Below are 144,179 nucleotides of genomic sequence, written 5' to 3' on the forward strand. Positions count from 1 at the left end.
AGACACTTCTTTAGATGCACGAAACAGGCTCTAATCTAGAATTGAAAAAAATAGGAGAAGTGACTTCTCCCTTCCCAAGAGAAAGGGGAGAAGTTTGATAAAAAAAAACAAAAAAACAAACAAAACAAAACAAAGGCGAAGTGAACATTTATCGGTACATTTCGTAACGTTTCGCCAGTTTCCGCGTTCAATCGGTTCTAATCGTAATCGTCGGAACTGAATGCTCTAAACAGTAAAATCTAAGTAATATTTGATTTCAATTACTAGTCTAAAAACTGCTCTAATAGTTTGAAAAACAAGGGTCTGTCACTCTGTTACACCTTTTTATTTAGTATGAGAGAGAAACAAAATGATTTTGTCTAACGACACAACTAGAGCACATAGATTTTAATAGTCATCGCCTATTGGATGTCAAACATTTGAATATTCTGACATATACTTTTAAAGGAAACCTACTACATTTTTTATATTGATCTTTTATAATATGGACTTTCGCACTCACAGGATAGCATATACAACGACCTTTGATATACCAGTCGTGGGGCACTGGTTTGGGACAGGGTGGGGGACGCAATCAGAGAATGGTTCCACTGAGGTGATTCGATTATACGACCAAAACACCTTAAACGAGCGTTCTAGACACTGAGCCAGATCTCGGCCCGTCAAAATAGAGACGACTGTAACCCCATTCTTTTTTTACTTTTCATTGTCTGTGGAAAAGTACATATTACATATACTTTATTTAAGAGTCATTAGTGTCTAGGTTTGCCTGAGGTGATTGCGTCGTACGATCGAACCGCCTCCAAATGTTTGACATCCAATAGCCTATGAATAATTAATTAATGTGCTCCAGTTTTTTGTTTTATTGTCTAGCTAACATGTTGTGAATAATTTATTCACCTTAAACACAGTTCATAGACACGCAGATATACATTATTCATAACATAAATATATATCACATACTTATACATACACATAATACATTATCCATAGTTTAAAACATACTTATACATACACATAATACATTATCCATAGTTTAGCACAAACACATAATATATTATCCATAGTTTATCCCATAATTATACATACACATAATACATTATCCATAGTTTATCACATAATTATACATACACATAATACATGATCCATAGTTTATCACATAATTATACATACACATAATACATTATCCATAGTTTAAAACATACTTATACATACACATAATACTTTATCCATAGTTTACCACATAATTATACATACACATAATACTTTATCCATAGTTTAAAACATACTTAAACATATACATAATACATTATCCATAGTTTAGCACAAACACATAATATATTATCCATAGTTTATCCCATAATTATACATACACATAATACATTATCCATAGTTTATCCCATAATTATACATACACATAATACATGATCAATAGTTTATCACATACTTATACATACACATAATACATTATCCATAGTTTAAAACATACTTATACATACACATAATACTTTATCCATAGTTTATCACATAATTATACATACACATAATACTTTATCCATAGTTTATCACATAATTATACAATAATACATTAACCATAATCCACTATATCATTATAAATTCATCACATAATAATACATTGCAGTGCATTGTGGAAAGTGATACGTAGATAAAAGAAGTCTTGCTGCTAACTGAACCACATGTAGCAGGTTTCCTGAAGACGGGACGGGATATAGCCCAATGGTGAAGCGTTCGCTTGATGCGTGGTCGGTCTGGGATCGATCTCCATCAGTGGGCCCATTGGGCTATTTCTCGTCCCAGCCAGTGCACCATGATTGGTATATCAAAGACCGTGGTATGTGCTATCCTATCTGTGGGATAGTGCATATAAAATATATCTTGCTACTAATGGAAAAATGTAGCGGGTTTCCTTTTTAAGACATTATGTCAGAATTACAAAATGTTTGACATCCAATAGCCGATGATTAATAAATCAATGTGCTCTAGTGGTGTCGTTAAGCAAAACAAACTTTAATTCCTCTGAAGACCATCAGGCTGTCGTTAAATGTTGTTTTTTTTAAATAAATTTTAAAATATTTTAAAAAAAAGAAGATTTACTGCCCATATTCTAGGTGCGGCTCGACAGTCGGCTTTTGACGTATCGACAATAACGTATTAACGACGATATGTTTATAAGACATTGATTTACACAACAATGCACTGCACGTTCCAGGCCGCGCGAGGTCGCGCGCAGACACGTCACGGCACCAGCTGTGCGCGAGCCGATATGTGACAACTCAAGAGGACTATTGATAATCCACCAAAATGGCGACTTCCATGGCCTTTCTCCTGTTTGCTGGACTCAGCGTGTCTGTCAAGTTCCAGGTAAATATAGTTAGTAAACGCACTAAACTATGGTTGTTAAGTAATGCAAAATATTTTCAGTTGTTGGTGATTTTGTTGTTGATGTTATATTAACGTTTATTAAAACAGACGTGAAACGTCTTACATAAATATACCGACCCTATAGCTAAATCAGCCAAGTTCAGTTAGTGAACATTTTGCTAACGTTCGCAAACTATTTGATTGGTTCCGGACGTGGCAATTTGGTTTAACGTGAAGCATATAAACCAGTCTAGCGGACGTTTTCCTGCTTGGTCTGACTGAACACAGCCCAGATTAAATACAAGTTCTAGTTTTAAAGGTTCTTACTAGCTAGACGTTGTTTAATATGTTTGGCTACTGCTGCTTTTTTAACAATTAAATTTGAGCGGTCGTTTCGATATTAATTAACCATTCATCATTTAAACTGTTTGCTCATCAGATTCTTTCTTTATTTGATTTTCCTCTTTACTTTTCTTTCTGTCTGTCTATCCTTCTTCTTAGCCATAGCCCCTGCGCGTGCTGTAACCTCACCGTGGTGCAGGGGTGTAACATTTTCTTTGAGAATGGCCAATACAGCACAAAATTGAAGTTTTGAGTAAAATTCAGTATCTATCTGTGAAATTTGTGTTTTTGCACAGTTTCTTTACACTGTTTTTGTTTAAATCTTGAATTTTTATATTGATGTTGATCATCACTTTATTTATTTGCATTACCATAGTTTGACACCCAATAGCCGATGTATTTTTTCGTGCTGGGGTGTCGTTAAACATTCATTCATTCATTCATTCTTAGCCATAGTGGGAACACGTTTATCACTATCACTTCTGTCACATTGTTTTGCAACATAGGCAGTGTCAATTTGTTAAATGTAGGGAGAGGCCTAAATATAGGCATTTGCCAGTTGGCCAATACCCAAACCGCTGTAGGCCTATTCTCTTTTCTTAGACGCAGGTGTCGGCATCGTCCCATATTGTTTAAATCGACCATTAAACTGTACGTACATACAACTTCTTGTTTACTCACACTGGGCCGGATTTACGAAGCCTGGTTTTCTTAAAGGCGCAGACCTTAGTTTCAAACTCGTAAAAATGGACACTAAGTTTAGTTAATCTACAAACCTGTAACACACTTGGATAAAGTCACAACAGAGTGAAACAAGCCTGTAACGTCAAAATAGGGAAATATCCTTTAAAACTAGGCTAGAACTCGAATCAATAATCGTTACTTCTCAGACGCACGTGCGTTTTTAAAAAATATGAAAAATGCATTTTGTGATATTAGAAACACCAGGATTACCAGAAACACTTCGGTTTTACGGAAATGGATAATCTAAACAATAAAATATAAGTAATGCTCGATTTCAGTGATCATAAACGGCTCTAATAGTGAAAAATATGCTGTAGTGTTTAAAAACTAGGGTCAGTCGTTTTAAATGTATGAAGTTACATGCGTGTAAGACATAAACAGGCTTTGTAAATTCAGCCCTCTGCGAAACCTGTTTTGTTTTGTTTCTTAAAATGAGACGTTTAATTTAAACATTGTAAAATTAATGTACGTAGTTAGAGGCGTGCAAGTCAAGCGCACGCTCTATAAATTCGATCTAATGTTTAGCAGTGTAAAATGTTTTGGTCTGTCACAGATGTTTGTTAACAATTAAATTACACGTTATATACAACTTCTTGTTGAAAGGAATTGGCCTTAGTTATAGAGGCAGTGTAAAAATACTTTCGACTATTACTATTACAATACAGACAAACTCCTCTATTGCAACCAAGACTCCGTGATAGCCAATCCATTGATGGTGTGGAGTAGGGAAGGGCACGTCTATGATGTAATAATGAAGTACTTGGTGATCACTAATTCAAGTCTGGTAGGGAGAAGGGGAGGGAAGTTCTATGATGGTGTGGAGTAGGGAAGGGCACGTCTATGATGTAATAATGAAGTACTTGGTGATCACTAATTCAAGTCTGGTCGGGAGAAGGGGAGGGAAGTTCTATGATGGTGTGGAGTAGGGAAGGGCACGTCTATGATGTAATAATGAAGTACTTGGTGATCACTAATTCAAGTCTGGTCGGGAGAAGGGGAGGGAATTTCTATGATGGTGTGGAGTAGGGAAGGGCACGTCTATGATGTAATAATGAAGTACTTGGTGATCACTAATTCAAGTCTGGTCGGGAGAAGGGGAGGGAAGTTCTATGATGGTGTGGAGTAGGGAAGGGCACGTCTATGATGTAATAATGAAGTACTTGGTGATCACTAATTCAAGTCTGGTAGGGAGAAGGGGAGGGAAGTTCTATGATGGTGTGGAGTAGGGAAGGGCACGTCTATGATGTAATAATGAAGTACTTGGTGATCACTAATTCAAGTCTGGTCGGGAGAAGGGGAGGGAAGTTCTATGATGGTGTGGAGTAGGGAAGGGCACGTCTATGATGTAATAATGAAGTACTTGGTGATCACTAATTCAAGTCTGGTAGGGAGAAGGGGAGGGAAGTTCTATTATTTAGTAAGTATTTCATGATCACTAATTAAATTCTGGTAGGGGGAAAGGGGAGGGAAGGTATATTATTTAATAATGATGTACTTCGTGATAACTAATTCAATTATGGTGTTAGAAGGTGAGGGCAGTTCCATTGTGTAATTATGAAGTACTTCGTGGACTCTTAATACGATCATCGCTGGTGAGGAGAAAAGTGTGTGAGGGGTGGGGGGTGGGGGGTGTGTGTGGTTACCTTGACTGAAACATTTTATTGCATATAATATATTAACCTACGAAGCCCGCTGCTACATCAGGAGTTTGTAGGAGGGAGGAGTCAAAGAAGGTCAGTTAAACCCAGCCAACACACAGCATGACAAAAAGCCTGCTATTTTATTTTGAAATGTCCATTGTACATGCAATTACGTTCAATATATATTAAGAAATACCACTAGCGCAAACCATCTGTATTTAAACTTGTGCATTTATTGTCTGTTCAAAACAGAAAAGAATTATGTAATATTGGTAAATATCTTAAAAATGCATTATGTTTACGTTCTCAAAATATTTAATTGTCCATCCTCCAATTATGCACCACTTGTCAAATGTTATTGATTTGTATATGAAATGTATGCCTGTGAGCCGGAAGGCTTAAAGCTAATAAACTATACTATACACTGAACTTTCCATTATTAAATATTACGGCTGATATAGAGTGGATGCTAAAACAATATTAGTTTCAATCAGAGCGTCTAGACTGGATGTATGCGATGCATGCGACAGTAAAACGTATGCGGCCAGCCGCAATCAAATAACCGTATGCCCAAAACGCAAGCCGGACGGACCGCACGCACGTGCCGCATCCAGGTCAGGTCAGGTCAGGTCAGGTCATAGGGTTTTACGTGCACATTCAGAACAAGCTGTTGTAGCGCCGCATCCAGTCTATTTGAGCCTTTATACTTGAAACACTTTGATAGTACGGATTGTTTTAAGCAAAAGATTCTCGAACCAGAACAATAATTTCTCCATACAGAATTGACTTTGATCCGACGATACGTTCACTAGCAAAGATGTAATATATACACTTTTTAATGAAACCATTATTGGGACATACGTTTTAACGGATGCTTGAACTGCACACGTGTTTGATTTCTAATAATATTATAATGTCAATGAAAATAATTATAAAGACACATTATTTGCACCTAAAGCACCCCAGCAGATAAAGGCATCATACGTTATGAAATACTGACTGAGGAACGTGTTAAACATGTTTCATGTTTACACTGAAAATTGTTTTGAGGGTTACAGTCTCCTGTACCTTATCGTCAAATTGTTTAATAAATGGAGTGTTTATACACTCACAGGGTTATCTGTTATCGGTGTGTGATGTTTCCGTTTATGATACGAGTCGAGATGGCAGGAATTTAAGGGAAATAATGTAATTTATTATCCACACAGTTCAAGATAAACAGGGAGATATATTTAGTGTATATGATAGACGTGTGTTATACCAATTCCACGTGCATTTCGATGGTTTGTGGATGAAATGTTGATCGCATTTGTCCTGACTTTGTCATTGTTGATAGCAAGAAAGAAAGAAAGAAATGTTTTATTTAACGACGTACTCAACACATTTTAACTACATGTACGGTTATACAGGCACGGCGGAAACAAGTAGACATTGGGGGTGGGGAGGAGTTCTGACTGAGATCGAGGGCGCACATATATACTTGCATTGACTATGACAATACTCGCTCTCTCTCTCTCTCTCTCTCTCTCTCTCTCTCTCTCTCTCTCTCTCTCTCTCTCTTTCTCTCTTTGTCTCCGTCTGTGTGTGTGTGTGTGTGTGTGTGTCTCTCTGTGTCTCTCTCTCTGTCTGTGTATGTGTGTGTTTCTCTCTCTCTCTCTCTCTCTCTCTCTCTCTCTCTCTCTCTCTCTCTCTCTCTCTCTCTCTCTCTCTCTCTCTCTCTCTCTCTCTCTTAGTGTGTGTGTCTCTCTGTCTCCTCTCTATGTCTCTCTCTCTCTCTCTCTCTCTCTCTCTCTCTCTCTCTCTCTCTCTCTCTCTCTCTCTCTCTCTCTCTCTCTCCGCCTTAAGATTTACTACCAATATTATTTTTGATTCAGAATTATTGGGGGACTAGAACTCCCCCAGCCCCCCACCCCTGCTCCGCGCTGCCTGTAATATATGGCGTTGAACATATGGTTAATGACCACACAGATAATGAAAGAGGAAACCCGCTGCCGCCACTCGATGCGCTACTATCAATTAATTAGCAACAAGGGATGTTTTATATCCCACAAACAGAACAGTACATACCACAGCCTTGGTTAACCTCGACCTTTGTTACACTAATAGTGGAGGACTGGCTGGAACGAGAAATAGCCCAATGGGTCCACCAACAGGGATCGATCGTAGACCGACCCCGCATTAGGCAAGCGCTTTGCCACTGGGCTACGTTCTGCACCGCAAGAAAGAAAGAAATATTGTATTTATAACTACACACTAAACACATTTTAATTAGCTCGGTTATTTGACGACTGTTGTTGGTAGTAAACTGAAAATGACTATATAGATATATGAAAGCATTTTAAATACATCTTATTTCTTTTATTTAATTATTACATTGTATTGTGAAGTGGCCTTGCAATGGGCTTTCCCTCCAATTTTAAATAAACCGCCGTGTAATAGCCGATAGCCAGCCCCCAATAACCGAGTCTATATACATGTAGCGTTGCCGTCGTGTGGTCTATATAGTCACTTCCATGTTAAGTGAAAACGTTGGCAGCGTCCATTACCGTGGTATTTGTATAATAGTTTCCTCGAGTTTAGATGATAACATTGATGTTACAGTGGTTTGGTTTGTTTTCATGTGCACATAAATAACAATTATACTAACTAGTTATTAAAGGTAAAATTGGTCATTTGCAGGGTGCACACGACAATACGTGCATGGCCCTTATAATTCAAAGCCTTCTTATGACCATGCATTTCTAACTGATTGTATAATTGAAAGGTGATCGGTTGGTGCCAACCGGTTATAAACGATGATCGATGATGAAATCCCAACCGATTCTCATCACTAATTTATATATTTAGTTAGTTAGTTATATTTAGCTAAATGATTATCTTTCTTGATAAGACTATACCATTTTTTTTGCAGGTACTGGCCGGCGAACCGGAAACACTATCGGTTGTTATGGACAACGCACACGTCACAAACGCGAACGAGTTCGTGCAGATACTCCACCCACCTGACATGATTGACAACCGAGTGAAACTGACAGTCGAGTACAGGTGTAACCAGGAGCGGATAGTCGGAGTGGAAATTTTTCTCAAAAGGGAGATAAATCACCCGTGGACCGCGTTCCAGCGGATGTGGAAGTGCAATAAAACGGAACATGTCGGAAAGGCCGGAGTGGTGACGTCAAAGTTACGGAAAGTGAAACTCCGCCTCCCCGATGACGTTGGCTTCAGACCGGGTGTTTTTAATCCTGTTTATTCTTTCGTTTACAAGGCCACGCTGAGAGCGTGGATCGTCGACAAGCGCTGGTTTTCTTTAGAGAAAGACAAGAGCAAATGCTACATGCGAGCCCCTGTGAAAGTTTCCTATAAAATAGCTGTGCCCCCGCCTTATTCAAGACATTTCAAGATTCCGTATAAAGCGTGTCGCCAGTGGTATTGGAATATTATGTCAAACATTCCCAGACTTAATTTTAATCAGTTTTGTCCCGTAGAAAATGGTGAGTGCATAATTAGTCCGAACGGACATAGGTAGTATTGACTTAATAATGTGCGCCCAGCACTAGGGCACACTATGACTGACTGGTTGACTGACTGACTGAGTAACTGACTGAATGGATGGATGAATGAATGAATTGATGGATGGATGGATGAAACGATGATAGAATGAATTGATGTATGAATGAATGAATGGATGGATGGATGGATGGATGGATGGATGGATGGATGAATGAATGAATGGATGAAACGATGATAGAATAAATTGATGTATGAATGAATGAATGAATGAATGAATGAAAGGATGATAGAATGAATTCATGAATGAATAAATGAATGTTTAACGACGCACAAGCACCAAAATACACACCAGCTAGTGGGTGCCCAAAAATGTTAATACCACTGAAACTGGACAAGCTAGAAACGCGTTTAATATTAGTGCAGGCAGGACGATTTTGAAGTGCATTTCGGAATTGGCGCCAATTGTACTATAAACAATTTTCAAATATTCCTACGCAGAATACTAACCACTTAGTTATGTTGTTAATGAAATGTTTAGTATGTTGGTTCTGACGCTGGGTTGTGTCAAGCAACAATGGGGTTGGATGACATGCTGGGAGATACCTGTATGACATATGTCCCATATACCACAGCTAACACCACATCTAACCCGCAAATATACTGCAAGGAGTATGCAACATATGACATATATACCATATACCCAAATATAATACAATAATTAAAACACAGGATTAGTTGATTAAATTTATTTATTGCTCCAGCATTCCTTGGGTGACAGTAAACTATTTATCTATCTATCTATCTATCTATATATATATATGTGTCTGTGTGTCTATTTATCTATGTATATATTATTTGCATATATACATATGTCTGTCTGTCTGTCTCTCTATCCGTCTATCTATCTATCGATCTGTATATCTATCTATCTATCTATCTATCTGTCTGTATATCTGTCTTTCTCTGTCTGTCTATCTATCTATCTATATTTATCTATATCTACACACACACACACACACACACACACACACACACACACACACATACATACATACATACATACATATATATATATATATATATATGTATATATATATATATATATATATATATATATATATATATATATATATATATATATATATATATATATATATATGTATGTATATACACGCGCCTGCCTGTCTCTCTGTGTGTGTCGGGGCGGGGGGCTAATATCGAAGTGATTGTTGAAAATTGCTTTATTACACTTATAGCAATTTATATTGTGTAAACACCTCCCTGACCAAGTAATCATGATGCGCGTTTCTTATTGGATTTTTCTCCTTTTTTCCAGAAATTGTACACACAATTCAGTACCCCGCGGCTTTGAATGGTTTACCGTTTGCTGTATATCGAAAATTCGAGCCGTTTATAGATCCCAAACTAGAACAGTCGAGGAAAGCAAAACTAAACAGTCCACAGTAAGTTGTGATCGTTTGTATTTAAATAATTGTTGTGATTGTTTGTATTTAAATAATTGTTGTGATCGTTTGTATTTAAATAATTGTTGTGATTGTGGTCGTTTGTATTTAAATAATTGTTGTGATCGTTAAATAATTGTTGTGATCGTTTGTATTTAAATAATTGTTGTGATCGTGATCGTTTGTATTTAAATAATTGTGATCGTTTGTATTTAAATAATAGTTGTGATCGTTTGTATTTAAATAATTGTTGTGATCGTGATCGTTTGTATGTAAATAATTGTTGTGATCGTTTGTATTTAAATAATTATTGTGATCGTTTGTATTTAAATAATTGTTGTCTAAATGTCGATATTCATTTCAAGATTAAAGCAATGAATGAATGAATGTTTAATGACACCCCAACGCGAAAAATACATCGGCTATTGGGTGTCAAACTATGGTAATGCAAACAAATAAAGTGATGATCAACATCAATATAAGAATTCAAGATTTAAATAAAAACAGTGTAAAGAACTGTGCAAAAATACAAATAGTACAGATAGATACTGACTTTTACTAAAAAAAATCAATTTGTGCTGTATTAGCCATTCTCAAAGAGAATGTTACACCCCTGCACCACGGTGAGGTTACAGCACGCGCAGGGGGGATTAAAGCAAGTGCTAGAACTTAATAAGCAGTTCTAGAATTTAGTCTCAACATTAGACTGGTAAATTGGACTTGTAATGTAACTTTTTAACACTAGTCATAATTGTGGAAGACAAGACACAAACGTGGATAAAAACATGAAGTTAATATTATGGATTCTGAAAATAGAGAATTCTCAATTTGTCTGAATTACTGTCAGATATAAGATTCAAAATTCAAAAGTTAAAATTAAAAAAATATAAAGAGCTATGCAAAAAAAAAGGAGAAGAAACAAAAAGAAGAAACCAAAGATAGTCACAGATACGTACAATAAATATTTTGAATAAAATCCAGTATTTCTGAGAAATTTCAACAAACACGAAACATGTCGTATACCCTCAGGATAATTCGGAATGTTTTCAAATTATTTTTAAATCACTGGCATGATTCTGCAAGTAAGGTTTTGATTGGTGGACATGAGCTCCAACTGGCTGCTGTTAGATCCACATGTAATAGTGGAGCTAATTTTAATTAGATTGGCAAGCAAACATTGATCTGAACACCCGCCTCAAGTTCAATCAGCTAACGTTTCGCTGACGTTCGCAAACTATTTGATTGGTAACCGACGTGACCATTTGGTTTACTGTGGAAAGCATAAAGCAGTCTAGCGGACGTTTTTCTGCTCGGTCTGACTGAACTCGACCCTGGGCTATATTCAGCGAACTAATGCTAGCTAAACTGGTTTTTAACCCTACACACGAACCGAATGACCACTTTAGGAACCTGTAAAACTAGTTTGCTAGAATGAGTGAATGAATGAATGAATGAATCAATCAATCAATGTTTAACGACACCCCAACACGAAAAATACATCGGCTATTGGGTGTTAAACTATGGTAATTGCAAAAACAATGTGAAATAGTTTGCTAGCGTTTAGCGACAAGCAGTTGGCTGAACTTAATCCTGCAATCATCGGATATTTAACACAACATGCACATGTATTTTAACCCAGTAATAAAGTGCACTAATTTCCATATTTGATGGAAGCTTTTTTTTCTCCCTTTTATTTTCTTCTAGATTTACAGTTGAGATGTGGTTGTACTTCGTGGAATTCTGTCCAGAGCGACAAATAAAAAACAGCGGATGCGGAATCTTGATGCACGTGCAGTGGAATAACACGTTTTTAACACCCCTGCTCGTGGTGGATTATGAAGGTGTTTGAAAGAAAGGAATGTTTGTTTAACAACACCTCAGCACATTATAACCTACAACTATTTGGAAAGGAAAGGAATGTTTGTTTAACGACACCTCAGCACATTATAACCTACAGCTACTTGGTTAAAACTATTCTTTTCTCAAATTAAGAAAACAATATGATTGTACAGCAACCACCTTGTAAAAAATAATCAGATGATTAATACAACAGTAACAACAGGGCAGCGCTCGCTTGATGCGCGATCCATCTAGGATCGACCCCTGCCCATTGGGCTATTTTTTGTTCCGCAACTGATGTAACAAAAGCCATGGTATGTACTATCCTGTCTGTGGGATGGTGCATATAAAAGATCCCTTGCTGCTAAGCGGAAAGAGTAGCCCATGAAGTGACGACAGCGGGTTTCCTCTCTCAATATCCTTAACCATAATATATTATATCCAAAGCTATATAACCGTAAATAAAATGTGCTGAGTGCGTCGTTAAATAAAACATTTCCTTCCTTCCTTCCGAACAACAGGGTGGACTGGAGGGCTTGGACGACCCCCTCCCCCCCACTGACGCTAAAACATGTTTTATAGTGCAATATTAGGCTATTCATATAAATGTCCAGTGAAAATGTAGACAAAAAAGTCCGCTAAGTTGATGTACGACGACCCCCCCCCCCCCCCCCGTTTCAGGTCCATACCACGCTAGGCCCCTGTGACATCTTCAGGAACAGAAATAAAGATTGTGGTAAACGTGTGAGCTAACAAGATAACTTATAAAAAGATTATTACAATTCGACAACACAAGAACAACAACAATAGGCGGACGGGATTTAGCTCAGTCGGTTGAGTGCTCGCTCGAGGTGCTTGGAAAACTGCATATAAAAGATCCCTTGCTGCATTAGAACCAAATTGTAGCGGGTTTGCTCTGATTACTATGAGTCAGAATTAGCAAATGTTTGATATCCAACAGCCGATGACTAATGAATGAATGTGCTCCAGTGGTGTCGTTAAACAAATCAAACACACAACAGCAGGCCCGTACGAATCAGGGGATTAGGGCTGCACGAAAATGTTCGGTTTCAAAAATATGTTTTGGTTCTACTCTATATAATAAACATTAAAATATGGCGTGTGCTCCTCCCACTAGGAACAGTAAATTTGTTTTATTTAACGACGCCACTAGAGCACATTGATTTTTTTATCTTATCATCGGCTATTGAACGTCAAACATATGGTCATTCTGACACTGTTTTTAGAGGAAACCCGCTGTCGCCACATAGGCTACTCTTTTTACGACAGGCAGCAAGGGATCTTGTATTTGCGCATCCCACAGGCAGGATAGCACAAACCATGGCCTTTGTTGAACCAGTTATGGATCACTGGTCGGTGCAAGTGGTTTACACCTACCCATTGAGCCTTGCGGAGCACTCACTCAGGATTTGGAGTCGGTATCTCGATTAAAAATCCCATGCCTCGACTGGGATCCGAACCCAGTACCTACCAGCCTGTAGACCGATGGCCTGCCACGACGCCACCGAGGCCGGTCCCCCACTAGGAACAGTGACACTCCTGTACTAGAAATTGTCCTCCACTAAAAATTAACATATAGCTTGTGCTCCCCCGACCAGAAACAGTGACACTCAACAAGAAATTGTATCTCTCGCCCCCCCCCCCCCCCCCCTCCCCACCCCACCCCCGCCTTCCCCCAAGATATCGTTCCCACCGGCCTCGGTGGTGCAATGGTTAAGCCATCGGACTACAGGCTGGTAGGTACAGGGTACGCAGCCCGGTACCGGCTCCAACCCAGAGCGAGTTCTTAAGGGCTCAATGGGTAGGTGTAAGGCCTCTACACCTCTCTCTCTCTCTCTCTCTCTCTCTCTCTCTCTCTCTCTCTCTCTCTCTCTCTCTCTCACCAACCACTAACCAACTAACAACTAACCCACTGTCTTGAACAGACAGTCCATATAGCTGAGGTGTGTGCCCAGCACAGCGTCTTGAACCTTAATTTGATAGAAACACGAAAATAAGTTGAAATGAAATAGCGTTCCTACGGGCCTGAACAAGCCCCTCACATTTTCACGGACTATAGTCCGTCCCATCATTCTATAATACTGGTTTCACGGACTATAGTCCGTCCCATCATTCTATAAAACTGGTTTCACGGACTATAGTCCGTCCCATCATTCTATAAAACTGGTTTCACGGACTATAGTCCGTCCCATCATTCTATAAAACTGGTTTCACGGGACTATAGTCCGTCCCATCATTCTATAAAACTGGTTTCACGGGACTATAGTCCGTCCCATCATTCTATAAAACTGGTTTCACGGACTATAGTCCGTCTCATCATTCTATAAAACTGGTTTCACGGGACTATAGTCCGTCCCATCATTCTATAATACTGGTTTCACGGACTATAGTCCGTCCCATCTTTCTATAAAACTGTTTTGTTTTTTTAAATAATTTCAGTTTAGTTTGATATGAAACAAAAAGTAAAAGTGTTTTGGAAATAACAAACATACTATTTTTGTGTGCAACGTACAAATCAATCGGCTCAGAAATAAATAATTTGTAATAAATTCTATATGAAATAAAGGCGTTTTCTGTGTGACGAACTATAAATGCTTGTTTCTTCTGTCAGGTTTTCCACAAGTGGAACTGTTCTTGGTTAAAGATCGCCGCCAGGTGGCGTTTAAAGCTCCGTGGAAGTTCCCACGTCAGCAGTGGGTTAAAATGGTCTTTCGCATCGATGGAAGAAAGGTAAAACTACTCTCCGGCTTGCGGCGTTGGACGAGCGGTATGCAGCGTGCGGTATGCTGCATGCGGCATCGGCAAAATCATGCCCGATTTTATTTTTATCTTGTCACACCTGAAAAGCCTTTGCATGCGACGGATTTCGTGCATTTATCATTTAGCTGTGCATTCTGGGAATATAAAATGATCTGAACAGCTTAGATTGTTTTCCTTGCCATTATGCCAAGCAGAAAACATATACACCGCATACCAGAGAGAGAGAGAGAGAGAGAGAGAGAGAGAGAGAGAGAGAGAGAGAGAGAGAGAGAGATATGGGGTGGTAGAGAGAGAGAGAGAGAGAGAGAGAGAGAGAGAGAGAGAGAGAGAGAGAGAGAGCAGGAAGGGACAACAAAGGGAGAGATAGGCAGATATACAAATATGCCAAATATGCTTAACTCGTTACATAATGACAAGTAATAAATATAAAGTTACAAATCTATATGTCTATGGCATAACATTGTTTTTAATCTTCCTCATCCTTTTCTACCCCCTCCCCCACCGCCACCCCACCGCCACCCCACCCCCATCCTTGTTAACAAGCATACAATCATTTTGTCTCCGTGTCAAATCTCTTTCAGTGGATTCTGTCAGCACACTACGGAAAATATTATAATGAAACTTTACAGATAGATTACACGTGAGTATACATTTAATTTTTATGAATGTCGGCTGAATCCGGGGCAAGGAGGAGCAGTTGCCTCGGAAAAGACGAACAAATTGCACTTTGATTCGTAACCGGCCTCGGTGGCGTAGTGGTTAAGCCATCGGACTACAGGCTGCTAGGTACAGGTTCGCATCCCGGTACCGGCTCCAACCCAGAGCGAGTTCTTAAGGGCTCAATGGGTAGGTGTAAGGCCACTACACCCTCTTCTCTCTCACTAACTACTAACCAACTAACAACTAACCTACTGTCCTGGACAGACAGCCCAGATAGCTGAGGTGTGTGCCCAGGACAGCGTGCTTGAACCTTAATTGGATATAAGCACGAAAATAAGTTGAAATGAAAATTTGATTCGTATCATTTTTATCTACTCAGAGAATACTATAGGGTGTATACTACCAAATCAAATCCCATAGACGACAATAGTAACATATCAGTGGCGTAGGAAGGTGCCAAAAAGTGTGTGTGGGGCACACTTTTATATTTACACACTTTTACACTATTATAAAGCAAATATAATGCAAAATATCTGAAAAGTGCCCCCCCCCCCCCCCCCCCCCCCTGTTTCCTACGCCAGTGCATATGTGGTTAAATCTTCAACCTGCAGCGTATCAATTGAAATAAACACAACGGATGTAAATACTGGCCTCAGATTACAGTTATCTTCCCATTTGGTTGTCCAAAATCCGGAAGTTTGACCGCGCAAGTAGTCTGCTGTTTGACTGTGATTATTTCATGGCAGACAGCTATGAAGTGGCAACTGTTTGACTGAAGTGACAGGGGATAGCATGTAGTTTGTAAACATGTGTAACATGTTGACATTGAAGACTTGTTTGTGGTAATTCCGGCCCATGCAAAAGTAGTTCTTTTTGTGTAAAATGGGTGTACTCCGGCCTGGTTTAGAGGGTGTGTCTGTTTAAACCAATATGCTGGGAGAAAGAGCTGGACAACAGGGGTTGTCCTTTTCAGGGTATGTGTCCCCCATGCAGGCAAAGGTACATACAAAACTTCACGGGTCTGCTGATATTAATAAAAATGTTATAGCCACTAAGGCTATATAGAAACATATAGCGAAATTAATTGTGGTCTGAGGCCTACTACCACCTCTCAGCCTTAAATAGAATCAGAAAAAATGGGGAACAGGGGTACTACCTATATTAATTTACTGTGTTCTACCTATATTAATTTACTGTGTACTACCTATATTAATTTACTGTGTTCTACCTATATATTAATTTACTGTGTTCTACCTATATATTAATTTACTGTGTACTACCTATATTAATTTACTGTGTTCTACCTATATTAATTTACTGTGTTGCCGTGATTCATTTCAGGTCCGGTACAGCCCAGTTGTCTGAAACGTCTACTTAACTCATTCACGTACCCATATTCACTTACTTAAAGTTTAAGCACGCCTGTGGTGCGCACAGTCTCTGTCATCGCTAGTTGTTCTACAAAGGACAGACTAAACACGTATACGATTAACAGCAAGAAATGAGCCCTACAAGTCTAATAATAAACAATTAAAAGTGAATAATCTCCCCCTGAAATGTCCACTTGAATCACCTGACGTCATGAAACGTCATGACGCATGACGCAGAGTTGAATTTTGTGTTACACTCTAATACACATGGAATTACAACCTTTATCGTATATATAATAGTCCAGTCAAATTAGCTCAAAAAGTGTTCGACCCACAAGAATTGATTTTAATCTTTTTTTAAATCTGAAATACCTCATCTACAACATATTAAAAATATCAAGGCGTAGCCGAGGGGGGAAGTGCATAAAACTGTATGTATATGACCCATATGAGAAATATTGGTGAGTGTGACTAGTATTTTATTAGAGGGTAGGGATACATTTTCCACCATAACTTTCTAATTAATTGGTATATTTTCTTAAAGATAACAGACTGTGCATTTTTGTAAAATATAATTTTGTAAAAAAACATTAATCTATGACATCACAATATCGCCATAATTATCTCCCCTTCGGCAAATCCACAATTTTTCATATCTTTATATTAAAATGTTTGTTCTAAAACTATTTTTTGGAAAAATTATGAACTAAAAGTGATTTAAATTGTAATAATATGCATGAATAAATTATTTAGAGCTATTAATGGTATGTTTTTTTGTTATTCAGGTGATTTACAAACATATTTGTGAACTTTTAAATTTGAGCATTGTAAACATACACTTTTTAAAATCATTGTCAACTGTTTTGTTTGTGTATCTGTTATTGCATTGTCCCTCTTTGTGCATTTGTGTAATCTATAATATAATAATGCAAGGCCGTTTAACAGTTTCTGACCGTTCTCATAGCTTCTTGCCTCTTGATGTTTACTTGACTGAAGCTGCACTTCACAATGATCTTTTTACACTCAGGACTAGTCTACTACTACACATCATGCTAAACATTACATACAAATATTAATTCCACAAATACAACGGCATTGGAAGCCGCCATTTATATCATTTAACGTAGATGTGTCTGTATATACGACGGCCGTGCACATATCCTCTGCTAACAAGGGCTGGCTATCTACACGGCAATCGTATTTTGGGGGAAATCCCAGTGTAAGGTCATCACATCCCATCGAAACTTTCCCGCTTTGTTTGCTTTGTTTGGGATCACTGTCAAGTTCATTATATATATATATATATATATATATATATATATATATATATATATATATATATGTAAATTTGCTAAACCACTGTAATTTCTTTCTATTCATTGCTACTTTCAGTGTATTTGATACGTCAGTGCTCACTGTGACTGTGTTTGAGTTTATTCATGGCTACATTCATTGTATTTGATACGTCACTGTCACTGCATTTTTTAGTTTTTAGTTTATTCACGGTTACTTTCTGTTTATTTGATACGTCACTGTATTTTTTAGTTTATTCATGGCTACATTCAATGTATTTGATACGTCACTGTCACTGCATTTTTTTTTTTTAGTTTATTCACGGTTACTTTCTGTTTATTTGATACTCACTGTATTTTTGAGTTTATTCACAGCTACTTTCAGTGTATTTGATACGTCACTGTCACTGTATTTTTTATTTATTCATGGCTACTTTCAGTGTATTTGATACGTTACCGTCATTGTATTTTTTTATTTATTCATAGCTACTTCCAGTGCATTTTTAGGTTTGTTCGCGGCTACTTTCAGTGTATTTGATACGTCACCGTCAGTGTATTTTTAGGTTTGTTCGCGGCTACTTTCAGTGTATTTGATACGTCACCGTCAGTGTATTTTTAGGTTTGTTCGCGGCTACTTTCAGTTTATTTGATACTTCACCGTCAGTGTATTTATAGGTTTGTTCGCGGCTACTTTCAGTGTATTTGATACGTCACCGTCAGTGTATTTTTAGGTTTGTTCGCGGCTACTTCCAGTGCATCTGATATGTCACCGTCAGTGTATTTTTAGGTTTATTCGCGGCTACTTTCAGTTTATTTGTTATGTCACTGTCACTTTATTTTTGAATTTGTTCATGGTTACTTTAAGTCTATTTCATATACCATTCACAGTAGTCGACTTTGCTGTCTTTTGAAATCGGAGAATTGGAACCACTTGTACAGCATCATTCTCCGCACCCGACAGAACATTCCATTCCGTGTATCGTTTTGTGTCGCATTGTCAACTTAAAACACCTACAGCAAATTATCTCAAGCAGCTTTCCAGGCGCTAGGTGGCAAAGTTGTTTTGGTGTATACCGTGTGTTTCTCCATTTCTGTGGATGTAACTCAGCATCATGATCATCTACGCTAATCCAGGGTCGATATTGCAAAAAACCATTCGCTAGATGTGACAGGCTACAGCTTTTGATTTGGAGGCACGGTTTGAACCTGTACAGATAATTTCTAAAATTGTTTTCTGAATCAGCTGTATAAATCATAATTAACTGCAATGTCTTTGCTTAAATCTTCTTTCAGAAGTATGCAACAAAAGTCTTGTAATTTTGGTGGCCAAAATTTTTTTTTAGGACTTCTCCCTTTTCAATACAAACAATCTTTGATGTTTTATCACAAGCTGTAAATGCGGATATTACAAGAAGTAAGCAACACAGTTTTTGCTCAAGCACCATCTTCATTTTCAAGATATCCCAAACTTTGGTTTATATTGTTAGTCTAAAAGTATAGCTGCTTGGTTTAATACCAGCACAGCAGTACAAGACGATAAGAAGGTTTGTGTCTTCACTGATAAGTGACCAGCTGCATACATGTACAAGCTGCTTTGGAAATCACCGTATCGGCATCACCGGCAGCATGCATTGTTGAACACTGGTTATCGTGGGAGGAAAATTCACCCAAAAGCGATCACATCTTCGTAATACATGACGTCCAATCTTGAACATGAAGTACATTCCAAGGTTATGGTTTCATCTTCAATACTTTAAGGACTGCGCTCGTCACCCAATTCAGTATAGGGCAATGCAATTTTAAACGTTCGAGAGACAAGCAAATAGTGTATGGCAGTATCAACAACCAGCTGTACTTTTACTGTCTTTCCTCTCCGTATATGATTGACAGAAATAAATGCATACACTTTCTGTATAATCTGCTGGAGACCCACACCACTCATTATATAGCCAATACAGCAAATAACTCATTTCTGTATGTAACCATCCCAATCACAAGGTAATAGAGCAGAGGGGACTTGTTGAAGGTTCATTATTGATGATAGTGTTTGCTTCCCAGTACAATGGCTGATCAAATGTTAATACCGATGTTGATCCCTATCGCTAGGAATGATTAGATACAAAGACCATCGTTGAGTAAATACAGGAAGGATCTCTAGCATTCATGTCGATCGTCGGTACAAAAGTCACAGATGATTGTCCTGGGTATAAACCATTCTGGCACATCTGCATACGTCCCAACCATCCTGGAATGTGTAACCCGAGTGACCAACTCACCGAAGACAAGATATGATCTACTGTTGTAAGATGCTTCAGTTTATCAAATTTCATAGTTGACATGCTATTTGACGTTGGCTTGTACAAAGACATTTTAGTTTTCTCAAGTGTTATTAATTCGTTTTGAGACACAAGTGTTCGTATTTTGGATCCGGGTGTAACACCTGTTATTATTCCAATTATGTCGACGGTGTTCTTTCTATCAAGTGTACATGAATTGTGGTCTGCAGCACACTGTACAAAGCTGCTAGGCACACAGCCAAGTATATCAGTTCCTTGGGAGGCAGAAGCACTAGTTTCAAGGCTATTGAGTATATCGATAAAACATTAGGACCCAAATTGATGGTAAGTTGAATGGCAAATCACATCAGTAAAGGTGCTAAATGTAAAGGAGGACTAGATCTATAGTGTTGCTTGACCAACAGACAATAATTTCAGTTGAGAATCCTTTACACGGAATATTCTTTTGAGAAGCACACATAAATTTTGTGTAGAGGAGATATTTACTATAATAAATAATAAATACCCGGTACTATATCCAGTGTATAAGCAAGCAAAATAAACTTTGAAGAATGTGAAGGCAAGGTTTGACATTATAATATAATTAAATTAAACGGTGAAAAGTGTAAGTTGTGGAACCAAATAAAAATGAAAATGGAACGAGTCGAGTTAAGTAGAATTATACGAAGAATAAAACTATTTTAAAAAAGAAGAAAAGTTAATGACCCCAAAATTAACACTAACAATAAAAATGTAACAAACAAAACATGCGTCAAAGCCACAGAACAAATTTGCTTGACAAAATATATACAAATATAAATAATCTATTTTTACACATTTGCAATATTATATTATTGATAGTATATATATATATATATATATATATATATATATATATATATATATATATATATATATATATAAAATCTTTTTATAGCAATTTTATTGAGCAATTTTTCTATTTCACATATCCATGGAGAAAAAAAAACATTCGTTATTTTGTATCTAATGAATAAATTGTAAACAAATACACTCTATTTGCAATGAATCCATATGGGTTTCCATACTTTTAAAAAATGTGAACGAGCAACTTTACAATATTTTTTGTAAACAGCAGAACAAAATTGCGTTTTTCGTAATATTTTTATTAAATATTTGCTATCAGTACACAATTGTTGATGTCAGAGTTGAATAATTGGATCGATTATTCAGAATTATCAAAAGTCGAAAGGTTTTAGAACGTAAACAAACCGCAGTGACGACGCAAACGAATTTGAAAGCATGCGCCATAAAACCTTATTTCCTGATGTAAAATAAACACATTTGGACTTAATTTATCACATTAAAGTTTTAAATCTTAACAAAAGCTTTCACAACATGTAGCATAGTAAAATTATCTTTTATAGCACTAAAAATGTCAACAATTTAATGTGAAGGACAAAACGTTATCTCCCTTGATGTGTACGAAGCCCTACGACGTCATATACTTTAGGGACAAAGTTTGGTCGCAAAATTAAACATGTTCCCCAACCGATATTTTCCGATATTTTTTATATGTTGTTTCTAAACACTTTCTGAGTAATTTCTCGTCAAAAGTGTTACTGTTGCAATTAGTTGCGGGTCAAACCTTAATTTGATTGGACTATTAATAAGTTACTATGCAATGCAATGACCTGAACGATATTAGTAATTATATAATATTACAGTGTTAAGAAATGCACAGTTGGACAATGATATAACACCTTGGTAGTTGATATGGTATTATACAATATAGAACGATGTAATAATAATAATAATAATAATAATACCACTACTACTACTACTACTACTACTACTACTACTACTACTACTACTATTACTATTATTATTATTATTATTATTGTCATAATCATCACAACAACTATTATTATTATTGTCATCATCACAATAACAATAACAATAATAAAATAATAATACAATAATAACGATGATGATAATGATGATAATGATAAGAACGACCACCACTGTAGTGACTCGTGACGCCCGTGTACATCGCGTGACCTTGTTCTATATTTGCAGGTTTGGCGAGGACATCTACCTTGACGACACAGACGGCGTGTTCACGTTTGGCGGCAACGACCACAACATCCCTAGCTTCATGGGCTACATCGGCCGAGCCATCGTATACAGGCTAAAGTCCGTCAGTCCAGAACAGGTAGCACACCACAGCAACATACTCTGCTGTCACGCATTAGCAAAAGCAATATATCTTGTTCTAAGCATCATCGACCAAGCGTGCCAGTACACAACAGGTATATCACGACAAGCGGATCCAATGGGTGCAGGGGACCCGCTCCCATCATAACTATATTCAGGTGACTCTGTCCTGGCTCTTTCAAGAAAATGCTTTCATTATTTTGCCTATTTACGGGTTGGTCCATGTGCCGTTGTTCCTTAGCCCAAACTTCCGAATAAATCTTGGATCCGCCCCTTATCACTGTGCTGTAATGCATCCTGATATCACTCTTGTATATGTCATGCTATTACTTTTATGCAGCATACTCTTCTATAACTATCATGTAATATATCCAGATATTAAGATCAATGTGTTTACAATTTTCATTGAAGTACCCTTTTTTGGGAGTTGGCCCTTTTGGCGATGGTCCCCTACCTAAAATAGTTCCTGTGTCCGCCCTTGATTGTGGTATTTTCTTCATGTAATATTTCAGATACCTCTTCCTAATCCGTATCACCCGATGTTTGAACTGGGGCTCACGCGGAGGGAGGAGAAGTGCGCAGCTTTCATGACGTGGATTTTCGACAGAATACAGCACTATAAGAACTACGTAACAGACGCCATTAACAAGAGTACGTTTTAGATTACCAATCATATAAACCCATTTCTTGATATACCTGTAGTAGGTTTTAATTTTTACCAAATAAATTTGTTAAAGTAACCAAAGTTTTGGCTTGATATGTCATGTCATGTCATCTTGTTTTACGTCATCTGTGTTCTTATTCCCTTATAGTAGACATTTTGTTTCTTCCATAAAGCTACTGTTCCACAAAACGATCTTTGCGCTAAGATCACCTTACGTGCATAAAGTTGAGAAACCTGACCTAGGCATCGGAAATGGTGTGTGTGTGTGTGTGTGTGTGTGTGTGTGTGTGTGTGTGTGTGGGGGGGGGGGGGGGGGAGGTGGCATTATCACCTCAAACTCTGAAAACTATACTTCAACCTGTTGGTATGCCTATACTTCTACCTGTTGGTATGCGAGTTAAGATATAACTGTCATCTGTGCCGTACCCCAGCCACAGCACGACGAGTTGTGGTTTTCGGCGCTCTTAGAGTTGCCCGCGCAGACGTTTCCATAGAATGCAGGGTCGTACCGTGGTCTGGATCTTGTGTGTGTGAGGGGGGGGGGGGGGGGGGGGGGGGAGGATCGAGAGAGAGAGAGAGAGTAGGAAGGGAAGACAAAGGGAGAGAAAGACAGATATACAAATATGCTTAACTCGTTACATGATGACAAGTAATAAATATAAAGTTACAAATCTTACAACTATATGTCTATGTCATAACATTCTTTTTAATTTTCCTCCTCCTCTTCTAACCCCCTTTCCCTTGCCATTATGCCAAGCAGAAAACATGGACACCGCATGCCAGAGAGAGAGAGAGAGAGAGAGAGAGAGAGAGAGAGAGAGAGAGCGACAGAGAGAGCGCGACAGAGACAAACAGAAGAGAGAGAGAGAAACAGAGAGACAGAGACACACAGAGAGAGAGAGAGAGAGAGTGGGGGGGGGGGGGGTCGAATATGAACCTAGTTGACACCTTTTTTGGTACATTTTCGCGGACATCTATATGAACAGCCTAATATTGCTCTGTAACCAAATGTTTTAACCTCTGTACGGAGGTCCATCCAAACCCCCTTTCCCAAACAACTTAGCCTACGCCATTGCAATGGACATTTGTAACTATTTTAATTGTTTCAGAGAAATGTCACAATTACTTCGGACAGATCCTGCGTAACCATGACAACACGGTCCTCTCCAAGTACTGCCCAAGAAGAAACGCCCCTCGTCCCAGATATTACAAGATCGTCAACGCCTTTATCCGGAAGTCTGTGCTAAGCGGCAGACCGATCAAACACCGCGATCTCGGTCACGTGGCCACAGACCTGTTCGCCAACGCAACCCAGCTCATTGTAAGTTACTGATAGTTAATGTTTGTTTTGTTTAACAACACTACTAGAGCACATTGATTTAAGCTACTGATAGTAGCGGCCGGGCCTGATTACGGAAGTGGAGGGTATGTGAGGTGCGGATACTGAAAATAGCCCCTATACCATTAAGGTTTCAGGCATCGCCACTGATGAGTAATATTGAATAGTGATATAATTCGTGCTGTTTTCAGTATCCGCACCTCACACACCCTCCACTTCGGTAATCAGGCCCGGCCGTTACTATCAGTAGCTTAAATCAACGTGCTCTAGTAGTGTGTGTGTGTGTGTGTGTGCGCGCGTGTGTGTGTGTGTGTGTGTGTATATAAAAGTTATTAGAATGAAGTGTATCGGATGAATATATAACAAGATAGACTTTCACAACGTTTCAATGGAATAAGTGCCTTTCACCCGTAACGGGTTCACCAGTTCCATATACATGACGTCATCTACAGCGGGAGGTAATTTCGATGACGTCACGACAATTCTAACAATAAAAAATGCATACCACGAACAAATTGCATATTTGACATTAAACGAGATAATTATACTTATTATAGTGACGGTATATAACAGTCATATTAACATTGCTATTGTTACATTGTAATACATGTAAACAAAGCATATAAGAGTCAAATGTTCTAACAGTAGATACATTGTATAACACAGTTTCAAACTATGTTGGAGTGTAGTGACCACAGTATGGGTTAGCGTATGCTAAGTTTCGGTTTGAAAATGCGAATGAAATGGGCTTCCTTTTGCTATCGAAAATGTTTGTCATCCATCATAACTTTATAAAATGGAAAGATAGTAAATGTTCCGTTCCCACAGCTTTTGATGTGATGACTTACCCACAAAATACTGGTTGAAGAGTTCCTAATGTGCTGTTTATGCAAGGTGACCCTGTATCGAAGTTCCATACCGGTCTCTCCAATATAATTTTCTTTGCAGCCTGTACATATTATAGCGTAAATAAAAAAAATTGTCTTACAATTCATGTTGGTATGTACATAGAATGATTTGCCATCTGCAAACTGAAATGTATTACCTTCAACTAATATGTCACATGTGCCGCATATTTTATCTCCGCATTTACTAACAGACTTACACGAGTTAGATGTAAATCTAGAAGGACATAGTATTTGTTTAAGATTCTTAGGCTGTCGAGTGCTGTTAATAATATTTCTTTTAGATAAGCAAGCTTTTATTTTAGAACTTTTCAGTAATGGCCTATAGGTAGATTGTTCTGGACAATAGGCATTATTTTAGTATTGTTCGGATTATATGTAATGACCAGAGTAATACTCTCATTCTGATTGCAAGACTTATTTGAAGTTTTTCTCAACTCTTCTATTGGAATGCATTTAACTCTTTCAATACAGTTGGTAATTAGACCCATAGGATATCCCTGTTTTCGTAAAAACATCTGTAAATCTAAAAGTCTGTTCTCCCTCCTATCCCTGTCTGTAACTATAGTACAAATACGCCTTGCCATGCTATGGGGTATGTTTTGTTTGGTATGTCTAGGATGACAAGAATGAAACTGGAGATACTGATGTGTATCAGTTGGTTTGTAATACATATCCGTAATTAAATTAACACCTTTTATGATTTCAATATCCAGGAATGGTAGTCTATTACGATTCGTCTCCATAGTAAATTGTATGAATGGGTGCAAATTATTTAGAATACTGTTAAATTGCTTGAGTCATCATCGTTTATTCATATCAAGAAACAATCGTCTAGATACCTTTTCCAGTTTATCCCACTGTTTATTGATGTTACTGAATAATGTCTCTTCCAAATAAGCAACCACGAGAGTTGCATAGGTAGGACTAACCTTTGATTCCATTGCACATCCTTTAATTTGGCGGAAGTGTTTCTCGTGAAAGTCAAAGGTGTTGTTGTCCAAATCAAAGTGGAGAGCTTCAAGTATAAAATTCACAGAAAATTGTCCTTCTATTAGGTCAAGTGATTTTTCTGCAAAATGTTTTATGGCTTTGATTCCTAGATCAGCAGGAATGTTTGTATATAGACCTGCTATGTCAAACGTAGCTAGAATGGCATTTTCTGGGCAGGAATTAGGTGTTTTCAAAAGCTGTGGGAACAGAACATTTACTATATTCCCATTTTATAAAGTTATGATGGATGACAAACATTTTCGACAGCAAAAGGAAGCCATTTTATTCGCATTTTCAAACCGAAACTTAGCATACGCTAACCCATACTGTGGTCACTACACTCCAACATAGTTTGAAACTTTGTTGTACAATGTATCTACTGTTAGAACATTTGACTCTTATATGCTTGTTTACATGTATTACAATGTAACAATAGCAATGTTAATATGACTGTTATATACCGTCACTATAATTATAATTATTATCTCGTTTAATGTCAAATATGCAATTTGTTCGTGGTATGCATTTTTTATTGTTAGAATTGTCGTGACGTCATCGAAATTACCTCCCGCTGTAGATGACGTCATGTATATGGAACTGATGAACCCGTTACGGGTGAAAGGCGCTTATTCCATTAAAACGTTGTGAAATTCTATATTATATATATATATATATATATATATATATATATACACACACACACACACACACACACACACACACACACACACACTACTAGAGCACATTGATACACACACTACCAGAGCACATTGATTTAAGCTACTGATAGTAGCGGCCAGGCCTGAATACCGAAGTGGAGGGTGTGTGAGGTGCGGATACTGAAAACAGCACGAATTGTATCACTATTCAATATTACTCATCAGTGGCGATGCCTGAAACCTTAGTGGTATAGGGGCTATTTTCGGTATCCGCACCTCACATACCCTCCACTTCGGACTTTGACTGCACCTTTGCAAAACACTTTTTGTCTGGCTTTAACTTTACTTCATTATAAAGTTAACCTTTAACAGTTACATTTTGTTTTGTTGTTCGAAACAACTAGAGCACACTGATTAATGAATCATCGGTTGTTGGATGTCAAGCATTTGGTAATTTGTTTATACCCACTGTCCCATTACCTTTCTACCGGCCTCGGTGGCGTCGTGGTTAGGCCATCGATCTACAGGCTGGTAGGTACTGGGTTCGAATCCCAGTCGAGGCATGGGATTTTTAATCCAGATACCGACTCCAAAACCTGAGTGAGTGCTCCGCAAGGCTCAATGGGTAGGTGTAAACCACTTGCACAGACCAGTGATCCATAAATGGTTCAACAAAGGCCATGGTTTGTGCTATCCTGCCTGTGGGAAGCGCAAATGAACGATCCCTTGCTGCTAATCGGAAAGAGTAGCCCATGTAGTGGCGACAGTGGGTTTCCTCTCAAAATGTGTGTGGTCCTTACCATATGTCTAACACCATATAACCGTAGATAAAATGTGTTGAGTGCGTCGTTAAATAAAACATTTCTTTCTTTCCTCGCCTTTCTCTCCTTTGAATTCCATCTTATTTTGCCCCGATCTGGCAACTCCTATCTTTTAACTTCTTTCGCTGTTCACCTCCACACCCCAGTCCTTGTCTCTCCAACCACGACAGATGATTGTATTTTGTAACTGTCCGTGCCATTTAGTAATTGTGACGTGTGGTTCTCAGAGAAAACCCTCTACATTAGCAGTAAGATATATTTCATATGACCTTCCCACAAACAGGAACGAAGGAAATGCTTTATTGAACGACGCACTCAACACATTTTATTTACGGTTATATGGCGTCAGACATATGGTTAAGGACCACACAGAAAACCTGCTGTTGCCACTGCATTAGCTACTCTTTTCGATTAACAGCAAGGGATCTTTTATATGCACCATCCCATAGACAAGATAGCACTTACCACGGCCTTTGATGTACCAGTCGTGGTACACTGGCTGGAGCGAGAAATAGCCCAATGGGCCCACTTATAGGGATCGATTTACCACTGGGCTACGTTTTGCCCCCTCCCACAGACACGAGAAGTTGCACCAAGGCATTTAACATACGTAAACGTGATTTATGGAAGAATAGTTTACAACATTGTCAAAAACCCGGTTTCTTTGCAACATTCTTCTTCTCCTAAAATAAAAAGTCATGATGATCACGTGACAATTTAACAATGGTATAATTGGCTGTTTCAGGAGCATGACGTGGTGAAGGTGCCCAGGGCGGTTCCACTTCTGAAACAGGCGGCGTGCCTCGGTGACTACGACGCCATGTACATGTTGTCTGTCATCCTCAACAACGGCTTCATGGTGAAGGCAGACGAGATACAGGTAAAATGTTTTATACAGATAAAACATTTTATATAGGCAACATTTTATTCTGTAAAATTCAGAATTTGTTTTAAATATCTGTGAAATCATAGATGAAAATGTATTGTACAACATTCAGTAAAATATCTGAAAATAATACACAAGGTATAGGCAACAGAGTTATTCTGTTACATTCAGAAAAATATCTGAAACTAATATATGAATTATAGGTAACAGAGTTTATTCTGTAACATTAAAGATATCTAAAAATGATACACAAGGTATAGGTAACATAATTTATTCTGCAACATAAACAAATTGTCTGAAAATATTAATAAAATCAGACACAAAATTGTATTGTACACCATTCAGTAAAATATCAGAAAATAATACACAAGGTATAGGTTTATTCTATAACATTCAGAAAAATATCCTGAAATAATACATGAAGTATAGGCAATATACATGTAGCTTATTCTGTAACACTGAATCGGAAAAATAACAGAAAATAATACACAAGATATAGGTAACAGAGTTTATTCTGTAACATTCAGAAAAATATCCCGAAATAATACATGAAGTATAGGCAACATAGTTTATTCTGTAACATTGAATCGGAAAACTATCAGAAAATAATACACGAGGTATAAGTAACACAATTTATTCAGTAACATTCAGAAAAAGATCTAAAAATATCAGTGAAATAACAGACAACTTACAGGTGACTGTTTATTGTACAACATTCAGTAAAGTATCTGAAAATATCAGTGAAATCACAGACGAGATACATCCAACGGTTTATTGTACAACATCCAGTAAAATATCTGAAAATATTATGGAAATAATAGACATTATTACATAATGAAAGTATATCTGTATTCTTATTGGTCAAAAACCAGTCACATGACCGTCCGTAAATAGTGCTATTGCCCTGAGACGGTCTCACCGGTCCATCAAAAGTGATATTGCCCTGACCAATGAAAATAAAGATGAGACAAAATTCTATCCAATTAATGAGTAGGTGATGTAATGCAACGTCAACTGCTAATTCCAGTGTAAACAAGCACAAACTTGTGACAAAACGCTTTGCTGTCCTTCAGCAAAAGATAACATCTTAGTCATACCGAGTTTATTTCCGCAAATACGACAAAAACAAGGTCAGTAATCGTCAAATTGTATATGGAGAATATCGCAGATTTAGAAACATACAAACTACATCAAAATGCAGTTGGAATCGACACTCAGGATTTTATGTAACAAATAAAAAATGCATTTGAAGGTAATCGGTAACTGTTCAGTATAAATGTATGTTCAGATTTATCACATTTTGTTTTTTATTTTGCTATTAATAATATTATGATTTTGACACTCTTGCTTGTTATAATATCTCGAATTTGATTTTTTTTGGGTAATGTTTCAACTGTTTATTTCCGCATTCCTCAGCGTGTCATACAACGTCATAGGATCACGTGACGTCACTAAATCCCATCAGTTTTAACGCATTTCGGGGAATTATAAGCGTTGGCGTATTTCGATTCTGATAAACAAAGCAGGAATGTATGAGTCTTATGGATGACATTATGTAATAAAACAATTATTGACCGCATTTCGGGCAATATCATGTTTTATGGACCGAAGAAATTGCCCTCAATGACGGTCAATAATTGATAAGTATACAGGTAACAGTTTATTGTACAACATTCAGTAAATATCTGAAAATGTCAGTGAAGTAATAATTTATCGTACAACCTTCAGTAAAATGTTTCAAAATAGCAGCGAAATAGCAGACGATATAGAGCTAACAGTTTATTGTACAACATTCAGTAAATTATCTTAAAATATAATTGTTGTAATAGACGAGATACAAGTAAGAGTTTATTTTGTAACATTGAGGGAAATATCTCAAAATATCAGTGAAATAATAGACAATATACAGATAACAGTTTATTGTACAACATTCAACAAAAATCTGAAAATATCAGATATAGGTAACAGAGTTCTTTCTGTAACATTCCGAAAAGATATCTGAAATATCTGAAAATATTAGTGAAATAATTAACGAGATATACATAACATACCTTATTGTGTAACATTCAGAAAAATATCTTTAAAAAGATACATTAGGTATAGGTGTCAGAATTTATTCTGTAACATCGAGACAAATATCTGTAAATAATACACAAGGTATAGGTAAAATATTTTAGAGAAATATCTTAAAATAATACCCGAGGTATAGGTAAGACAGTTTATGATATAACATTCAGAAAAATAACTGAAAATAATACACGAGGTATAGGTAACACAGTTTATGATATAACATTCAGAAAAATAACTGAAAATAATACACGAGGTATAGGTAACACAATTTATGATATAACATTCAGAAAAATAACTGAAAATAATACACGAGGTATAGGTAACACAGTTTATGATATAACATTCAACAAAATAACTGAAAATAATACATAAGGTTTAGGTAAGACACTTTATGATATAACATTCAGAAAAATACTGAAAATAATACACGAGGTATAGGTAACACAGTTTATGATATAACATTCAGAAAAATACTAAAAATAATACACGAGGTATAGGTAACACAGTTTATGATATAACATTCAGAAAAATAAACGAAAATAATACACGAGGTATAGGTAACACACTTTATGATACAACATTCCGAAAAATACTGAAAGTAATACAGGAGGTATCCGTAACACAGTTTATGATATAACATTCAAACAAATACCTGAAAATAATACACGAGGTATAGGTAACACACTTTATGATATAACATTCAGAAAAATACTGAAAATAATACACGAGGTATAGGTAACACAGTTTATGATATAACATTCAACAAAATACTGAAAATAATAGTTTATGATACAACATTCAGAAAAATACTGAAAATAACATATGAGGTATAGGTAACACAATGTTTTCTGTAACATTTTTGTAACGTTAAGAAAAGAATTTGAAAATAATATACGAGGTACAGGTAAAACATTTTATTGTGTCACATTCAAAGAAATATCTAAAACGCCAGTTCAGTAACATTCAGATAAATATCTAAAAATATCAGTGAAATAATAGACGAGATACAGGTAACAGTTCATTGTACAATAATCAGAAAAATATCTGAAAATATCACTGAAATAATAGAAGAGCTATGATACATGCAACTGTTTATGGTACAATATTCAGTAAAATATCAGAAAATATCAGTAAAATAACAGAAGAGATACCGGCAATGTTTATGATACAGTATTCAGTAAGATATCTGAAAATAGTATTGACATAATAGAAGATATAAAGGTAATAGTTTATTGTACACCATTCAGTAAAATATCTGAAAATATCAGTGAAATAATAGACGAGATACAGTCAACAGTTTAGTTTACAACATTCAGTAAAATATCTGAAAATATCAGTGAAATAATAGACGAGATACAGGTAACAGTTCATTGTACAATAATCAGAAAAATATCTGAAAATATCACTGAAATAATAGAAGAGCTATGATACATGCAACTGTTTATGGTACAATATTCAGTAAAATATCAGAAAATATCAGTAAAATAACAGAAGAGATACCGGCAATGTTTATGATACAGTATTCAGTAAAATATCTGAAAATAGTATTGACATAATAGAAGATATAAAGGTAATAGTTTATTGTACAATATTCAGTAGCATATCTAAAAAATATCATTGAAATAATAAACGATAGACAGATAACAGTTCATTGTGCAATATTCAGTAACATATCTGAAAATATCATTGAAATAATAAACGATAGACAGACAACAGTTCGTTGTACAATATTCAGTAAAATATCTGTAAATAGCAGTGAGGTAACAGACAAGATACAGTCAGCAGTTTATTATACAACATTCAGTAAGGCCAAAGTTCCAGAATTCCAGTTTATTGTACAACATTAAGTAAAAATATCTGAAAATATCAGTGACATAATATTCGATATACAGGAATCAGTTTATTGTACAATAATCAGAGAAATATCTGAAAATATCAGTGAAATAATAGACTACATACAGGCAACAGTTTATTGTAAACAATTCAGTATAACATCTGAAAATATCAGTGACATACTAGCCGAGATACTGTCAACCATTTATTGTATAATATTAAGTAAACTATCTGAAAATATCAGTGAAATTATAGACTAGATGCAGGCAATACTTTATTGTAAAACAGTCAGTAAGACATCTGAAAATACCATCGAAATAACAGACAAAATACAGACAACAGTTCACTGTACATTATTCAGTCAAATATCTGAAAATATCAGTGACATACTAGCCGAGATACTGTCAACTGTTTATTGTACAATATTAAGTAAACTATCTAAAATATCAGTGAAATAATAGACGATACAGGTAACAGTTTATTATACAAGGTTTAGAAACATATCTAAAAATATATGTGAAATAATAAACGATATACTTGTAACAGTTTATTAAACAACATTCAGACAAATATCTGAAAATATCAGTGAACTAACAGACGACATACAGGTAACAGTTTATTGTAGAATATTCAGTAAAATATCTGAAAATATCAGTGACATAATAGTCGATATACAAGTAACAATTTATTGTAAAACAATAGGAGGAATACATAAAATTATCAATGAAATAATAGACTAGATACAGGCAACAATTTATTATAAAACATACAGGAAAATATCTGAACATACCAGTGAAATAATTGACTAGATACAGGTATAATGTTATTGTACAACATATAGTAAACTATCTGTAAATGTAAGTGAAATAATAGGCGAGATACAGGCTACAGTTTATTCTGTAACCATGAGAGAAATATCTGAAAATATCAGTGAAATAATAGCAGAGAAACAAGGAACAGTTTATTGTACAACATTCAGTAAAACATCTGAAAATGTCAATGTAATAACAGACGAGATACAAGCAACAATATATTGTACAACATTCAAAGAAATATCTTAAAATAACAATGAAATAATAGACGCCATAAAAGAAACAGTTTATTGTACAATATTCAATAAATTATCTGAAAATATCAGTGAAATAACAGACGATATAGAGTCAACAGTTTATTATACAACATTCAGAAAACTATCTAAAATATCAATGAAATAACAAAATGATACACTGGTAGAGCTTTATTGAGAAATATCTAAAAATATCAGTGAAATAACAGGCGAGATAAGTCAACAGTTTATTGTACAACATTCACTAAAATGTCTTAAAATATTAACAAAATAACAGAAGAGATACAGGCAACGATTTGTTGTACAATATTCAGAAAAATATCTGAACATAACAGTGAAATAGCAGACGAGATACATGTACAGGGAACAGTTTATTGTACAACATTCTGAGAAATATCTGATAATGTCAGTGAAATAACAGACGAGATACAGGTAACAGTTTATTGTAAAACATTATGAGAAATATCTGATAATGTCAGTCAAATAATAGACGAGATACAGTCAACTGTTTATTGTACAACATTCTGAGAAATATCTGAAAATATCAGTGAAATAATAGACAGATACAGGTTTATTGTACAACATTCTGAGAAATATCCGAAAATATCAGTGAAATAACAGACGAGATACAGGTTTATTGTACACCATTCTGAGAAATATCTGATGTCAGTGAAATAACAGACGAGATACAGGTAACAGTTTATTGTAAAACATTATGAGAAATATCTGATAATGTCAGTCAAATAATAGACGAGATACAGTCAACTGTTTATTGTACAACATTCTGAGAAATATCTGAAAATATCAGTGAAATAATAGACAAATACAGGTTTATTGTACAACATTCTGAGAAATATCTGAAAATATCAGTGAAATAACAAACGAGATACAGGTTTATTGTACAACATTCTGAGAAATATCTGATAATGTCAGTGAAATAACAGACAGATACAGGTAACAGATTATTGTACAACATTCAGAAAAATATCTGAAAACAACAGTGACATAATAGACCAGATACAGACAACGACGTATTGTACAACATACAGTAAAATATCTTAAACTATTCATGAAATAATAAAACAATACAGGCAACAGTTTACAGTAACATATCTGAAACTATCAGTGAAACAACGGACGGTATACAGGTGACAGTTTATTGTAAAACATTCAGTAACACGTCTAACGATACCAATGAAATAATAGACGATATACAGGCAACAGTTCATTTTGTATTCAGAGGAATGTTTGAACATAATAATAAAGTGAAATAATACATAATAGATGATATACAGTCAACAGTGTATTAGACAACATTCGGTTAAATATCAGTGAAATAGACGAGATACAAGTCACAGTTTACTCTGTAATATTCCGTAAAATATCTGAAAATATCACAGAAATAATAAACGAGATACAGGCAACAGTTTATTATACAACTTTTAGAAAACTATCTAAATATTACACTTTATTGAATAACATTCAGAGAAGTATCTGAAAATATCAATGAAATAACAGAAAAGATACAGGGAAATCTTTACTGTACAGTGTTCAGTAAAATATCTGAAAATATCAGTGAAATAATAGACTATATACCGGTAACAGTTTATTGGACAACAATCGGAGAAATGTCTGAAAATATCAGTGAAATAATAAACAATATACAGACAACAGTCCACTGTACAATATTCAGTAAGATATCTGTAAATAGCAGTGAAGTAATAGACGAGACACAGTCAGCAGTTTATTGTACAGCATTCAGTAAAATATCTGTAAATAGCAGTGAAGTAATAGACGAGATACGGTCAACAGTTTATTGTACAGCATTCAGTCAAATATCTGTAAATATTAGTCAAGTAATAGACGAGATCGATACAGTGAACAGTTTATTGACAGCATTCAGTAAAATATCTGTAAATATCAGTCAAATAATAGACGAGACACGGTCAACAGTCTATTGTACAGCATATAGTAAAATATCTGTAAATATCAGTCAAGTAATAGACGAGATCGATACAGTCAACAGTTTATTGACAGCATTCAGTAAAATATCTGTAAATATCAGTGAAGTAATAGACGAGATCGATACAGTCAACAGTTTATTGACAGCATTCAGTCAAATATCTGTAAATAGCAGTCAAGTAATAGACGAGATCGATACAGTCAACAGTTTATTGACAGCATTCAGTAAAATATCTGTAAACAGCAGTCAAGTAATAGACGAGATACAGTCAACAGTTTATTGTCAACATTCAGTAAGATATCTGTAAATAGCAGTGAAGTAATAGACGAGATACAGTCAACAGTTTATTGTCAACATTCAGTAAGATATCTGTAAATAGCAGTGAAGTAATAGACGAGATACAGTCAACAGTGTATTGTACAACATTCAGTAACACATCTGTAAATAGCAGTGAAGTAATAGACGAGACACAGGCAACAGTTAATTGTACAGCATCCAGTAAGATATCTGTAAATAGCAGTGAAGAAATAGACGAGACACAGTCAACAGTGTATTGTACAGCATTCAGTAAGATATCTGTAAATAGCAGTGAAGCAATAGACGAGACACAGTCAACAGTTTATTGTACAGCATTCAGTCAGATATGTGTAAATAGCAGTGAAGTAATAGACGAGATACAGTCAACAGTTTATTGTCAACATTCAGTAAGATATCTGTAACTAGCAGTGAAGTAATAGACGAGATACAGTCAACAGTTTATTGTACAGCATTCAGTAAGATATCTGTAAATATCAGTCAAGTAACAGACGAGATCGATACAGTTAACAGTTTATTGTACAGCATTCAGTAAAATATCTGTAAATATCAGTCAAGTAATAGACGAGATCGATACAGTCAACAGTTTATTGACAGCATTCAGTAAAATATCTGTAAATAGCAGTCAAGTAATAGACGAGATCGATACAGTCAACAGTTTATTGACAGCATTCAGTAAAATATCTGTAAACAGCAGTCAAGTAATAGACGAGATACAGTCAACAGTTTATTGTCAACATTCAGTAAGATATCTGTAAATAGCAGTGAAGTAATAGACGAGATACAGTCAACAGTTTATTGTCAACATTCAGTAAGATATCTGTAAATAGCAGTGAAGTAATAGACGAGATACAGTCAACAGTGTATTGTACAACATTCAGTAACATATCTGTAAATAGCAGTGAAGTAATAGACGAGACACAGGCAACAGTTAATTGTACAGCATTCAGTAAGATATCTGTAAATAGCAGTGAAGAAATAGACGAGACACAGTCAACAGTGTATTGTACAGCATTCAGTAAGATATCTGTAAATAGCAGTGAAGCAATAGACGAGACACAGTCAACAGTTTATTGTACAGCATTCAGTAAGATATCTGTAAATAGCAGTGAAGCAATAGACGAGACAAAGTCAACAGTTTATTGTACAGCATTCAGTAAGATAGACACAGTCAACAGTTTATTGTACAGCATTCAGTAAGATATCTGTAAATAGCAGTGAAGCAATAGACGAGACAAAGTCAACAGTTTATTGTACAGCATTCAGTAAGATATCTGTAAATAGCAGTGAAGCAATAGACGAGACACAGTCAACAGTTTATTGTACAGCATTCAGTCAGATATGTGTAAATAGCAGTGAAGTAATAGACGAGATACAGTCAACAGTTTATTGTCAACATTCAGTAAGATATCTGTAACTAGCAGTGAAGTAATAGACGAGATACAGTCAACAGTTTATTGTACAGCATTCAGTAAGATATCTGTAAATACAGTGAAGTAATAGACGAGATACAGCCAACAGTTTATTGTCAACATTCAGTAAGATATCTGTAAATATCAGTCAAGTAATAGACGAGATACAGTCAACAGTGTATTGTACAGCATTCAGTACGATATCTGTAAATAGCAGTCAAGTAATAGACGAGATACAGTCAACAGTTTATTGTACAGCATTCAGTAAAATATCAGTAAATAGCAGTCAAGTAATAGACGAGATACAGTCAACAGTTTATTGTCAGCATTCAGTAAGATATCTGTAAATAGCAGTGAAGTAGTAGACGAGATACAGTCAACAGTGTATTGTACAGCATTCAGTACGATATCTGTAAATAGCAGTGAAGTAATAGACGAGATACAGTCAACAGTTTATTGTACAGCATTCAGTAAGATATCTGTAAATAGCAGTGAAGTAATAGACGAGATACTTTCAACAGTTTATTGTCAGCATTCAGTAAGATATCTGTAAATAGCAGTGAAGTAATAGACGAGATACTTTCAACAGTTTATTGTCAGCATTCAGTAAGATATCTGTAAATAGCAGTGAAGTAATAGACGAGATACAGTCAACAGTTTATTGTACAGCATTCAGTAAGATATCTGTAAATAGCAGTGAAGTAATAGACGAGATACAGCCAACAGTTTATTGTCAACATTCAGTAAGATATCTGTAAATAGCAGTGAAGTAATAGACGAGATACTTTCAACAGGTTATTGTCAGCATTCAGTAACATATCTGTAAATAGCAGTGAAGTAATAGACGAGATACTTTCAACAGTTTATTGTCAGCATTCAGTAAGATATCTGTAAATAGCAGTGAAGTAATAGAGATACAGTAAACAGTTTATTGTACAGCATTCAGTAAGATATCTGTAAATAGCAGTGAAGTAATAAGACGAGATACTTTCAACAGTTTATTGTCAGCATTCAGTAAAATATCAGTAAATAGCAGTGAAGTAATAGACGAGATACAGCCAACAGTTTATTGTCAACATTCAGTAAGATATCTGTAAATAGCTGTGAAGTAATAGACGGGATACTTTCAACAGTTTATTGTCAGCATTCAGTAAGATATCAGTAAATAGCAGTGAAGTAATAGACGAGATACAGTCAACAGTTTATTGTCAGCATTCAGTAAGATATCTGTAAATAGCAGTGAAGTAATAAACGAGATACTTTCAACAGTTTATTGTCAGCATTCAGTAAGATATCTGTAAATAGCAGTGAAGTAATAGACGAGATACTTTCAACAGTTTATTGTACAGCATTCAGTAAGATATCTGTAAATAGCAGTGAAGTAATAGACGAGATACTTTCAACAGTTTATTGTCAGCATTCAGTAAGATATCTGTAAAAAGCAGTGAAGTAATAGACGAGATACTTTCAACAGATTATTGTCAGCATTCAGTAAGATATCAGTAAATAGCAGTGAAGTAATAGACGAGATACAGTCAACAGTTTATTGTCAGCATTCAGTAAGATATCTGTAAATAGCAGTGAAGTAATAGACGAGATACTTTCAACAGTTTATTGTCAGCATTCAGTAAGATATCTGTAAATAGCAGTGAAGTAATAGACGAGATACAGTCAACAGTTTATTGTACAGCATTCAGTAAGATATCTGTAAATAGCAGTGAAGTAATAGACGAGATACTTTCAACAGTTTATTGTCAGCATTCAGTAAGATATCTGTAAATAGCAGTGAAGTAATAGACGAGATACTTTCAACAGTTTATTGTACAGCATTCAGTAAGATATCTGTAAATAGCAGTGAAGTAATAGACGAGATACTTTCAACAGTTTATTGTCAGCATTCAGTAAGACTATAAAAAGTAGGTTTCTGGTCAGGCCAAAGTTCCAGAATTGATGCGGCGATGTGGGGTTTTTTTCTCTCTTTTTTTTCATGGACTGCGCAAAATGTGGGTATATTTAGGGTTTTTTAACGTCCTCTTCTTCTGCTTTGGACCATCCGCAATGGTCTATAACATTTTCTCCACCAGAAAATATTGTTGACTGATGAACTCGAAACAATTCGTCCACAAACAAAAATTACTTTTGGACCATTCCTTCACTTAATTATTACAACACTGATTGGCAGCAATAGACGGGTGATCCCTAAAAGGAATTCGTGGACGAGTTGCAGATGATTCGTCCACTGTACATTTCGTCCACCAAAACTTCGCTCTCTCGAAATAATTCGTCCACATCCAAAGATGACTTTTGGGTAATTCGTGCCCTAGACTGTTCCCAAACCGCTGACTGGTATGATAACTAAATGGCGTTCCTGTATGCATTTGTAAGTGACTCATCCACTGTTCATTTCGTCCAAGGACGATTCGTCTACAAACCTTCATCAACCAATGAATTCGAATACCTCGTCCACAACCAAACATTACTTGTGTACAATCGACTGCAACATCGGTGCAATCCTTAAATGCTGTACCACTAAACTACACTATACTAGTGGTTAATGTGTGTGTCTAGGACAGCGTGCTTGAACGATAATTTGTTATATATGTACTAAAATAACTAAAAATGTCCTGATATTTGTGTATGCAGGCACAAGCGTATTTGATGTTGGGTTCGTTGGACAAGCATCGATTATCTACCCTGGCACTGGGTAATAAACACATGTTTGGCATAGATGGCGTGCCATGTGACCCGGAACAGTCATATCGTAAGTACAGCTAATACTATTACCAATACTACTAACACAGTGTTTAGTTTTATTTCGTCTGTATTCACGTCGGCTACATGTCGCTTCTTGGTGGAGAGGGCTTGGAGTGGGGATAGGAGATTGGCAGTTGTATCTTTTCCCACTTCTCAACCATTACATTGTATTATTAAATGTAATAATTAATTTCTTTGATACATCCTCCATGGCTTTTTGTACTTAAATTTGTAAAATAATGATTTAATTCATTCATTCATTCATTGATCCACCCATTCATTTATACATTCATTCATATATTCATTCATCCATACTGCCATCCAACCATCCACCCACCCATTCAAACTCATCCATCCATCCATCCATCCATTCATTCATTCATTCATCGATCTATCCACTGACTGACTGATCGATTAACAACAAAACTCCTTCACTTACTCGCTCACTCGCCCTCTTTTAACAGCTGATCACGCTACAACACTGAATGCATTCCATTGCCATTTTCAATCAGATGACGGGTTTTTTGGTTGATTAATTTTTTATTTAGTTTTTTTTTTCCCCCGATTAAAAAAGATTATAACAGTGTGGCTGGTTTCTTTTCTAGTGTATTACAAATATGTTGCGTCGAAGACCCGAGACGATCAGGAACAACACAAGCACACCGACGTAAGATTTATCATCAACTCCATATCGTGAAAGCTTTAAAGAGCCTCGGTCAGAGTTGAAGTAGACAGTTTAGATATTTTACATTATAATAAATAGATACACAGTGATTGGTTTACCAACAAAAATGTTCTTTCTCAATGTATTGATTGTTTAGAACAGACGCCAAAGATAATAAGAAATTCGTCGTCTGGAGCTTGAACTATTATCACTCTTTTTACTGCGCTCGTTCCAGCCAGTTCACCACGACAAATGTATCTAAGGCCATGGTACGTGCTATCCTGTCTGTGGGATGGTGCATATAGAGGATCCGTTGCTGCTAATGAAAAAATGTAGCGGGTTTCCTCTCTAAGACTAAATGTCAAAATTACCTAATGTTTGACATCTAATAGCCGATGCTGAATAAATCGATGTGCTCTAGTGGTGTCGTTAAACAAAACAAACTTTTTAAACGTTTACTTCGAGGGGTCCAAAAAGGGAAGCAATCTCCTGAAAGTTCAGTATACAGGAAACACACAATTAGTTGAGGGAATCAAGCCAGGTTTTACACCATCATTACGAGGCCCCTCCTTTGAACATGGTGGGGGGCGTAGCTCAGTGGTAAAACGCTAGCTTGATGCGCGGTCGGTCTAGGATCGATCCCCGTCGGTGGGCCCATTGGGCTATTTCTCGTTCCAGACAGGATCACACTGGTATATCAAAGGCCGTGGTATGTGCTATCATGTCTGTGGAATGGTGTATATAAAAGATCCCTTGCTGCTAATCAAAAAGAGTAGCCCATGAAGTTGTGACAGCAGGTTTCCTCTCTCGATATCTGCATGGTCCTTAACCATATGTCTGACGCCATATAACCGTAAATAAAATGTGTTGAGTGCGTCATGAAATAAAACATTTCCTTGCCGTCTTCCTTCGAACATTGACAGCCAAATCAGATCTGAGTCAGCTGAATCGTTACATACTGTATTCATGAATATACTCCCTGGTGTATTTTGCAGGTTGTCACGGAGTCTGTCAGACTGACGGACGAGCAGATGTTGCACGAACAGACGGACGAGAACGGAGACGTGTTTCTCTGGCTCAAACACCAGGCGCAGCAAGGGGTCGTGTCGGCTCAGGTACACGCTCAATGAACGAACGAAGAAATGAAAGTGAATGGACGAATGAATGAATGAATGAATGTTTAATGACACCCCAGCATAAAAATACATATCTGCTGTTGGGTGTCAGAGAGGTAAGTATATGAAAATATTTATACAATAATGTAAAACCACCGTGTAAAGAGCTGTGGGAAACGTATAATACAATACAGATAACAAGCTAGGTATATTTTAAAACTTTGTACAGAAATCAAAGCGTTTCAAAAACTTTAAAATCAATTTAAATGATTCCAAAATATTTCTGTTGCCAAATATATCATTTCTCGTCGGCTTCAAATGATTACACTCCACCAAAATGTGGCGCACAGTCAGTGTACACTGACAATGTTCACACTGAGGAGGAGTGTCCTTTAAAATAAATGAATGCGTCAAATAAGTATAGCCAATGCGGGCACGACACAAGGCTACTTCATCGTTCCTGCACCGCCTGTAGGATGATTGCCACTCTCCCAGGACTGCCTTGACAGAATGAAGCTTTTTCGCGACCATCTTGCCAAGTCGAAGAAATATATTGGTATATATATATAATATGTAATTTAAAATCATTGTAGGGGACACCAACATTGACACGGAGCAAGTTCAAAGCAGATTTGGCAACATCATCTGCCTTTTCGTTACCCTTAATGTCAACATGGCTGGGTATCCAAAAAATATAACATCTTTATTGGCAATTGATAAAAAGACTAAGTGATGCTCTAATTTCATCAGTCTGATTAAAATTAGCTCTACTAGTAATTAACCAGTGGAGCTAATTTTAATTAGATGGTAATTTCATGTACTGTAGAGCTTGGAGACACGAAAGTGAGTCAGTAAAAATAATGCATTTGGATGCACATGCATTCTTAATCTGTTCCAGGGCATTAATGATGGCCCAAATTTCAGTAGGCAATCTCATGGAAATTATTTTGTCACATAATTCCCATCCCGTGATCCGTCTGTGTAAACAGGGATGTATTCACGGTACCTCTCTTGAAATTCCATGAAATGTTGTTTATAAATAACTGCAGCTGTGCAATCTTTCTTTAGATGCACAAGATCGAATACAATTTTCGGTGATTTGATATACCGGGGTGGCAAAATAAAATATGAAGGCGTTTTCAAACTGTCGGCTAAATCGATGTTGAAAACTGATAAAAACTACTTAATGTGAAGACCAATTGTTCGAATGGTATTCGGCTTCACATCAAATAACTGCACATGTTTGTTATCAAACACCGCGTTATGTGCAGGATGTTTCGGCATTGATTAGATTTAATCTTTGCAGCATACTGCAGAGAAAGCGTTGCACGTCCAGCACCCAAACTAGGTTCGTGTGCATCAACGTACAAGCTCTCTATAGGGGATGTTTTGAAAGCACCAAGACAAAGTCTAAGTTCCCAGTTGTGTATAGGATCTAGCATTTGCAAGTAAGACGTGCGTGCTGACCCATACACAATGCACCAATAATCAAGTTTAGACCTAGCTAAAGATGTATAAAGTCCGAGCATAACCTTTCAATCTGCTCCCCATCAGTCTTGCCAATAATGTATAAGATGTTGAGGGCTTTCAAACCGTTCTTTTTCATATCCTGTAAATGAGAAACAAAAGATAGCCTCCTGTCAAAAATAACCCCCAGAAATGTGGTCTCTTCCACAACTGGAACCGAACATTTATCCAAAAACAGCTGAGGATCCAAATGGTGATCTCGTTTCTGGCAGATATGCATACAGACGGTTTTTGACTTTGAGAATCGAAATTCATTGTCAGTTGCACAATGTTGAAGTTTATTCAAACAAGGCTGCAACTGACGTTGAATGATACTCATACTGGACGACCTGTAGCAAATCTGAAAATCATCGACATATAACGAGCTATCAACACCAGGTTTTAAACACTGGGTGATGCTGTTAATTTTCACAGAAAATAAAGTTACTGACAGGATGCTACCTTGAAGCACACCCATCTCTTAGAAGTGACAATCAGATAGCGTAGATCCCACTCGTACCATGAAAGACCTATTCTTAGGCCCATGCCATGGAGGTCTTTCAATATAGCATAATTCCACGTGGTATCATAAGCTTTCTCGAGGTCAAAAAAATACCGATACCAAATGCTGGTTATGTATGAAAGCATCCCTACAAACCGTTTCAAATCTAACAAGATGATCGACCGTGCTACGTCTAGGCCTGAACCCACATTGCACGTTAGGTCTCACTACACAGATGTCATCTGCCATTGAAACCCACGTTAAACTGCCCAACTTCAAGAGACGATTGCCCATAGAACGGGTTCTCGTTGGCATTAACAACATACACCATTGTGAACATACATTATATTAGCATTTATTTTCACTCCAAAATTGAGAACATTTCCGTCTCAGTTTTTTGCCATATGACCGCATCTGGCTGTAGTACCGGTCCGAACAGGTGGTTCATTAACCGATTCACTCCGGCTGTCACTTGTGCTATATACCCATGTCCCAAAAGGTCGATGCACAATATTACAAAATAACATGGGCAAAATACAGCCAGAAGGCTTACCATTAAACATACATATTGTTTTAATTCTTCACCATTTCCTAGAAGTGAATATGTGAACCATAACATGTGTCACAATTAGGAACTATAGTGGACCGTGATCAATGAACTCTCACCCGGAAGTGATCTGTGTAGTGAGACCTTAGTACGCAATTTGTGGGACTCAAGATACCAGACAAGTCTACGGTTGATCATTCTTTCCATGGTTTTACAAATGCAACTGGTCAAAGCGATAGGGCAATAACTAGTATGATTTGTTGGATCCTTACCAGGCTTGGTAATAGGAATGACAATGCCTTTTCTCCAATCAGAAGGAAAGTCACCAGAAATCCAAATTTTGTTAAATATATTTAACAGAACCATTAAGGATGATTCAGGTAAGTATTTTAAGAGTTGATAATGTATTTCATCTGGTCCTACTGAAGTATCATGGGCTTTACGTAGAGCGTCCTGCAACTCCTCCAAAGAGACGTGCCTGTTGTATACTTCAGCATTCCCAGATGAAAAGTTAATAGGTTGCTTTTCAGCTTTATTTCTGAAAGATGTAAAAGCATAATGGACGAATGAATGAACGAATAAAAAAGTGAATGAACGAACGAATGAAAGAGTAAATGGACGAATGAACGAACGAATAAAAGAGTAAATGAACAAACGAACGAATAAAAGAGTGAATGGACGAATGAACGAATGAATGAATGAATTATTTATTAATTGATGGATGGATTAATTAAATCAATCAATAAACGATTTAGATGGATGAATAAATAAAGAGATCAGTGAATGACTGAATGAATGAATAAACGGACGGACGGACGAATGAATGAATGAATGCAGATATGAATGAATTAATGATTTGTTTTTCTTCTGTTATCTGTGTATCTGTCATTAGATGAATGAATAAACAGATGAATGAATGAATGAATGAATGGATGGATGGATGGATGAATGGCTGGAGGAATGAATGCAGGTATGAATGAATTTATGTATTTTTATCTTAAGGATTGTCTGTTATTTCATTTACGTTCATCGGGGTATGAATAATAATAATAATAATAATAATAATAAATCATCCGCAAATTGTGGGAATCGGTGAAAGCGTTCACACATTGGTTTCCGGATGGGTTTTCTTTTAGGTTTGACGTTGTATACGACGATACTCAAGTTGTAAGAGTGTTCAGTCTAGCAACTGGAGAGTTGTAGACGTCGTGAGATCGAAGAGTTGGCCAACTCCATCGTGACATGTACAGTTGGTAGTTGGTCCTAGCATATGTAAATGACGTGTTTATGTACAGAGGTTGTCCTGGGCATACACGTCAGAAAATACGTACTAGTGCATAAAAGGTAGACATTTCTGATACTGTAATGCAGGGTCAGACTACCAACTATCATGACACAGTTGGCCAACTCGCCGATCTCACACGACTTCTACGACCGTCCAGTTGCAACTCTACAACCGATTAGTTTGTTAATCTGAGTGTGCCAGTCGTAAGTCGGAAGTTGGGGAAATCACAACGCGACCATCGAGTTGGTTAACTCCGTCGTGATAGTTCATAGTCTGAGCCTAGAATAACTAACACCTCAGCTATTGGGACTGTCTGTCAAGGCTGCTAGTTAGTGAGAGAGAAGTTGCTGTAGTCAGTAAAAGTTAAAACCAAACCAAAACAATACAAGAGCAAACAATAAAACTACAAAATAATAATAAAAAAATAAATAATAATAATTAAACAAAACAAACTTGTTTTGTTGTTGTTGCTTTGAAAAGACATGTACTAGTATTCGCATAAGAAACATAACAACAATAACAACAAAAATGCTAAAGGAAATTAATAATTTATAACTTCAAATAACTAAAAGATAATTTTATCGATTTCTTTTTAGCGCCGAGTATCCCGCGCACTATTTTGGGGCGCGCAAGGTTTAAAAAGAAACATCAACGAGGCGATGGAAATATTCCGTCAAGGCGCGGAGGCCAAGGACCCTAGTATGATGTACGATTACGGAATTGCAGTTTACAGGGTAAGTAACTCTGTCATCTTAAGCTGCGTTTACAATGAGCGATTTGTAATAACGATATTTCTTTCACACTACACAGAACACTATCGTCCATTTCCGTGAAAAGGGAACCGATGAATTGGCCTATAACTTTTTAATGAATGAAGTTAAAATTCATATAACAATATGTTATTAAATTTTAAACCTATACCAACTCGAATAACATATTTTGAAAGGAAAAAAAAAATCAGTGTAATAAAAAAGTTTCTTTACAAATTATCATCAAATTACAGAGGCGAAATCTTATTTTACAATGTAGGTATGAAGACAACTGATGGAACAGCTAACGTAGAGAACGCACTGTCCTACCTTTAGTCTCAGTGTATTGTATTATCGATTACTTCGATAGCAATGCAGCTAAGGCTGTTCTAGCATTTTGTCTTAACCTTTTGTATTAAAAATGAGATTATATAATCTGATGTCAATTTGTTAAAAAAAACTTTTTTATTTACACATTATTTTCATTGGTATGGGTTTAAAACTCAGTAATATGTTTTAATATAAGATTTAACATTATTCATTATTGAGAAATATATGCCAACTCATCGGTTCCCTTTTCGCGCAAACATATTTTTTTTAATATGTGAGATGTGCGGTAGTACATGGCGATATCCCACATAATATGTTGGCGCTGACCTATGATATGATGCGATATGACACTGACATTCGTTCGTTTTGTAACAGGGCCAGGGACCGAAGAAGAATAAGACCGAGGGCAAGAAATACATGGAGAAAGCTGCACAAGCGGTAAGTTAGCAAAACATAGAGTTTAAAGTTTGTTTTGTTTAACGACACCACTAGAGCACATTGATTTATTAATCATCGGCTATTGGATGTCAGACATTTGATAATTTGACATATAGTTTTAGAGGAAACCCACTGTAGTTTTTCATTAGTAGAAAGGGATCTTTCATATGCACCATCCCACAGACAAGATAGCACATACCGCGGTCTTTTATATACCAGTCGTGGTGCACTGACTGAAACAAGACATAGTCCAACGGACCCACTGGCGGGGATCGATCCTTGACCGACCGCGCATCAAACCACTGGGCTACGTTCCGCCCCCACCCCCCACCCCCCACGCCCCCCGAAACAAATAAAAATAATACAGAGTATGCGAGTTCCTGCGTAACGCGCCTCATACGTGTGGTGTGTATCTAGGTCAGTGAAATCCCTTTGCACGGGCGTGTGGTTCGCGTTTTAAAAGTAAAAGATGGTGATCCACACGCAAGTTAATACATTTGTTCCCTTATCAAATTGCATGTAGTAATGTATACTACTCAAAAGAATTTAAGGGTCAGACGATATTTTCGACATTATTTTCTGAATGTCAATTATATTAGCTAGACCATAATGTCACGCATGGTATTGTTCCATTTTGACGAAAGTGGGTCTAAGCAACCCATAAATGAATTAAAATCCACTGTCATTGACACTGTCGACTAGTTCTAATGGCGAAAACATGCTTACATTTGCACGTAAATTAGGGCGAACGCGAAAGCGCTTCATTTGCACGCTTTGCACGTGTATTCCATGTTCCCAATGCTGAATTTCCGTATAATTGGAGCTTGCGTTCGTGTACGGTGCACACTCCAAATTCGACAATGGTACGACTTCAACTGACTATCGAAGATCGAGGAAGGGCTATTGCTTGGCTTCAGGATAGCAATACGCAAAGAAATGTTGCTCTGAGACTTGGTGTCAGTCAGAGTATCGTTGGCCGACTGTGGCAACGGTACCAAGCAACGAATTTTGTTCGAAATCGTCCACGTTCGGGAAGACCCCGAAGCACTACAAATAGAGAGGACCGCTACATCACCAATATGGCTCTACGTCAACGCACAACCACTGCACGCCGATTACGTGACAATCTGCGGACTGCGACTGGAACTCGAGTGTCTGATCAAACCATACGCAATCGTCTGAGAGCCAATAATCTACGCTGCCGTCGCCAGGCTGTTCGACCACCACTCCTACCACGTCACAGAACGGCCAGACGTCACTGGTGCACGCTTCATCTGCGGTGGCAACGTGTTCAGTGGGGTCGAGTGATGTTCACTGATGAGTCCAGGTTTAGTCTCCAGTTCAACGACGGTCGCGTTCGTGTCTACAGACGTCCTGGGGAGCGCTTCGCTGACGTTAACGTTAGACAACGTCACCGGTTCGGTGGTGGCAGCATCATGGTGTGGGGCGGCATCTCTATCCACCACAGGACCCCCTCTATGTGGTGGATGGCAATCTGAATGGAATCCGCTATCTGAATGAGATTATCCGGCCGTTGGTTCTCCCAGGCCTTCAGCAGATTGGCGGCGGGGCAGTTCTGCAGGATGACAATGCCAGACCCCACCGCGCCAGGGTGGTAACGGACTTTCTCAGACAACAAGGTATCGCCAGGATGGATTGGCCAGCATATTCGCCTGACTTGGCCCCAATAGAGCACGCCTGGGACGAATTAGGCAGTAGAGTTCGGGATAACCATGCCCCTCCGGCCAACCTTCATGATCTGGGTCAACTTCTTATGGCAGAGTGGCAGGCCATTCCCTAAGAGTTCTTCAGACGTCTGATCAACAGCATGAGGCAACGATGTGTCGAGTGTATTCGCGCCAGGGGTGGATTCACACACTATTAAACGAATGTTCTAATGTGTAAAATCCATGTTTGACAACCTTCAACTTTGACAGCATGTCATGTGACTTTCTTGTATACAGTGACGTTTATTTGTGTTTTTTTGTAAATATGGAACAATAAATAAAAACATTGGTGTAGTTTACATCATCAATCTAATACACTCTGAAACTTATTTGGTTATATTTTTGACCCTTAAATTCTTTTGAGTAGTATACATGTAATTGACAGCGAAGCAACCTATATTAAGTCAATGTGTTGAAGAACATAATGAAACCGAAACATAATTTCGTTCTTCATGGATTTCTATGAATTCAGTAATTCTAAGCAGGCATGTTTTGAACCATTGTAAAGTTCTAAATCTACCTCGGTTTCATATAAAATATACACAATTATCCTTGAATCAAGTAGTGCAATATTTTCCTGTTAACAAATTAAAAGAAATAAACATACATGTATATTTGAGAACATACTTACAAATGTTTTGTGTGCACCTGTAATACGGTTTGTTTATTCGTTTATTACAGTGTCACGTGACAATACACATAAAAGATTCATACTATATACAATCACGTATTGTCACCCAGCCTACATAGGCTTATGAAACACTTAAAACATAAAATACGAAGTATCATTCATATAAAAAAAATATTATTTTTAAAATGTTAATAAAATCTAATTTCATAATTATAACATCACACGTCAATGTGAGAAAAATGAAAATCTTGAACTCATTTGTGTGTGTGTGTGTGTGTGTGTGTACGAAAACACGCCCGTGAGACATGTGTCTCTCACACGTTTCACGGACGTTTCGCGTAGAGAAATGTTAAACGCTCTAACATTTGACAAACACAATGTTATCGTAATTGTGTTATGTGTATTATAGGTCGTTTTTTTATTACTTGGTTTTTCCTTTACACCTCAACGAAGTTTGAATTATTAGACTATGACAGCCATCTTGGATTTTAGCATTACTCAGAAACGTTTGATTGAATATAAAACTGAGTTTCTTCCATGGCAACATTGAACCATCTTTCCATATATGAAATTCTATCCACCAGCCCATCTATTCATCCATACATCCATCCTTCCTTCCTTCCATCTACCATGCAGTCACATACTCATCCAGTCAGCCAGCCAAGACCCAGCCACCCATTTCACTCACCTACCCATTCTTCCCCATCCATCCGTCCATCCTTCCATCAATCTCTTCATCATCCCTCGTTTCCTTCATGCATGCATGCATGCATCCATCCGTCCGTCTGTCCGTCCGTCCATCCATCCATCGATCTATTCACTTACCTCCAGCCACCTATTTGTAATGCACCCAACCACTGTATTGCATTACATTGCAGCAACACCCGGACGCGATCAACGCTTTAGGCTGGATCGCCCTGCAAGAGCGCGACTATGAAAAGGCGGCTAAGTTGTTCGAGCAGGCGTTCCGCATGAACCAGCCAGACTCCGGCTACTATCTGGCTCATCTGCACATGGAGGGGAAGTACCCGGGAAAACCAGCCGATTGGGTGAGCCATTTAGAGCTAAATCTAATCAAGGGATAACTCTAGTCCAAGCAAACCCCGCTGACTGGGTGAGTCAGTTTGATGATAACTCTATCCTAGAGATACTACCCAGACAAACCCGCCGACTGAGTGAGTTATTTAGGAGATAACCTTAACAGTAAGTAGATGTAACCCGTATTACGCACGGGAAAGTTTACATGGGGCTTTCCCCCAAAAATAACTGAGGCTACATATACGGCCGGCGTGTATATAGCCACTTCAGTGTTCAGTAACAAAGTTGGCGGCCTCCATCATAGTTGTATTTATGGAATTCATCGTTCTAATCAATATGTAGCACGATGTATGTATGGCAACCGACTGGACCTGAGCGCAAAATGATCCTTGCAAAGTGCGGCATCGCGTAAGTACAAAAGGCGGTCAGCAGTACAAATCAAAAGATGAGAAGAGATCAGAACGATGGGAAAGTGTTATAAAGGCCTTGTGTGTTATATTACACCAGTAATACCGTGCAGCTCTAGCTTATATATACCATACAAGTCTCGATGTTTAAATGTTGTTTTATTTTAGGGCACAACGTTCTGGTTGCATATTTAATGAAACCTCTCAAGACAGGACACTCTGTAAAGTGATAATTCCAGTTTACAGAGTCCCTTTTTAAAAAACCAGAACAGAACTTAACCTCTCTAAACCGGATCCCTCTTACAACCAGACATTGGTCTTGGTCCCAAGGGTGTCCGGTTTAGAGGGTTTTCACTGCACTATACTATATTTAGTTGTTGTTTATTTTAGGACACGGCTTACGGATTCTACGAGTGGTCTGCCACCAGAGGGCACATCGATGCTGGGGTGCTGTACGCCTATATGAACATCAAGGGGACGTTGATCCGCCCACGCAATGTCTATCAGGCGACAGAGTATGTATGCATGTAAAGCTCAATCCGCTAAATCAACCACTGTTATTAAGAATATAGTGTATACACGCACAACGACCACTGTTATTAAGAATACAGTGTATACACGCACAACGTAATCCGCTAAATCGACCACTGTTATTAAGAATACAGTGTATACACGCACAACGTAATCCGCTAAATCACCAGTTATTAAGAATACAGTGTATACACGCACAACGTAATAGGCTAAATCAACCACTGTTATTGAGAATAAAGTGTATACACACACAACGTAATCCGCTAAATCGACCAGTTATTAAGAATACAGTGTATACACGCACAACGTAATCCGATAAATCGACCACCTTTATTAAGAATACACACCACTTAAAGCTGAAGTCTCGGCGACACTATAGTCGTTGTCTCAAAATAATAGTATTTACTAGTAGAAGATAATTTTACTGGAAAACCTCTATGTAAGGTGACCGGCAGATTAATTGCTAGTTATCGAGTCCCCACCAGTGTCCCATGATTGGTATATCAAACTATCGTTGGTACTCTCCTGTCTATGGAAAATTGTATATGCATGATCCCTTGATGCTTTGTTGGTAAAAATAGTCTATCATTATGAGTGGCAGCCATCCCCTCTGTCTCTCTGTCTCTCTCTCTCTCTCTCTCTCTCTCTCTCTGTTTCTCTCTCTGTCTCTCTCTCTCTCTCTCTCTCTCTCTCTCCACAAGGTGTATAAATTACCATATATGTATTTTAAAACTTTATTTTATTTGTAGCCGTAGTTTAAAATGTGCTAAGATGTCGTTAAACAAATACTAGTTTTCCTTTTATTTCTCTGTGTAGATGGGCTCGATTCATAGCAGAGAAGAACCCGAGTTTGGGCCTAGTGTTGAGGAAAGGACTGCACGCGTACCGGCGAGGGGACATGTACGTACTTAGTTTGTCAGTGAGACACATAGAACCAATGTCGCACAGCAGTCATGTGACTTGAAATATACACTTCGTGTTCGTTCCTCTTTAGCTGCAATAAGTAGTCAACTTTCAGTAATCGATTATCAGTGCCGGATCCAGGAAGTATTTTACAGGGGGAGGGCTATAGGGGAAAGGGCAGTGGATCATGCCAACTTGTCAAAAGGGCATCCCAGTGAAAATAAAAATAAAAAAGCCACTTGACTATTTTGACTATTTATGGTAGGATCAGGTTTTTATATTAGGAGGGAAGGGGGCAACCCACACTATGTATTATATATGATTTTATCAAATTTAATATTTAAAAAAAAGGTTTGATGGGGGGCATGACCCCCGTGTCTCCCCCCCCCCCCCCCCCCCCCACCTACGCCACTGGGTGGGATCGGGTCCCCTGGTAGGATTATGTCAACATTAATACTACAAAGTCACCACAGCCTGTCACTTTTTGTGATTATTAAAAGTCACCATTATCTGTCGCATTCTATGAATAAACATTTAAAACTTTAAAATCACTTTAACCTGTCTTTTGTTCTGTGAATTTTAAAATAAAACTTTAATGCCATCTAAACCTGTCACATTCTGTGATTATCAAACGTTCAAGTCACCATACATTCTTTTTGAAGTCACCATACCAGGTTAAATTCTGTGATTATCAAACTTTAAAGGTGCAGACCCTAGTTTCAGCCCGTAAACATGGACACTATTTTTAGTTAATCTACAAACCTGCAACACACTTTTGCATTTGATTATAACAGAGAGAAGCTTAAACAGGGAAATACCGTCTAAAAATAACTAAAGCTCGTCTCAATAACCGTTACTTCTCAGACGAACGTGCGTTTTTAGAATTATGAATAATTTAGTTTGGGGTATTGCAAAAATGACCAGAACCTGAATGACCAGAAGCACTTAGGTGTACGAAAATGAATACTCTATTCTAAATACTAAAATGAATACTCTATTCTAAATAATAAAATGTAAGTACTTCTAATTTAAATGATCAAAAACAGCTTTAATGGTGAAAAAATATGTTGAAGTGTTTAAAAACTAGGGTCTGTCCCTTTAAAGTCACAATAGTATGCAAAGTATGTTATTGTACACCTATGCTAAATCCTATTAAGTCATTATGCAGCTTAACAGCTCCGTACTTACAGAGGTGGTTTAAAGATCCGCGTGGCCTGTAGCACAAATAACAGCGGGGCCACCTTCCCAGGATATATATTTTGCAACTTCCTCGGTGAGAGGGAAAAATGACCTTGAAAAAATAAATGTACACATCACCTCGGGGCCCCCTGAAGCGCGGTGTCCGTAGCACGTGCTACTTGTGCTACTAGGATAAACCGGCTCTGTGTATTTATTTCAAATATTCACTATGCCAAGTCAAAGTACGTCATTCTTAAAGTGATCACACTAATAGTTTACCTATCATCTTTGCTCCGGTCTGTACGGTGATGCATATAAAATGTCTCTTGTTACATTAAATCGAATTTCCTGTCCTGGACGTAGGAGCCGGCCCAGGTCGACACGTGCGCCCATGACAGGCGTGCGCTACAACAGCTTTTTCTGAATGTGCACGTTAAACCCTATGACCTGACCTGACCCATTAAATCAAAAAGGATAGTCCACAGAATGGCGCCAATAGTTTCCTCTCACTATCTGAGTGGTCCTTAACCACTTTTTCGACTCCATATAACTGATAAAAATGTGTTGAGAGTGCATCGTTAAATAAAACATTTCTTCTTCCTTATTAGTCGCCTACCGGTACAATTGGATGGAACTATACATTTTGTCTCCATCTGTTTGTCTGTCCGTCCGCCCGTTAGTTTGTCCATCCGTATGTCCTTCTACCCCACATATGATGTTCGCTATGGCTCAAACTACTGAGCCGAAATTTGTATTTAGCTATTTTACAGATGGTTTTATTGATATTTATGGCTCTTGAATTTAGGAGATTGTATTGCTTTATTTGTTTCCAGGTCGCTGGCTCTGTTTTACTACATGATGGCGGCGGAGACGGGCATTGAAGTGGGAAGTTTTAACGTCGCCTGGCTCTGTGAAGCTAATGACGTACGTGATGATAACAAAAATTGCCAAACCTTTCTATTTCTACCATTTCTTCTTGTCTTGAACACATTTCCGGGGGAACTAGGATGGTATGTCATGAAGTGATTATATGTCCCGTCACTATGCATGTATTGGCTGGCTTGCTGGCTGGCTGGCTGGCTTTCATGCTTGCTGACTGGCTGGTTGGCTGGTTGGCTGGCTTGCTGACTTGCTGGTTGGCTGGCTTGCTGACTTGCTGACTGGCTGGCTGGCTTGCTGGCTGGGTTGCTGGCTTGCTTGCATGCTTACTTGCTTGCTGGCTGGCTAGTTGGCTGGCTGGCTTGCTTGCTGACTGGCTGGTTGGGTGGCTGGCTGGCTTGCTTGGTGACTAGCTGGCTTGCTTGCTGGCTGGCTGGTTGGCTGGCTGGCTTGCTTGGTGACTAGCTGGCTTGCTTGCTGACTGGCTGGTTGGGTGGCTGGCTGGCTTGCTTGCTTGCTTGCTTGCTTTCTAGCTGAACGTCAGACTGGTCAAGGGAGGGCATATCAACCCTACACTACTCATGTTCCAATGGTCGATTATAATCGAACGTTTATCGATTTGGTTCTACCGATGTGATGATCGATTATTAAAATCCATTATCGATTGTTTGGGGAAAAATTAACTGTATTTCTTTCTGCAGTTTAAATGACAGAATTGATGTAAATATGCTGGGGTTTGGATTTGTTTTCATGTACGGTATACACAAAAATTCAACAGGTAGGCCTATTACATAGCTATTAAAGGCAAAATTATCTATGTGTAGCTTGAACAGGACAATTGGTACATGGTCTTTCTTGGGTTCATATAATTCTAACCGATTGAGGAAAGTTGATTGGTTGATGCAAATCGATTATAACCGATGATCGGTGATGAAATTCCAAACGATTCGGCCACATCCGTTTTAAAATGAGAGAAAAGTTGATTTATAATTAGGGGTGTGCGGTATAATCGGTTCACCCACATATTATTCAAAGGTTAAAATAATCCAGGGATTTGTAGCGATGGGGGGGGGGGGGGGGGGGTGCCAGGAATGGTATATATTTTGAAGTGGGCGCCCCTCGTCCTCTCAGATCCGCGCCTGGAATTGACCTATATACTTCACATTTTAAGTAATAAACTTCAACTTGTTCAGTGGCGGATCCAACGTGAAATGGAACAGGGGTCACAACGAGGCTGTGAAGCTGGCGATGGGCAGGGAGGGGTGTTTGGTGGTAATTTTGCAATTTTTTAATATTGTCATAACTAGCAGGGGCAAATGCAGGTTTTTTTCAGGCATGACACCTATAGTATTCAAAAGCTCACGAACATGTGTTAAATATATGATTATCAAGTTGATCATTGTAAACATGTTACCCGCTAAAACAAATAAATGCATTATATTCATCTGCTAAACACTGGAGTTTTCGGGGCACTTCGAATTTCGTAGCGGGTGGATGCACCTCCAACACCCTCCTCTTGGAGCAGTTCTCTGGGAGCAGTCATTATGGTTACATTGATGAAATAAAACTGAATTGATACAATTAATGAACTCAACTGAAGTAACCTCACGTACATTTCTTGTCATCTTTATTAATATGCATTTCTCGCTCCAGCCAGTACAGCACGACTGGTACATCAACGGCCGTGGTATGTGCTATCCTGACCATGGGATGGTGCATATAAAAGAGCCCTTGCTGCTAATCGAAAAGAGTAGCCCATGAAGTGTCGACAGCGGGTTTCCTCCCTCAATACCTGTGTGGTCCTTAACCATATGTCCGACGCCATATAACCGTAAATGAAATGTGTTGAGTGCGTCGTTAAATAAAACATTTCCTTCTTCCTTATTAATATGCATATGAGCCATGTCCCACCCCCCGCACCCCTCCCAATCACGCCTCGCTGTTTTTCCAACATATTTTATACATATTTGCCTGTCACCCCATAACACGACTCATTGACCACGTGGCTGCCTCCCCCAATATATAACCTGGCTGTATAGCTGGCTACGCCAATGCCTACGCATCCCATCTCCTACTTGATCTGTACAAACAAACGAACGAACAAACAATCGTAACACAGGGGACAGGGAGGACAACTGCTCCCCCCTCCCCCCTCCCCCCAGTGCTGGAGCAAAACCTCAAATTAGGGCAAGAAATATACAGATATTCGGGCACAATGTGCTAACCTGAGACCTTTTCACGATGCATTCCCATCATTGTACCCTCAAAATTAGTTGTAATTCATATGGAAAATGCGTAGTGATTTGTTTGCAACCCTGTATCATATTATACCGGTATAGCTATTTAATAGTAATGCTAATATGAATAAATGTTGTTATGCAGATTCGGGCATTTTCGTTTAATTCGGGCAAAAGCACCCCACCTACAAAAATGGGAGCCCGTACGTCTATGCAAAACATCAAACACTTACCTGTATTGATATATATCCACTCAACATTTGAAGGAAATAATGCAACAGAACAGCACAGTAGTTAGGCCTAGTTAACATTAGGTAGTACTAGATCCATGCACAGATATTTTACATTTATATACACTTAAAATAAATATGATTATAAATGTTAAACAGCGATTCTGTCAGCACATTAAACGTTGAAGCATTGTTGACGTCACGTCAAAGGATTGCTGACGTTTTCATGGTAACGTTCTCGGCAATTTCCGTAACTTAAGCGAAAATGTCGAAATTTCATTGGAATGCGCACCCCGGGACCCTTACCGTGGATCCGCACCTGACAGGAATAAAAGTAGCGCAGAACTGTGTACAGTGATAATCCATCGTCCGTCACCGGCAGGATTGATGGTGTAAGAAAATATTAAGTACATAAAATTCGTGTACTAAAATAACATCCAGTTATTTGTCAAATTTAAAATGTAATTTCACGTCGGTCATCCTTATTGGATATTTTACTATTAAATAACAGTAAATAAAATGATTGGGATGTATGTTTATATTTAGAGGCAATATAACTAGGGTATCCACGAGTACTCGGGCACGGGCCGAATCTAGCAAAACTCGAGTTCGTTCATGGAAGAGCACTTGAATTTAATTATAGTTTTACGTCATTTTGCCATAATATATGCATGTCGCCGGTTACACTATAGGGCTATGAGTCATGGAGGTCAAACAATTAGTGGAAAGTGTGGAATGCAATACATTGGTATGATTTAACATCCATGTTCAGTGCCTGAATTAAGATGCATAGTCTCATTATCATCTACCAGGTACTCGGGTCCAGGTGGAGTACTGAGTCCAATAAATTATGAACTCGTGGAGGCCCTAGATATAAGGGGACCGCCCCCTTCCCCCCCCCCCCCCCCACACCTCCCTCCTAAATATATTAAAGTGCCTCTGTTTTTCTGTTTTGTTTGTTTGTTTGTGTTATGTTATTATTGTCGGTTGTTGGTTCGTGTGTCGTTTTCCCTTAACCATTTCCCTCATTCCCTAAAAAACATATTTTTTTAATACGCCAATGGATTATTCTTGCATTTGAATCTCCGTGCTGTTTGTACACCCTAATTTGATGCTATATTCCTCCCATAAAAAAAAAATGCTTATTGTTTTGTAAATAATTTCAGTTTGGTTAGATGTGAGGAGAAATGTAAAAGTCTTTTGGAAATAACATTTAAAAAATCCCAACAATTATTTTGGTGTGCAATTTAGAAAACAGTTGGCTCACAAATAAATACCTGTAGTCCGTCCCACGGGAAACGCCTTTTTTGATACTATGGAATTAACTCCTCAAATTAAGGCAAAAACGATGGTGATATTCAGGCAAAATGTTCTAACGTGAGGCCTTTTCACCATGTAGTTGAGGGGCTGGACGCAGCCCAGTGGTAAAGTGCCCGTCAAATGTGCGGTCGGTGTGGGATCGATCCCCGTCGGTGGGCCCATTGGGCTATTTCTCGTTCCAGCCAGTGCACCACGACTGGTATACCAAAGGCCGTGGTATGTGCTATCCTGTCTGTGAGATGGTGCATATAAAAGATCCCTTGCTGCTAATCGAAAAGAGTAGCTCATGTAGTGGCGGCAGCGGGTTTCCTCTCTCCATATCTGTGTGGTCCTTAACCATAAGTCCGACGCCATATAACCGTAAATAAAATGTGTTGAGTGCGTCGTTAAATAAAACATCTCCTTCCTTCCATGTAGTTCACTCATTCTAATACAAAAATGGAAGCCAGAACGCCTATGCTCAGTTTTGTAGGGAGAGCATGCTGACAGCTGAGCAAAACGTAACTTGAGACGTTTGGCTCAACTGTATTTTTGAGAATGGCCAACATAGCACAAATCCCCTTGTTTCCTTCGAGATATAATTGGTGCTATAGAATTTGAATGGAGCAATTAAATGCCAAAGAGAAAAGGGTGCGCAATTTTGATTGAGGGAATTTGGCGCAATTTTCAACGGTCAGTCGAAAGGTAAATGGCCGAGCTAATATAGGTTTTGATATTAGTGAATCGAGAGTAGGTCGTTAAATTTTAGACTTTAATTTGTTTGCATTACCATAGTATGACACCTAATAGCCGATGTATTTTTCGTGCTGGGGTGTCGTTAAACATTCATTCATGAATTCATTCATTCATTCGCGTACGATGAGCTACGTGCTACTTTGCTTATGACTGTAACAATGACGTCATTCTGATACCATTTCATGTTTACATTGGTCAGTTGGTGATTTCACCACAGCTGATAGCTGGTGTAGCCCGCACAGGGTGAGATTGTTGTGCGTAGCCCAAAATATTAAACACTATTGATATGTTTTCTCACGACCACGTGAGGCAACCCCCCCCCCCCCCCCCCCCCACCCCCCCAAAAAAACAACAACAACAAACTCGTCAGGGCACAAGCGCTACCCTCTTCACAAACCAAGGTAGACCCTACCATTCCTTATAGTATAGGCTTACTGCATTTCGCAGAATACCGTAAAGAATGGTACCTTGGCTTGAAGTTGAAGAGTTATTAGCTGAGTAAAAAGGCTCAAGTAACTTTAAAAGTTTGTTTTGTTTAACGACACCACTGGAGCACATTAATTAATTATCGGCTATTGGATGTTAAACATTTGGTATTTCTGACACGTAGTCATCAGAGGAAACCCGTACCATCCCACAGACAGGATAGCACATACCACGACCTTTGATATACCAGTTGTGGTCTGATGGCTCTAGTAACTTGTGCTCAGCTCAAAGCTCGCATGTGCAGTTGGCTTTATATGAAATGATCCCATCATTATATTTCAGAATGGAATCGTGGCATCTGTGGAGAAAGATTGTCAGTGGCGACACTACAACCTGACAATACAGAGACAGTCTCATTTTGTCAACTCTTACTGTGAGTATAGAACACAAACATCAACAACAATTATAACTGTCAGTGGCGACACTACAACCTGACAATACATTGACAGCCTCATTTCGTCAACTCTTACTGTGAGTATAGAACACAAACAACAACAACAATTATAACTGTCAGTGGCGACACTACAACCTGACAATACATTGACAGCCTCATTTCGTCAACTCTTACTGTGAGTATAGAACACAAACAACAACAACAATTATAACTGTCAGTGGCGACACTACCACCTGACAATACATTGACAGCCTCATTTCGTCAACTCTTACTGTGAGTACACATGTACACAATGTATGTAACATACACCACCACCAACAACAACAACAGTAGCATAATTCATCGTCATTTATTAGAGATAAATGTCAAGATAGGTAAAAATAGCGAAACGTGGCACCTGCAATTATAGTAACATCCTATCGAAGAAAGAAAGCGATACAGGGCTGGCTCTGGCACTAACCAATTGCTGAATTTTATTTTAATTTGCGAAATAATTTTATGTAATAATTGACATTTTGTTAAAAAAAAAAAGCTGGGTTTTTACCGTTCAATATAGAGTGTGGTAAAACCTTTTGCTCATCCAGACACTGGTGCCTAAATACATGTATAATACCTTTTCACTGGCACAGTTTATGTATTATCCAGACTGCATTTTCAAACTAACACGTGAACAATAATCACCCAGATGTTTACAGAATATCACCCAAGAACCATTTTAGTGCGCTTAACACACTTTTGAATTATTATTTTTTTAACACCTGCGCCTTTAATTATTTTGACATGTGTGTTTCAGCGCTAATTAAAATGGGAGACTACCATTGGTACGGCTGTCGGAATGGGCGGAACGTGTCACGTGCAGTTCATCTGTACACAGAGGCTGCTGGGAAGGGAGATCCCCACGTGAGTAAATAATCAAATTTACTGCATTAATGTACCCGTGGTATGCATGGTACACATTCCATCTTTTGACTGACAGTCCATAGGAAGAAAGGAAATGCGGGGTTTTTTAACGACGCACTCAACACATTTTATTTACGGTTATATGGCATCGGACATATGGTTAAAGATCACACAGATATTGAAAGAGGAAACCCGCTGTCGCTACTTCATGTGCTACTCTTTTCGATTAACAGCAAGGGATCTTTTATATACACCATCCCAGGTAGTACATACCATATCAGGCAAGCGCTGTACCACTGAGCTACGTCCCACCCCAACGGAAACACTGAGAGTGTGCAATAACCACCCGTACCACGAGTACGTTATGCGTTAACTGACTGGTTTTGTCAATCAAAACATGGAGAGTGTGCAATAATCACCTGTACCACGAGTACGTTATGCGTTAACTGACTGGTTTTGTCAATCAAAACACTGAGAGTGTGCAATAACCATACCACGAGTACGTTATGCGTTAACTGACTGGTTTTGTCAATCAAAACATGGAGAGTGTGCAATAACCATACCACGAGTACGTTATGCGTTAACTTACTGGTTTTGTCAATCAAAACACTGAGAGTGTGCAATAACCATACCACGAGTACGTTATGCGTTAACTTACTGGTTTTGTCAATCAAAACATGGAGAGTGTGCAATAACCACCCGTACCACGAGTACGTTATGCGTTAACTGACTGGTTTTGTCAATCAAAACACAGAGTGTGCAATAACCATACCACGAGTACGTTATGCGTTAACTGACTGGTTTTGTCAATCAAAACACTGAGAGTGTGCAATAACCATACCACGAGTACGTTATGCGTTAACTGACTGGTTTTGTCAATCAAAACACTGAGAGTGTGCAATAACCACCCATACCACGAGTACGTTATGCGTTAACTGACTGGTTTTGTCAATCAAAACACTGAGAGTGTGCAATAACCATACCACGAGTACGTTATGCGTTAACTGACTGGTTTTGTCAATCAAAACACTGAGAGTGTGCAATAACCATACCACGAGTACGTTATGCGTTAACTGACTGGTTTTGTCAATCAAAACATGGAAAGTGTGCAATAATCACCCGTACCACGAGTACGTTATGCGTTAACTGACTGGTTTTGTCAATCAAAACACTGAGAGTGTGCAATAACCATACCACGAGTATGTTATGCGTTAACTGACTGGTTTTGTCAATCAAAACATGGAAAGTGTGCAATAATCACCCGTACCACGAGTACGTTATGCGTTAACTGACTGGTTTTGTCAATCAAAACACTGAGAGTGTGCAATAACCATACCACGAGTACGTTATGCTTTAACTTACTGGTTTTGTCAATCAAAACACTGAGAGTGTGCAATAACCATACCACGAGTACGTTATGCGTTAACTGACTGGTTTTGTCAATCAAAACACTGAGAGTGTGCAATAACCATACCACGAGTACGTTATGCGTTAACTGACTGGTTTTGTCAATCAAAACATGGAAAGTGTGCAATAATCACCCGTACCACGAGTACGTTATGCGTTAACTGACTGGTTTTGTCAATCAAAACACTGAGAGTGTGCAATAACCACCAGGGGACAATATTTCGAAATCTGAGGTAACCGGAAGTCGGTTCACGTGGTTTTTAACTAGGTAACCAATTGTTCGGTTACGTGAATTATATTTGCGTAACCCATGGGTTATCTGATCGGTTACCTCAAAATTACGTTGAAATTATATTTTAAATACATAGTTTTTAGCTAAAACATAAAGTTAAAACAAATACAAAAGAAAACATTTTACAAAAAAGAAAGAAAAAAAAGTCTTTAATGCTTGCTAAAGTTAACAATATTATAAAAGAACTGAATATTAGCCCCAGTACTGAAACAAAATACAGGGGCGTAGCCAGAAATATTTTTAGAATTACGCACGCCATAGCCGTGCCCGAGCAGGGGATTCGGCCACCCCCCCCCCCCCCCCCCCCCCCCCACCCGTGAAAATTTTAAAAGTTAGGACGACTGTAGATGCATTTTTTAAAATCTTTTTTCGAGTCAGTTTTAAGAGGTCTATTTTATAGAACAATTACAGACAGCCTCGACCTATTCCCGGATTTTGTTTTTGCATTACGCACGTGCGTAATGGGCGCTACGCCTTTGAAATAGATAAATACTCATTTGTAGGGATTCCTTTTTGCGATTTGCGGTGGCTATGCTACTTTCACTTCATCGATGGTACTTATATACTACAGTGACGTTCCAAATGTTAGGGTTTTTTTAAAGCTCATTATGCGATGTTAGTATTTTTCAATTTTTGTGACACTTTTGGATTCCTGTTTACGTTAAAACTGTTTTTAACATATGTAAAATTATAGCCAATCCAATAGTATGTCTACATATATTCCTTTAGAGATAAAATAGCAGCAGAAAAGTTAGCCGTCCCAAGCGGTCCGAGCACATTTCTTTAAAACTGTTTTAAAACTGTAGACTGGTCGCAAGTTACAACTGTTGCAATATAACGTTGTTTAGTGGTTTGCTGCGCATCAAGTATCTAAAAATCAGTCTAAAACATTTGTCGGAATACCAGTAGTATGTCTGCATGAATAAACTTCCTGTAATCGTGAAGTTTGCAAGTTTTAATTTCTGAACGTTTACAGGTCATGACGTAACCGATTTGCGGTTCTCGTAAATTTAATTTTGCGTAACCGACACGCGAACAGAACGGCGGTTCGCGTGAAATATTGTGCCCTGAACCACCCATACCAAGAGTACATTTTGCATTGACTGACTTGTTTTGTCAATCAAAACATGGAAAGTGTGCAATAACTGCCCATACCACCAGAACGTCTATGCGTTAACTGACTTGTTTTGTCAATGAAAACATGGAAAGCGTACAATAACCACCCATCAAAACATAGAAAGTGTGCAATAACCAGCCATACCAGTACGTTTATGCAGAAACTGACATGTCATGTAACACACGCCAAACTGACATGATAAGGAACTTGGCTGTGAGAGGTAGTGATACGGTCCAAGCATGCTCGCCTGGCCACGTATCTCAGCTATCTGTCGAGGAGAGGGAGTTAGAGGGGGGGGGGATGGAGGGATGGACAGATGGACACTAAAACTCGTTTGCAGCTGGAACCGAGATGTGAACTCAATATTGCCGATGGCTTAATTTCAGGAGCGGATCCAGAACATAATTGGGGGAACCAAGGGAAAATGTTATACGGACCAATGGGAGGGGGGGGGGGGGGCACTTCAGTATTGGATCCTCCTCTGAATTTTCTCATTCTGATTAAAATCAGTTCCACTGGCCTATACGGTTTTCTTGAATGGTAGGTCACCTGGACAAAGCTATATATGGAGTGGAAATTAAAGACCCAGTGGAGCTGATTTTAATCAGATTGGAATTTTCTTTCATTGAGATTTGTTCTATATGTGTAACAGGGTGTTTTAACAGACATTATATGACAAACATGCATTATTTTAAAACACTATTCATGTATTTTATTCTTTATTATGTTTCTGTTTAAGTTGTCTTGGTTGGCTATTCTTTTGTTTCACTCTGTATTTGGCTGAGTCAGCTTGGGTAGTACTCAGTGACTTTCTGTGGCCTGGCCAGGTAACCAATTCAATGACAAGCCCAGTGTCATTGTTTCTGGGGTTTTCAATTTACCTGGTCAGAGGCAATTCAGTTTTAGACCAGAAAAGAAGTTTTTTGGTTTAGCTCCAGGTTTTCAAGTTTCATTCAGCACAAATACTAACAGCACATAGCCAAGGTTAATGCATCCCGTAATGTACTATTAATTTTAAATGAATTAATGTTTAAAGTGTGTGTTTAACTAGTTTCATTATCAAAGGATAATTAATTAGCTAATAATAATTTGATTATGACTCAAGCTATGTAGTTAATGGCTAAATGTTTAGTGTATTATTATGATGATAGGTTTAAGTAAAGATTTTATTAATAACTGAATTATATGTAACTTGATATATTTATCAAAGATAAATATAAAATGGATGTTTATAATGATAATAATTAAATAACTAATATATTTTATTTATTGAAGAATGTGTAATGTACTTTTGAGTATTTTATAATAGTTAGTACCTAAGTTAACAAAAGAAAGAAATGTTTTATTTAACGACGCACTCAACACATTTTATTTACGGTTATATGGCGTCAGACATGGTTAAGGACCACACAGATTTTGAGAGGAAACCCGCTGTCGCCACTACATGGGCTACTCTTCCGATTAGCAGCAAGGGATCTTTTATTTGCACTTTCCACAGGCAGGATAGCACAAACCATGGCCTTTGTTGAACCAGTTATGGATCACTGGTCGGTGCAAGTGGTTTACACCTACCCACTGAACCTTGTGGAGCACTCACTCAGGGTTTGGAGTCGGTATCTGGATTAAAAATCCCATGCCTCGACTGGGATCCGAACCCAGTACCTACCAGCCTGTAGACCGATGGCCTACCACGACGCCACCGAGGCCGGTACCTAAGTTAACAAGGCTTTATTTTGTTAACAGTTATCATCCCGTAATGTAGAGCACAACCAGCATCTACTTAAAGACCTGACCCACAGTCGGTAGGCACAATAGTTGAATGTACATATAATATGCATTTTAGTATGTGTTTAACATTATGATATAAGCACAATGTATTTTTCTGTTACATATATAGCTATTTCTTCCCCATCAGGCATTGTTCAACTTGGCTGTAATGGTGGAAGATGGAGTACAACTATCCCAGGAGACGTTAAATAAGTTACACTTTCCACTGGCAGACAGGAAAGACAACTTAACAATACTCACAAGGCTGTACTCACGGTGAGAACTTTCATAAATTAACATACATTAGGTCTACTTTTGAATAGGTTAGCATACATTACAATGTAGGTCTGTATTTGAATAGATTAACATACATTAGGTCTGCATTTGAATAGATTAACATATATTAGGTCCTACTTTTGGATAGATTAGCATACATTAGGTCCTACTTTTGAATAGATTAACAGACATTAGGTCTGCATTTGAACAGATTAACATACATTAGGTCCTACTTTTGATAGATTAGCATACATTAGGTCCTACTTTGAATAGATTAACATACATTATGCCTAATTTTGAAAATATTGAAATACATTAAGTAGTATCTTTTGACTAAATGAGTGAGCGAGAACTCTTTTAGTGTGCCCATATACCACGAAGTTTCAAGCACGGTTATCTCAGGTCCGGTTTCTGGTATGTCCAGGGACCTGACCCGGGAGAGAAAGTGAATAAATGAAGATGCATTTGAATACATTAACATACATTTTGGGGAGGGCTTTATCTCGGGTGGTTGAGTGCTCACCTGAGGTGCTTGCATCACAGGATCGAATCACCTCAGTGGATCCATTCAACTGATTGGGGGGTTTTCTCATTCCAACCAGTGCACCACAAATGGTCATAGACCGTGGTATGTGCTTTCCTGTCTGTGGGAAAGTGCATATAAAAGATCCCTTGCTCCATTAGAAAAAATGTAGTAGGTTTCCTCTGATGACTACGAGTCAGAATTACCAAATATTTTACATCCAATAGCCGATGATTAATTAATCAGTGCAAAACAAACTTTAACATGCATTTGGTCCTATTTTTGAATAGATAAATATGCATTAGGTCCTACCTTTGAACAGATTAACATAAATTTGGCCTACTTTTTTGATAGCTTAAAGGGACACACCCTAGTTACGGCTAGTTGTTAACCATTACGGGGTTGTTTTTCGCTATTAAACCCATTTTTTCACAAATAAAATTGCACTTTACTTACCGTTTATTATTTAGAATATATATTTCCATTCACCTGAAGTGTTTTTTGGTAATCCTGGTAATCCTGGTTTTTGTAATACCACAAAATGCATTTTTCTTATTTCTTAAAAACGCACGCATGTTTGAGAAAAAACCGTTTAGCAGACAAGGTCTAATCTATTTTTAGATGGGATATTTCCATTTCAATGTCACAGACGTTGGTATACCACGTGACCGTTATCATTTTGATTCGGTTTGTTTTCTCGTGCACGGTTCGCGCAATCAACATCCGATTTGTTGTTGTTCATTTGTGAGATTTTTCTTCACAGTTCGTGAACATTTTCAGTAACAATAAAGTTCAGACAAGTAAGTGTCTCAATACAAAACGTTACAAACCCTTAAAACCAATAATTTTGCTAAGTCTTACGATATCTGGAGAGGGGATACAACCAGGACAGAACAGTTGGCACATGTCCAGGAGAGGTGAAAAGAACGCACCTCAAGTCTGTGCGCACTCTGTGAAATTTGTTGTGACGTAGGCATTGTAGGCATTGTTGTGCTTCGAGCGACATCTACCGGTGACATCAGAATACTAACTTTCAAAATTATTTCAAGCAATTGGGACATGGGGATTCCCATGGTATTTATCGATATAAAACCTGCTTTTTCACTCCATTTGATAAAAACGTGATCTAAGTGTGTTACAGGTTTGTAGATTAACCAAATTATAATTTATTTTCGCTGGATGGAACTAGGGTGTGCGGCTTTAACATAAATTTGACCTATTTTAAAACTCTTTGACATGCATTAGGTCTACCTTTCAATAAACTGGCATACAGTAGGCCTAATTTTTAACATTGTCATAAATTGGACCTAGTTTTGAATAAATGAACTTGGAAAATTAGGCCCGTTATTTTTTTTATTTTTTTATTTTTTTTAATAAACAACAAAGACACAAAGAAAAATCATTATTTGTTTGTAGATGTAAAGAGTCTAGAAAGACTGAGGCATACCTCCCGTGCTCTCTTGCCCTGGTTCGTCTGCAGGCTCTGGACGTGTGGACACGATACAACTTGTGGATGAAGGTAAACACAAAATTTACTGTTATTTCATAGGAATAGTCTGGTTCATAAGAACAATACCTGAAGAGGGAGTGGGAATAATCAATCTTTAGTGGAGGAGAACCAGTGGCGGATCTAAGGGGAGGGGACAAAGGCCCTGACCCCCCTCCCCTACATTTTGTGAGTTATATTTAAATTTTATTGTAATTTTCTTTTTTATGTTGAAGAATCAGAGGAAGAACTAATAAAAAGGTCTAACATTGGGTGGTACATGTAATAGCTTGTTCTGGATCTGCCACTGAGAACAGTCTCTTAGTGGGGAGTGGCCACAGGCCATGTTTGTATTTTTATATAAGAGTGGGTAGGTGCATGTGCACTAATTTATGCAAGGAGGGGTCTAGATTGTAGCGATAGAAATTTATAAGGGGATCGAGGCATGCTGTCCCGGAAAATATATAGAATAAAAGAAGAAAAACTTTGCAAGAACAGGGGTGGGATGTGGGATGAGTTGAAAACCCAAAACTCATCCCCTGCACACACGCCTAATAGGACAAAAATACCTACATTTTTGTCCTCAAGAGGGAGAACTCCACACACCCCACTCACCCAATCATGGTTACTATGGGTATGGGCCCCATTCCATGAAGCCATATTAGCACTAAGATCATCTTATGCATTTAAGGAGATCATAAGAGCTAAGATTGGTCAAAGACTGTGGTATGTCTTTTTCTGTCTGTAGAAAAGTGAATGTAAAAGATCCCTTGTTGCATTAGTAAAAATGTAGCGGGTTTCCTCTGATGACTATGAGTCGGAATAGAGTAAATTGTCAATTGACATGTAGTACTTGTTGAAGTATTATACATTAAGTTATGTTGTTAAAAGTTTGTTTTATTTAACGATGCCACTAGAGCACATTGTTTTTTTTTTATCTTATCATCGGCTATTGGACATCAAACATATGGTCATTCTGACATTTTTTTAGAGGAAACCCGCTGTTGCCACATAGGCTACTCTTTTATGACAGGCAGCAAAGGATCTTTTATTTGTGCTTCCCACAGGCAGGATAGCACAAACCATGGCCTTTGCTGAACAAGTTATGGAATACTGGTTGGTGCAAGTGGTTTACAACTACCCATTGAGCCTTGCGGAGCACTCACTCAGGGTTTGGAGTCGGTATCTGGATTACAAATCCCATGCCTCGACTGGGATCCGAACACAGTACCTACCAGCCTGTAGACTGATGGCCTAACCACGACGTCACCAAGGCCGTTTGTCATGTTGTTAAGTGCAATGTGGGCCATTTGATAAAAAAAAATCTCCTTTTCATTCCATCCAGAGCAGGGTTTATTGCAGAAAAATTAAAAACTGAAATACCGATTGAAATTTGTGTAATTTAGTAATTATTCTTAGGCCCAATGATTTAGATTGCACTAAAGCTAAGGCAATAAAGGGTGTGTCCAAAATAAGCAAGCTGAGTACAAACATGCTAACCTCAAAACATTTCACCTCAAAATCAATGGAATGTTAAGCTGTAATTAGATTAAAATAACTTGAAATGCATTTATGAATATAATATGTACAACTCTTTACCAGCTATTAGTGGATTTTTCTCTGATGACTACGAGTCAGAATTACCAAATGTTTGACATCCAATAACCGATAATAAATTAATCAATGTGCTCTTGTGGTGTCATTAAACAAAACTTTTCTTTCTTTTCTTGGAATGGCGCCTGTTAGCTAAATGTGTGTGTGTGTGTGTGTGTGTCCTTCTTAAAACAAAACTTGACCGGCCTCGGTGGCGTCGTGGCAGGCCATCGGTCTACAGGCTGGTAGGTACTGGGTTCGGATCCCAGTCGAGGCATAGGATTTTTAATCCAGATACCGACTCCAAACCCTGAGGCTCAATGGGTAGGTGTAAACCACTTGCACCGACCAGTGATCCATAACTGGTTCAACAAAGGCCATGGTTTGTGCTATCCTGCCTGTGGGAAGCGCAAATAAAAGATCCCTTGCTGCCTGTCGTAAAGAAGAGTAGCCTATGTGGCGACAGTGGGTTTCCTCTAAAAACAGTGTCAGAATGACCATATGTTTGATGTCCAATAGCCGATGATAAGATTAAAAATCAATGTGCTCTAGTGGCGTCGTTAAATAAAACAAACTTTACTTTAAAACAAAACTTCTTTCTTTTCTTGGAATGGCGCCTGTTAGCTAAATGTGTGTGTGTGTGTGTGTGTGTGTCCTTCTTAAAACAAAACTTCTCTTTCTTTTCTTGGAATGGCGCCCGTTAGCTAAATGTGTGTGTGTGTGTGTGTGTGTGTGTGTCCTTCTTAAAACAAAACTTCTTTCTTTTCTTGGAATGGGGCCCGTTAGCTAAATGTGTGTGTGTGTGTGCGTGTGTGTGTGTGTCCTTCTTAAAACAAAACTTCTCTTTCTTTTCTTGGAATGGCGCCTGTTAGCTAAATGTGTGTGTGTGTGTGTCCTTCTTAAAACAAAACTTCTCTTTCTTTTCTTGGAATGGCGCCTGTTAGCTAAATGTGTGTGTGTGTGTGTGCTTCTTAAAACATGAACATGATTCCAGACAACTGCTGCTTTAATTTCAACACCTGTATTTATTTTTTTATTTTCCAGGTGTCTACTGTTGTGGGAGTTGCCTTGGTAATTTGGATGACAGGATACGCTCTACACCACCACATAACTCACCGACACATTACACAGGATTTAATCTAAAACTTTGTCACATGCAAACCATGGACCATTGGTAAACACACACAACTACGTGTCACACTCGAAATACCTGCATAGGTACTGGGCCAGACATTGTCTAGACCGTGGGGGGTGGACTTCGAATATGAACCTAGTGGACCATTTGTTCTATATTTTCCGTGGACACCTATATGAAGTCTAATATTGTATTGTTAAAAAAGAAAAGAAAAAAGTTTAACCTCGGCTTCCGCACCTGTATGTGTGAAAGTTGAAATCCACAAGATACAATGTATATGGCTGAATGTTGTGACCCTCGAAATAATTATTGTGTAGATATTTATAGATATGGCCAAGTGATGTGGTCGTCAAAAAAAAGGATGGCAGTTGTGAACAATATAATTCTATATACGGAAGTTGTGACTCAGAAATATATGGACGGAAGTTGTGACCCACAAATTATTTTGCAGATAATATTCAAAGATGTGGACAAAAGTTGTCATCCATGAAATCAGAACCGGTTTAAGGATCCGCAGGGCCTGTAGCACAAATAACAGAGGTTCCCCTTTCCCAGGATATATATTTTGCAATCCCTCGGGGAGAGGGGAAAATAAATGTACAAATCACTGTGGGGCAAATGGTTGGGTCCGCGAAATATTTTTAAGACAATTACAAATATATTAACAAAACTTGTGATGGGCAATTTTTTTTTTTTTTAAACATAATTATAAAGGTATGAACAAATGATATCACCCATGAAACATATTGAAGGCAATTAAAATATATTCTTACACACCCATTGTGAGAACACCATGCGTTATTTTTGATAACACTACACACATGTGTGTTATCAATTTGAAGACCTACGACTGGCTGCTCCTAGGTCACCAATGCCATACGTCCAATAAAGAACCAGTCCAATAAAGAACCAGCACGACAGAAATCGATTACACTGTGACGTATAGTTAACCTGGCACTCATGTAACCCGTAAGTCGGCTACAATTTGTTTTGTTTTAACAACACCACTGGAGCACATTGATAATTAATCATCGACTATTGGATGTCAAACATTTGGTAATGCCGACTCAGTCATCAGAGGAAACCTGTTACATTTTTCCTAAAGCAGCAAGAGATCTTTTATATGCACTTTCCCAGACAGGAAAGCACATACCACAGCCTTTAACCAGTTGTGGTGCACTGGTTGGAACAAGAAAAAACCCAAGCAGTTGAATGGATCCACTGGGGTGGTCCAATTCTACGATGCAAGCACATAAGGAGAGCACTCAACCGACTGAGATAACTCACTCCGTCGGCTACAAGTGCAATAAAGATGTTAAAATTTGCTTAACACCGGGGTTTTGAGGAGATGTAAGAAATAGAATAATACATCTGTGTCCCTTAAGATACATTGTATCATTTATCTCACAACTCGTTGTTTAAAAACATATCAAACTCGCTTTCGCTCGTTAGATACCTTTTCAAACAACTCGTGAGATAAATGGTATCTAATGGTCACTCATGTATTATTCTCTATTTAACATGTGAAAGATTGAAGAAAATTTAGAAATGTATGGACAAAAATCGTAATTCACTGGATGAAAGTTGCGATTCATGGAACGTGTTGAAACTTGCATGTATTATTAGAAGTTAAAAATAGTATTTAGCCTACAGACTAATGATGTAATCTACAAAACACATTAGTTATAAATATATTATGGATGAAAGTTATAATCTACAAAACATAAAGACGAAACAGTAATTATAAAGATATGCACAAAAGTTGTAATCTACAAAACATTAGGGATAGACATTGTGGTCCATAGTAGTATAACATTTAAAGGGCAGATGAAAAGGTTTTTTTTTCAGGGAGGTGTGCAACGTTTAAAAAGAGCACCTACATTACTCTAAAGTACACCAACATGCATTTTATATAAATGTATATAAAATGCATGTTAGTGACCTTTAGGATACTGTATATAACAATAACCCACCAGCACACAGAAATATTACACGTCACCGCCGAACAAAAATAAATTCATTGTATTTATCACTGGACCCTCCCTGAAATTGCCGTTGCCCATTTTAAACGTTGCTTCACCTCCCTGAAATCAAAATCTTGCATTCACCGCTATAATTAAAATAAAAACAAACAAGTAATTAGGAAACAATTTAATTAAAAACGTAAGACTGAACACTGTATGAAAACCCCAAAATAATGTGTATATGTTACTACAAACACCAACGTGGTTTTGTGTGTATGTGCATGTGTGTGTGTCCGTGTTACATAGCTGTAAAAGTGTTTACTCATCTTGTTGGATGAAACAAAATAAGTTAGTATTAATACAATACTAAATGAATTGCTATAGTAACAATGGTCTGCATTATGCAGCCATTTACTGGATAAAACAAAATGTTACTATGAGTATGAATAGTAAATAAATTACTATGGTAACAATGGTTCGTATCTGGGGATTCTATATTGAAGGAGGGAGGGGACAAAACTCACTCACACCCTAGGATTGTAAGACGGGCGAATGTATAAGTGGGAGGGATGTGCATTATGCACACACCACCACCACCATGCTAATGATTGAATGAAACAAAATAAACATCAGGAACAGATCTAGTGTTTGTAATACTAGGTCAGTGCACACATTTATTATAAATTTTGAAACAATACCTTTAAGCTCATAATATACATGTCGTGCATAGTCCTACAACACCTAGAATGCCGGTATTTTTGACCAAAAGTCATGGAGAATATTGTGTAAGTGGCCGTTTGATATAATTTCGAGGGTTGGAACTTAATAACGGCACCGACTGCAATTGCCGTCGTTGAGATATGAATTGCTGTAGGTAGGGAGCATCACCGAAAGTGCCATTTGTAAATCTCTTCGACAATGGCAAAATGTTTACACGTGGTGTGCATGATCTGTCCGTATTTAACATTTGAAATATGTCTTCATACAGCAAAATACTTTGTACTGTACATGGCCCCCTCCTCCCTTCTGTCCCGAACCCACTCACTGGCCAAGTCAGAGTTTGTGCCCGGGAGAGACATGCTTGAACCTTAATTGGAAATAGGCACATTAATGATGTTATCCAATCCACTGTGCCTGATTACAACATACTACCATTCTAATGTCCACAATTCATTTTTTTTTTTTTTTAAACGCTGCCCATAACCTCTGACATACAAATGTAAGTAGACATCAGACGTACATTAAGTAGGATGAAATGCCTTGCAAGTTGTAGATTCACTTACAGGTGTGACCATGAGTGTGTGTGTGTGTGTCCCGAGTTTTGTGTGAGTGTAAATTGTTAACAGCTTTTAAATTCTAACAAACACTGGATAATCAGTATAAAAATTACCCTCCCCTGAATTTCAGGACAAAATGGAACAGACGACCATAGATGTATGTATATATATGTATATATATATATATGTATATATATATATATATATATATATATATATTAGACTTCTATGGTCGTCTGTGGCATTTTGTGCCGAATTTCAGGTGAGGAAGAAAAATTTTGTACTATTATATATACTCTTCAAAAAAAGAAACGCAAAAGGGTACAAATGGGTTATAACTCCGATTTTATGTTTCCTACCAGTTCATGCTTTGTGAATATAAGGTCATTGCATGTCCCAAACACATTCCCATGGTTACATTCGATAAAACGCAGCTACTGTACAATAAAGTTCCAAAATGTGAATATTCGCAAAAACGCAGCCACGTGCAAACCATGTCACCACTGCACGTGCGTTGTCTGCACGTGCAACATGAACACCGACAGTATAAAAGTGCAGGGTGTTCGCTTGCCTGGCCTCTGTATCTGGCCGACAGTTGACAATCCAGGACATGCCACGTCTCGGTGAACCGCAGAGAAACAATGCCATCGGCCGACTAGACGCAGGCGAATCCAGAACGGCCGTTGCCAGGGCATTCCATGTGTCCCCAAGCACCATCTCCAGACTGTGGGACCGTTACCAGCAACATGGATCAACACGTGACCTCCCTAGATCCGGTCGACCACGGGTCACTACCCCCGGGCAGGACCGCTACATCCGGGTACGCCACCTTCGGGAACGATTGACTACTGTCCACCTCCACAGCCGCAGCAATACCAGGTTTGCACAGGATATCCGACCAGACCGTACGGAACCGCCTACGTGAGGTAGGAATTCGTGCCAGACGTCCAGTTCGAGGTGTCATCTTAACACCACAACACCGTCGACTCCGACTGCAGTGGTGCCAGATTCATCGACAATGGCCTCAACTGCGATGGAGACGGGTGTGGTTCAGCGACGAGTCCCGATTTCTGCTCCGACGTCATGATGGAAGATGTCGCGTGTATAGGCGTCGTGGTGAACGTTATGCGGCAAACTGCGTGCAGGAAGTGGACAGATTCGGCGGGGGTAGTGTCATGGTGTGGGCAGCCATCTCACACACTGGCAGAACTGACCTGGTCCACGTGCAGGGCAACCTGAATGCACAGGGCTACATTGACCAGATCCTCCGGCCACACATCGTTCCAGTTATGGCCAACGCCAACGCAGTGTTCCAACATGACAACGCCAGGCCTCACACAGCACGTCTCACAACGGCTTTCCTACAGAACAACAACATTAATGTCCTTCCTTGGCCATCGATATCACCGGATTTGAACCCAATTGAGCATCTATGGGACGAGTTGGACCGATGCCTCCGACAGCGACAACCACAGCCCCAGACCCTGCCCGAGCTGGCAGCAGCCTTGCAGGCCAAGTGGGCCACCATCCCCTGGGACGTCATCCGTACTCTGGTTGCTTCAATGGGCAGGCGGTGCCAGGCAGTTGTCAACACACGCGGAGGCCACACCCGGTATTGACTCCAGATGACCTTGACCTTGGTGGTGTGTCCTATCACTTACTCACAATGGACTAGAGTGAATTGTGAACAATCCTGCAACATTTGGTAATTATCGGACTCACCATTCAATAATTAAATCAATTCTCCAAATGTTACGACAATGTGGTTTTGCGTTTCTTCTTTTGAAGAGTATATTTATATATATATATATATATATATATATATATATATGTATATGTATATGTAATAAGCCTGTAATAGTGACAGATCTCTTTAAATGGCGAGATTTGGGCTCGTACTTATAAAAAAACCTTTGAGTCCATACTCAGTCTGTAATGAGGTCACACGAATACTTTGTATGGCGTTAAGTCTCAGACTATTAAAAACACGGCCAGACTCAAGTTTTATGAGCAGCAGGCATGGGCCCAATGTCACAAAACAACGTAAACTTAAGTTCTGCACGTAAACGTAAATCTACGACTAAACCACAATTCATGTTACTGTTGGAGTACAACAAATATAGTTAGAAATACATTTATTTCATTTTCTATTCTCCTTAAAATGCTCCATATTCTTTGTGTTCAAAATAGATGCCAAACACGTGTAAATGTATGCTTGGTATAACTGCTAATCGCAGACGTAAACGTACAATGTTTGGTGAAATTGCCCCTGAGACTTACTTCACAAAATATCGTAAGTTTCCGTCTGTGACTTGAAATTATTCAGATAATATGTTTACACGTGTTTGGCATCTATTTCACACAGAAACTTACATGGAACATTTTAAAGACCAAAAAAAACAAAAATGTCTATAGTTCAAACTACATTAGTTGTACTGTTAGTAATAAGAATTTTGATTTAGTCATACATGCAAAACTTAGCTTACAATGTTTTGTGAAATTGGTCTATGATTTAGGATACCATTAACATGGCTGTAAATAGTTGTGCAAAATGAAATGGACAAGTTGAAAAATGTATAAAAAATTTCTGCAGTTCTCAGTATTCTCACAATTAGGAACAGAAATCATTTGGAATCTGCCCCACCTGCTATAAGTAAACACACACAACAGTATAAGATTCACATTTAGGAAGTATATCAGAAACAAAGTGAGTGGTGAGACCTCGGCGATGATATGAATATCTCCACCACACATTATGTAAACAATGAACTAGAGATTCTGGTTGTTCATACATCAACAAAGTGAGTGGTGAGACCTCGGTGATGATATGAATATCCACCACACATTATGGAAACAATGAACTAGAGATTCTGCTTGTTCATACATCAACAAAGTGAGTGGTGAGACTTCAGTGATGATATGAATATCTCCACCACACGTTATGGAAACAATGAACGAAACGATGAACTAGAGATTCTGGTTGTTCATACATCAACAAAGTGAGTGGTGAGACCTCCGTGATGATATGAATATCTCCACCACACGTTATGGAAACAATGAACTAGAGATTCTGCTTGTTCATACATCAACAAAGTGAGTGGTGAGACCTCAGTGATGATATGAATATCTCCACCACATGTTATGGAAACAATGAACAAAACAATGAACTAGAGATTCTGGTTGTTCATACATCAACAAAGTGAGTGGTGAGACCTCCGTGATGATATGACTATCTCCACCACACATGGAAACAATGAACTAGAGATTCTGGTTGTTCATACATCAACAAAGTGAGTGGTGAGACCTTGGTGATGATATGACTATCTCCACCACACATTATGGAAACAATGAACTAGAGATTCTGGTTGTTCATACATCAACAAAGTGAGTGGTGAGACCTCGGTGATTATATGAATATCCACGACACATTATGGAAACAATGAACTAGAGATTCTGGTTGTTCATACATCAACAAAGTGAGTGGTGAGACCTCCGTGATGATATGAATATCTCCACCACACGTTATGGAAACAATGAACTAGAGATTCTGCTTGTTCATACATCAACAAAGTGAGTGGTGAGACCTCAGTGATGATATGAATATCTCCACCACATGTTATGGAAACAATGAACAAAACAATGAACTAGAGATTCTGGTTGTTCATACATCAACAAAGTGAGTGGTGAGACCTCCGTGATGATATGACTATCTCCACCACACATGGAAACAATGAACTAGAGATTCTGGTTGTTCATACATCAACAAAGTGAGTGGTGAGACCTTGGTGATGATATGACTATCTCCACCACACATTATGGAAACAATGAACTAGAGATTCTGGTTGTTCATACATCAACAAAGTGAGTGGTGAGACCTCGGTGATTATATGAATATCCACGACACATTATGGAAACAATGAACTAGAGATTCTGGTTGTTCATACATCAACAAAGTGAGTGGTGAGACCTCGGTGATGATATGCCTATCTCCACCACACATTATGGAAACAATGAACTAGAGATTCTGCTTGTTCATACATCAACAAAGTGAGTGGTGAGACCTCGGTGATGATATGACTATATCCACCACACATTATGGAAATAATGAACTAGAGATTCTGCTTGTTCATACATCAACTTAAAGGCACAGACTCTGGTTTCCAATTCAATTCCAATTCTTTTATTGCAGGGCTCGACCTTAGTGGTAGCCCGGGCTGTTTTGGCTACCTATTTGTCACTCGGTCTACCAGATGTCTAAACTCGGTATTCTGTCGGGCAACTAAAGTTTTTGGCATGTCCAGTCACTCCACAATCAACAAGATGTTCAATTCATCAGTGTCTCAAATTCCACCCTTCATGTGCATGCTCTCTGTTGCCAGCAGGCATCGAAATAAGCATTGTGTCTGGTAACCCATTTACAGGTTACCACAAAATATAGTCTGGTAACCTATAGGTTTCCACAACTATATGAAAGTTAGAATTGAATTCCTGTTACTACTACGCGGTCGTTTTGAAATTGTAACGGTGCGCGCGAACATCGATACGAGAAACAAAATCCGGAAGTAAATTTATATAGTGGGCGCTGCTTAAACGCGGGTTGCCAAAATTGCTTTACAATTGCACAAGTACGCACGAACATTGGTGCAATTTTGTACAAGAAAACAAAACGCGGACATAAATTCATTTAGTGGACGCTGTTTAAACGCGGAGTGACTTGCGCGCGAACATCGATGCAATTCCTGACGAGAAAATGAAACGCAGAAGTCCTGAATGCATTGCCTGGTTTACGTTCGGAAACGAAACTACCATTCGTTGAAATTTTGTATCGAGAACGAAACACCGTTCTCGACTTTTCTAACATGTGGTAACCTCCCGGTAACCTGAACGACCGTTCTCGACTTATTTCGATGCCTGGCCAGTAGTCGCTGTAACTGTTAATGCTTCCTTGGGTTTGACCCACAATAATTGTATGTACGGCCATAAGCCCATATATACAAAAACTCATATACATGTATTGCTATTTTGGGACCAGTTCAAACGATTAGCCAGCTGCATTGGAAACACATAATAGAAGCATTTATTATTATTATCCTGGTTTTCAAAACACTGTGGCATATTTTTCACTATTAGAGCTAGGGTTATTTTATAATTTAAATTCGAAGTTACTTACATTTTGTTATCTCGAATATCCATTTTCGTACATCTCAAGTGTATCTAAACACCCTAATGCTTGGAATATCCCGAAAATATTTTTTTCGTAATTCTAAAGAAAACACGCATGTCTGAAAAATAACAATTATAGAGTAACGTTTTAGTGTGGGTTTCTTAAAGGGCATTTCCCCACTTTAACATGACAGACTCGTTTTACTTTGTTGTAACTTTATCCAGATGTCTTACAGGTTTCTACATTAACCAACCTATAGTCACTGGGATCATCTTTTTTTTTTATACTACAAAATTTACAATTTATTTATTCCTGAGCCGACTGATTTGTAAATAGCACACAAATTGTATTTCTTTGTTATTTTCAAAACACTTTTACTTTTCTTCTTGTGTCAAACCAAATTGACATTATTTACCAAAAAAAAACATTTTTGTAAGTTGATTGGACGGACTATAGGTGTCCATTTTCACGGGTTGAAACTAGGGTCTGTGACAATAGGTGTTCAAGTCATGAACATGGGTCATGTCATATAAGCATCTCCTTTTTGTTCCATCTGGAAGGAAGGAAATGTTTTATTTAACGACGCACTCAAAACATTTTATTTATGGTTATATAGCGTCAGACGTATGGTTAAGGACCACACATTTATTGAGAGAGGAAACCCTCTGTCGCCACTTCATGGCTACTCTTTTCGATTAGCAGCAAGGGATCTTCGATATGCACCATCCCACAGACAGGGTAGTACATACCACAGCCTTTGTTACACCAGTTGTGGAGCACTGGCAGGAACGAGAAATAGCCAGAGGGGATTGATCCTAGACCGACCGCGCATCAAGCGAATGCTTTACCAGTGAGCTACGTCCCGCCCCTGTTCCATCTGGAACACTGAGTTTGCTGCAGATCACTTTAAGATGTCTGAAAATTGTAGAGACTAACAGCTGCGACCAGGAATTTACATCACTGGGACTAGGTATAGTTTTCAAATAATTGTAGAGACTAACAGCTGCGACCAGGAATTTACATCACTGGGACTAGGAATAGTTACCAAATAATTGTAGAGACTAACAGCTGCGACCAGGTATTTACCTCACTGGGACTAGGTATAGTTTTCAAATAATTGTAGAGACTAACAGCTGCGACCAGGAATTTACATCACTGGGACTAGGAATAGTTACCAAATAATTTTAAAATGTCTGAAGATTGGATAGTACATGTAAGTATATAGTTAAAGTTTGTTTTGTTTAACGATACCACTAGAGAACATTAATATATTAATCATCGATTACTGGATGAGGAAACATGCTACATTTTTCCATTAGTAGCAAAAGATCTTTTATATACACCATCCACCGACAGGATAGCACATACCAAGGCCTTTGATATACCTGTCGTGGTGCACTGGCTTGAATGATATATAGCCCAATGGGGTCCACCGACCGAGATCGTTCCCAAACCGACCACACATCAAGCGAGCGCTTTACCACTGGGATACATCCTGCCTCTATGCAAGTATATAGAGAGAAGCGTAAGCTGTGTATTAACAGCACTGGGCTGTAGATCACACTAATTTGGGAACAACACGCGTCTTGTCTGTTCTGAGTACTCCAAGGTCTTTTTTACAGGGTTCGAACTGCACCGATTGCAATTGCCGTCATTTAGATATAAATTGCCGTAGGTCAGGAGTATAACTGATGGCACTTTTCTGCCACTGGTAAAACATTTCTGTCATCGGTAAAGCTTGTAAACGATGCCAAACTGTATATAAGTGGTGTATATTATCTGCTAGTATTTAGCATAAAGTGTGCTTCTGAAATAGGTTTACATATAGAAAAATAACCTTTCAGTCATGTTGATTTGCTGCAAAAGTAAAGATTTGAAGAAAAACTGGCATAGGCAAATTAACTCAATATTGCTGTCATTGAGCTGTTTCACCCATAGCAATGATTTTAAAACATTGCTGTCATTGAGCCGTTTCACCCATAGCAATGATTTTAAAACATTGCTGACATTGAGCCGTTTCACTTCTGGCAATGTTTTAAAATCATTGCTATGGGTGAAACGACACCATTAGAACACATTAATTCATTAATCATGGGCTATTGGATGTCAAAAATTTGGTAATTCTGACTCATAGCTATCAGAGAAAACCCACTAATAGCTGGTAAAGAGTTGTACATATTATATTCATAAATGCATTACAAGTTATTTTAATCTAATTACAGCTTAACATTCCATTGATTCTGAGGTGAAATGTTTTGAGGTTAGCATGTTTGTACTCAACTTGCTTATTTTGGACACACCCTTTATTGCCTTAGCTTTAGTGCAATCTAAATCCCTGACAGCATTGGGCCTAAGAATAATTACTAAATTACACAAGTTTCGATCAGTATTTCAGTTTTTAAATGTTTTGCAATAAACCCTGCTCTGGATGGAACGAAAGGAGATTCTTTTATCAAATGGCCCACATTGCACTTAACAACATGACATAACGTATAATACTTTAACAAATGCTACATGTCAATTCACAATTTACTCTATTCTGACTCATAGTCATCAGAGTAAACCTGCTACATTATTACTAATGCAGCAAGGGATCTTTTACATTCACTTTTCTACAGACAGGAAAACACATACTACGGCCTTTGACCAGTTTTGATACACTGGTTGGAACGAGAAAAAATTCAATCAGTTCCATTCCACAACGCAATCTTCAACAAGTGCTACATGTCAATTCACAATTTATTCTGTGAATTTTGGAACAAAACAATGTAAAAGTCATTCAGTTTATGAATTTTGATCAGAACTGTAATTTTGGAACAGACCAATTTGCTAGTCACTTTGTTTATAAATTATACAACAGAACAATTTGCAAATCACTGTGTTCATGAATGCAGGAAGCATACAATTTGTATGTTTCTTCATGAACCCAGGAACAATACAATTTGCATGTTTTTTCATGAATCGAGGAACAGTACAATTTGCATGTCTTCTCATGAATTGAGGAACAATATAATTTGCATGTCTCTTCATGAATTCAGGAACAACATTCAAGTTAACCCTACTAAGTTACTTGACAGGATACTCAGTCCTCAGTCACTTCATTTATGAATTCAGGAAATGTTTTACATTGCACAGGGTTCATGAATTGTGGGAAAATCCTCCACCCACTGGGTATGTTCACACCACCACTTAGTTTACACACAGAAGAAATCCTCCACATCAAACATAGTTCACAAACTCTTGAAAAATCCTCCACATCAAACATAGTTCACAAACTCTTGAAAAATCCTCCACATCAAACATAGTTCACAAACTCTTGAAAAATCCTCCACGCAGAAGAATCATCAACACTTCACTCTGTTCATGAATTCAGATAACTTCATTTGTAAATTTGAGACTATCCTCCACATTCCAGTCCATCTGTTCATAAAACTGCAAATATTCAACACTTCACACCTTAATTTGTGTATGAAAATACCACTCACAAACAATTCATACAGTCATTTCGTGAAATCTAAACTAATTCTCAATCATTCTCACATTGATTCTGTTCACACCTTCACTTGTGTATGAAAATACCACTCACAAACAATTCATAGTCATTTCGTGAAATCTAAACTAATTCTCAATCATTCTCACATTCATTTAGTTCAGGAAATCTGAAAACATTCATCAATCGTCATGAATAATTGGAAAAAGATACATCTCAGCAGTCATTCAATTAACGAGTTTCCAAATTTGAAATAGTCGCTTTGTTTATATACTCAGTTCAAACAGCTACATGTACCTTGTTCATGAATTTGCAAGTACTCTACATATCAGCCACATCAGGAAGTTGAAAATACTCCCTTGTATCAATTTCTAAATATTTAAAATTGAAATGGTCACCTCATGAATTAGCAAATACTCACACAAAGTTGAAACAGTTGTTCATGATTTTACAAATACTCAATGATTCAACAGTCAGTTCATTCCAGAGTTTGATGAACCAGTTGTTCATGACTTTGCAAATACTTAAAACTGAAACAGTTGTTCACAAATGAGCAAATACTCAAAGTTTAAACAGACAATTTGTAACAGTTGAAACAATCACTTCATGAATTTGCAAAGACTCGAAAGTTGAAAACGTGCAAATACTCGGCACATCAGACTGTCACTTCGTTCATGAATTCTGGAATGTACACAATGATAACTTCCTGATTCTCAGCGGGATTGTCTGGAAAAAACAATAACATATAAGGGATGCAGAAATTGAAAATATTTCACAAGCCCGCTGGACCAGAACCAACTAAAATGTACTAGCCTGGCAGACTTTCTACTAGTCCGCCAACCTATACATGTAGAATATATTATTTTCAACAATATTATAATATTCACTTCAAATTATATATATATACAGTACAATCTCATTGGCTCGAATGCCCAACGGTCGAACCTACCAGTATTCTCGAACCGAGCACAATGTCCCGATTTTTTGTTCTATTAAACCCTTTTATTTTGGTGCTGATTGGTCGAATACCCCTTGGGTCGAACAGAAGCTTTTTCTCGAACCAGTTTATTGGTCCGAACTATAAAATTAAACATATTTAGCTCGAACGACTAAGTCTGTCCGAAGAAATACAAAAAATTATTTATGTACACATTTTTCATCGACCCTTTCACGTCAGTCACAGAGTAAGTTATTATAAATTCGGAAGTGGAACGAATAAAGCCTAGATCATATGCCGGCTTATCATGTTGTTTATTTAGCACCTATCGGTAATTATCTTTCTAGTACAGACAATTGTACTACGATAATCGTTAGCTGAATGAACCTTGCATGTAACACCAATCAATTAGTGAGCCTAGGCAGGCGTCGCCTGTTTACTTTAATCATTTTAGGCATGAGCGTCGGCATATTTTACTTTTAACTAGAAATACACGAGAGATCAATGTAATGTAGTGATTGCAACAATAAGAGGTAGGCTAAAGGGCCTCCGCCTCAGCTTCATGTTTTTCTCAACGTTGTCAATATGTCGCAAAATATTCTACAACAGCATAATAAAGAACGATTTTTTAAATTAATAAATATTTATAAATACAAACTGCCAGTGTGTTTGTTATTTGTTTATTTAATGGTGATAAACAATAGTTACAAATATGTATCTCATCCGACATTTGACGGCGACTTTGTTACTCATGAGTCAGTCGGACCATCTCGCCCAAGCCAGTTTTACGGAAATATGCGAGGTATTCCGATTGGTTTTTGTGTTAGAGAAGCAACCGACAACGGCCAAATGCATGGTTCGAACTACCCGATGGGTCGAACAGACTTTGATGCACCGACAGTGTTCGAGCCAATGAGATTCTACTGTATATATATATATATATATTCTCTTTTTTTTAATAACAAAAAGTTAAGGACACTTGGTAAGTGATCAACATCATATAGCAAACAAAAAAAAGACCGAAACCGTGACTCACAAATTAATAAATGTTGAAATACTCTGGTAAATACTAAGTTTTTCACATTTTTTAAATATAGATTTACAAAATTCAAGTGACATCCCGAAAGTGTTTGTAAATTAGACAGTCAGAAAAAGATTGCCAGTCGGACTGGTAGTTGCATTTTTTAACTCGTCTCCGTCAGAACTTTTACTCACATTTGGCGACTGGGCGAGTACTTTTTGCAGCCCTGTATATACATTGTATAGATATTTTATTGTATATATATTAAATCCCGTTGGCTCGAACCCCGTCGGTGCACGAGAAAGTGTTTGACCCACTGGGTGGTTCAAACCAACCATTCAGTCAGTAACATGTAAGTGTAACTTGAGGCATCCTGTTTGGTTCGAGCGTTGCGATGGATGTGACCCTTCCGAGTTGGAGCCAATGAGATTCTACTGTATAGATATATATATATACATATATACACATCAATAGTCACAAACAAGAAATCAAATGAATTATTAAACTGACAGACCCTAATTTTTATATACTATGGCTTATTTTGGTGGTGGGATGTAGTGGTAAAGCACTTGCTTGATGCACGGTCGATTATTTCTCATTCCAGCCAGTGCACCACAACTGGTATATCAAAGACTGTGATATGTACTATCATGTCAGTGGGATAGTGCATAAAAATAATCCCTTGCTACTAATGGAAAAATGTAGCAGGTTTCCTATCTCAGACTATATGTCAAATTACCAAATGTTTGACATTCAATAGCCAAAGTAATCCCCTATTGTCGGATACATTTTTAGTTATTTCCATCTTCATCGAATGAATCGATCACTGTGATAAAAGTAATATTTCCAGCTGATATTGGTTGTTGTATTTTGTACTAGCACCGTTCTCCACTCACCTCCAACTGCCTGCTGAACAAGGCTCTGCTGGACAGCCTCGTCGGTGAGATCAGCCTCCCCGTGGAGGTAGATGATCTGTGTAGATTTGCCCTGACTCTCGGAGTTCGCCGCCACAGACTGAGCGATGTTGGTCGCCATGTCCAGAGTCATCATCTGACCTTCACCTTGAAAAAACAACAAAAACATTTGATAAAAGTTAAAGCATGTTTTGTTTAACAACACCACTAGAGCAGTCTTCACATGGAAAATTTTGTTCAGTATCGTGTCGCGATTGGCTACACATGTTTCAGAGATTGCTACACAATTTTAAAACATCAAACAGTAATTGCTAATCAGTTTTAAATTGACTAGAAATATTGCTAATCAAGATTTTGAAAACAAAACGTTTCCCATTTCACCAGTAATGGTAACGGATCTTCACCTCCACACTCACCTGGAAAGTTTTAGGAGAGTGGTAAATTGATCACCTTGCAATAAAAGATTTAAAACATTTTATTTGAAACTTCATGTGTTTGCTCGCCTAACACCATTCCAGGACATTGAATTCAATCTGTCTTGATTTTGCTTATGATAAACACTGCTAGAAAAAATGATTAATTAATCATTGGCTACTGGATGGCAAACATTTGGTAATTCTGACACTTGGTCTTCAGAGGAATCCTGTTACATTTTTCCGTGAGCAGCAAGGGATCTTTTTTATGCACTTTCCCACAGACTATGAGTCATAATTACCAAATGTTTGGCATCCAATAGCCGATGATTATTTAATCAATGTACTCTAGTGGTGTTAAACAAAACAAACAAATGAACTGTCGCAAGTGCTATGTCACGTTCTATGGTGATTATTTTCTCATGTTCAGCTTTTTGCTGTTATGTTCAGGTCTTGTTGTCACTGATGTGCCAAGTTCTGTTGTGTATGCTATATATCATGTTCAGGTCTGCTGTGTGTGCTATGTTAAAAATTTGTGCTAATGTTTTGGTGTGTGTGATGTGTTGCTTAGCTTAGCTTAGTAAGTGGTTTAAAGTGTCCATAGTCCATATACCACTACGGTTTCAAACACACCTATCCCAAGTCCAGCCTCCGATAGGATCGGGGGTCTGACTCAGGACAGGGATATTCTGTTGCAAATATTTGTTAACTGTAAAGCTAATCAAAGTTCATATATCTTGCTATCGTTTATGTCGAGGCCACATTCACTTTATTTGCCTTTTAACCATATATCTGATTACACTGTCTTTTGTCCTGGATAATTTACAATGACGTTTGTATGTGCAATATTATTAATCCATAATGCCTACATTAGGGCAGTCCTGTAGATCTTCAAAGGCAGCTGAAAATTGTATCTACAGATACAAATTACATGTTGGAAACTTTGCTTCAATTAAAAACATTTCAAAATAGATATTTGTTTTTCAAGAAAATTCCCCAAAACATGTTTATTATTATAATTATGGTGCACATAAAATAGCAAACCATACAAACATTAATGTTACTGCAATTCCTATTTATATATATATACATACAGACACCTTTCTTGTCTGTTGCCAAATGGTTCGTTACATGCAGTACCAAATGTTTTTCTTAAATAGATCGGGCTCTCACAACAAAAGTCATATTATTTTTAGGATTCAAGCACATACAAATATTGACATAATGTATGCTCTATTGTACTTCGCATTTGTAATTTCTATCACAGACCGAAAACAAAGAATACATATGGGTCGTATTTGGCACATACGACCTATGTCAGACATAATTATATAATGAAATGTATTTAAAAAGGGTGTATCTACCACACACGACCAGTTGTGTTCACATAATGGACAGCAAGCAAATCGGAGGAAAGTGGTATGTATCTATTTTCGTGCAAATTGGTATCTATGATTCACTTACGACCATTTAAATCCTTCTGTATAAGCGATGCAATTAGGGACACAGCTACAATGTTTTGTGACAATATGTAATCGGGGATGGCGATTCCGAATATGCAAAAAAGACGTTTTAGGTCGTATCTGCCATTTACAACCTTTTAGCTCTCAAGCGACAATATAGCATCCCACAGTATCATCAGCTGTGGAGCACTGGTTGAAATGAGAAAGAGCACACCAACCGGGATCAATTCTAGCTTGACCATGCATCACTGGGGTGAGCCTTTACAACTTGGTTATGTCCTGCCCCAAATATTTGTGTAATGATGCATAAGCACATTTTAAAACTCTGACTGTTTTGTGTCTAAAGTATGGTTATTTGCACTGTTGAGACAAGAAAACCTGTAGTAGCCAGTAGCCACATACTTGTAGCAGGCCTTTGAGGACTGAAACTTGTGGCAGATATACAAAATAATTACAACTCTTTGACCCCTAATATAAATGACACGTTTTCTTTCACACCTAATTTGAACATGAGATGAGAAAAATATCTAACACGATTCTATCTGACCCCTAATGTGAAGGTGAGATAGGAAAAATATCTGACATGCTAAAATTAAAAAAATATGTAACTTGCTTCTCTCCGATTCATAATATCTCATATGCTTCTGATTCCTGATGTGAATTTCAGGTACATGTAATATGAAAAATATCATAACAGGATGAGATATAAGAAATATCTAACATGATTCTCTGGGATTGCTGTGTAAGAAAGTGTTACCTCCCAGTGTGAGCTGAATCTCGAGGTTCTGACTTCTGAAGTGAATTTGAGATAATATGAAAAATATCTAACATGATGAGATATAAGAAATATCTAACATGCTTCTGTGTGGCCGAGGTGTAATAAAAGTGTTACCTCCTGGTGTGAGCTGGATGTCATGGTTCTGCTTCTGATAATATGAAAAATATCTAACAGGATGAGATATAAAAAATATCTAAACTGATGAGACATAAAAAAAAAATCTAACATGCTTCTGTGTGACCGCAGTGTAATAAAAGTTTACATCCCAGTGTGAGCTGAATCTCGAAGTTCTGACTTCTTGTGTGAATATGAGATAACATGAAAAATATTTAACAGGATGAGATGATATACGAAATGGTATAATATCCGCCCGGTCCCCCCCTTTATTATTTTTAGTTAGGGTTAGGGTTAGGGTTAAGGTGAGGGTTAGGGTTAGGGGAGGGGGGACCAGGCGGATATTTTTCCTAAAAATATTTAACATGATGAGATAGAATAATATTTGCAATGCTTCTGAGTAATCGCGGTGTAATTAAGAGTGTTACCGCCTGGTGCGAGCTGAATCTGGAGGTTCCCTTCACTCTCCTGTACCTCCTCTGTCTTGATGTTGTCCAGCGAGATCGGACCCAGTGTCGACTGGCCTCGGATCACTTCTGTAAATCAGGTTAAAGCATTTGTTGGTTAATTTATAAACATCTGTAATTTTGGGGAGAGTAACAGACTTAGTCGCCGGAGGTGCTTTGTGATGGTGAAGATTCCATACACTTACAATATATGGTTTTGACAACCATTTATTAGATTATTAGATATAATGTATAAACTTTTAAAACACAAATCTTATTTCTCATTTAAAGCAAAGGTACGTTACATACGTGATATACACAATGTGCATTCATGCAACTACATGTACTTTTAGTCCAGTAATCGCAGTCGATCAGTGAAACAGACTGGCTGTGTCTAGTTGATTTTATTGTTGATTCGTGTACCATTACACTTGGGGTTTACTTTTTGTTATCAACCACACTCCAGGACTTTCCATTCACTTTTTAAATTCATTTTGTATGATCTTACTATTACAAGATTTTCATTGATTTTTTTGTTTGTTTTTTGTGATCATCAAATGTTTTAATGCAATCCCTGTTCCTGTTATTTTAAAATGCAAAAATAAGTATTATCAACCAATTAAATTTTTTTTTAACTATCCAGGATTTAAATCAAAATCCACTGAATATGCAGGCTTGGAATTGATATGCAAATTCCATAATAAACTGAACTTACTATTTAGCTATTTTTTGTTTAATGTACCTGAAGCAATGTCTGGAATATCAAAAACTTCCGTCTTGATATTGGTTAGCAAGGTTGTCGTTGTGGTTGGTACACTTGATACTGAAAAAGAAACCACACTTCCTTTTCTTGTTTATAAAAAATAAAAAAAAATAAAAAAAACCCATAGCATTTCTCATCCCCAAACCAAGACAGTTCTCTATCCCATTAAAACTCTAAAATATAGACTTTCAAATGTTCAATATAAATGTGAATATAACGAAAGAGAGAGAGAGAGAGAGAGAGAGAGAGAGAGAGAGAGAGATAGAGAGAGAGAGAGAAGAGAGAGAGAGAGAGAGAGAGATACACACACACACACACAAACAGACAGACAGATACAGAGAGAGGGTGAGGCAGGCGAGAGTAGACTTATTGAGAAAGTGTGATTGAGACTTTAGATTCCATTAATTTGGGCACAACAGGCGTTTTGTTCTAAACACCCCAATATTGATTTAGTACAGTAAAGTTAATAATAGCTGGTAAAGAATTACTTATTTAGAAATTAATTTCAAGATATTTTTATGTATTTACAGCTTAATATTCCATTGATTTTAAGGTGAAATGTTTCAAGATTAATCTGGGTTTGCTTATACTGGGGCATATTTATTTTGGGCACATCCTTTATCCATAGGTGTATGAGCTCCCATTTTTGCAGGGAGGGACATGTTGATTTTTGTCCAAATTAAATGAAAATGCCAACATGGATACAAACATTTATTCATATTAGCATTACTGCCGTACTGCTATATAGGGTTGCAAACGAATCACTACATATTTTCACATGGATTATAACTAATATAATAAAAAATTGTAGTTAGAATTATGGAAATACATGGTGAAAAGGTTTCAGGCCAGCTCATTTTGCCCAAATACCTCTAAGGTTTTTGCCCTAATTTGAGAATATGCTTCAACACTGAACTCATAACACCCACCCCCTATCTCGTATGCTTTTGCCTTTATCACCTCAGATTTGGTGCAATCCATAGCCCTAGACCCATATTTCAAAACTATCTAAGTGCTACAAAATCGTAAAACCATCGTAAGCCACAGCACACGCCATAGTGACAACATAGCTTATGGTATCGTTAAGATAGCTTTGAAATGTGGGCCATGGAGAGGAGACCCAGAAACATAAGAGAGAAGATGGACAGTAAGGGAGAAGATATAAAAGATCCCAGACAGATTGTACATCAAGCGCATGCCTTACCACTGGGCTACGTCCTGACCCCCTGAGATAGAGACACAGACAGACAGACAGATGTGTTATCATCATTACCGGACACATTCTGACCCCCTGAGATAGAGACACAGACAGACAGACAGATGTGTTGTCATCATTACCGGACACATTCTGACCCCCTGAGATAGAGACACAGACAGACAGACAGATGTGTTGTCATCATTACCGGACACATTCTGACCCCCTGAGATAGAGACACAGACAGACAGACAGATGTGTTATCATCATTACCGGACACATTCTGACCCCCTGAGATAGAGACACAGACAGACAGACAGATGTGTTATCATCATTACCGGACACATTCTCTTGTGTAATGGTCTGCACTGCTTGCTCTGTTGCCGACGGTTGCTGGAAATCCTGCAGACTTGTCACCTTGCTGGTCTTACGGTACCACGCCGAGGTCCGCGACGTCACTCCAGACATCTCCGCGGCCGTCACCCTCCCCACTCGTCTCTCCTCCTCCACCGCGGCTGACACTGTTGCATACCCTGACCAATCTCCAACGGTGTGCAACACCGGGGGATACGACAAACCGGCGATCGGGACGTCGGCAAATGCCCCATCCTCTTCCACACGCTCTGCTGCTACCTCGTCACCATCATCATCATCATCACTATCACCATCGTCGTCGTCATCATCATCATCAGAGTCGTGAAAATCATGTGAACGTGGAGCGTCAATTCTAGATTTTTTAATCTTCAGCTTCACCTGTGATTCCGCTTTTCTCTTGCTAGGCTTGGGTAACAGTCTTTTACCAAGGTCCTGCTTCAGGAGTAGAAACGGGTTCTGACTGTTCAGAAACTGGTCAGCCTCGTCCATTTCCTCTGATTCGTTCTTGACTGGTGGACCGCGTCGAGATTTGTTGGGATACCTCGCCTCCAAGTCCACCGATTTTGGGTTGAGTGGGACGATTCCCATCCGTCTGAAATGTGATGCCAGACAGCTCGGGGCGATCACGTCCTCGTAGACTCCCCCCGCCAGACCACAGATGTTGTACTTGTTCACAGTACTCCCGGGGTGGCAGCTCGTGTATGCTTTAAACGTCTTCTCAAAAGACTGCCGGAAATTCTGTAATATTCCGACCTCGCTGGATTTGGATTCGGCGCTAAGCCCCGGAGGTAATGGAAACAGGATAACTCGGTTGTCTCTTGCCCATGCGATCTGCTGCTCCGTAACCTTCATCTTGAAGGCGTCAAACAGAACCAAGGCTGGCGATTCTTCGTCTTCGTTCACCGATGGAATCAAGTGTTCGTAGAGGTACCTCTGCAGAACCTCGGGGCTGGTGTGACGGGAAAGAGTCGACCGGCCCTGACTCCCCGCTGGTGCGTGTTTCAGGTGGCACTGGTTGAACTTGTGCTGGCCCCTGTAGATGAAGTACGGAGGCAGACTCTCCCCCTGAGCGTTGCCGCAGGCGATGATAGTGACGCGGCGCAGGTGAGCGTTCTTGATGGTGACCAGCTTGTACGAGACTTTGTACGGCAGGTCGATCTCAACCTCGTCAACGTTGAACACCAGTTCTGGTTTCTCCAGCAGCTTGTACCGGCTCATCACTTCGTGCAGGTCATAGAAATACCGGTTCACAAACTTCGTCTCGGCCGTGGGCTTCCGAGCCACGTCTACATCCGGGAAGGCGCGTTTGTGGCGCTTCATGAAATGCCTGTACCACGCTTCCGATAACGATCGACATGGATCGAGGATTTTCTTTTTGTGAGAGTATATTGTTACGAATGTCTGGACCTCTTTCTGCTGAAAGCGGTAACCTAGGAGACTAATGTACTGGAGGAAATCGGCCACTTTCTCCTCCTCTTTAGGTCCGAGGAGCGGCTGTGGCCCGGGGGATGAGACGTCAGGGTTAACCCTTTCTACCACGCGGTCGTGAAGCGTGCTGTATGGGACGCCGAACTTCTTACTGGCCGTGTGACAAGTCATCTTCTTGTCCTTCACAACCTTCATCGCCTTCTGCAGGTTCATCATCGTGTAGCTACGGTAACCCTGCTTGTCGCGGATTGACGAGTTCGACTTGGCCATCTCCTCAAAGAGTTTCTTGTATGGTATTCCGTGCCTCTTTGCGGCACCTCGCATTGACAGACCAGACTTTTTGACGTCCCTTATTGCCTTCTTGAGTATCATGTCTGGAGTCTCTTCCTCCATTTGTATCTGCATCTTTATCTCACGCATTGCTTGGTCCGTTAACAAATATGGATTCTTCTTTTTCAGAAAGTCTGCAATAATGTCTTTGGAAGATTGGGCCACTGGTTTTTTCGACATTTTTTTCACCTTGACTTTTTTCACACCACGACTAGTTCCGCTTTCACTACCATTGACCTCCAACTCCAGGTCATTCTGACTAGATTCTGTAATCTCCTTCTGTCCCGATCTGGCACTTAATACAGAAGCGTTAGGATCGACAACCCTCGGGTTGAATGGATACACTCCAATCTTCCGAAAACAGGCAATCAGGTTTTCAGGGGAGACAACCTCAGGGTAGATTCTACCAGCAATGTTACAAGCATGGTTTCTGTTAACCAAATCATCCACAATAAAATCCTCGAGAAAGGAAATACACTCTTCTTCGAAACTGTCTTTGAAGTGTTCCATACAGCCTACATCTGGTAACTGATGCACATGGGGGGGTAATGGAAACAGAATTATCTGGTTCTCTCTTGCCCACCGAATCGTAGCATCAGACGGTTTCGCTTTATGAGCGTCAAAAAGCAGCAGAACTGGGCGGGTGTCGTCGGGGGCAATCGTCTGACCCTTGAAGTGGTTTTCGAGGTAATACTGGAAAATCTCCTCCCCATTTTTCCACTTTCCGAGCATCAGACCACGGTGACCTTGACAGTTGACCAAAACTTCCTCCGTCTTGCGTAAATTTGACAGACATGCAAAAAACGGTTTCAACACCTTCCCGGTCGCATTTCCGCAACCATACAGCGTGACATTCTTGGACACGGTTCGCTTCTTGTCAAAAACAGAGTTGTCTGCCCCGTCCTGGGAGTTGTTCCCATCGTCTGATCTGCCGACGGACTCGTTGAGTTTGTCTGGAAACGGGGCGGTGCTGCCTGGCCGGTACGGAATGCAGATCTCCGTCTCATCAAGAATGAACAGACGTCTCGGCTTGTCAACAAGTTGATATCTACAATAAGACGGAAAACACAGGATTTCATCAGGTGCAGATTTAGGTGGGTGTCTAAAACGCCTGCAATGGATGACTATTTCATAGGAGTCCCATCACCCCTCCCCACTTTTATAACTGCCCTTTTAATGACTTTAAAATTAAAAAATCATCATCCACAATATACAACACTAAATTGCCTCTGAAAAAGCATCGGAGGTTAGTAGTTGAGCCCGAGCTCCCAAGTGCACTTTAAAGGAGGGGGCAATTAAGGCATTTGGCTGGTATGCATATTCAATGATATATAATGCACGTTATTGCTTAATATCAACAAGTATAATCGCATAGTTAATTAATAAAATGCTTAAATGTGACGGCTATTATATATAACGGGCGCAGCCATTTTGTACCATCCCAGTGAATACCCCCTCTGATGAGCTGGTGGTTATGTAATACTTAACGTGTCACGTCAGGAATTAGTCTTCAAACTGAAGAAATAAAACATCCCTGATTTTTGCGGATGCATTGCAATGTTCTGTAATAATATCCATCACAGTAAGCCAGCACCAAATATATATTATTTTTCAATACAAAATAAACCACCATTGTCAAAGTATTGAAATAACTGTCTTATGTTTTGTACATAAATTAACCCACATACTGAAATAATAATCGGAGTATTTTCTTGGTTAATTGGTCTTTTCTTTCCGTGGCTTGTACCTGTGGTTCCTGATTGGCAGGTGTATATTTAGACGGTTCCCAGACACTGTGTCTAGACACACTTCATTTATTAAGATCACAGGGTATTGTGTGATAACCGCGCGGACACCCCTCAAATCATAATGAACATTATCAGCCATCCTGCTTTATTACTGTAAGTAATTCTGTAAAACACTCGATAAAGTAGACTGTCCAATCTAAATTCACAAAACTGACTAATTACATATTCCCAAAGAAAGGAAAATTATTATTTGGGTATCGTGAGTGGTCGTTTTTGCTCGAACGTACCCGTGTGTTGTGAAATTGATTGTTTTAATGTGCATGATCCTTTAAAATTAAATTTCAATGTTTCACCGCAGTCAGCTACACATGTACATGTATGTCTAAACTTGACGTTTACCTTTTTTATTACTTCCATGATTTGAAGTAATTAACATGTAGATGGATGGACCAATGTCTGAGATTAAATGGTATGTCATTATAGTTCAGTAAATACTTAACTGAATATTAATATCGGAGTTATTTATTAAAAAACTTAAGTATTTCTCAATAATGTCGTCTGCTTTGAGAGCAGAAATGCACGAGACAAACTATTTCCGGTTTGCTGTAAAGAACTGTTAGTTAATGGACGGGAACCGTGGTATTATCGCTTAACCTGCGAAAACGACATTATTGTTTTAATCAATGTTATGAATAATAGATTAACATTGATATTAGGAATACATCTCAGATATTTGTTGATTTGTGTATCCATTGTTTATTGTAAAACCTTGTGTTTTTCTTGAGATTATATTTGATGTCACCTACCAATAGGCCTAATAATATGCATTTTTTTCTTTGTTTTTTTTAAAAGAGTAAAATACTATAACTCCATTTCGTTCTATTGATGCAAATTGAAATGTATTTAGTTAAATAGTTTATTATACTATCATCATTTATGTTGTTTTACAAGTCAGGTTGATGAAAGCGAAGCACCTTGTCGTAAATTAGAGCGTTTGTTTACACTGTGCATTATAGAGGCATTGGACGGAGCTGACGTCACTTCACCCCAAGCTATACCACTGGACGTCACAAAAACTAAACAAAATGGCTGCCACCAGTTAGCCGGAATAATAATTTTAAAATTAGGCGTTTTTCATTTCTTAAAGTGTCAGTATGTGTTGGTCGTCCGGGTATGCATCTTTCCCACATATCAGGCTCATATTTGAGTTGATCTTCCCTTTAATTTCTTTCCAGAAGCGTTTCTCATCATTCACATAAAAATATGACAGCAATGTGGTGCCTCCAGCAATATAATAATAAATATGACAACAATGTGGTGCCTCCCGCAATATAGTAATAAATATGACAACAATGTGGTGCCTCCCGCAATATAATAATAAATACATGTATGACAACCATGTGGTGCCTCCCGCAATATAATAATAAATATTATAATAATGTGGTGCCTCCCGCAATATAATAATAAATATTATAACAATGTGGTGCCTCCCGCAATATAATAATAAATATTATAATAATGTAGAAGCTCTTTTTCAAAGCTGCACACACTTCCTAAAAAACCCTGTATGTGCCCCTTTAAAGCGGATCACTGGTGCATATGTAGGAGGTGAGTTTCGGGATTCTTTTTTTCAATACATTGTCCTGAGGAGCATGTTTGAAACACCCTACAAACTTTGCTGGCCACAATATAGACCCACTCTGTTCTGTCAAAGATGGAACGAGATTAATTCAGATAATGATTTATTAAAATGATAATAAATGTACAGGCGGTGCCATGCTGGCTAGGATGACGTGTCACCTCATGACGTCATATACTTTAGAGATAGCAATCTATACTACTCATTAGACAACTAGTTACATGTAACTGATACCAGACATCCTTGCTAAATTCCTGTATACAAGCCTTGTTCACTATTAAGTGCATAATATTACTATATTTTTTATAATAATACTGAAGATGGCCTTTTTAAAACTTGCACTCCTTGCCTGAAACACTCTCTATCCATCCCTGTTGACCATCCATAGAATATGAAACAGACTATGAAACCAGACTGACATATATCACTTTAAATAATACCTTTCTAACATTTCCTTCAGCTGAGTGAAATACGTATTAACCGACTTGGTATCCACGGCGACAGGCTCTGTGACGCACTCGGGCCACCGTTTGACGAACGTGCCATACCACTTGACAGAGAGATTCCTCTTGGGATTCAGCACGCCCAACAACTTGGCCAGCTCCGTGGCTAATCCTTTCATCCTCGAGCTGGACGTGCGGATTCCGAGGGTTAACAGGAAGTGAAAGTACTCGGCCAGCATCTTCTCGCCTTCTTTGCCGAGCACGAACCTGGGTCCGCGCGTTGTGACGTCCATGTCGGTGCGCCCCGTGACGCGGTCGTGCAGCGTGCTGTATGGGAGGTCGTACTTAACGACGGCTTCCCGCGTCGTCAGGCTGCCATCCTGAACCTCTTTGGCTGCTTTGATGAGGTCATCAAGGTTGTAGCGGCGTGCGCCGGACCGTGGCTTCTTCTTCAGCTTTTTCTTCTTCTTCTTCAACATGGCCTTCGTTCTCTTCGGCACTGTCTGTGGAAGAAAATACACAGCTTTAAAATAAAGAAATAAACAAAACAAGCATTCAGAGAGTACTGCTAAAGCAATACATGTCACCTACCGGACCCAATAAATTTCCATATCTCCTAAGTTCAAGGGGCGTAACGCTATGAAAAATGGGTAAACAGCCATTAAAGTTAGAAATGTTACAATCTTGATGCAGGGAATTATACAGGGTTCGAAACGGCCTGTGGCCAGGTTGCCAAATGCGACTAATGTCCCGTTTTGGGGACTTACATATTTAAAACATAATGGCTTTATAGTCACCCAAATAATATGTGGGCGATCTTGTTTAGAGCTATAAGATATGAGCCACTATTTATATTTGTATTCCACATTAAAATTATGCTCGTGGTTCTCTTACCATCCATTATTATTTTGGGGGCCACCATATGTTTTGGTGAGTTTCGAGCCCTGTAATACATGTATGTGGAAACATTTAATTTGCAGCTATTTATCGGAATGATGGAATCTAGCTCAGTTGGTAGAATACTTGCAAGGCTCAAAACTGACCATTAAAAAGATTGTTTTGTTTAATGACACCACTAGAGTACAATGGTTTAGCTACTGGATGTCAAACATTTGGTAATTTTGACATATAGTCTTATAGAGGAAACACACTACAATGTTCCATTAGTGCAAGGGATATTTTATATACACCGGCCATCCCACAGACAGGATAACACATACCGCAGCAAGGGATATTTTATATACACCAGCCATCCCATTCCCACAGACAGGATAGCACATACCGCAGCAAGGGATATTTTATATACACCGGCCATCCCATTCCCACAGACAGGATAACACATACTGCAGCCTTTGATATTTTATATACACCGGCCATCCCATTCCCACAGACAGGATAACACATACCGCAGCCTTTGATATTTTATATACACTGGCCATCCCATTCCCACAGACAGGATAACACATACCACAGCAAGGGATATTTTATATACACCGGCCATCCCATTCCCACAGACAGGATAACACATACCGCAGCAAGGGATATTTTATATACACCGGCCATCCCATTCCCACAGACAGGATAACACATACCGCAGCAAGGGATATTTTATATACACCGGCCATCCCATTCCCACAGACAGGATAACACATACCGCAGCCTTTGATATTTTATATACACCGGCCATCCCATTCCCACAGACAGGATAACACATACCGCAGCAAGGGATATTTTATATACACCGGCCATCCCATTCCCACAGACAGGATAACACATACCGCAGCAAGGGATATTTTATATACACCGGCCATCCCATTCCCACAGACAGGATAACACATACCGCAGCAAGGGATATTTTATATACACCGGCCATCCCATTCCCACAGACAGGATAACACATACCGCAGCAAGGGATATTTTATATACACCGGCCATCCCATTCCCACAGACAGGATAACACATACCGCAGCAAGGGATATTTTATATACACCGGCCATCCCATTCCCACAGACAGGATAACACATACCGCAGCAAGGGATATTTTATATACACCGGCCATCCCATTCCCACAGACAGGATAACACATACCGCAGCCTTTGCTATACCAATTGTGATGCACTGGCTGAAACAAGAAATACAAATTTGACGAGGTAGGCAGCAAATGCCTCTCAAAATGCACAATATTCCCCCCCCCCCCCCCCCCCGATATTCAGCATCAAAAGCAGCTTTTGCTGTCCATCTTAATTTTGACAGTATTTCAGATGTATTGAGAATTCTTCATTTTAAAAAGAGATCATTATAAATCTTACACCACAAATCTAATTTTGAGACTGATTTCTAGAACTGCTTCTCAATGTCTAGCATTTATTTTTGCTTCCATCCTGAAACCTGAGAAGCAAAGCTGATTGCTTCTCACTCTACAACGTGACTTTCAAGCCTTGCACTCATCTGAGATGGACCTATATTCCAAATGCAATTTAACTTTTAATTCGGCTCAAAAGAGCTCATTCAAAGACTGCATGTTGTTTGTATTTGTATACCTATTTTTGAAAATAATTCTGCTTTGTTACTTGAATTTGGCTACAGATTTTTTTTTATCACATTGCAATTCATTTTGTTCATTCAGTTAAAATCCTATTAAAACCCTATTATTCTCTTCTTTTTTGCTGTTTCAACCAGTGCTTCATGAATGATTTATCAAATGATTCCCCTACTTTCCTATGGTAAGCATTATTATTATACCGGGTAATATACCTTTAAAGTTTTCTTTAAAAATATATATACAGCATGGGTCCCTGATGATTAACGGTACTTAATAATCATATTAGTATTATTTTATTATTATAATTATTAGCTGAAGAACCTTTTAAATTATTACTTGAATGGTTCAAGTTCAACCAACAATGCAGAAAAATATAACAATTAAAAAGTTTCTTCAACTAATAATTATAACAAAATTACAAAGCAGTTTTAAAATATACTAATACAATTATTAAGTACCTAGAATCACTTTTTAATTGTTACTTGAATCTACATATATGATGCAATCAAAAGTGCACACATGCTTACATTCGGTCTACATACCCCTCTCACTGAGTCGTTTTATTTATTATTTTCAAGTATACAAGCACAAAACATCATAAAAACAAAGTATATAACTGCAATTTGCATTTATGTTTTTAAGCAATCAACAAAAAGGGAACTGTGTTGACAATTTTATTGATTTAACAGTCAACAGTATGCTGCACTGTGTTTAAAACATTGCTTGCAACATAAGGTGCAGACAAACTTGTTTTTTAAATAGCTTTGGTTATTTCTATTTTTATTTTATCTAAATATTCTTTTAATATTTATTCAAATATAATACTGACTATATATATATTGTAGTAATAGTCATATTTTTAATGTAAAACTCTAGTGATCTACATCCTTAGTTTATGTTTTCAAATTTTAGCACCCTTATTTTCTTCCATAGAAAAACGACTGTCATGTGATCTCACATTTTTACTGACTTCACACACTAGGACGCAAAAATAAACATGCACATGCAGATGACACTTTAAAATTGATATATATTTTTGCCATGATCGCCATATACAGTTAAATTAAGAAAACTACGACCGTTTTAACTGACATAAGGGTCATGTGGGGTTTTCCACCTATTTTGGTCATATCTTGATGAGTGTGTGTGGCAGGAAACTGCCTCCCTAGTTCTGGAGCAAAACCTCAAATTCTGGCAAAAATTATAAGAGATATTCTGGCAAAATGTGCTAAACTGAGACCGTTTTACTATGTATTTCTATCATTCTATCCTCAACATTAGTTGTAATCCATATAAAAATGTGTAGTGATTCATTTGCAACCCTATATATAGCTGTTTGGTGGTAATGCTAATAAGAATATATGTTGTTATTCAGATTCAGGCAAAAATGAGCCCCCCCCCCCCCCCTTACAAAAATGAGAGCCTGTACACTTATGATTTTGGTTCATGTGTAGAAAAAAGAATTGTTAAGGAATGTAACAGAGTTGGATATATACTTACAATTTCTTACCTATAGCTAGGCAGTATTGAAATTTGATATCAATATCAGTATTTTGGGGTGATTTACCTCGGTATTGGTATGGTATTCGGTATTGACACAATATTACCAATATATACCAATATTTTTGGTATACTCAGCTTTAAATGCATGCCTGAGTTAAGGCTCACCCACTAATTTCATTTAAATAAAATTAAATTGCATACAGAAGGCTCTCATCTGATTTACACCCAACCCCTTTTGCATTCGTTAGATCTATTGTTAGTGCTTTAGGGGCCGTCCATAATTTTCAACATTTTCACAAGCGTACAAACCGTATGCAGTAGGGAGGGGGTTAAGGGGCCAGCATACACTTTTTTTTTTAAATGAAAAAGGTCAATCAACATTTTTCATTTGGGGGGAGGGGGTGGTCAAAAGTGTACTCTTTGTACACTTGTGAACCCCACCCAAAATTACATGCTTTTCGCACCCTTGTTTTGGCTTTGTACACAGTAAATAAAACATATCCAACGGTAATTGTTTGATATGATATATTTGACAAAAGGTACTTTTTATTTCTTTCATCTTTTGAAACTTAAAATTAATATTTTGTCCAGAATTATGAAAAATAACAAAATACCAACCTGTAAACAACGTTGTCCGCTTGTTATAGAAATTTGACAGGGGTCAAGGTTAGTAGGCCAGTTTTTATTTTAATGTGGCGAAGCATTGTAATAATATAGCTAATTTTGAATTTGAATGACGTCAGTATTCCAATGACATCATTTTGAATCGCCTTACAATAACCATACACTGGGTACATGACGTTTCCGTTTTAAGAATGCTGGAAAAATTCCAATGCAAACTTGCTATTGAAAATGTTTTGTTTGAACATTACTAATGCATCTGAATGTGTTTGAAGAAAATCTTGTGATTAATTTTTTTTACTTTTTACGAAATATGGATTTCAAGTGAAATAACGGTAAGATATGCTATATTTATTGTGTACGAACCCAAAACAAGGGTGCGAAAAGTGACTGTCGTTGACCTTAGTCTAAGCCTTAGTATGTGAAATCCGTGTCATTGTAATGGTTTTTTCAAGAATTCTGTATGGACAAAATGTGGGTAAAATCTACCAAAAATTAAAGGTAGGAGAGCAATTTTTTGTAATTGTTACGTTTATTTGTTAACCATTACGGCTTTGTTTTTCGCTATTAAACCCCATTTTTCACAAATAAAATTGACCCTTACTTACATTTTATTATTTAGAATACACATTTCCATTCACCTGAAGTGCTTTTTGGTAATCCTGATGTTTGTAAAACCACGAAATGCATTTGTTGCATTTTTTCACAAGACGTGTTATCGAGAAAAAACCGTTAAGCAAGCGAGGTCCAATCTATTTTTAGAGGGGATATTTCCATTTCAATGTCACAGACGTTGGTATATCACGTGACCGTTATCATTTTGGTTCAGTTTGTTTTCTCGTGCACGGTTCGCGCAATCAACATCCGATTTGTTGTTGTTCATTTGTGAGATTTTTCTTCACAGTTCAGTAACATTTTCAGTAACAATAAAGTTCGGACAAGTAAGTGTCTCACTCAATACAAAACGTTACAAACCCTTAAAACCAACAATTTTGCTAAGTCTTACGATATCTGGAGAGGGGATACAACCAGGACAGAACAGTTGGAACATGTCCAGGAGAGGTGAAACGAACGCACCCCAAGTCTGTGAAATTTGTCATGACGTAGGCATTGTTGTGCTTCGAGCGACCTCTACCGGTGACATCAGAATACTAACTTTAAAAATTATTTCAAGCATTTGGGACATGGGGATTCCCATGGTATTTATCGATATAAAACCTGCTTTTTCACTCCATTTGATAAAAACGTGATCTAAGTGTGATACAGGTTTGTAGATTAACCAAATTATAATTTATTTTTGCTGGATGGAAATAGGGTGTGCGGCTTTAACATTTTGGTTTGGACTTTAATTTGTTTAATTTTTTTTAATTGGGCCTGTTCAAATTTTCATTTTAGGTAAAAATTTCAATTTCAATTTTATTTTTTCTAATAGGAATATATACCAAAATCACAAACATGTGCATCTGTGAAATGTTAAAAATAAAACCATAGTTCATTGATAGACACTGATGTAACGGTTCAAAGTATTTTGATTTGTACTCAGTTCATAAAAAAAAATTAAAGTTAAACCATGATGTGAGACCTCATGCAGACGTGAGTTTTCATGAAAAGCAAAACCCGAAAAGTTGAAACAAACGTCTTAATTCGACCTCTTAAATATATGATGTGACAATATTATACAGTACTACTACCTGTTTGCTTCTCATTTTTCATAAATTTGACATAAAATAGTTGTTTTTATGCCCTTTTCTTCAATTTACTGCCGGAAATTCGACCTTAACGAAAACCAGTCCAAGCGCAGCAACACCGCGCAGCCGCTGAAAACATCGTTTGTTTTCGGCATATTACGGATCGTTAGTGATGGTCGGGGACGTGTTCGTGCGAGATTATGGAATCATGATAGAATCTGACCGCCACCAGGTACACCCACTACATTACGCACAAAACGGATAATGGTAAGTTTACGCACACAAGATAAATAAATAAAAAACATCCACAGTGTTTAGTTTTGTTTTTGTTGCTTTTGGGGTTTTTTTTGGCGTGTGTACTACTATCATTAATTAATTAATTAATACTTCTACTACTACTACTTCTGCTAGTGATGAGAGTCGGTTGGGATTTCATCATAGATCATCGGTTATAATCGGTTTGCTCCAATCGATCAACTTTCGATTACACAGATCATCGGTTATAATCGGTTTGCTCCAATCGATCAACTTTCGATTACACAATCGGTTAGAATTCCATGACCATAAGAAGGCTTTGAATTATAAGGGCCATGTAACTATTGTCGTGTGCACCCTGCAAATGACCAATTTTATATTTAATAACTGTTTAGTATAATTGTTCTTTATGTGAACATGAAAACAAACCCAAACCACTATAAATTTACATCAATGTTATCATCTAAACTCGAGGAAAAGTTACAGTTAACATTTTCCCACACAATGGATTATGGATTTTTTATAATCGAACATCACATCGTAAGAGACAATCCGATCAATTTTCGATTACAATCGATAATTGGAACATCACTAACTTCTGCTACTAAGTTGTTACTACTACTACTACTGCTACTACCGCTACTACCACTACTACTACTGCTACCGCTACCACTACTACCGCTACTACTACTACTACCACTACTACTACTACTACTACCACTACTACTAATACCACTACTACTACTACTACTACTACTACTGTTGTTGTTGCTTCTGCTGCTACTACAACTACAACTAATAGTAATACTGCAACTACTACTACTACTACTACTACTACTACTACTACTACTACTACTACTACTACTACTGCTGCTGCTGCTGCTACTACTACTGTTACTACAACTACAACTAATAGTAATACTGCAACTACTACTACTACAACTACTGCTACTGTTATTATTACTTATACTACTACTATTACAACTATTACTACTACTACTACTACTACTACTACTACTATAAGTACTACTACAACTAATAGTAATACTGCAACTACTACTACTACTACTATTACAACTACTACTACTACTACTATTACAACTACTACTACTACTACTACTACTACAACTAATAGTGATACTGCAACTACTACTACAACTACTACATCGACTACTACTACTACTACTACTACTACACACAACTACTACTACAGCGACTACTACTACTACTAAAGGGGCTGGATTTAGCTTGGTTGAGTGCTCGCTTGAGGTGTTTGCATCAAAGGATCGAACCATAACTGGTCAAAGTCTGTGGTATGTGCTTTCCTGTCTGTGGGAAAGTGCATATAAAAGATCCCTTTCTGCATTAAAACAGAAATGCAGCGGGTTTCCTCTATGTGTAAGATTTACCAAATGTTTGACATCCAATAGCTGATAATTAAATATTCAGTTTGGTCTAGTGGGGTTGTTAAACAAAACAAATTTTAACTTTAATCAAGGTACTCTAATGATGTCGTTAAACAGTTTTTTTTATTAACTACTACTAAAAATCATTTCTGTGATTCCAGATCGTAGCATGAATTCGCACGAACATTCCTTGGAATTTCACTGTTCACGAATCGAACAGGACTCAGCCGAAACATTACGATCGGAATTTCGAACATTCTTATCGGAAACCGCTTGAAACCGGAACCAGTCGCAGTTTGTTTTGAACAAAAATTGTGTTATTTATTTTAACAATCATGTTTTTTTTCCAGGTAAGTTTAAAATAAACGGTACATGTTCTGTGGTTTTTACTGTGAAGATGCTTTGATAAGCTTAGATTAATATTTTAACAAAGAAACAAAACAGGACAAATGAATTATTGAATGGAGTTCCGTATGAATCTGAAACGGGTTGTCGTAAAAATAGCTTCATAACTATTTTTAGTTTAATCACGTGGACGTTTGATCGCAGACTGGCGAAAATTGGTGACGATAAACGAAACGAAATAGGGCGGTTTCAGAAAAAATTTGAAAAATGTTTTATTTAACGACGCACTCAACACATTTTATTTACGGTTTTATGGCGTCAGACATATGGTTAAGGACCACACAGATATTGAGAGAGGAAACCCGCTGTCGCCACTTCATGGTCTACTCTTTTCGATTAGCAGCAAGGGATCTTTTATATGCACCATCCCAAGGCCGCAAGGGCGGTTTCAGAGTCGATCACATCAAATGTGTGCAGAGAGATTATACATATTTTTATTATTACCACACACACATCATAACAAACTTTTATTTAAACTCAAAATGTAAAATAAATAAAAAATTCTTATTTTTTTTAATTTATAAAGTAAATTGCAACCAATATGCTATTAAATTGTTCTTTAACTTTAAGATTTGTTTGTTTTTTGGTGTGTTTTTTTTTAAATCTATAGTCCATCACATAGCACACGTCTTTTTATTTTTTCATACTGTGGAATTTAGTACAAGTTATTTATTTCTAAGCCGATTTTTTTTTCTAAATTGCACACACAAATAGTAATCTTAAGTCAAATCAAACGGTAATTATTTACAAAAAAAAACAACACCAAACAAAACAAAACAAAATTTTTGTAGGAGGATGGGACAGGCTATAGTATAAATTATTATCAAACCAAACGACCCTAAATTTTGACAGAAATCCAATAAGACTTGCGTCATAATGACAAGGGGAAGGCCGGGGGGGGGGGGGGGGGGAGGGATTAAGGAACGTTATCGTGTGCAGTTTAATGGTTAGCACACACCTGCCGATCGGAGGTAGTTTCAAAATGTGCATCAGCACACACTAGACGATGTGACAGTCTTCTCGGCGTTACGAAGAACGATGACAACACAAAACTGCAGATTAGATATAACCATCTTCCTTCCGATTTAATTAACAACAATAATACTATCTCAATTTTAAGAGGGTACACTAAGCTAATCTTCGAGGCCCATTAACAATAATTACAAATAACAATAACCATGACCCCCCCCCCTCCCTCTCCCTCTCTCTCTCTCTCTCTCTCTCTCTCTCTCTCTCTCTCTCCTATTTCTTTCTATCTCTCTGACTATATATCTCCCTCTTCTCTCTTTCTCTGCCTATCTTCCTCTCCTTTCCCTGTCTATCTCTCCCTCTCCCTTCCCTATCTCTGTCTGTCTGTCTCTCTCTCTTTATCTCTACCATCCCATCTCTTTCTCTCTCTCTCTCTCTCTCTCTCTCTCTCTCCTCTTCCTCCCTCCCTCTCTCTGTTTCTCTCTCCTATTTCTCTATCTCTCTGTGATTCTTTCTTACCATATCTCTCCCTCTTCTCTCTTAATCTCTCTATCTCCCTCTTCTTTTTTTAACTATCTCACCCTATCTATCTCCACATCTTTCTGTGTCTCTGTCTCCCCCCCCCCCCCATCTCTCTCTCTCTCTCTCTCTCACACACGCGCGCATGCGTGCGCGCAACAATTACGACATCTATGGCGATATTACGTGCGCCCCATCATAAACTGTAGGCTTACATGAACGTGTTACTATTTCAGGAACGGAGCCATGAAAGTCACATACACCTTGGACAATGATAAAAAGAGGAATACTGAATTCTAGTTTGCGAGATCACATGGAAGGTTTAGTTTTGGATGACGTCAGAAGCGGTATATTTACCATCTAGTCAGTCTGTCGCGATGACGTCACATACAGTACACATACCTCTTGCCGTAACGTCAGAGGCGGCACATTTACCATCTGGTCAATCTCCGGCGATGACGTCAGAGGAGATGCACCATATGCCGTGCACCCAGTCTGTTGTGATGAACGTCGTGTCCAATAATAAAGAAGAAAGTTTCATAGTGAAAATCGCAGGTATACGAAGTCTCGCCTGTACATTTTTAACATAGTTTACTGCATCTTTTAGTAAACCTGTGTTGCGGCTGTTATAATAAATGTCTAAGGCGCGGATTCAAGGGTGTGTCGAGGGCGTCCGGACCCTCCTGCTCATGACATGTTTTTTCACTTATTTTATGTAGCGTTCACCGCCAATATACAACTTCCATTTTAGTAGTTGCATGTAGACCCTCCCCCCTCCCCCAGCAAGAAACATGGATTCTCGCCTGTGCCATGATACAAATGACAACTATATTTGAGTGACCTCAAGCTCTGTGCCTTTTTTTTTTCTTGGTTCAGTAGCTTACAGTAACGACTCCGTCACAAGGATATTGACGAAATGCGTGTCACGAGAAAAGAAAATACCATCACTATAACGTGGGTAATCTCCCCCTGTTCGATACTGGCGCTTCCCGTCATTACTTAACTATAGGCTTCGAAGGGGATACTACTAGGGAAGAGGGCATGGTCCCAACGCTGAAGATATACTTAGACGTAAGGGCTCACGTTTTTGTTGGGAGGCAGGCTGGTGTTTGCCCGAATTAAATGAAAAATGACCGAATATGGATAACAACGTTGTTATTTTTTCATATTAACATTACTTCCAAACAGCAATATTGGGTTGCAAACAAACCACTACGCATTTTTACATGGATTTCGACTAATATTGACTGATGAAAATACATGGTAAAAAGGCATCAATTTAGCACATTGTGCCTGAATATATCTATTGTTTTTACTTGAATTTGAGGATTTATTCCAGTTGCCCCCCCCCCCCCCCCCCCCCGCACACACACACACGTCTCGTACGCTTTTCAAGATATATAATGTTTTCCTTCGCCAGAATGGCAAATTAATATATAGCTGCCCCACTCCCCAGTTGCTGTCATCGTCCAGCGCCTATGCTGACAACGACCCTTGAAAACAAATTCTGGTTTCTTCTCTAGATGGGTTGATCACATCCACTAACAGAATCACGCCAGAGGACGGAATGGGCGACTCCACCAAAAGCGACGACGGTGAACCGGAAGTAATCGTCGATGCAGGAGACAACCTTATGTCGCTGGTCACCGAGGCATGCCGGGATACACAGTCCGCCAACAGTGCATCCACTTCAACAGGTCAGTCGTGAAATTTTTGTAATTTGTTTTTTCATTTATTAAGGGAAAAAACAATTTTGCCATAAAAGTTTCAGGGAAAATTGTTTCGATCCACCTAATGGGAATGGATCGAAGGATCGAATCCCTTCGGTAGACATATTCTCTGACTGCTGTTTTCCACCCAATCTAATTAAAATTAGCTCCACTATTACATGTGGATCTAACAGCAGCCGGTTGGAGCTCATGTCCACCAATCAAAACCTTATTTGCAGAATCATGCCAGTGATTTAAAAATAATTTGAAAACGTTCCGAATTATCCTGAGGGTATACGACATGTTTCGTGGTATGATTCTGCAAGTAAGGTTTTGATTGGTGGACATGAGCTACAACTGGCTGCTGTTAGATCCACATGTAATAGTGGAGCTAATTTTAATTAGATTGTTTTCCACCTATCTCAACCAGCGGCCCACGACTAGTACACCAAAGGCAGTGTTATGTGCTGGGGCCTCCACGAGTCAACATATTGGACTCGAGTACTCGAGGCTCAAACTCAACCTGGACCCGAGTACCCGCCACTAGATATGATATTGAGACTAAGGAATAAAGTAAAACAGAATTATTCATCTTAATTTTAACGCTGAACATGGATGCCAAATCATGCCATCGTATTGCATTCCACACATTCGACTTTTGTTTTTTCTACATGTCTCATGTAACCGGCGGCAAGCATATGGCAAAATGTCGTAAACAAATATAATTAAATGAGCGCTCTGCTTTGCACGGGTACTCGAGTCCTGTGAACGGACTCGAGTCTTGCTAGACCCGGGCCGTGCCCGAGTACTCGAGTACTCGTGGAGACCCTATTATGGGAAAACGTAGTGGGTTAATTCTGAAGACCACGAGTCAAAATGTTTACCACAGATAAAGAAGAGGCTGGTCTCCCCAGTAACTGCTACTGGTATCGTCCACTAGGACATGTTCATTTTTCTTTTTGGTCACACTATTTAACGATGACTTTTAAAAAATATATTTTCCCACAGATAAAGAAGAGGTTGGTCTCTCCACTAACTGTTGCTGGAATTGCCCACTGGTACACATATTTAAAACTTTTGTTTAATAGTTTGTTTTGTTTAACGACACTACTAGATCAAAGTGATTAATTAATCATTGGCTATTGGATGTCAAACGTTTGGTAATTCTGATTCGTAGTCAACAGAGGAAACCCGCGACATTTTCCTAATGCAGAAACGGATCTTTTATATGCACTTTCCCACAGACAGGAAAGCACACACCACGGCCTTTGACCAGTTGTGGTGCACTGGTTGGAACGAGAAAACCCCCGCTCAATCGACTGAGCTAAATTCCACCCCACCCTCCAATTTTGTTTAATATTCCCCTACAGATAGAGAAGAGGCTAGTCCCCCCCCCCCCCCCCCCTGCAACTGCTACTGGAATCGTCCACTAGTACACATTTTAAACACGTGTTTTAATATTCTCCCACAGATAGGGAAGAGGCTGGTCCCCCCAGCAACTGTTACTGGAATCGTGACTGCTCGCTGCAGCTGATCGACCTTCACACGCGACACCGCGCTCTTTTCTCCGACCAGCACTACAAGAAGAAAACCGTCTGGGAGATGGTGGCCCGCACGATGCGAGAACGAGGCTGCCAGTACACGTGGCACCAGGTGGAGAGCAAGTGGAAGTCGATGACGAAGAAATTCCGCGACACCGTCGACCACAACGAGCGCAACGGCCACGTCAGCATCCACACGTGTTCCTACTTCAGCGAGCTCGCCGCTGCATACAGATACAAACCCGACGTTGTCAAGATGACTCTAGAGGCGGAGTTTCCAAACAGCGGGGCCAAAGCAGTCGCAGGAGGAAACTACTCGACTGCTACAAAGCGCCCGGCCGATGAGGTGGAATCGGAGGATAGGGACGAGGTGGAAGAGGTTCCGAAGAAGAAGAAATATGTGTGTAACGGTTCGGTCGGTTCTTCCGGGAATTCTAGGACTTCCAGCGAACAGTCGTTCGAGTCGACGCCAGAGCTGTTCCGGTTCCTGCGAAATTTGCATAATGACCGGAAGCGGCACGACGCAGCAAATATGACTAAAATAGAAAATATGCACAAAGAGAAGATGGCAGTTTTCAGATCGTTTTTAGATATTTTCAAAAACTTTGTGGAGAAACAAAGTAAATAATGTTTAATGTTGTGACTTGTGTGTGTTGTTCTTTTCTCCTTTTGTTTTTTCGTCTTTCTATTAATTTTTTAAAATTATTATTGCGAGTCATGTTAATATTTTGATTCAAAACAGATAATTTATATAATGCATATGTGCGCTGTTAGCAAAAAATTAAAACATCAACCATAACCTATACACTCCAAAAAATTCAACAAAACAGTAGTGACGTAATAGATATATATGTGTAATTACGTCTCAAGGTATCTCCATATTGGAAAAGAGCTGGCAGCATTTTTAGTGGATTTATGAGGAAAATAAAAACATTTCCATGTGCGGCACTATACATTTTTTCGCCAAGGATTAAAAAAAAAGAGTACTATTTACGTCGAGGGGGTGGGGAGGGGGGCAGCGCTTTAATATATTTAGTGCGCGCGCCCACAGATCTCATGGTATCTCCATTTGAAAAGGAAGTGACGTCGATTTGGAATGAGTTTCTATGACTGGAACTGTTTACGCCGAGTGGCAGCACATTACAGTTTTGATATTCTTGAGTTCATTGTGTAAAGATTTTATGTGTGATCGATTAATGTTTATTATTTATCACACATACCCGCAAAAATAGCAAAATCTCCCATCCTCTTACAACAATGTGTTGGTTTGCTTTGTCGTAAGAAGAAAAGGAAAAATGTTTTGGAAAAAACTAAATAAAAAAACTTATGTGGGCAATTTAGAAAACAATTTGCTCAGGAATAAATCACTTATAGTAAATTATATATTTTGAAAAAAAAGACGTTCTCTGTGGGATGGACTATAGATTATAAATGCTTGCGATCAGGGATCAGTTAATTAGGCATGCTAACGATTCATTAGCAAATTAAATTTTTCCGAAATTCGTATTCGTATACGTAATCCAAAATGCATATAGTTATCATATATTTTTTCGGATGTTTTTTTATTTTGAGATATTGAGCTGAAATATCGTGTATAGCTTTATTATGTACAGTTACAGATCATGTTTAACTTTCATGGTGATTTACACACATTTCACAGAGGTTTGGCTCTTGAATTTAAGAGATGCGAACATTTTTTGGGTCAGGTAGGGAACATGTATTGCTTTAGCAGTACTCTTCAAATGCTTGTTTATGTGGATTACGGGTTACGTATACGCACGGTAAAGCGTTCGTCTAATGCGTAGTCAGTCTAGGGTCGATCTACGTCAGTGGGGCCATTGTGCTATTTTTCGCTCCAGCCAGTGCACCATGACTGGTATATCAAAGGCCGCGGTGTATACTATCTTGTCTGGGATGGTGCATAGAAAATATCCATTACCACTAATGAAAAGATGTAGCGGGTTTCCGCTTTATGACGATATGTCAAAATTGCCGAATGTTTGACATCCAATTACCCGATGATTAATAAACCAATGTGCTCCAGTGGTGTCGTTAAACAAACCAAACTTTAACGCATACGTACAACGTGTGGATTGCGGACAAAAGGAATTTACTTTTGAAAACTTGGTATCACACTTCAAACGGTCACAACAATCATTCAGGTCAGGTCATAGGTTTTAAAGTGCACATTCAGAACAAGCAATCAAAGTTCTGAAGTTGCCTCACCGGTAATATGACGTCAAACACTTCAACTAAATCTCATCAAAACGTTACGCTCAGGTATACGTCTAGTTACCTGTTAACACATGACCCATTGACAGTAAAACATTATTAATCGAGTTAATAATGGTAAATATAAAATGGGTTGATAACATGGATATTATGGGTGAGTTATAGGATACATGGTAATATGTAGTCTTCAGAGGAGCAAGGGATCATTTATATGCATTTCCCCCACAGACATGACAGCACAAACCACAGCAATAATATACTAGTTGGGGCGCACTGGTTAAAACGGGGGAAAGCCCAACCAGGGCATGGGTTCGCCACAGGTGTTTGATCCTTCGACCCACAGCACCCCAGGCGAGAGTATCGACTCAACTCGATTACACCCCTTCAGGGCGCAAAGCAGCACTTTATATTTACTCGCCAACTGGCTAGTGAATGACAAAAAATACTAGCCAACTAGAGATTGTTACTCGCCAGGCAACATAAGAAGTAGGCCTACATTTTATTTTACTTTCCTTTGTAAACCGTTTTTTAATTGGGTTACGCGATTCCGACAAGTATACCGACGGCTACAGTTACCTAAACTAGGACGTATTTTTTTTTTTTTTTTTTTTTTTGTTCACGATATGCTATCGTTACCAACAACTTTCTCGAACGTTTTTTTAAAATTTATTTAGCATATTCCCGCCATGTAACATTTAGCTTAACTTTAGGTGCAAAGAAATTGGCTGCGAAGCGGGTCCAATGCTGTGTGAAAACTCATTTACAATCGGAAAACCCCGATGTGTCACGAGACTTTCCGAACACCTCGATCGTCAAGTCGGCCGGAGAGCTCCGAGTGTGATATCCGCAAACAGGGCAAAATGCGGAAGTGTATGTTTACAGTTTCGATCATTAGTATATTTGTCGTCCGACGGATTAGTGAAATAAATGTTCCAGTGACAGCTTCATTCTGAACAAATAATCTACTCGCCAAAAGGCTAGTGTTTTGCAAATTTAAATCGCCATAACAGAATTTAAATCGCATAGGCGAGTGTTTCACTCGCAGTATTGCGCCCTGCCCTTTCGTGGTAGTAGACACGCCCTTGTCAAAACAACTCTTTACCTCTGCTTTGTGCTGAGATACGATTTGTGTTACTATGGTAACGGTTTTGGTGTTCAGATTCAGTTCTGTTGGCAGACGGTCATGTGGACTGAAGAAGAAGTTTGTTTTGTTTAACGACATCACTAGAGCACATTGTTTTATTAATCATCGGCTATTGGATATCAAACATGTAGTAATTGTGACAAATACATGTAGTCTTAGAGAGGAAACCCGCTACATTTTTCTAGTAGTAGCAAAAGAGCTTTTGCATGCACCATTCCACAGACAGGATAGCACATTCAACGGCCTTTGATATACCAGTCGTGGTGCACTGGCTCGAACGAGAAATATCCCAATGGGCCTGAATGTTTTTTGTTTTTTTTATATTTCAGGCAGGCCCCGAACATGCCGGGTGCCCCATTTATTTCATAAAGCCTCCTTATTTACAATAAACCAGGTTCTCCTTGAATGTGGCCAATAAAAATCTACATATGAGTGTAAGTGCTTGTTTCAAAATAATATACATTTTAGTTAGTGCATGTTTGTGTTTTTGTTTTCTTTATATTATTAGTGTGTGTGACTTAGGTGGTGTGTATTTATAATATCTTAACCTGGTTGACGGACCTGGCCTCCAAAGCTACAAGCCGGGGGGTCCAGGTCTATTTTTTTCTACAGTTTGTGCAATTTACCAATCTTTATCCTAGTTTATATGTAATGTCAAGGGCGTCATTGCACGATGCGATGACCCCCTTGAAGCACCAGTGATTTAGGAATTTTTCTTTTCTGTTTGGCCACTCTAAGGCGGCGAAATATTCTACTTCGACCCTTGAATATATTAAATGTTTGAAAAGAGCCATTTCATTACATGGCTTATCTCCCTCTAGTAATTTTCTGGTTGTCCATATTACCCTTATCGCTTTACTCCAGAGAAAAATTCCCAATTGCGATGCATAATCTCCAGGCTTATGTTTTATGCCGAAAATCATGGCATACGGATTCAGACGGAAGTTGTTACCAAAAAGTTTTTTAAAGATCGGTTCAATTTGCTTTATGAATAGTTTTGTTTTGTTGCAGTGAAAAAAGGCATGGAAGACTGAGTCCACTCTGTTGCACACAAGGCACTCCGGAGTGGTCGCAATCTTCCAGTCATATAGATGTTTTCTGACTGCAATTACGTTTCTAATCATTTTATAAATTAAATCATAGTCGGGATTTTCTATGAAACCTGAATTTAATGTTTTCCAAATGTTTTGCCAGTTTATGGTTTCATTAAAGGCTATATTCCACCTGGTTTTAAATGATGCATCTTTGTAAGTTCTTAATAACAAGACTGCGTATATGTCTTTAGTTTTCGCGTCTGTCACGTCTTTTTTCGTGTCACCTACGTTGATACGAAAGATGGCGTCTAAGTCACCATCAAAGGGGTCTTCATTTTGTAGCGTCCATAATAATGTCCGCGAAAAGTTGTCCTGTAGGTCTTTTAATTGGCGATAAAATACCGCGCTAGTTGAGCAACCAGCGAAGTCCAAAAAGTCGTTCGTCCCCACGTCCCAAATGTCTTTGACTAAATTTAGTCTTTCTCTACGTATACTTGTATATGTTTTGTTGGATATAAAGGGGTTTTCGTGTAACGGTTCATAAATTATCTGTTGGTAGCTGTTAGTGTCTCTAGTAATGTCAAGGTCCTTCCATGTTAATAGTATTTCCCTGTAGATATTCGGCATTGAGATGAAATTAGCTTTTTTATTTATAATTTTACATTTTAGAACATGTCTTTCAATATTTAAGTTTTTGTATTGGCCTAAAAAGTGATCCGCTAAAGATTTCCAGTGGCCATCGCCCTCTAGGCTTAAAAATCTACTTACAAATTTAATTCTTTGTGCTTTGATTTTTAGCCGAATATTTACGACACCCAACCCGCCTAAATCCTTAGGTAGTTGAAGTTGCTCTTTTGATATAAAATGTTTTTTGTAACTCCAAATAAAATCAAAAATAATTTTATCGATTTGTTTAGCGTATTTTTCCGGTAATTCCAAAACGTTAGATAAGTACCAAATGCCGCTGGTGGCAAGCGAATTTACTGCTACTACTTTGCCATGTAAGGTTAATTTACGATTACTCCAAATATTTAAAATGGTTTTGATTTTTTGAATTTTTGGTTCCCAATTATCGGCTGAAACATCTACGTTACCAAAATAAAACCCTAAAATTTTGATTTTTTCGTTTGTCCATCTTATATCAATAGGCGTATCTGTCTCGTACCTAAGTCTCCCCATTAGGAAACCAGTGGTTTTCTGAAGGTTGACTTTGGCTCCAGAAGCACGTTCGTATATATTTAAAACTTTAAACAATCGTTTAACTGAGTCTAGGTCTGATAAGGTCGCGTTGCCGTCGTCTGAGTATCCCACCCACTTGCTAACGAAGCCATCAGGTAGATTTATTCCATTAATTTTTGTATCTTCCCGCCAATTTTTTAGAAGTTGTTTTTCATTGCCTTTCCAAATTAGAACAATTACACCGCGCCTCATGGTGAAGGTTAATTTTTCTTTGCTAAAGGCATCATTAATTACTTCTACCAGGTCACTACCAATAAGGCCGAAAAAATTCTGGTAGAATTCTGCAGACAATCCATCACATCCAGGCGATTTATCATTGGCAAAAGATTTAATGGCTGATGAGACTTCGTTAAGAGTTATTTCCCCTTCGCATGCATCTCTGTCTTCATCGTTTAACGTCTTTGTCATTTTGTTTAATAAATAATTTTGTGCCGAGACGTCTGTCTTTTCTGAAGTGTATAAAGTTTTGTAAAATTTAGTAGTTTCTTCTAAAATTTCTTGTTGTGTGTTAATTAAATTACCGTCTTCAGTTATTAAGGAGTCCATGGATTTGTTATTGGCTTTTTGTTTTTCAAGGTTTACAAAGTACGCCGTGCATCTTTCACCTTGTTCTATTTCGTCGACCTTGGCCCTAATTCTAGCACCCTGTAATTGTATTTGTTCGTAGTTTTTAATTTTATTTTGTACATTTAATAATTCAGAGTAATCATCCAAGTGTCCTAACTCGTCTAGTTGTGTTAAGAAAATTTCGTCTTGTTTTAAGTTATATATGTACGTCCTTTCAGTCCTGCGTTTTCGTTTACAATAGTCCTTGGTCAGAGTTTTTATTTTTACTTTACCCAAATCCCACCATAACAAAAGATCCTCATAATCCCCTTTTTTTGTTTTCCAAGTCTGCCAAAAATCATTTATTAAATTAGCGTAGTTTTTGTCTTTCAGAATGCTATTGTTAAAGGCCCATAGTCCCGGTCCATTGTTGTTTTTATCAAAGGTGAAGTCAGCCCAAACAAGCTTGTGATCAGTATGTACGCACTGAGTTACACCAGCTTCTTTCAGGCCAGCAATAAACTGCCCTGAGATTAAGATTCGGTCGATGCGGGAGTATGTTTTATAAGCTTTACTGTGGTATGTGTAAGAGGTTCTGTTTGGGTATAAATGTCTGTTAGTGCATGTTCGTTTATAATGTTATTTAATTCTTTAACCCCTATAGTGCCCCTAAGCTCCTGCTTCTTAGAGCCTGTCCGGTCAAGCGTTACACTGTCCACACAGTTGAAGTCGCCCGAAGGCACTGTACATATTTACAGTATTGACTCATTCCACAATTGGGGGCGGAATCTAGCTCAGGCGGTACAGCACTCACCCGGGGCGTTTACGTCGTATTATCGAACCCCCTCAGTGGACCCATTTTCTGAATTTTGTTTCTTTCAACCAGTGCACTGCGTCTGGTATATCAAAGACCGTGGTATGTGCTGTCCATGTGAAAGTGCATATTCCTTGCTGCTAATGGAAAAAGGTAGCGGGTTTCCTTAAAGACTGCGAGACAAAATTTACCAAATTGTTTACATCCAATATCCGACAATAAATCAATGTGCTCTAGTGATGAAGTTAAACAAAACAAACTTTAACTATTCCTTCATATGCACTTTTCTACAGACAGGATAGTACATATATAACAGTACGCCATTTGGTGGATGGATGAAAGTATGACTGAATCACTTACCGACTACCTAATTAAATAAACTATATAATGAGGTGTCCAGGACAGTGTACTTGAACCTGAACTGGAGTTGTTGCATCCTATTCACTGTGTTTTCTGGTGTTTCTGGCCAGGCGTGCAGACAGGACAGTCAGTGTCTGCCTCATCAATGCTGCTCTTCTGGATCGTGTATCCCATACGACATCAGACACTGCCAAGGTAAAATTAAAAGTGCTTCTTTGGTGAAAACATCATTCGTTATTTTTCGATAACACATATTTGCTAACACATATACATGTGTTAACAATTTCAAGACATACAACTGGCTACTCCTAGGTGATGACCAGGTCACCAATGTCATACATCCAATGAAGAAACAGCACGATCGAGATTCGATTAAACTGTGACGTATAGTTAACGTGACAATCATTTGTCTGTGACGCGTAAGTGCACTGGCTGTAAATAGCTTTTAGTCGAAAAATATGTTAAAATTTGCTTTAAACCTGTTTTTTGAGGACAGGTAAGAAGTAGAATATACACATTCGTGTCTGTTAGATACCATTTATCTTATAACTCGTTGTTTAATAACGTATCAAACTCGCTTTCCCTCGTTAGATACATTTTAAAACAACACGTAAGATAAATGGTATCTAACGGCCACTCATGCATTATTCTCTATTTGTTTCACTCAGGTAATTTGTAATGTCCTAGCCAGCGTGAAGTCAATAGTAATCGCGTTTAGCATTAACTAACTAGCTAGTATCATAGGGGTACGGGTTCCCATATTTGTAGGGGGTGGGGTGGGGGGGTGGGTGGGGGGGGGTGGGCAGGCTGGTTTTTGCCCGAAGTAAATGAAAATGCCCGAATCTGAATAACAACATTTATTTATATTAGCATTACTGCCAAACAACTATATAGGGTTACAAACTATGCATTTTTTCATGGATTACAAGTGATTTTAAGGGCAGAATGATAGAAATACATGGTGAAAAGGTCTCAGATTGAGGATTTCAGAGCTGATTTCAGTCACATTGCTAATAGTCGTACTTTTATATAAAGCAACTATAGAGTCCCTTTTCTTTCTCTCTTTTTTTTTTATCCCACTGCTTCCTTTCCTTTTACTCCTTTGAATTTCATCTCATTTCTTCTCGATCTGGCAGCTCTTACCTTTCAACTTCTTTCGTTGTCCACCTCCACATCCCAGTCTTGTCTCTCCAACCGCGACAGGTACTTGTCTCTTGTGCCTATCCGTGCCTCACACCTGCCATTTCCCATAAGTCTTTAGCTGTGGGCTTAGTCAGACCACTTCGGAGAGTGTTCAGTAGTTGCATCTGGCATTGTTAAGAGGCACATCTAGATTATCGTAGCCCCACTCCCATGGCTAGTGATATTCAATGTTGGGCCAGTAAATAACTACTATTGCCATACCCAACGGCTAGTGAAATATTTTTGTCAAATGTTGCAGTTGACTCTATTTTGTAAATATGAATATCCTGCTCCCCCCTCCCACCTACCACCCCCTCCAATGTTAGTGTTTTGAAGCCATAGCACTCTCTTTAGGTAGCATATCCAATTTTTACTATTATTTAGCAAAATTTTATTAACTTAAAAGTAAGGTAGGGCTAGTGAATTTTTAATCGTGGCTAGTACATTTTTAAAGTCACTGATCCCATGACTAGTGATTTTATATAAAAACTTTTTTTTAATCTATAAGCTCTATCCCCTACTACCGGCGATCGTTAGTCAGACCTGGCTTGGTGCTTATAAAACTTTTAAAGTCTAAACTCGAGACTCTAATAGAGTCTGAGACACTAAAGTCTTGACAACGCCATAGAAATTGTATGTGTCTGACTTCATTAGAGGTTGAGTCTAAACTCGAGACTCTAATAGAGTCTGAGACACTAAAGTCTTGACAACGCCATAGAAATTGTATGTGTGTGACGTCATTAGAGGTTGAGTCTAAACTCGAGACTCTAATAGAGTCTGAGACACTAAAGTCTTGACAACGCCATAGAAATTGAATGTGTCTGACTTCATTAGAGGTTGAGTCTAAACTCGAGATTCTAATAGAGTCTGAGACACTAAAGTCTTGACAACGCCATAGAAATTGTATGTGTGTGACGTCATTAGAGGTTGAGTCTAAACTCGAGACTCTAATAGAGTCTGAGACACTAAAGTCTTGACAACGCCATAGAAATTGAATGTGTCTGACTTCATTAGAGGTTGAGTCTAAACTCGAGACTCTAATAGAGTCTGAGACACTAAAGTCTTGACAACGCCATACAAATTGTATGTGTGTGACGTCATTAGAGGTTGAGTCTGGGCTCTAAAAGGTTTATAAGCACAGGCCCAGGGCCCCGTTCCACGAAGCGATCTTAGCCCTAAGATCAACTTAAGTGCATAGGGTAGCTATGCGCATACGGTAATCTTAGGGATAAGATCGCTTCGTGGAACGGGGCCCAGGCCTATATTTTCGAAGCAATCTTAGCGCTACGAAATCGTAAAATCATCGTAGGGTATGACGTAACTACAGCACATGCCATAGTGACGTCAGAGCCTACGATGGGTTTACGATTTCGTAGCGCTATGCTATTTTTGAAAAAAAAATGGGCCCAGCTTTATTAGCGGCAACTATAATCCGTTTTATTAGTATGGTATTTACTACAAGTTATTCATTTCTCAACTGATTGTTTTCTAAATTGCACTTAAAAACGTGACGGACTCGAGTACCCGACACTTACACTAGATGATAATGAGACTAAGGAATAAAGTAAAATAGAATTATGCATCTTAATTCCAACGCTGAACATGGATGCCAAATCATGCCATTGTATTGCATTTACAAACCGGTTGATATGTTCAGTTTTGTGACAGACGGACAACCAGATTGAAAAGAGAAACTAGCACATAAGCATATAATTATTGTATAACTTATATCGTTAATTATCTACTGCTGAAATTAATGTCGTCCTTTGTATTACAGTTGATCACTGTCTTCCACCTTGTACGGGTACTGAGTCCTGTGAACGGACTCGAGTCTTGCTAGACTCGACCCGTGCCCGAGTACTCGAGTACTTGTGGATACCCTAGCTGGGAAGGATTATAGTAGTCCTACCTAGTTACAGTAACTAGTAATCCTACCTAGCTTAAAGAAGCTAGTGGTCGTGTATATTCAGACAACAAGTGGAACTATATGCGTATTCTAAGCCAATGAAGACATGGGCGTACGCGCTCCCATTTCTGTAAGGGGGCAGGCTGGCTTTTGCCTGAAATAAACGAAAATGCCCGAATCTAGATAGCATTTATTCATATTAGCATTACTACCAAACTAATTGTGACGATACAATCATGGAAATACATAATAAAAAGGTCTCAGGCTAGCACATTTCCCCCGAATATCTGTTATTATTTTTACCCGAATTTGAGGTTTTGCTCCAGCACTAGGGGGGCAGTTGCCCTCTGCCGCCCCCCCCCCCCCCCCCCCCCCGTCTCGTACGCTTATGAATGAAGGAGTTGGTGGGTGGTGAGGTGGTATGCTCTTTAACAGGGGCTGGATCTAACTCAGTCGATAGAGCATTCGCCTCAGGTGCTTAGGTCGTAGGATCGAACCCCATCAGTGGACCTATAGTTTTAGTTTTTTCCCGTCCCAACCAGTAACGTATGACTGGCGTATGTGCTGTTCTGTTTGTGGAAAAGCATAGGCGTACGGGCTCCCATTTTTGTAGGGAGCAGGCGGGGTTTTGCCCGAATTAAACGAAAATGCCCGAATCTGAATAACAACATACATGGTAAAAAGGTCTCAGGTTAGCACATTTTGGCCGTAATATCTCTTATAATTGCCCGAATTTGAGGATTTACCCATAAATGACCCCCTTCCCGACATCCCCCACCCCCGGTCTCACACGCTTATGTGGAAAGGTGCATATAAAAGATCCTTTACTGCTGATCAATGGAACATGTAGCGGGCTTCCTCTGAAGACTGCTGCTGATCAATGGAACATGTAGCGGGCTTCCTCTGAAGACTGCTGCTGATCAGTGAAACATGTAGCGGGTTTCCTCTGAAGACTGCTGCTGATCAGTGAAACATGTAGCGGGTTTCCTCTGAAGACTGCTGCTGATCAGTGGAACATGTAGCGGGTTTCCTCTGAAGACTGCTGCTGATCAGTGGAACATGTAGCGGATTTCCTCTGAAGACTGCTGCTGATCAATGGAACATGTAGCGGGCTTCCTCTGAAGACTGCTGCTGATCAATGGAACATGTAGCGGGTTTCCTCTGAAGACTGCTGCTGATCAATGGAACATGTAGCGGGCTTCCTCTGAAGACTGCTGCTGATCAATGGAACATGTAGCGGGCTTCCTCTGAAGACTGCTGCTGATCAATGGAACATGTAGCGGGTTTCCTCTGAAGACTGCTGCTGATCAATGGAACATGTAGCGGGCTTCCTCTGAAGACTGCTGCTGATCAATGGAACATGTAGCGGGTTTCCTCTGAAGACTGCTGCTGATCAATGGAACATGTAGCGGGTTTCCTCTGAAGACTGCTGCTGATCAGTGGAACATGTAGCGGGTTTCCTCTGAAGACTGCTGCTGATCAGTGGAACATGTAGCGGGTTTCCTCTGAAGACTGCTGCTGATCAACGGAACATGTAGCGGGTTTCCTCTGAAGACTGCTGCTGATCAACGGAACATGTAGCGGGTTTCCTCTGAAGACTGCTGCTGATCAACGGAACATGTAGCGGGTTTCCTCTGAAGACTGCTGCTGATCAGTGGAAGATGTAGCGGGTTTCCTCTGAAGACTGCTGCTGATCAGTGGAACATGTAGCGGGTCTGAAGACTGCTGCTGATCAATGGAACATGTAGCGGGCTTCCTCTGAAGACTGCTGCTGATCAGTGGAACATGTAGCGGGTTTCCTCTGAAGACTGCTGCTGATCAGTGGAACATGTAGCGGGTTTCCTCTGAAGACTGCTGCTGATCAATGGAACATGTAGCGGGTTTCCTCTGAAGACTGCTGCTGATCAATGGAACATGTAGCGGGTTTCCTCTGAAGACTGCTGCTGATCAATGGAACATGTAGCGGGCTTCCTCTGAAGACTGCTGCTGATCAATGGAACATGTAGCGGGCTTCCTCTGAAGACTGCTGCTGATCAGTGGAACATGTAGCGGGTTTCCTCTGAAGACTGCTGCTGATCAATGGAACATGTAGCGCGTTTCCTCTGAAGACTGCTGCTGATCAGTGGAAGATGTAGCGGGTTTCCTCTGAAGACTGCTGCTGATCAGTGGAACATGTAGCGGGTCTGAAGACTGCTGCTGATCAATGGAACATGTAGCGGGCTTCCTCTGAAGACTGCTGCTGATCAGTGGAACATGTAGCGGGTTTCCTCTGAAGACTGCTGCTGATCAGTGGAACATGTAGCGGGTTTCCTCTGAAGACTGCTGCTGATCAATGGAACATGTAGCGGGTTTCCTCTGAAGACTGCTGCTGATCAGTGGAAGATGTAGCGGGTTTCCTCTGAAGACTGCTGCTGATCAGTGGAACATGTAGCGGGTCTGAAGACTGCTGCTGATCAATGGAACATGTAGCGGGCTTCCTCTGAAGACTGCTGCTGATCAGTGGAACATGTAGCGGGTTTCCTCTGAAGACTGCTGCTGATCAGTGGAACATGTAGCGGGTTTCCTCTGAAGACTGCTGCTGATCAGTGGAACATGTAGCGGGTTTCCTCTGAAGACTGCTGCTGATCAATGGAACATGTAGCGGGTTTCCTCTGAAGACTGCTGCTGATCAGTGGAACATGTAGCGGGCTTCCTCTGAAGACTGCTGCTGATCAGTGGAACATGTAGCGGGTTTCCTCTGAAGACTGCTGCTGATCAATGGAACATGTAGCGGGTTTCCTCTGAAGACTGCTGCTGATCAGTGGAACATGTAGCGGGTTTCCTCTGAAGACTGCTGCTGATCAGTGGAAGATGTAGCGGGTTTCCTCTGAAGACTGCTGCTGATCAATGGAAGATGTAGCGGGTTTCCTCTGAAGACTGCTGCTGATCAATGGAAGATGTAGCGGGTTTCCTCTGAAGACTGCTGCTGATCAATGGAACATGTAGCGGGTTTCCTCTGAAGACTGCTGCTGATCAATGGAACATGTAGCGGGTCTGAAGACTGCTGCTGATCAATGGAACATGTAGCGGGCTTCCTCTGAAGACTGCTGCTGATCAGTGGAACATGTAGCGGGTCTGAAGACTGCTGCTGATCAGTGGAAGATGTAGCGGGTTTCCTCTGAAGACTGCTGCTGATCAGTGGAACATGTAGCGGGTTTCCTCTGAAGACTGCTGCTGATCAGTGGAACATGTAGCGGGTTTCCTCTGAAGACTGCTGCTGATCAGTGGAACATGTAGCGGGTTTCCTCTGAAGACTGCTGCTGATCAATGGAACATGTAGCGGGTTTCCTCTGAAGACTGCTGCTGATCAATGGAACATGTAGCGGGTTTCCTCTGAAGACTGCTGCTGATCAGTGGAACATGTAGCGGGTTTCCTCTGAAGACTGCTGCTGATCAGTGGAAGATGTAGCGGGTTTCCTCTGAAGACTGCTGCTGATCAATGGAACATGTAGCGGGTCTGAAGACTGCTGCTGATCAATGGAACATGTAGCGGGCTTCCTCTGAAGACTGCTGCTGATCAGTGGAACATGTAGCGGGTCTGAAGACTGCTGCTGATCAGTGGAAGATGTAGCGGGTTTCCTCTGAAGACTGCTGCTGATCAGTGGAACATGTAGCGGGTTTCCTCTGAAGACTGCTGCTGATCAGTGGAACATGTAGCGGGTTTCCTCTGAAGACTGCTGCTGATCAGTGGAACATGTAGCGGGTTTCCTCTGAAGACTGCTGCTGATCAATGGAACATGTAGCGGGTTTCCTCTGAAGACTGCTGCTGATCAATGGAACATGTAGCGGGTTTCCTCTGAAGACTGCTGCTGATCAGTGGAACATGTAGCGGGTTTCCTCTGAAGACTGCTGCTGATCAATGGAACATGTAGCGGGCTTCCTCTGAAGACTGCTGATCAGTGGAACATGTAGCGGGTCTGAAGACTGCTGCTGATCAGTGGAAGATGTAGCGGGTTTCCTCTGAAGACTGCTGCTCATCAGTGGAACATGTAGCGGGTTTCCTCTGAAGACTGCTGCTGATCAGTGGAACATGTAGCGGGTTTCCTCTGAAGACTACGTGTCACAATTAGCAAACAGACGATGATTAATACATAAAGGTGCTCAAGTGCTCAACAAAACAAACTTTAACTTTCTTTTCATTTTCCCTTGTGTTACAGGTTTCGGACCCGGTAAGTATTTGTTTATGTAAAACGTGTACGAAATAGAGATTAATGAATCGATCACACGAGTGTCGTAAAATCAGTACGATTCACATACGAGTTTCGTAAAATCAGTACGATTCACACGCGAGTGTCGTAAAATCAGTACGATTCACACACGAGTGTCGTTAAATCAGTACGATTCATACATGAGTGTCGTAAAATCAGTACGATTCACATGCTAGTGTCACAATTTCTTTAGTATCCACATTATCCAGAGGACACTCGAGCTAGACGTCCAGGTGCTGTGGTGGACAGTATATAGTATCCAATGTAAACAAAGTGTACATATCCCCTAACTACATCCTGTTCCTTGTCGGGTGCTGTGGTGGACAGTATACAGTATCCAATGTAAACAAAGTGTACATATCCCCTAACTACATCCTGTTCCTTGTCGGGTGCTGTGGTGGACAGTATATAGTATCCAATGTAAACAAAGTGTACATATCCCCTAACTACATCCTGTTCCTTGTCGGGTGCTGTGGTGGACAGTATGCAGTATCCAATGTAAACAAAGTGTACATATCCCCTAACTACATCCTGTTCCTTGTCGGGTGCTGTGGTGGACAGTATGCAGTATCCAATGTAAACAAAGTGTACATATCCCCTAACTACATCCTGTTCCTTGTCGGGTGCTGTGGTGGACAGTATGCAGTATCCAATGTAAACAAAGTGTACATATCCCCTAACTACATCCTGTTCCTTGTCGGGTGCTGTGGTGGACAGTATGCAGTATCCAATGTAAACAAAGTGTACATATCCCCTAACTACATCCTGTTCCTTGTCGGGTGCTGTGGTGGACAGTATGCAGTATCCAATGTAAACAAAGTGTACATATCCCCTAACTACATCCTGTTCCTTGTCGGGTGCTGTGGTGGACAGTATATAGTATCCAATGTAAACAAAGTGTACATATCCCCTAACTACATCCTGTTCCTTGTCGGGTGCTGTGGTGGACAGTATATAGTATCCAATGTAAACAAAGTGTACATATCCCCTAACTACATCCTGTTCCCTGTCAGGTCCAGTCTAACAATTCAGAATACAAATCTGCTCCCCAGCCATGAGTCACATCAGAAAATTTTCTCGCATACATTTCCGCTTTTTTCTGTGGTCTATCAAATAGGCAGATCACTGTAGTATGTGCCCCCCCCCCCCCCCCCTTCCCTCCCAACATAGCTGTGGTTTAAAATGTATTGAGATGTTGCATATATCCCTTTTTTTATCCCTGAATCTCTTGTCTAATGAGCTCTGTCCTGTGCTAGTTTTGCTTTAGTGAACTAGTCTGGGAGTGACAGTCCTCTTTGTGGTGGTGCAAGAGGAATGAAATCTCCAGTCAGTCTTTCTGGGTATGGCGCTATGGAATTGAAACTGTTGAATTTTTATTTTGATGTTGATCATCACATTTTTTTTTTGCATTTACCATAGTTTGACACCCAATAGCCGATGTATTTTTCATGCTGGGGTGTCGTTAAACATTCGTTCATTCATTCATTCTATGGAGTTGAATGCAATCACAGTGAACAGGGGGATATGGGTTAACTTTTAAAAACAATTCTTCAAAAATATTTGGGTAAGGTGCCATATCCGTTTTACCCTGGCAGTGAGGGATCTCCGCGGAGTGACTGTCCTCCTAATGACGAAAAACTAGAAGGAGATTCATGGAATCATCCACTATTTTAGCAAATGCCCATTTGCATTGTACAGATACAGCCCTGATCATGTATTACGGTTTTGTCGTTTCTTCTTTTGTGATGTTTTCTCTTGCAGTGTTTGGGAAGCGGGCTGCTCACTGTCAACACGATACAGACTGTCACTACGGCCAGTGCTGTGAGTCAGGGACGTGCTCACACGCTCACTGTGAGTACAACGTCACTTATCACGATAACTGTGCAGGACGTGTGTTTTGAAGTGATCATACTAATTAAAACATAATAAAATAACGAGGCTGGGCTACTGGAATGAGTGAATTAAAGACTAACCAACTGACTGACTGACTGACTGACTAACTGCTTGGCTGACTGACTAGCTGTCTAACTGTCTGATTGGTTGACTTAAATACTAACTGACTGATTGGTTGACTTATTGACTGACTGACTGACTGACTGGCTGACTGACTGGCTGGCTGATTGGCTAACTGACTGACTGGCTGGCTGGCTGATTAGCTAACTGGCTGACTGACTGACTGGCTCATTGGCTCATTGACTGACTGACTGACTGTCAGGCTGACTGACTGGCTGACTGACTGACATTCTTACTGACTGACTGACTGACTAACTGACTGATTGGCTGGCTGACTGACTGACTAACTGACTGACTGGTTAACTGACGGACTGGTTGACTGAGATACTAACTGACTGATCGGTTGACTTATTAACTGACTTACTGACTTTCTGGCTGACTGACTGGCTGGCTGACTGACAGACTGGCTGGCTGGCTGGATGAAGGAATGAATGAAAGAGGACACAAGAAGAAAAAAAATATAGAATGATGTGTGAGGTATGTGCTGACAAACTATGTTGGGTAGATAAATACGGATAAACTGAATTGTTTTTGTTTTGTTTTGGTTTCTGATTACAGGTGTGACGACCTAAGTGTGTAAACTGGACAGTGACTGTCCGTCGTACCACTGCTGTGAAAACAGTGTGTGTGTGTCAGATCAAAGTACCAACACTGCGAAGGTAAACACTTTATCTTCTCTGTTGTTGTTGTTGTTTTGTTTCGGTTTTTTCGGGTGTTTTTTGTGTATTTTCGTTAACAGCATTGTTCAGCAGCGGGACGGGATATAGCTCAGTGGGTAGAGCGCTCGCCTAGGGTGCATCATCGTATGATTCACTGGCGTAGCCAGGATAGTATATTGAGGTGGACAACCCATATATGAGGGGGGCCAACCCACATTATGTATGTATGTATGTATGTATGTATTGATGTATGTATTGATGTATGAATATCTATATATTGTATGTATGTCGAGGTTGACTGTTACATGCATAGATATTAACGCACTGGCGCAGGGCATAATTAAATCCTTTCTGACCTCACAAATTGTCCCATGCCGTTGGTGGGACTCGAACATGTGGCACCGAATCGCCCGAAAATTGCAAGACTAACCACAATGAACTCTGAGGTATTGAGGCATTCATAAAAAGGATGCTCTTTAACTCAACCACATGCATGGGGCCTACAATCTATGCGATCTCTCTCTCTCTCTCTCTCTCTCTCTCTCTCTCTCTCTCTCTCTCTCTCTCTCTCTCTTGCTACCTCTCCTCCTCCCACCCTTCTCTCCCCCTTCTTCCTTCTCTCTCCATTCACTCGCTTCCTCTCCCCTTCTCTCTATTTCTCTACTATCTCTTCTCTCTGTGTCTAGCTTCCTCCCCCCTCCCCTCTCTCTCTCTCTCTCTCTCTCTCTCTCTCTCTCTCTCTCTCGCAACCTCCATCCTCTCTGTCTCTCTGTCTCTCTCTCTCTCTCTCTCTCTCTCTCTCTCTCTCTCTCTCTCTCTCTCTCTCTCTCTCTCTCTCTCTCTCTCTCCTTACCTGTCTCCCTCCTCTCTCCCTCCACTGAACCGATGGATCAAGTGATTCTTTCTCAGAATCCTCGTCTCTCTTCGGAAACCTCAAATGTCATATTGAAAAATATATTTCATGTCTGTGTAATATTAAGCAAATAAAATTAAACAAATGCATGGTTAATTATAATTATTTTTTAATGTATTTCAGGTTTTGGACCGAATAAGTTTTGTTTTGGTGTTTGTTAGGATTTGTTTATTGCGGTACGTGTATGCTTAAATTGCTCCAGTTTCTTCTTCCTTAAAATTATAAAAATTTATTATAAAATTGTCACATGACAACAATGAAAAATACAAAACATTTGATACACATGTTATTTAATGTGAGAATGATCACATGACAGGTCCTCACCTATCACTTCCCTCTCTCTGTTGCTCTGTTTATGTTCCTTTCTCCCTACCCCCTACCCTCTCTCTTCTTGTATCTCCCCTCTTTCCTCTCTTATATATATATATATATATATATATATATATATATATATATATATATACTGACACACAGTAAAAACGCAAAACAGATATGTTTCAATATTTTGTTGTGATTAATGAAAAATATATCTATTGGACTTAACATAACAATTTATGAGAGGAAGCCATTGATTGGTACTTTTGTCTGGGTTTTAATCCTGGTTTTGTTCTCGTTATACATACAATAGCAGAAACACACAAAATGGTGTGAAATGCGTTCACTACATGCTCAATCATGCTGCATGCAATACACATGAAATGCCAGTATGTGGACATATAAAAGTCACGTAACGGTGTCATATTCTTCGTCACATTAAGAATGCCACGACTCAGAGAAGAACAAAGGGAGCGAGCGTTGGGCATGGTTCAAGGGGGGAACTTCGTAAAGCCAAGTTGCTAGGATCTTCAGAGTCCATCTATCAACTATTGGACGACTTGTTGAACGTCATCAACAGACCGGGAGTGTCCGTGATCGACCTCGATCTGGTCAACGTCCCGTTACGACCCCACGCCAAGATCGGCAGATTCGACGACACCACCTCCGTGACCTGTTCAGAAATGCGACGATGACAGCAAGCAACACGATAGGACGTCATGGACGTCGACTCAGAACGGCTGGACTCAAGATGCAGACGCCCGTACAACGGTAACATCATGACATCGCGGCATCGTGCTGCGAGACTACAGTTTGCTTTCTAGAATGGTAATCTCCACCAGCCTTTTACCGGAGCATTGTTTTCTCAGATGAGTCCCGTTTCTCTGTCTCCTTTGCCGATGGAAGAGCACGTGTGTACAGAAGACTCCATGAACGGTACGCTGACGGATGTGTGAGGGAACATGTTCGGTTTGGCGGCGGTTGTCTTATGGTATGAGATGCAATCAACTGTGATTTCAGTAGTGATCTCATCATTGTCCACAATGCCCTTACAGCCCAGCGTTATGTTGACGTTATTCTAAGACCAGTTCTCCAGCCACTTTTGACCAGGAGGTCCCCTTCTGTTTCAACAAGACAATGCCCGTCCACATACTGCAAGAATTACCCAGACAACACGCGGGTATCACCGTTATTAACTGGCCCGCCGTTTCACCGGATTTGAACCCAAGTGAATGAACACATGTGGGATGAGTTAGGACGTCGTGTACGTCACCGCCAGGCACCACCGCGTAACGTCGCTGAGCTTGCACATTCCTGTGACTTATTTGAGATGTTTGTGCCAATCCTTTCCCCGTCTTCAGGCATGCTCACGGGCCAATGGTGGACACACCAGATACTGACCGTGATATGGGGGGGTTGAACTTTTCGATTACGAATGCAACTCGATTACTGATGATAACTGACCATGTTTCCATGTGAATGTATCTCATGAATACCAGTCATTATCCATCAATTCATCAATATAACCGGCCTCGGTTGCGTAGTGGTTAGGCCATCGGCCTACAGGCTGGTAGGTACTGGGTCCGGATCCCAGTCGAGGCATGGAATTTTTAATCCAGATTCCGACTCCAAACCCTGAGTGAGTGCTCCGCAAGGCTCAATGGGTAGGTGTAAACTACTTTCACCGACCAGTGATCCATAACTGGTTCAACAAAGGCCATGGTTCGTGCTATCCTGCCTGTGGGAAGCGCAAATAAAAGATCCCTTGCTGCTAATCGGAAAGAGTAGCCCATGTAGTGGCGACAGCAGGTTTCCTCTCAAAATCTGTGTGGTCCTTAAAGGGACATTCCTGAGTTTGCTGCATTGTAAGATGTTTTCGACTAATAAAATATTTCTACGATTAAACTTACATATTAAATATATTTTCTTGTTTAGAATATCAGTGTCTGTATAATCAATGTGTTTCTGGTCATTTAAATATTTGTAAGAAGCCCACACTGGATTTTATCTTTAAATAATTTCGTACGTACGAAAAAATTGTTTTTAGGAAATAAAATGAAATTTAACCTAGTACAAATATTAGAACGGTCAGAAACACGCTTAATGTATAGCCACTAATATTTTATGCAGAAAAATATATTTGATATGTAAATACAATCGTTAAAAACTCTCTGTTAGTCGATAACATCTTAAAAATTGCAGCAAACTCAGGAATGTCCCTTTAACCATATGTCTGACGCCATATAACCGTAAATAAAATGTGCTGAGTGCGTCGTTAAATAAAACATTTCTTTCTTTCCAATTCATTAATAGTTTGTCGTTATTTGCAATGAAAAGTTGTTTTTGCGTTTTCATTGTGTGTCAGTGTGTGTGTGTGTGTGTGTGTGTGTGTGTGTGTGTGTGTGTGCGATCTATTTATCTATCTAACTCTATCTCCCTCACATTCCCTCTCTTTCCTTCCTGTATCAAAATTACAATATGTTAGACGTCAAATAGCCGTAGATGAAAATGTGATGAGTGGCCGTTAAACCCATATCCGTTTCCTTTCGTTCCACTGTCTTTTCTTGAAAGTGTTTGGAAAACGAGCTGACCAGTGCAGACATGATGATGACTGTCCTAATGGAGAATGCTGTGATCTCGGGAATGTCATCACACCCACTGTAAGTCACTTTGAGCAAGTTAAGATGAGCGTTGTGATGATGCTCATCATTGTGATGATGCTATTAATAACGATTTTAATTTTCATTGATTATTGATTGTGTTGATGTTTTGATGCTACTGTTGCTGCTGCTGATACTGATAATAGTGGTGATGGTAGGGTTGGTTATGATGGTGATGCTGATAGATATGATGATGATGATGATGTTGATGATGATGATGATGACGATGATGGTAGGGCTGGCAATAATGGTGATGATGGTGGTGGTAGTCATGATCATGATCATGATGGTTGTCATGATGGTAATGGTGATGGTGATGGTAATGATGATGGTGATGGTAGTGGTGATGGTGATGGTGATGGTAGTGGTGATGGTGATGGTAGTGGTGATGGTAATGGTGATGGTTTTTGGTGGTGTTGATGACGATGATGTGATGTTGTTGATTTTGATGGTATTGATTCGTAGATGATGGACATAATCACGATTAACAACCTTCTTTTCAAATAGGCAAGAGGTCGTTCATTCCTTTCTTTTCCATGATCGATTAAAAACGTTAAAAAAACCCCACACATTTTGTTCTTGTTTTTCCTCAGGTGGATCTTTCCAGGGCTGCACCTCAAGCCGTCAGTGTCACGACACTCACTGCTGTCATAACGGACAGTGTGTTCACCGATCTCACGGCTTCTGTTAGGTAAACTAAACAAACCTTATACAGAGAGTCTCTGGTTCAAATCCCCTCAGTGTCACGACACTCACTGCTGTCATAACGGACAGTGTGTTCACTGATCTCACGGCTTCTGTTAGGTAAACTAAACAAACCGTATAGAGAGAGTCTCTGGTTCAAATCCCCTCAGTGTCACGACACTCACTGCTGTCATAACGGACAGTGTGTTCACCGATCTCACGGCTTCTGTTAGGTAAACTAAACAAACCGTATAGAGAGAGTCTCTGGTTCAAATCCCCTCAGTGTCACGACACTCACTGCTGTCATAATGGACAGTGTGTTCACCGATCTCACGGCTTCTGTTAGGTAAACTAAACAAACCGTATAGAGAGAGTCTCTGGTTCAAATCCCCTCAGTGTCACGACACTCACTGCTGTCATAACGGACAGTGTGTTCACTGATCTCACGGCTTCTGTTAGGTAAACTAAACAAACCGTATAGAGAGAGTCTCTGGTTCAAATCCCCTCAGTGTCACGACACTCACTGCTGTCATAACGGACAGTGTGTTCACCGATCTCACGGGCACTGTTAGGTAAACTAAACAAACCTTATAGAGAGAGTCTCTGGTTCAAATCCCCTCAGTGTCACGACACTCACTGCTGTCATAACGGACAGTGTGTTCACCGATCTCACGGGCACTGTTAGGTAAACTAAACAAACCGTATAGAGAGAGTCTCTGGTTCAAATCCCCTCAGTGTCACGACACTCACTGCTGTCATAACGGACAGTGTGTTCACCGATCTCACGGGCACTGTTAGGTAAACTAAACAAACCTTATAGAGAGAGTCTCTGGTTCAAATCCCCTCAGTGTCACGGCACTCACTGCTGTCATAACGGACGGTGTGTTCACCGATCTCACGGGCACTGTTAGGTAAACTAAACAAACCTTATACAGAGAGTCTCTGCTTCAAATCCCGTCAGTGTCACGACACTCACTGCTGTCATAACGGACAGTGTGTTCACAGATCTCACGGGCACTGTTAGGTAAACTAAACAAACCGTATATAGAGAGTCTCTAGTTCAAATCCCCTCAGTGTCACGACACTCACTGCTGTCATAACGGACAGTGTGTTCACAGATCTCACGGGCACTGTTAGGTAAACTAAACAAACCTTATACAGAGAGTCTCTGGTTCAAATCTCCTCAGTGTCAATTTAGGGTTGTATTTTGTAGATGATTGGGTTTTTTTTAAAAGTCATTAAGAATGGCCACTTCAGATCACTCCTTTGACACCCAATGGATCTGCTAATGAAGAAAAAAGAATTGTTTTATTTAACGACACCACTAGAGCACATTGATTTATCAATCATCGGCTATTGATTGTCAAACAGTCTTAGAGAGAAAACCCGCTAAAAAAAAATTCATTAGTAGCAAGGGATATTTTATATGCACCATTCCACAGACAGGATAGCACATACCACAATCTTTAATATACCAGTCGTGGTACACTGGCTGGAATGAGAAATAGCCGAAATGGGCCTATCTGCTAACGATGCCTTAGTTAGGGCTCTACCAGAATTAAACACATAGGGTAAGCGTGAAACTATTTGTTGTATATCCACCATCCCGGAGGGGACTATAGAATTTGTCTCCGTTTATCTATGTGTCCGTCTGTCCCGCGTATAGTTTTCCGGACTTTGTGTTTTTTTACAAGACCTTAAAGCGACATTCCCGAGTTTGCTGCATTGTAAGATGTTTCCGACTAATAAAATATTTCTACGATTAAACTTACATATTAAATATATTTTCTTGTTTATAATATCAGTGTCTGTATATTCTATGTGTTTCTGGTCGTCTTAATATTTGTAAGAAGCACAAACTAGATTTTGTCTTCAAATAATTTCGTACGTACGAAAAAATAGTTTTTAGGAAATAAAATTAAATTTAACCTAGTACAACTATTAGAACGATCAGAAACGCGTTTAATATACAGACACTAATATTTTATGCAGAAAAATATATTTCATATGTAATTACAGTCGTCACAAATTCTCTGTTAGTCTATAACATCTTAAAAATTGCAGCAAACTCAGGAATGTCCCTGAGTTGAAAGTTAGTGTACAGATTTATCATGTAGAGTTACAGATTAAGTTTGACTCTCAGTGTGATTTACTTATTCTTTTTACAGAAGTATTATGGCCCTTGAATTGAGTAAATATGAACATGTGTTGGGCCCGGTAGAAGGCATGCATTGCTTACAACTCAAAATGTTTATTTTTGGACAGGAACGAAGAAAGGAAATGTTTTATTTAACGACGCACTCAACACATTTTAGTTATGGTTATATGGCGTCAGACATATGGTTAAGGACCACACAGATAGTGAGAGAGGAAACCCGCTGTCGCCACTTCATAGGCTACTCTTTGCGATTAGCAGCAAGGGATCGTTTATATGCACCATCCTACAGACAGGATAGTGCATACCACGGCCTTTGTTACACCAGTTGTGGAGCACTGGCTGGAACGATAAATAGCCCAATGGGTCCACCGATGGGGATCGATCCTAGACCGACCGCGCATCAAGCGAACGCTTTACCACTGGGCTACGTCCCGCCTCTTGTTTTGAACAGAGACATGTCCCTTGAACTTAGGAGATACGAAACATGTTGGTGCCTGGAAGAGTGCATGTGTTGCTTTAACAAAACTCCCACAATGCTTGTTTAAATTATGAATAGAGTAACGCTTGCAGCAGTCCCAACAGGAATAAAATATTAACCGCGCACTCTCCATTTCTGGAAAAAGTCCTTATTTTTCACTTTGTTATTAACAAATATTTTGTTTTTACATTGCAGAACTTTACGACATTCAGTAACAGAATCAAGAACTCAGAATCTGCCCCAACGATGTGTACAACAACCATTAAACACAGACGTATTGGTTTACATATTATTACATCTGAGAAATAAAAGTAATACATTTTTAAAACTACATACGACATTCTTGTTGTTTATTTTATCATCATCATCACCTTCGTCAACGTCATCATCATCATCACCACCATCTTCGTCGTCGTCATCATCATCATCTTTTTCGTCATCATCATCTTCTTCGTCATCATCATCATTATCATCATCACCATCATCTTCGTCATCGTCATCATTGTTATTATTATTATTTGTCTATATCAACAAAATGATATTTTGTACGTCATCTCAACACATTTTAAACCACGACTGTTTAATATGATTATAGTTAACTTATTTTGACATTTGGTCGATTGAGGGAAAATAGAGAAGAAACCTGCTGTGGTCATGTACGCTAAATATGCACCAAGGTATCCTTTGCATGTAGACTGACATAAACACACGAGACGGAGGGGGAGACAGACATAAACCCACGAGACGGAGGGGGAGACAGACATAAACCCACGAGACGGAGGGGGAGACCGACATAAACACACGAGACGGAGGGGGAGACAGACATAAACCCACGAGACGGAGGGGGAGACCGACATAAACCCACGAGACGGAGGGGGAGACCGACATAAACCCACGAGACGAAGGGGGAGACAGACATAAACCCACGAGACGGAGGGGGAGATCGACATAAACCCACGAGACGGAGGGGGAGACCGACATAAACCCACGAGACGGAGGGGGAGACCGACATAAACCCACGAGACGGAGGGGGAGACCGACATAAACCCACGAGACGGAGGGGGAGACCGACATAAACACACGAGACGGAGGGGGAGACCGACATAAACACACGAGACGGAGGGGGAGACCGACATAAACCCACGAGACGAAGGGGGAGACCGACATAAACACACGAGACGGAGGGGGAGACCGACATAAACACACGAGACGGAGGGGGAGACCGACATAAACACACGAGACGGAGGGGGAGACCGACATAAACCCACGACACGGAGGGGGAGACCGACATAAACACACGAGACGAAGGGGGAGACAAACATAAACACACGAGACGGAGGGGGAGACAGACATAAACACACGAGACGGAGGGGTAGACAGACATAAACCCACGAGACGGATGGGGAGACAGCCCCCTAGTGCAGGAGTAAATCCTCAAATTCGGGCAAAATGAGCCGGCCTGAAACTCTTTTACCATTAATTTCCATCATTCTACCCACAATATTAGTTGTAATCCATATAAAATGTGAAGAGATTCATTTGAAACTCTATATAGCTGTTTGGCAATAATGCTAACATAAAAAAAATGTTGTTATCTAGATTCGAGCATTTTTGTTTAATTCGGGCAAAAGCCAGTCTGTCCCCTTACAAAACTGCAGACAGGATAGTACATACACAAACACTGACGTAGCAATCGTGAAACGCTGGTTAGGACGGGATATATCTATATATCAACCAGCAATGCTAATGGAAAGAAAGAAAGAAATGTTTTATTTAACGACGCACTGTTGGGCCCGGTAGAAGGCATGCATTCCTTACAACTCAAAATGTTTGTTTTTGGACAGGAACGAAGAAAGGAAATGTTTTATTTAACGATGCACTCAACACATTTTATTTACGGTTAAATGGCGTCAGACATATGTTTAAGGTTTACACAGATATTGAGAGGAAACTCGCTGTCGCCACTTCATGGGCTACTCTTTTCGATTAGCAGCAAGGAATCTTTTATATACACCATTCCACAGACATGGTAGTATATACCACGGTCTTTGATATACCAGTCGTGGTGCACTGGCTGGAACGAGAAATAGCCCAATGGGCCCACGATGGAGATAGATCCGAGACCGACAGCGCATCGAGCGAGCGCTTTACCACTGGTCTTCGTCCCGACCCTCAATGCTAAAGGTGACTAAAAGTTGGTTTAAGAGAGCAAGTGTTATCTTAGTTATTTACTTCTCTCAGTATATTCTGACGGAAAGAAATAAGGGACCTCAGTAGGCGCGAGTGCAGGGGGAGGGTTTTGGGGGTCGACAGCAAATTTTTTCTATTTAAACTTTTCAATACATTTTCCGGGGGATATGACACCCCACTCTCAACCTCACCCCCACCCCCACCCCTACCCCATACACAACTTTAAACTTCGCTCGCCAGTCTACACCTCACCCCCACCAATACCCCACTCCATACACACCCTAAACTCTAGTCCCACACTTAGTGGGGCGGCTAACAAAAAAGGTGTGCATTTTTGGTTAAAAACAATCGCCCTCTATGGACTCGGCTTTTTTTTCGGTGGAGGGGTGGAAGGATATCGGGGGGGGGGGGGGGGAGAGGGATTCTGTCACTCAAACTGTATGAGAAAGATGAACGCAAAGGCTCTGTCACTTAATCCATTGATCCACGATTAATAGTTTACGAACCAAATACCTACCAGCATTAAGGCGGGACGTAGCCCAGTGGCGAAGCGTTCGCCTGAGGTCGATCCCCGTCAGTGAGCCCATTTGGGCTATTTCTCGTCCCAGCCAGTGCACCACGACTGACATATCAAAGGCTGAAGAATGTATTGACAAAGCTACCGAGGGCGGAATGCTCCTACTGAAAAAAAGAGGTAGTTTTATTTTAAAATACGGTCATGCCAGCTACGTCATTACATCCACCAATGAGCGAAATGTGCGTCATTGACACACCTGGGTTTTTCAGAAACGTGTCCACGCCTAAGGTCAGTTTCTATTCATGTTAGTATCTTCCTTATCAATAACTGACGTCATAATTTCCAATCTCATTATTCCTTATCAATGAATGATAGCACACTTAGTCCACATGTGGCTGGTATCTTCATGACGTTGATAACCGAATATTAGTTCTAAACATTCTAACTACAACTGGGTCATATCATGTCAAAATATCCAATTACACACTCACACACTCACTCACTCACTCACTCACTCATTCGCACAAACGCACACACACAAACGCACGTGTGAACACACACACACATAAAGGCGCAGGTACACACAGGCATATGAATATAAAACTATTTTGATGCCCTCGCCCATCATTCACACCTCTTTTTTCCAAACACGTTTTGCATTAGCATGTCTCCCAACAACGCATTCAAACAGTGTACCAGTGTACGTGCCCTCCCCAATGTGGGTGATCTCCCAATGTAAAATTACGGCTAAGACAACGGGGAGAGAGAGAGAGAGAGAGAGAGAGAGAGAGAGAGAGAGAGAGAGAGAGAGAGAGAGAGAGAGAGAGAGAGAGAGAGAGAGAGAGAGAGAGAGAGAGAGAGAGAAAGAAATGTTTTATTTAACGACGCACTCAACACATTTTGTTTACGGTTATATGGCGTCAGACATATGATTAAGGACCACCCAGATATTGAGAGAGGAATCCCGCTGTCGCCACTTCGTGGGCTACTCTTTTCGATTAGCAGCAAGGGATCTTTTATATGCACCATCCCACAGACAGGGTAGTACATACCACGGCCTTTGATATACCAGTCGTGGTGCACTGGCTGGAACGAGAAATAGCCCAATGGGCCCACCGACGGGGATCGATCCCAGACCGACAGAGAGACAGAGACAGAGACAGATCGATAGACAGAGCAATAAAAAAAAGATATCAAAGAATGCGTTACGCCTCACACTGATATCAAAGAATTCGTTACGCCTCACACTGATATCAAAGAAAACGTTACGCCTCACACTGATATCAAAGAATGCGTTAGGTCTCACTAACAACATACACCATTGCGAACATACATTATATTTAATCATTTATATTCATTCCAAAATTATGAACATTTCCGTCTCAGTTTTTTGCTATATGACCGCATCTGGCTGTAGTACCGGTCCGAACAGGTGGTTCATAAACCGATTCACTCCGGCTGTCACTTGCACTATATACCCATGTCCCAAAAGGTCGATGCACAATATTACAAAATAACATGGACAAAATACAGCCAGAAGGCTTACCATTAAACATACATATTGTTTTAATTCTTCACCATTTCCTAGAAGTGAATATGTGAATCATAACATGTGCTACAATTAGGAACTATAGTGGACCGTGATGAATGAACTCTCACCCGGAAGTGATCTGTGTAGTGAGACCTTACGCCTATTACCGATATCAAAGAATGCGTTACGCCTCGCACTGTTATGCCTCACACTGATATGAAAGAATATGTTACGCCTCACACTGATGTCAAAGAATATGATACGCCTCATACTGATATCAAAGAATGCGTTATGCCTCACACTGATATCAAAAATGTTTTACACCTCACACTGATATCAATGAATATGTTACGCCTCTCATTGATATCAAAGAACGTGTTATGCCTAATACTGATATCAAAGAATGCATTACGCCTATCACTGATATTAAAGAATATGTGGCACCTCACAGTGATATGCATCTTCATAAATCAAGGCTAATATTCGTTCCTCGTATTCAGCCTTGATACATGTCGTCAAGAAATCGTGCCACAAAATGCTTAAATTTCATTGGATGCGATGAGATCTGATTGCAACGAATCGCAACGCTCCTTATAGATTCCCTTGTTATTGTAAACAAAGATGGCAGCGTCAGCGTCCGGCGGTTAATTTTTGATATTGCTTTCAAGATTGTCACATGTTACCGATGCTGTGATTGGTCAGCGATGTCATCGTGTAAGGGACATAATCGGTGTTACAAATTTTCTTCCAATAGAGGGCGCTAGTAGTGGATATCAGTAATCTTGACTACATGTATCAAGGCTGAATACGAGGAACGAATATTAGCCTTGATTTATGAAGATGAGTGATATGAAACAATACGTTATGCCTCACACTGACATCAAGGAATGTGTGGCGCCTCATACTGGCATCAAAGAATGTGTTACGCCTCACATTGATATCGAAGAATGCATTACACCTCATATTGATATCAAAGAATGTGTCATGCCTCATACTGGTATCAAAGTATACGTTACGCCTCACACTGATATCAAAGAATGCGCTACGCCTCACACTGGTATCAAAGAATACGTGGCGCCTTACAAATACTGCGTACTGAAGAAGGTTGCAGACTTTTATTGTAATATTAGTAAAGTGAAACTCACCTAAAAATAATCTATCAACCACTAACTGTAAACAGTTTTTTTGTTTTTTTAATTTAATCTCTCCTGTAAACAATTATCTTATAATTTCTAGACCGGCCACGGTGGCGTCGTGGTTAAACCATCGGACATAAGGCTGGTAGGTACAAGGTTCGCAGCACGGTACCGGCTCCCACCCAAAGCGAGTTTTAACGACTCAATGGGTAGGTGTATGACCACAACACCCTTTTCTCTCTCACTAACCACTAACAATTAACAACTAACCCACTGTGCTGGACAGACAGCCCAGCTAGCTGGGGTGTGCCCAGGACAGCGTGTTTGAACCTTAATTGGATATAAGCACACACATAAGTTGAAATGAAATGAAATTATAACTGTTAGGGATAAACAATATTATAAACAATTTTTGGGAAATCTCTCCTAAATAAATCGTGTTTCTAAAAAAAATCGTGTTTCTAGCTCACGACATTAAGTTAAGTTCGTGAGAGCACTGCCACCTGTGAGATAAAAACAGTGACTGTTTATATAGCAGTGTGCACCAATCTCTCCAGGTTCGGTTTGTTTCCTCCACTCAGAAGCACCATGAACGCTCTGTGCCTTCTTTTCGTGTGCCTTTGTGCAGGTGAGTTTTTATTTAGTAAACTAGTCTGGCAGTGGCGGTCTTCTTTATGGCGGTGTTAAAAGGATGAATTCTCCAGTAAAGGATCTCCTCGGGAGTGGCTGTCCTCCTATAGACGAGGCACTAGATAAAGATTTAACCACTATTTTGCCAAATGCCAATTCGACTCTGCAATGTGCAGAGATACGGCCCTGATCACGTATTACGGATTTTATCATTCAGATTTAAAGCGGCAAGGTACGAAAAAACATTGTATTTTATTTTTGATTGAAACTTGCGATTTTAAGATTTAAAAATGGTGAAATCCGTTATTTTCGTGGGCTTAAATCTTTGTGATTTTGCTATTTAAAAACAACAAAAAATCAAACGCAAAAGCCCTACCAAAACCCCATTTCGTTGGTACTTAAAGGGACATTCCTGAGTTTGCTCCATTGTAAGATGTTTCCAACTAATAAAATATTTCTACGATTAAACTTACATATTAAATATATTTTTTTGTTTAGAATATCAGTCTCTGTATATTCAATGTGTTTCTGGTCGTCTTAATATTTCCAAGAAGCCCAAACTGGATTTTGTCTTCAAATAATTTCGTACGTACGAAAAAAACTATATTTTAGGAAATAAAATGAAATTTAACCTAGTACAAATATTAGAACGATCAGAAACACGTTTAATATACAGCCACTAATATTTTATGCAGAAAAAATATATTGGATATGTAATTACAATCGTTAAAGAGTCTATGTTAGTCGATAACATCTTACAAATTGCAGCAAACTCAGGAATGTCCCTTTAAATCCGTGGATCAAAAATGTAGTACATTAATTCGTATTGTAATTATGTATACATCTATTATATTTCCGTTGTGTTCTTAAATCCGTTGCGTGCACTAGTCCATGAATTACATGAAAATTAAACCACCACAAATAACAGTGATTTTACAGTATTGTATTTTGTACATTCGATGTACTCATGGATTTCTTGGTATGTTGATGTGAAAACGTAGCACGCATTGGAATATGTATTATACTGAAGTTACAGATGTTTAAAGGATTTCCTCGGAAGTGGCTGTTCTCCTATAGACGAGGCACTGGATAGAGGTTCATGGAATCAACCACTATTTTGCCAAATGTTCATTCTGAAGAGATACGGTTCTGATCACATTTTACAGTTTTGTCGTGTTACAGATTCTGTGTATATCAAGATGTCATTCCAGTATAACAATTCAAATTTGAAAAACAATTAAAGTACCACCATGGTGTTTGTTATTGTTGTTTTTAGAATAATTCAAGATTCATTCCAGTATAATAATTTAGTAATAAAAGAATGAATTAACGTCAGCGTGTTATTTACTTATTATGAATCTGAACGACAATAAAGTTATTACATTGAAATTAATTTCTCCGTAGGGTAACTGTTTGAACAAATTAACTGACAAAAGTCAGTTTACTGTTTTAGTATTGTTGTTAACAGAATGTCAACATTATAATAATAATACAACTTTAATGAATTAATTAAAGTCGTCGTTACTTTTGATGGTATTACAATAATTCAACTTTAAATAATAAATAATACAATAATTCAACTTTAAATAATAAAAGAAAGGTGAATGGTTAGCTTGTAGTATTGCTGTTTCAGTTATCATTCAATTATAACAATTTAAACTGCAAATAGTGAATTAAAGTATCACAGTCAGTCTTGGTGATTTTGTTTTCAATGTATATCAATTTGTAATTCCATTAGAATATTCCAAACGTTAGAGGTGTATTAAAGTATCACAGTCAGTCTTGGTGATTTTGTTTTCAGTGTATATCAAGTTGTGATTCCATTAGAACAGTCCAAACGTTAGAGGTGTATTAAAGTATCACAGTCAGTTTTGGTGTTTTCAGTGTATATCAAGTTGTGATTCCATTAGAACAGTCCAAAAGTTAGAGGTGTATTAAAGTGTCACAGTCAGTTTTGGTGTTTTTGGTGTACATCAACTTGTGATTCCATGAGAATAATCCAAACGTTAAAGCTAGATTAAAGTATCACAGTCAGTTTTGTTGTTTCAGTGTATGTTAATCTGTGATTCCATTATAATAATCCAAACGTTAAATATAAAAGTATCACAGTCAGTTTTGGTGTTTTTATGTCAATCTGTAATTCAAATAGAACAATCCAAACGTTAGAGATGTATTAAAGCGTTACAGTCAGTATTGGTGTTTTTATGTCAATCTGTGATTCCATTAGAACAATCCAAACGTTAGAGATGTATTAAAGCGTTACAGTCAGTATTGGTGTTTTTATGTCAATCTGTGATTCCTTTAGAACAATCCAAACGTTAGAGATGTATTAAAGCGTTACAGTCAGTATTGGTGTTTTTATGTCAATCTGTAATTCAATAGAACAATCCAAACGTTAGAGATGTATTAAAGCGTTACAGTCAGTATTGGTATTTTTATGTCAATCTGTGATTCCTTTAGAACAATCCAAACGTTAGAGATGTATTAAAGCGTTACAGTCAGTATTGGTGTTTTTATGTCAATCTGTGATTCCATTAGAACAATCCAAACGTTAGAGATGTATTAAAGCGTTACAGTCAGTATTGGTGTTTTTATGTCAATCTGTAATTCAATAGAACAATCCAAACGTTAGAGATGTATTAAAGCGTTACAGTCAGTATTGGTGTTTTTATGTCAATCTGTGATTCCTTTAGAACAATCCAAACGTTAGAGATGTATTAAAGCGTTACAGTCAGTATTGGTGTTTTTATGTCAATCTGTAATTCAATAGAACAATCCAAACGTTAGAGATGTATTAAAGCGTTACAGTCAGTATTGGTGTTTTTATGTCAATCTGTGATTCCTTTAGAACAATCCAAACGTTAGAGATGTATTAAAGCGTTACAGTCAGCATTGGTGTTTTTATGTCAATCTGTGATTCCATTAGAACAATCCAAACGTTAGAGATGTATTAAAGCGTTACAGTCAGTATTGGTGTTTTTATGTCAATCTGTAATTCAATAGAACAATCCAAACGTTAGAGATGTATTAAAGCGTTACAGTCAGTATTGGTGTTTTTATGTCAATCTGTGATTCCTTTAGAACAATCCAAACGTTAAAGATGTATTAAAGCGTTACAGTCAGTATTGGTGTTTTTATGTCAATCTGTGATTCCATTAGAACAATCCAAACGTTAGAGATGTATTAAAGCGTTACAGTCAGTATTGGTGTTTTTATGTCAATCTGTGATTCAATAGAACAATCCAAACGTTAGAGATGTATTAAAGCGTTACAGTCAGTATTGGTGTTTTTATGTCAATCTGTGATTCCTTTAGAACAATCCAAACGTTAAAGATGTATTAAAGCGTTACAGTCAGTATTGGTGTTTTTATGTCAATCTGTGATTCCATTAGAACAATCCAAACGTTAGAGATGTATTAAAGCGTTACAGTCAGTATTGGTGTTTTTATGTCAATCTGTAATTCAATAGAACAATCCAAACGTTAAAGATGTATTAAAGCGTTACAGTCAGTATTGGTGTTTTTTTATTTCAGTGTACGCCCAGGCGTGTACCCACAACGGCGACTGTGCGCATGACCAGTGTTGTTTCTTCGGCGTCTGCCATGCCTCTCACCGTTGTCACGAGCGTAAGTTTTTTTTATCTTCTTTTTAAAGAGTTCATTATCATTAATTACCATTTTACAAGCTTTTACAATGAATTCATTTTTGGTTACAATCATTCAAATACATCATAATGGCAAAACCAATATAAGCGTGCACATAACCGTATAAGAATACATAACGACAAAACATAAACAGTATAAAAAAACATAACGATAAAACATAGACAGTATAAGAATACATAACGACAAAACATAAACAGTATAAGAATACATAACGACAAAACACAGACAGTATAAGAATACATAACGACAAAACACACACAGTATAAGAATACATAACGACAAAAACACAGACATTATAAGAATACATAGCGACAAAACAAACAGTATAAGAATACATAACAAAAGTGTAAACAGTATAAGAA

At 38.8% G+C, this 144,179-nt stretch overlaps 4 protein-coding genes and 1 long non-coding RNA gene across 7 annotated transcripts in view; 4 read left to right on the forward strand and 1 right to left on the reverse strand.

The window, feature by feature from the left end:
* Window positions 1-2,269: 2,269 nt before the first annotated feature.
* LOC121385776 (protein sel-1 homolog 3-like) lies at window positions 2,270-71,278 on the forward strand. Its single transcript, XM_041516555.1, has 24 exons — window positions 2,270-2,382; window positions 8,020-8,599; window positions 9,955-10,081; window positions 11,786-11,922; window positions 14,553-14,671; window positions 15,283-15,341; window positions 22,358-22,493; window positions 23,008-23,146; window positions 24,269-24,480; window positions 28,622-28,756; window positions 40,065-40,182; window positions 40,781-40,842; window positions 41,835-41,954; window positions 46,391-46,528; window positions 47,249-47,311; window positions 50,548-50,718; window positions 51,505-51,629; window positions 52,462-52,545; window positions 54,561-54,651; window positions 59,897-59,987; window positions 60,802-60,908; window positions 65,640-65,767; window positions 67,707-67,809; window positions 70,414-71,278. The coding sequence occupies exons 1-24, from the start codon at window positions 2,323-2,325 to the stop codon at window positions 70,510-70,512; spliced, it is 3,204 nt and encodes a 1,067-aa protein (XP_041372489.1). The 5' UTR covers window positions 2,270-2,322; the 3' UTR covers window positions 70,513-71,278.
* Window positions 71,279-81,065: 9,787 nt separating this feature from the next.
* On the reverse strand, window positions 81,066-102,873 carry LOC121386455. 2 transcript variants are annotated; one of them, XR_005959660.1, is made up of 8 exons: window positions 102,764-102,873; window positions 96,404-96,909; window positions 90,782-93,624; window positions 89,228-89,308; window positions 88,468-88,575; window positions 85,254-85,418; window positions 82,821-83,125; window positions 81,066-82,341 (listed from the first exon to the last, which is right to left on the reverse strand). XR_005959660.1 is itself a non-coding variant. In XM_041517353.1 (7 exons), the coding sequence occupies exons 1-7, from the start codon at window positions 102,776-102,778 to the stop codon at window positions 83,055-83,057; spliced, it is 3,789 nt and encodes a 1,262-aa protein (XP_041373287.1). In that variant the 5' UTR covers window positions 102,779-102,873; the 3' UTR covers window positions 81,066-83,054. The 2 variants fall into 2 exon arrangements, 1 of the variants encoding a protein (XP_041373287.1); XM_041517353.1 differs by having other exon boundaries at window positions 81,066-83,125.
* A 1,765-nt stretch (window positions 102,874-104,638) lies between these two features.
* On the forward strand, window positions 104,639-110,204 carry LOC121386503. The gene is made up of 4 exons (XM_041517421.1): window positions 104,639-104,771; window positions 106,551-106,869; window positions 107,838-108,011; window positions 109,495-110,204. The coding sequence occupies exons 2-4, from the start codon at window positions 106,647-106,649 to the stop codon at window positions 110,190-110,192; spliced, it is 1,095 nt and encodes a 364-aa protein (XP_041373355.1). The 5' UTR covers window positions 104,639-104,771; window positions 106,551-106,646; the 3' UTR covers window positions 110,193-110,204.
* A 15,307-nt stretch (window positions 110,205-125,511) lies between these two features.
* On the forward strand, window positions 125,512-134,455 carry LOC121386674. Of its 2 annotated transcripts, XR_005959685.1 has the most exons (6): window positions 125,512-126,119; window positions 126,840-126,940; window positions 127,977-128,029; window positions 130,740-130,828; window positions 131,422-131,519; window positions 134,344-134,455. It is a non-coding gene; the product is annotated as an uncharacterized LOC121386674 (long non-coding RNA). The 2 variants fall into 2 exon arrangements; XR_005959684.1 differs by lacking the exons at window positions 125,512-126,119; window positions 126,840-126,940; window positions 127,977-128,029 and having other exon boundaries at window positions 130,491-130,828.
* A 5,607-nt stretch (window positions 134,456-140,062) lies between these two features.
* Window positions 140,063-144,179, forward strand: part of LOC121386699 (multiple epidermal growth factor-like domains protein 6) — a 16,981-nt gene continuing 12,864 nt past the window's right edge. Inside the window, exons 1-2 of the mRNA XM_041517694.1 lie at window positions 140,063-140,150; window positions 143,686-143,778. Coding sequence (XP_041373628.1) covers window positions 140,111-140,150; window positions 143,686-143,778 — 133 coding nt within the window. The 5' untranslated portion in view covers window positions 140,063-140,110. The remainder of the gene's footprint in view (window positions 140,151-143,685; window positions 143,779-144,179) is intronic.

Source organism: Gigantopelta aegis, chromosome 12, assembly GCF_016097555.1.
Source record: "Gigantopelta aegis isolate Gae_Host chromosome 12, Gae_host_genome, whole genome shotgun sequence".
In the NCBI taxonomy this organism is placed as follows: Eukaryota; Metazoa; Mollusca; class Gastropoda; order Neomphalida; family Peltospiridae; genus Gigantopelta; species Gigantopelta aegis.

What these genes read in the sequence shown, in the direction of transcription:
- LOC121385776 (XM_041516555.1), top strand. Translation starts at nt 2,323, where the DNA reads ATGGCGACTTCCATGGCCTTTCTCCTGTTTGCTGGACTCAGCGTGTCT. An exon ending in TTCGCATCGATGGAAGAAAG is followed by an intron (nt 14,672 to 15,282) that starts GTAAAACTACTC and finishes AATCTCTTTCAG; the next exon opens with TGGATTCTGTCAGCACACTA. An exon ending in TCATTTTGTCAACTCTTACT is followed by an intron (nt 59,988 to 60,801) that starts GTGAGTATAGAA and finishes TGTGTGTTTCAG; the next exon opens with CGCTAATTAAAATGGGAGAC.
- LOC121386455 (XM_041517353.1), bottom strand. An exon ending in CTGAAGGAAATGTTAGAAAG is followed by an intron (nt 93,625 to 96,403) that starts GTATTATTTAAA and finishes GTCTTATTGTAG; the next exon opens with ATATCAACTTGTTGACAAGC. An exon ending in TGTTCAGCAGGCAGTTGGAG is followed by an intron (nt 83,126 to 85,253) that starts GTGAGTGGAGAA and finishes TGTTTTTTCCAG; the next exon opens with ACAATCCCGCTGAGAATCAG.
- LOC121386503 (XM_041517421.1), top strand. Translation starts at nt 106,647, where the DNA reads ATGACGTCAGAAGCGGTATATTTACCATCTAGTCAGTCTGTCGCGATG. An exon ending in TTTCATAGTGAAAATCGCAG is followed by an intron (nt 106,870 to 107,837) that starts GTATACGAAGTC and finishes TTTCTTCTCTAG; the next exon opens with ATGGGTTGATCACATCCACT. An exon ending in CAGTGCATCCACTTCAACAG is followed by an intron (nt 108,012 to 109,494) that starts GTCAGTCGTGAA and finishes ATTCTCCCACAG; the next exon opens with ATAGGGAAGAGGCTGGTCCC.